General features: G+C 42.1%; 1 protein-coding gene across 1 annotated transcript; it reads left to right on the top strand.

Moving 5' to 3' along the window:
* The first annotated feature begins 5,324 nt into the window (after positions 1-5,324).
* On the top strand, positions 5,325-71,135 carry dpys (dihydropyrimidinase). The gene is made up of 9 exons (XM_073052053.1): positions 5,325-5,637; positions 31,660-31,818; positions 33,904-34,083; positions 41,448-41,637; positions 49,868-50,024; positions 55,476-55,617; positions 62,911-63,053; positions 68,161-68,368; positions 70,940-71,135. Exons 1-9 carry the CDS (start codon positions 5,374-5,376, stop codon positions 70,985-70,987), a joined length of 1,491 nt encoding a protein of 496 aa, XP_072908154.1. The 5' UTR covers positions 5,325-5,373; the 3' UTR covers positions 70,988-71,135.
* Positions 71,136-126,942: the final 55,807 nt, after the last annotated feature.

The following is a 126,942-nucleotide window of genomic DNA, read 5'->3' as shown; positions in this document are numbered from 1 at the left end:
GTGAGTGCTGTATTGCACGGGAGGAGGACAGCGAGCTGATAATTGGTGAGCGCTGTATTGCACGGGAGGAGGACAGCGGGCTGATAATTGAGTGCTGTGTTGCACGGGAGGAGGACAGCGGGCTGATAATTGAGCGCTGTATTGCACGGGAGGAGGACAGCGGGCTGCTAATTGGTGAGCGCTGTATTGCACGGGAGGAGGACAGTGGGCTGATTATTGGTGAGCGTGAAGTGTGTTTTCTGATGGACTCGCCAAACTTGGGCTGTGAGGTCAGACTCTTTACCCCTCCCCCCGGATTACCTCCCCATGCTGCCGACTGAGTTCTGGGAGCGAACAAATACTACCTAGTAGAAAATTGGAGGGAAAGTTTCATTCTAAAGTACAATACTAGCCCAGAAGGGTCTTTCACCAGAGCAATGAATAAGCTAAAGAATCTGCGGACGGAGGTCAAACAGAATGCAGGGTTCGGACATCAGTTATTTGACTGGTTAGAAAGTAGACTCGGAGGATGGGGAGCATGGCTGACTAAAATATCAATAACTGTCAGTATTATATTTTTCTGCTGTGCTGTTTTCTTGTCTCAAATCTCTTGTAGTGCGTGCTGCAACCAAACAATTTCCGTTGCTCGTGGCAATTACTGAAGCAAGCTTAGTGGAGAAAGAAACACCGAAAATGTATCGTTACAGCCTACAACACCTGCAGGATGAACAAGACCAAAACGACAGTGTGGGAGTAGATTGTAAGGGCTGCTGAGTCTTTTCCCCTGTCTCAGATACAGAGGGACAGGTTTTTGGCTCAGCGGCCCAGGGTAACAGGGAGAGAATACTTTGAGGTCTCGGCGCAGAAAATTATAGTTTAACCCGAGATTTGGGAATAAGTGCTTGAGTTTATTGGGGCTTTTGTGAGCAGACTCTTAGTCTTTTCTCTGTGTGAGACCCTCTGGGTCTCAAAGGGGAGATATATTGGAGTATAAAAGTATAAATTTTGCTGTGTAACCAAAACTATGAAGTCAGTTTTGAAACTTGCTATTTGATATGCACGTACTCAATTTAGTAGGAGAATGAAATCTTAAGAATGTAGAAGACAATGGTGTGTTAATGAGAGGTAGCTAAAGAGATGTAGATTAGAACATGATTAAGTCAATGGGTTAAAAACAATAGGGGCAAGATGTACGTGTGATACGCAACTATAGTAACTGGACCAGGAGATTGCTATAAAAAATGCTGTTTCCAAAGATTGGGGGGGCAATCAGCGACTAGCTCAATGACTGTCTCAGCTTTGATTTGCAAATTAAAGTTTAACCCTTCTTGAAGAATCTTCTGCGTCTCTTGGTCATTTGTGAGGCACGAAAAACCACGACACACCCAACAGGACAAACAACCAATGTGAAAACAAACTGTACAAATACAAAAGTTAAATAAATAAGCAATAAGTATCAAGAACATGAGATGAAGAGTCCTTAAAAGTCAGTTGATAGATTGTGGGAACAGTTTAGTGATAGGGCGAGTGAAGTTATCCCCTCTAGTCCAAAGAGCCTGATGGTTGAGGGGTAATACTGTTAGTGAACCTGGCGTGAGTACTGCGGTCCCTGTACTTCTTCCTGATGTCAGCAGTGAGAAGAGAGCATAGCCTGTAACAGGAGGTTCCTTAATGATGGACGTGGCTTTCCTGTGATTGCTCTCCATGTTGCTGTGCTCAGCAGTGGGGAGACTTTACCATGATGGACTGGGAATATTCGATTACTTTTTGTAGGATTTTCTACTGAATAGCAATGGTCTACCCATACCAGACTGTGATGCAACCAATCAATATACTCTCCACTACACATCTATAGAAGTATCAAAATTTTAGATGTCATTCTGAATCTTCACAAACTAATTAAGTAGAGGTGCTGTCATGCTTTCTTCGTAATGGCAGTTATGTACTGGGCTCAGGACAGATCCTCTGAAATGATAATAGCGAGGAATTTAAAGTTGTTGACCCTCTCTACTTCTGACCCACAATGAATACTGGCCCATGGACTTCTGGTTTCCTTCTCCTGAAATCTATAATCAACTCCTTGGTCTTGTGGACATTGGCTGAGAGTTTGTTGCTGTGGGAGCTTTCAGCCAGAATTTCAATTTCTGTCCTATGTGCAGATTCATCACCACCTTTCATTTGCCCAATGACATTATGGCATTGGAGTCGTGCTTAGCCACACAGTCACAAGTATGAAGCGAGTGGAGCAGGGGGCTGAGCACACAGCCTTGTGATTCACCTATGATGATCATGGAGGAGATGTTGTTAGCAATTTGAACTGACTGGGTCTACAAGTGAGGAAATCAAGTATCCAATTGCACAAGGAGGTACTGAGGCCAAAGTCTTGAGCTTACTGATTAGTTTTGAGGGGATGATAGTATTTACTGCCAAACGGTATAAATAACATCCAGATGATCCAGGATTGAGTGCAGAGCTAGTGAAATCTCATCTGCTGTGGACTTGTTGTGACCCTCAGCAGATAGATAGATAGATAGATACTTTATTCATCCCCATGGGGAAATTCAACTTTTTTCCAATGTCCCATACACTTGTTGTAGCAAAAACTAATTACATACAATCCTTAACTCAGTAAAAAAATATGATATGCATCTAAATCACTATCTCAAAAAGCATTAATAATAGCTTTTAAAAAGTTCTTAAGTCCTGGCGGTAGAATTGTAAAGCCTAATGGCATTGGGGAGTATTGACCTCTTCATCCTGTCTGAGGAGCATTGCATCGATAGTAACCTGTCGCTGAAACTGCTTCTCTGTCTCTGGATGGTGCTATGTAGAGGATGTTCAGAGTTATCCATAATTGACCGTAGCCTACTCAGCGCCCTTCGCTCAGCTACCGATGTTAAACTCTCCAGTACTTTGCCCACGACAGAGCCCGCCTTCCTTACCAGCTTATTAAGATGTGAGGCGTCCCTCTTCTTAATGCTTCCTCCCCAACACGCCACCACAAAGAAGAGGGCGCTCTCCACAACTGACCTATAGAACATCTTCAGCATCTCACTACAGACATTGAATGACGCCAACCTTCTAAGGAAGTACAGTCGACTCTGTGCCTTCCTGCACAAGGTATCTGTGTTGGCAGTCCAGATTGCGGATCTGCTTTAAATATACATTCAGTCTTGGCCTCCATAGCTGCTATGGCAATAAATTCCACAGATTCACCACTCTCTGCCTAAAGAAATTCCTTCTCAACTCCGTTTTAAAAGGATGCCCTTCTATTTTGAGACTGTGTTCTCTTGTCTTAGATATTCCCACCGTAGGAAACATCCTCTCCACGTCCACTCTATCAAGGCTTATTGCCATTTGATGGGTTTCAATTAAGTCACCCCTCATTCTTCTGAATTCCAGTGAATACAGGCCCGGGGCATCAAACACTCTTTGTATGACCAGCCGTTTAATCCAGGAATAATTTTCATGAATCTCCTTTGAACCATGCCTCGCTCATCTGCCTCGTATACCAACCAGTTTGTTGTCCTTATCTGAGGAGCCTTGCTATTTAGCCGTGGCCTGTATGCAGGTAGGAGAAAGACAGCTGAGTGATCTGTTTTCCTGCAATGTGGCACGGGCATGGAATAGTAGATATTCCTTATTATAATATGGCACTAGTTGAATAAGTTGGGACCCTGGTGCTGCAGGTTAAACACTGATGATAATTGGGCAGAGATTTCTTCAAACAAACTTAATTGAAGTCTCTGACTATGATTTGAAACGTATTGGAATGGGCCATTTCTTTTTTGATGATGGCAACATTCAATATCTTGAGTGCCTGATTAACGTTGACTTTTGGCAGTATGTAAACTGCTGTCAGGATCATAGAGGAGAAATCTCTTGGTAAGTAGAATGGTTGGCACTTAATCATTCGATGTTCCAGATCAGGGGAACAAGACTACTGTATGTCATGAAACAGAGACATACACCTTTTGTCTTCTCTGAATCAGCAGTTCAGTCTATCCTGTGTATTGAGAAGTCATCGATTCTTACCAACGTATCCGGTGTGTCCAGAGTGAGCTATGTCTCCATGAAACAAAGAACATAGCAATTACTCATTTCCCTTCTGTGACGAGATCTGAAGGATTATTAAATATGGACTGTTCCTTTAAGAGAGAGAGCGAAGAGCGTGTGTTATTTCAAAGATGAGAGAGAGCAACAAAAGCCTGTGAGTTGCCTTGGAAACGGCAAGGCGGAGCTATATGATGGACAGCTGGTGTTCACTTGTGGAATATATACAAGGTGAACTGGCTTTGTAATCAGACACTCCAGAGACATAAAGGCACTGACGCTGGTTGAGCCTTGTGTGCCAGCGAGCGACAAAGGTGGGGTTTTTGTTCACAGTGTGGACAAAGGGGTGACCGGTGGAAAGCTATCGGTGTGTTTAACCCTCGCCTGGGTTGATAGCTGTAGCACGTGAAAACGGCATCCTCTTTTGTCTGGTCACAGTCGGTGACTTTAATAAGTTTCGGGATGAGGAGGACGATGTGGAAGATTCGACGGCATCGGCACTGGGAAGATGAACCATCTCCCTCTCTCTTCAATCTACTCAATTCAATATCCAGAACTGAACTGACTTCATACCTTTACCATAGTAAGACTGTATCATTTCTCACCTGAACTGGGAACTTTATTTACTCACTTATATATGCCTATACTCTGCTAACCTGTTTGCCTTATCTGGTTTTATATCACTTTATCACCTTAGTTACTAATAAAAGTGTTTATAACGGAAGACTCCGACTCCAGGTGTGTCAATTTCTGCTGGTCCTTTTTAACCCGTAACGGGGTACGTTACACTTCAATACAGCAATCTTGTCTTTAGGTCCTCAATCTTGTTCTCCAGTGACTGTACATTTGCTAACAAGATACTGAGTAGAGGAACTTCAGGCTGGCTTGGAGTCCTCCTCTCCTCCCTCTCGCCTGTCTATGCAAGAGGTTTAATAGAATCAATTAAAAAGTACACACAACGACAGACAACTAATGTGCAAAAGAAGACAAACTGTGCAAGTACAAAAAACAAATATCAGTCATAATAAATAATACTGAAAACATGAGCGGTAGAGTCCTCGAAAGTGAGTCCAAGGTTTGTGGAATCAGTTCAATGTTGAAGTGAGTGAAAAATCCAATCCTCTGTAAACTTAAAATGAATGGTAGTCTCACTTCTTCGGAAGAGCCTCTCTCTTGCAGTATTAAATGTGTTCTGTGAACAGGTAATCACTGACCTGTTCCACCGTTCCCTTGCATCCGGGGGCGGGGGCAAACGTAATTCCGCCACGGACTGTGGTTAGAACTAGTGCGAAAGGGAGGAGTCGTCAACAGTTTTCCGGTCTCTCCTGATCTCTCTGGAAAATGGAACCGACGCTGAACGCCCACAGCCGCATCCTAATTCGAGGGGGGAAAGTGGTGAATGAGGACTACTCGGAGTTTGCCGACGTCTACATTGAGGATGGAATCATCCAGGACGTGGGGCTCGATTTACCGCTGCCTGCAGGGGCGAGGGTCATCGACGCATCCGGCAAACTTGTCCTGCCAGGGGGCATCGACACACACACTCACATGCAGTTCACTTTTATGGGTTTCGAAGCTGTCGATGATTTTTATCATGGAACTAAGGTATAAATATCTTTTACGGCTTATCCTTATGGGAAAATTCAAGTTAGAATGTCATGCTAAGGAAAAATCGTTTCTGTAGCTTTTCACTTTAAAACTTCTGCGAGAGATAACCTCCAAAACGAATTTGCTGACCAGGGGTTACTGTACTGTTTGGTTTGTGAAAATGTATTTGCATAGACCCCGAGGTAAGGGATGCGATTTCTAGCGGATTTATTATGTAGGTGAAAGTGGATTTATACCAAAAAAGTATATTGAGTGGCGGGGTAGAGAGACGTTTCTACCAAAAGAGGTGCAAAGTGCTCCTTTCCGCCGCTAGCCTGCAGGCCACTCTATTTACCCCCCCCCCCCCCAATCAGGGTTACGTGAAACCATGGGAACGGGGTGGATGGCCTTATGCATGCACACACATACACAGACACGTATATGAACACACACATATCCACATATATGATATACATACATGCACATAACTATATATACATGCAGACACACACGTACATATATATACACGTGTGTGTGTGTGTGTGTGTGTGTGTATCTTTTTCTAGTTTGAGCATCTTGATCTTGGGAATGTGCATTCAGTTCACTGGAGTATTCTCATTAATCCCTCTATTACTCCCTTTATCTCTCCTCTTGGTTTTCTCATCTGAAATATCATCTGATGAATCCTTTGTTTTCATATCTCCACTGACTCCTTTTTGTCCTTCCATTCATCCAGCTGGGCTTTGGTCTTTGCATCTACTTTTACAAGCAGCTTTTTGTCTCCAACTTGAACCTTAATGCAGGCAGAGTAGATCCTGGTTCTTTGTACTCACAAAAGCCATGTGCTTGCAACTTTTCTGATTTTTCTTGAACTCTCTTCCAGTTTAAAACCAAGCCACATTTTCAAGTAAATGCCTGATTAATATCAGAAGCTTTCTCAGATAGATTGCCTACAAAAACTCTTGTAGCCAGACTGCTACTTTCACCACTTTCATGCTTCTCTGAGCAGCATGATCCTTTCTTGGTCCAATTAGCTTTCCAACCAGAGGCACAGAGGTTGGCACTAATGCCTATTTGTCCTCTGATGGGCAATGATTCATGGTGTTTGGCATGGAGACAGTTGTGGCATCATCCAGTACCTTTCTTAATTCACTTTCAAATAGCTTCATTGCAAGGAATGTGGCGTGAAAATTGTGGATGGATCTACAATTAAATTATAGTTGTCTCAGCCAATCATGTCCCCTCAATGCTGGTCCTCCTGTTTTTACCAAATACAAGTTCAGCGTGTCTTGTTGGTTGTTGTATTTCACTGTTAATAATGTTATTCCCACTTTTGGTCTTCTCTGTGCAGTCCACTTATCTTTGTCTGCCCAACATGCTCTTCATATGTGACCTATTTGTTTGCATTTTCTGGAAGTTTGACCATTAAATCTGCATTTCTTTGGTGCATGTAAACCCTTGCAACAATGGTAACATAATTTGTTTGTCCAGGCTGGTTTCTAAGTTAGATGCTGTAATTTTGTTCACACTCACTTTCATTCTGACTGCAACTCAATTGTGTCTCTGCGATTTCCGTTGAAACAGCGATTTTAACTGCTCTTTTAAATGTAAGTTGTGCTTCAGTTAGGAACCATTTGTAATTGCTTAATTTTATGCTTCCATAAACTTCTCAGTGCATCGTTAAGACCATCACTGAACTGACAATGCTCAGACAATCTCTTCAATTCAGCCCCAAATGCTGAAATGGACTCCCCTTCTTTATGATTCTGCTCATGAAACCTAAAGTGTTCTGCAATTAGCAATGGCTTCAGTTCTAAATGTTCCTGTATCACTTTGAGAATATCAGCAAAGCTCATTTCTGCTGGTTTGGCTGGAGCAGTTAAACTTTGAAGCAAACGGTATGCCTTTGAATCTTGTCATTGGTTATTTAATTCACTTCAAAATATTGTCCCGTTAGCTCAGTATACATATTCCAGTTATCTTTTTATGTAATCAAACATGTCAATCTTTCTTATGTAGCCAGCCATTTCTGTTTTTGTTTAAATGATTATCACCCAGTACTCACTCTTTATGGACCCATGAATTCTTCAATTTACTGACTTAAAAAAAAAACTTGATTGTGTTTTCCATTCTCAAAAACTTGCACTGTGCTGCTTTGTTTAAAAACTTGACCATTTCAGCACATGCTGGGCTATATTTTTTATAAATTTCGACTGTCCCTCACTGTGCTTTTTTTTAGTTTGAACATCTTGCTGCACTTTAACAGGTCAGTAGCTGTCTCGGGTTCATTTTGAAAATACCTTATCACCAATGTTATGTTTTGTATTTTCAGAGCATTAAACTAATTCAGAGGAAGACACAAGGGTCCAAAATGTTGGTTTAACTTTGAGTTTACTTTAAGCGAGGTGCACATATACCACATGGTAGTGTGATGATGTATACAATTCATGTGCTTTTACATATAGACTATAATTATTTAACAGAACAAAAATGCTTAAACAAAAAATAGACGATTATTCAAACGTTATTGAAATTTTAAATACACAATTTTTTCATGTTTTCATAGAGAATAGGAAGCCGTTTCACCCCTACGCTGATTCACAGAGTAATCCCATTCTCTCACTAATTTTCCCTGTAATCATTTCTCACCCTGTTACCGTGAAGTGTTTGATTGTGCTGCACACCTAAAAACAGGGGTAATTTGTAACGGCCATTTAACCTTCAGAGTCACAAGGAGAACATGCAAACAGAGGCTGATTTCCAAGTGAAAACATTGACCTAACCAAATTGTAACCTTTGGCTTTTGTCTTTGTACAATCATTAACCTTACATATACAACATAGCCTCACTATGCTCCATTTTCCCCCTGCTTTTGCCTTAAACATCTGCTTGGTCTGAGTTGTATGCCATTGGAAGCATTGATTTATTTACCACAGCTTTTCATAATTCTAAATAATTTTATCTACTCTAATAAGATCTATATTTTTAAAATCTATCCGAAATTTTCCCATATTGTGCTGATTATAATGCTGAGTAAACTGAAGGAAGCTTGGATCTCATTGTTCTGCATGCAAGTCAATGCATTTTGGAAAGTCAAACCAGAGTAAGACTTGTTTTATGAATGGTAGGGCACTGGGGCTAGAGAAATGGTATAGAGGGACTTAAGAGTACAATTACACAGTTTATTGAAAGTGATGGCACGGGTAGACAGGATAGTGAAAAAGGCATTTACCGTGCTGAATAGTAACAGTTAGTGGAAGGTAGGAGAATCCAGAACTATGGGGGATAAATTTAAGGTCTCTGAGGGAAATTACTTAAAAGGAACCTGAGGGTAATTTGGTTACACAGAGGATGGTGAACAGGTGGAATGAGCCATCAGAGGAAGTAATTGAGGCTGGTACAATAGTATCATTTATGAAGCGCTTGAATAAGTACATGGAGGGGTGAGGCCTGATGGGATATAGAGCAAATGCCAGAAATCGAGGTTAGTTGGGTGGGCAGCATAGTCAGCATGGATTTGTTGGGCTGAATGGCCTGTAACTGTTCTGTATTGCTCCATGACTCTGTCTGTTGTTGAGCTCTTCTGGGACAATGCAGTCTTAACATCTGTACTGACTTGGAAAAACTGCAGGAAGTGAAGCACTCTGCTTTTAGAACCACCCCAGCCCCCACCATCCCCCACACAAACAATGTGTTGCCTTCCACAATCCATTTCTGCTACTCAATTTTGTCTCAGCCTCCCTGATCACATCAGTATAAAAGCCATTTGTTTAGAATACAACAGGATGTCTAAGCAATAGTATTGAATTGTGTAGGCATGCACCGAACATGCTGGAATCAGGAGCAATAAACAAGATGCTGGAGGATCTCAGTGGGTCAAGCAGCAGGTGTAGAGAGAAATGGACAGTGAACATTTTGGGTCAAGACCCTTCGTTTCAACTGAAAGATAGTGGATATATTAAAAAGAAAGGGAAGGGGTAAAGCATGAGCTAGCAAATGATGGGTGGATCCAAGTGATGAGTGGTGATTGGTTGATAGGTAGGTGTTCAATTGTGATCATTTATGTAACAAAATAGCCAGTTTTGCCTTTCCTCACTTATCCAAAAAGATGTTGCAGATTGGTCTATCCAATACCTATAAGTGGGTCTTCTCAAACAAACAACAGTGCACACAGTACAAGCCTTTCAACCTACTCTAAGACCAGTCTAACCCATTCTGCCCACATAGCATATTCATCCCTCTGTTTTTCTTTCATCCATGTGCTAAACTTAAGGTTTTTAGATTCACAGGGAATGTTTTGGGGACAGCGGGGAGTTGGGAGTCAGGTTCGAGTTTGAGGACAGCGATGTGGGGAGTTAAAAGTTAGGCCTCTGCTATTGAATAGCATTGATTTTGCATGGATGTATGTTGGGTCGTCAAGCGCTATGGACGAACTCCAGTGAGGATGAGGGCTGGGGACCCTCCCAGGTGGGCGAATCACCACAGGTCAGCAAATCCTGGGATTTGAGGTCCATGCAGGTCAGAGGTATTACAGCCAATGTCACCCTCTCTCCCAAAACCCCAGGCCAGAGAATCTGGAAATTGGGGTCCCGGTATCAGAAAATCCTGTGGTTGATACCGAAGATCGAAGTTGGTGATTGTGGAAATCAAAGCCTGATAACTGAAGTCCTGGTATCTGTGAGTCCACTGGAGGCTGGAAATGCCCAGGCAGTTCTGGGTTTGAATGTACTGGAACGTGTGATGACAGTTGTGGACTGCCCCCAGCATATCCTTAGCATGTGGTGGTTGTTAACATAAATGACACATTCCACTGTATGTTTCAGTGTATATGGGATAAGTAGATTTAGATCAGGTTCATTTAAGTGCCTCTTAAATGTCCCTGATGTACCTGCCTCTACCATCACCCTGGCAGCAATTTCCACATACCCACCACTCTGTGCATTGTATAACAAACATACCTCTGACATCTCCCCACCCCTTTACTTCCTTCCAATCACTTTAAACTTATGCCCCATCGCATTAGCCACTTCCTCCCTGAGGAAAGGTCTCTAGCTGCACTCTCTATCCATGCTTATAATTTTATTCACCTCTACCAAAGCACCTCTCGTCCTCCTTCACTCCAAAGGGAAAAGCCCTGGCTCGCACCTGTGGAAGTCCTCACATACTTTAATGTATGACAGGATTAATTTATTTTGCTGTTCTATCAAAGGAGAAGGCTGATTGATAAATCATTGCAACTGATACCCTTAATCCTGTCTGTGATTGACAACTTAAAATGTTGTTCTGAATTGAAAAGGTCTTCAGAATCCAAAAGAATACACATTGCTTGAAATGCCAGTTTTCTGTGAAAGTAGAATTTGGATCCTCACTTCCCTCAAGAATAAATGCATCAGTAGGGCCATGGAGATTCATGGCAATGTATATCATGTAGCAGTTATCCACCTAATTTTCCTCCTCACTTTCAACTTAGCCCCTCAAATATTTATCTTTTTAAAAAAAATTATTGTTGAAATTACATCCATCATCTTTTCAGGCAAAGTTGTTGTCATCATGTTGAGTGTTTTGGTCAATCTTCTTATCTGTATAAGGGTATACAACTGCATGTTGTAAGGGTCACTAGTGAACTCAAGTGCAGGATTCACTGTGATTTTGGTAATTTAAACAAAAGATTTATTACAGAAATCACCAGTGAAACTAACAAGAACTCAGGCAAACTACAGAATCTTGAAGAACTGAAAGCAGTCATGATACACAGAAGAACTCGGTCAGAGTTTCACCAGACAAGGATCCACAACGACTGAACAAAGAGGGGTTGGCAAGCTCCTACCTCCCGCCCTGCCGAAATACATTCTGAAGCACATCGGAATTCAGGAGCACATCGGAATATCCAACCTGAGTTTGGATTCATTTTGACAATAGAGGAGGCATGCCATCAGGTTGGAGGCTACCCAGCTGGTATATAAGGTGTTGTTTCTCCAACCTGAGTTTGGATTCATTTTGACAGTAGAGGAGGCATGCCATCAGGTTGGAGGCTACCCAGCCAGCAACCCTCCCGATGTGGCCTTTTATATATTGGCGAGACCTGATGCAGACTGGGAGACCGTTTCGCTGAACACCTACGCTCGGTCCGCCAGAGAAAGCAGGATCTCCCAGTGGCCACACATTTTAATTCCACGTCCCATTCCCATTCTGATATGTCTATCCATGGCCTCCTCTATTGTCAAAATGAATCCAAACTCAGGTTGGAGGAACAACACCTTATATACCGGCTGGGTAGCCTCCAACCTGATGGCATGAACATTGACTTCTCTAACTTCCATTAATGCCCCTCCTCCCCTTCTTACCCCATCCCTGACATATTTAGTTGTTTGCCTGTTCTCCATCTCCCTCTGGTGCTCCCCCCCCTCCTTTCTTTCTCCTGAGGCCTCCCGTCCCATGATCCTTTCCCTTCTCCAGCTCTGTATCACTTTCTCTAATCACCTTTCCAGCTCCTAGCTTCATCCCACCCCCTCCGGTCTACTCCTATCATTTCGCATTTCCCCCTCCCCCCTCTACTTTCAAATCTCTTACTACCTTTCCTTTCGGTTAGTCCTGACGAAGGGTCTTGGCCCGAAACGTTGACAGTGCTTCTCCCTATAGATGCTGCCTGGCCTGCTGTGTTCCACCAGCATTTTGTATCCAGTTGGCTACTTCTTCCTGAATGTTAAGCGACTAAACCTTCTGAACCAGACTTCTATGCAGTTCTTGCTCAGATGCATTGCTAAGGTCCATGTAGACAATATCCATTGCCTTTCTTTTATCAGCCTTCTTGGTAATCTCTTCAAAGTTTATTAGACATGAACTACCACGCACAATGCCATGTTGACTATTCCTAATCAAGCCCTGTATATCCAAACACTTGTATATCCTGTCCCTCAGAGCTTTCCAGTAACTTACCCATGACTGACATCAGATTTACTGATCTATAATCTCCTGGCTTATTCTTAGAAATTTTCTTGAACAAGGGGACAATATTAGCTATCCTTCAGTCTTCTGGCTACTCACCAGTGGCTAAAGACATTTTAATGATCTCTGTCAGGGTCTCTGCAAATTGCAGTATTAGCCTGCCACGGGGTCTGAGGGGATAGGTAGTCAGGCCCAATTCCATCCTAATTCACCTCAACTCTTCCTCCATAATCTGGATGTGGTCATGACCTCACCATACTTTTGCCTCATTTCTATAGTCTCTGTGTCTGTCTCCAAAGTAAGTACAAATGAAAAAAAAAACACTTAAAATTCTTTTTTCAGTTCCATGCATGGATGACCATGCTGATCTTAAAGTGGATCAACTTGAAGAAAGGTCTACGAGTTGAAACATTTACTCTGTTTCTCTTCCCTCAGAGGAAGTTTATCCTACTGAGCACTTTCAGCATTTTCTGTTTCTGTCTTATAGATGTATTCTCCTATTTTCTATATTTCTGAAAGTGCCAGGGTAGATGGTGGAGTGATGTTGAGGAAAAATGAAGGTTGAGCATGGTAGGAATAATATTCTGAGCTACATCCATCACAATTCAAGGTGTATTGAAGGTAAAATGGATGAGCTTAGAACATGGATCGGCATGTGGAATTATGACATTGTAGGTACTAGTGGGGTTTGGCTGCAGGAGGGGAAGGACTGTAGAGAGAGTTGGAGAAAGTTCCTTGTGGAATTTACACACCAATTTTAAAATGCAATCAGGGCCTGTTAGGACTTGTCTGCTGAGCGGGAGATTGTTTGGGTTATTAGTAACTTAGCAAGGGCCAATGAAAAGCAGAGAGATGCAAGTTGAGCAGCCATTGTGAGAGTGACCATTGTTAGAATGGGCCATGGTTAGATTGGGAGGCCGTGGCTCAGCAGGCTTTGCAGGAACTAGCAGAAGATCCAAGTAAGTTTCTGGTTTGTTTTTTTACTCCTTCTTTGTTTATTAGTACATAGCTAGTGCAAGAGAATGCAAGAGAAGGATTAGTGGTATGTTCTTCCTGTGAGATGTGGGAATTTGGGAGACCTCCTGTCAGGACACTGGAGCAGGGATCCAAACGTAGACCCAGTACTGTGCACACAGTGATATTAATTAAGTAACAAATCCCAAGGTGCAAGCAATGTCGGTGTCCAAGTTCAGGCAGAAATCAAAACATCCAGAGAAATCCAAAAACCAGAATCAGGAAACAGGCAGAGTCAATATTCAGACAGACAGAGTACAGTTACAAATGCTGGAAAGGCTCAGGAAAACTCACTGGCACAATTTGGCATCAAACAGGTGAAAACACAGGACTATAATACACTGAGCAATAAACAGAGAGGCAGATGATAGGTGGAGCACAATGAGACACAGGTGGCATCAATACAGGGAATAATGAGAAATAGGTGAAAGACGGAGTACTCAGTAATACAGGAGCCGGAGTAGAGCGGGAACAGGGACAGGAGCACATGGCAATACTAAACCACAGACTGACGGCTAGGGGGAAACACACAAAAAAACAGAGTTCGACTGGAGGTACTGACACCTCCAGATGATGCATGGAGTGCATTGAGCTGCAACTCCTTAGAGACCATGCCAAGGAACTGGAGCTGTAGCTCACTGACTTTTGGCTCATCTGGCAGAGTGAGGATCAGCAAAAGGGAGTTAGACGTCCCCAGGTTACAGGAGGTGGGTAGTGGAATCGGGAGATAGGAATGGAGTAGGTAGCCAGAGTACCCCTGTGGCTGTTGCCCTCAATAATAAGTAAACTACTTTTAATTCTGCTGGAGTGTGGGGTGACCTACCAGGGGGAAATCACAGTGACCAGGTCTCTGGCTCAGAAGGAAAGGGGGAGAAGAGGGGTGCAGCAGTGGTGGGTAACTAGAGGAGTATCCAGGAAACTCTATGGATGATCAAGACACACTCAGAAGTTTTGATGCAAGCAGAGCGCATTATGCATCCAATATGTCCTCTGCACACATTAAAATGAAGGCTAATAAAGCTGCACTAATCACACGGGAACTAACTATGCAGGATTAACATGCATTGAAAGAGCAAAGAGGAGCAGATAGAAGAACAGCTTTGGAGGAACAAAAAACAGCGTCAGAAAGGAACAGTTACGAAGGAGCATGGAGCAGCTTGTTTTCAAGTAACTGCTGTAGTAGGAAAAGGGATGCGGTACTGAAGAGAGAATATAGGTGAATGCATGGCTGAGGAATTGGTGCAAGGGGCAGGGTTTCAGATTTCTAAATAATTGAAATCTCTGTTAGGGGAGGTATGAGCTGTACAAAAAGGATAATTTACATCTGAGCTTGAGGAGCACAAATATCCTTATGGGCTAGGTTGCTAGATGTTTTCAGGAGGGTTTAAATTAATTTGGCAGGGGGATGAGAATCAGAATAATAGGGCTGAGGTGGGGCAGATGGTATACAAGTAAATGCAGTGTGTAGTGAGACTGTGAGGAGGACAGGCTGGTGGTAGGGTAAAATTACAGTCAGTGGGTTGAGCTAAAGTGTAACATGGGGGCAACATTGAAAAGGGTGATGTATACGGGACTGAAGGTGTTATATTTAAATGCACGGAGCATACAAGTAGATGATCTTGTGGTGTAGTTAGAGATTGGCAGGTATGACAGTGTGGACAACACTGAGTTCTGGTTGAAATTGCATTTTGATTTTGGCTTCTCCCTTTCAAACTACATGGTGAAATCTATCATATTATGCTCACTGCACTGGATGCATTTTGGAAGGACAAACCAGAAGACTGAGTACAGGATTAATGGTCAGTTACTTAAGAGTGTGGATGAACAAAGGGACCTTGCGGTTCAAATCCATACATCCCTCAAGGTTGCTGCACAGGTTGATAGGGTAGTTAAGAAGGCCTATGGGATGCTAGGCTTCATTAACAGGGGGATTGAGTTCAAGAGTAGAGAGGTCATGTTGCAACTCTTCAAATCTCTGGTGAGACCGCACTTAGAGTATTGTGATCAATTCTGGTCACCTCATTATAGGAAGGATGTGGAAGCTATGGAGAGAGTGCAGAGGAGATTTACCAGGATGTTGCCTGGATTGGAGAACAAGTCATATGAAGCAAGGTTAGCAGAGCTGGGACTTTTCTCTTTGGAGTGTAGAAGAATGAGAGGGGACTTGATAGAGGTCTACAAGGTTATGAGAGGCATAGATAGGGTGGATAGTCAGTACCTGTTTCCCAGGGCACCAATAGCAAACACCAGAGGGCATATGTACAAAATTAAGGGAGGAAAGTTTAGGGGAGACATCGGGGTAAGTTTTTTACACAGAGGGTTGTGAGTGCCTGGAATGACTTGCCAGGGATGGTGGTGGAGGCTAAAACATTAGGAGTATTTAAGAGCCTCTTGAACAGGCACATAGATGGAAGAAAAATGGAGGGTTATGGGGTAGTGTGGGTTTAGTACTTTTTTTTAAGGATTAGATGGGTCGGCATAACATGGAGGGCTGAAGGGCCTGTACTGTGCTGTAGTGTTCTATGGTTCTATGAATGACAATCCCAGTTGGGAGCTTAACATCCAAAGATACACACTGGATTGAAGGACAGGCAGGTAGGCAGAGAGGTGTGGGTGGCTACGTAGGTAAAAAAATTAAATCAAATCCTTAGAAAGAGGTGACATAGGATTAGAAAACATAGAATCCTTATGGGTAGAGCTAAGAAACTGCAAGGGTAAAAGAACCCTGAAGGGAGTTATATATAAATCTCCAAGTAGTAGCAGGATGAGGGTACACATTGAAATGGGAGATAGAAAAGGCATGTTAAAAGGGCAATGTTATGATAGTCATTGGGGATTTCAATATACACATAATTTGGAAAAATCATGTTGGTGCTGGATCACAAGAAAAGGATATTGTAGAATGCATATTAGATGGCTTTTTAGAGCAGCTCATGTTTGAACCCACTAGGGAGAAGGCAATTCTGGATTGGGTGTTGTGTAATGAACCAGATTTGATTAGGGAGCTTAAGATAAAGGAACCCTTAGGAGACAGTGAGCATAATATGATAGATTTCACCTTGTAGTTTGAGAGGGAGAAGCCAAAATAAGGCATATCAGTACTACAATAGAGTAAAGGGAATTACAGAGGAATGAGAAAGGAACTGGTGAATGTTGATTGGAAGGAGACACTAGCAGGGATGTTGACAGAACAGAAATGGCTGGAGTTTCTGGTAGCAATTCAGAAGGTGCAAGATGGAAACATCTCAAGGAAGAAGAAACAATCATATAACAATTACAGCACGGAAACAGGCCATCTTGGCCCTTATAGTCTGAGCCGATCGCTTACTCTCACCTAGTCCCACCTGCCTGCACTCAGCCCATAACCCTCCATTCCTTTCCTGTCCATATACCTATCCAATTTTTGTTTAAATGACAATATCGAACCTGCCCCTACCACTTCTACTGGAAGCTCGTTCCACACAGCTACCACTCTCTGAGTAAAGAAGTTCCCCCTCGTGTTACCCCTAAATTTTTGCCCCCTAACTCTCAACTCATGTCCTCTTGTTTGAATCTCCCCTACTCACAATGGAAAAAAAGCCTATCCATGTCAAATCTATCTATCCCCCTCATAATTTTAAATGCCTCTATCAAGACCCCCCTCAACCTTCTGCGCTCCAAAGAATAAAGACCTAACTTGTTCAACCTTTCTCTGTAACTTAGGTGCTGAAACCCAGGTAACATTCTAGTAAATCTCCTCTGTACTCTCTCTATTTTGTTGACATCTTTCCTATAATTTGGTGACCAGAACTGTACACAATACTCCAAATTTGGCCTCACCAATGCCTTGTACAATTTTAACATTAAATCCTAACTCCTATACTCAATGCTCTGATTTATAAAGGCCAGCATACCAAAAGCTTTCTTCACCACCCTATCCACATGAGATTCCACCTTCAGGGAACTATGCACCATTATTCCTAGATCACTCTGTTCTACTGCATTCTTCAATGCCCTACAATTTACCATGTATGTCCTATTTTGATTAGTTCTACCAAAATGTAGCACCTCACACTTATCAGCATTAAACTCCATCTGTCAATGTTCAGCCCATTCTTCTAACCGGCATAAATCTCCCTGCAAGCTTTGAAAACCCACCTCATTATCCACAACACCTCCTACCTTAGTATCATTGGCATACTTACTAATTCAATTTACCATCCCATCATCCAGATCATTTATGTATATTACAAACAACATTGGGCCCAAAACAGATCCCTGAGGCACCCCGCTAGTCACTGGCCTCCATCCCGATAAACAATTATCCACCACTACTCTCTGGCATCTCCCATCTAGCCACTGTTGAATCCATTTTATTACTCCAGCATTAATACCTAACGACTGAACCTTCTTAAATAACCTTCCATGTGGAACTTTGTCAAAGGCCTTACTGAAGTCCATATACTTACCCTTACCCTTACCCTTGTCAACATTCCTCGTAACTTCTTCAAAAAATTCAATAAGGTTTGTCAAACATGACCTTCCACGCACAAATCCATGCTGGCTACTCGTAATCAGATCCTGTTATCCAGATAATTATAAATACTATCTCTAAGAATACTTTCCATTAATTTACCCACCACTGATGTCAAACTGACATGTCTATAATTGCTAGGCTTACTTCTAGAACCCTTTTTAAACCCTTTTTTTCTGCTGCCTCCCACTCTTCTTAAATAGCGGAGTAACATTTGCAATTTTCCAGTCATCAGGTACAATGCCAGGATCTATTGATTCTTGAAAGATCATCATAAATGCCTCAGCAATCTCTCCAGCTGCTTCATTCAGAACCCAAGGGTGCATTCCATCAGGTCCAGGAGAATGATCCACCCTCAGACCATTAAGCATTAAGATTCAGATTGATGGGTTCACGTTACACCGCCAAGATAGGACTGCTAAGTCTTTTAAAGTCAAAGGCCAGGGGTGGGGATGGGTAGGGTGGGGAGGGTGCTTCATGATCAATTCTTAATGGTGCACAAACGTGGTGATACTGTCCCAGTCCTGTTCTCCAGAACTAGAACACCTCACGATCAACTGCCGACCATTTTACTTCCCGCTGGAGATTCAAATAATAATTTTGGTAGCTGTGTACAATCCACCACAGGCCAATGTCAAACAGGCTCTAGACAATCTGAACGATGTGATCAACAGGCATGAAACAGCACACCCTGATGTTTTCCCCGTCATTCTGGGGATTTTAACCAGGTGCTTACCATGCTATTCCACAAGTCTGATCACTTGACTTTGCTTCTACTCACTGAGTACAGGCAGAGACTGAAGACTGCAGCACCAGTAGTGAGGACCAAGAAGGTATGGACAAGGGAGGTGCAGGAGCACCTAGAGGACTGCTTTGAGTTGGTGGACTGGACAGTATACGGGGATTCGTCTTTGAGTTGAATGTGTACGCAACAGCAGTCACTGACTTCATTAAAACCTGTGTGGATGATTGTGTGACTACAAGAACATTCTGTACAGAGTCATATCAAAAGTTGTGAATGAACCAGGAAGTTCGTAGTCTGCTGAGGGCTAGATCTATGGCCTTTAGGTCTGGTGACCAGGTGAGTACAAGAAAACCAGGTATGATGAGGAGGGCTATTTTAAGAGCTAAGAAACAACTCCGAGTGAGGTTGGAAGCAACATTGGATGCACATCAACTCTAGCAAGGTTTGCAGGCCATTACTTCTTACAAAGCAAAACTCAACATCACGAATGGCAGATGCTTCACTCCCAGATGAGCTCAACACCTTTTATGCTCACTTTGAAAGAGAGAATAAAACCACAGCTATGAGGATCCTTGCTGCACCTGGTGACCCTGTGATCTCTGTCCTGGAGGCCAACATCAGGCTGTCTTTCAGGAGGGTGAACCCTCGCAAGGCTGTGGGCCCCGATGGAGAACCTGGTAAGGCTCTGAATATTTGTGCCAACCAATTGGCAGAGTGCTCAAAGATATTTTCAATCTCTCATTACTACAGCTGGAAATTCCCACCTGCTTCAAAAGGTTAACAATTATACCAGTGCCCAAGAAGAGCAGTGTGAGCTGCCTTAATGACTGTCGTACAGCTGCACTCATATTTATGGTGATGAAATGCTTTGAGAGGTTGGTCATGGCTAGAATCAAGGATCAACAAGGACCTGTACCCATTGCAAGTTGCCTTTAGTCACAATAGGTCTACAGTGGATGTGATCTCATTGGCTCTACATGAGCCCTCGGATCACCTGGACAATCCTTTGTCAGGATGTCATTTATTGACTATAGCTCAGCATTTAACACCTTCATTCTTACAATCCTGATCGAGAAGGTACAGAACCTGGGCCTCTGTACCTCCCTTTCCAACTGGATCCTTGACTTCCTAACAGGAAGACCACAATCTGTGCAGATTAATTTCTCCACCTCGCTGAAGATCAACCCTGGCTCACCTCAGGGATGTGTGCTTAGCCCACTGCTCTACCATTATTGGCAGAGTCTCAGATGGTGATGAGAGGACTTATAGGAGCAAGATATACCAGCTAGTTGAGTGGTGTCACAGCAACAACCTTGCACTTAACATCAGTAAGACCAAAGAGCTGATTGTGGACCTCAGAGAGGTTAAGTCGAGGGAACTCACACCAATCCTTATAGAGGGAGCAGGAAGTGGAAAGAGTGAGCAATTTCAAGTTCCTGGGTGTTAATATCTCTGAGAACCTAACCTGGTCCCAGCATATTTATGCAGCTATAAAGAAGGCAAGACAGTGGCTGTATTTCATTAAGAGTTTGAGATTTGGAATGTCATTTGAAAATTTCTGCAGATGTGGAAAGCATTCTGCTTGACTGCATCAGCGTTTGGTATGGGGGGGGGGGCTGTTACTGTACAGGATTGAAGTAAGCTGCAGAGAGTTGTAAACTTAGTCAGCTCCATCGTGACTACTAGCCTCCATGGTAACCAAGGCATCTTCAAGCAGAGGTACCTCAGGAAGACGGCATCCATTATTAAGGACCCTCACCACCCATACATACCCTTTTCTAAATGATTCAGGAACAGCTTCTTCCCCTCTGCCATCTGATTTTTGAATGGATATTGAAACCATGAACACTACCTCACTACTTTTTTTAAATTTATGTTTTTGCACTACTTATTTACTTTAACTATTTCATATGCATATTATATACCTACATGTATTGCATTGTACTGCTGCTGCAAAGTTAACACATTTCACTCACAACATATGCCAGTGATGCTAAACCTGTTTCTGATGCTGATTGTAGGAAGATACATTGCCCTTAGGTCTATCAAGTTGATATTGGCAGTAGTGACTTCATAGTTTAGCTATATGAAATGAGGCAAGGAAATTTACTTTTGACATACAGTATATTCTGTCAATGCAAGTTTTTCTTCAGACTTAAATAATGTAAATCATAAATGAGCCAGCATTGTTTGGACATTATCCTCTGAGGTTTCATTTTCAAGATAAGCAACATTCACTTACATGTGAATGATTGTGGCAACATCTCTTCATGCGATCTGTATCGATAAGGAAGCAATTGAAGAGATCTCCTCGATGGTGAAATTTCAGCTCTAATTACCATGTACCTATGTACAGCTGTAAATGTAACTGAAGGCTATTGTAATCAAATGTCTGATTTATAGGGATCGCAATATGAAATGGGGGCAAAATTCACATGCAGCATCATAGCAGTTTACAGCCTCTCCATTGGTTCTTGGTCTGTTCAGACAGAGGGGGCAAATGACTTGGAGCAGTTCAGAATAAAAGAGAGATCTGGGGTAAAAGCACCATGGGGAGAGGAACAATCTAAAATAATCAAGGAATTTTCATCTTGCACATTGCAGATTGAAGGATGTTACTCAATCACAGTTATCAATATTATGGAGAAGAATATGAAAGCTAATGTGCCTCATCCTTCACCCTCTAAATATACAAAGAGACAGGACCCAACTTAAATGTCTACTCCCTCCCCTGCAGCTCAGGCAAAACAGAACGTAAAGAAGGGGAAGGCTGAAGTTAATGTCATGGAAACTGCGCAGAAGAATTTCAGCTACAACTCTAATCAAAATGCTCCATCTCATGCAGGGATGGCCAGCCTATGGCCACGCGCCAGAAGTGGCACACTGGATGATTAGAAGTGGTGCATTGCACCCAGTGATAATAATAAAAAAGGAAGCCTACTCATGCAAAAAGTATTAACCAAAAACCAATTTGTAGGAAAAAATCTATAACAGGAATTCAAGTAGCTTAGGGCTAGAAATGGGTTTTACTGAGAATAAATCTAAAACTTAGCAATTATTGTTAGCGATTTTATTATTTTGTGCACATCTTTTGGCGAATGTTATCTTCTTTCACATTAATCTGTTTTCAATTTTAAAAAATGTTCAATGAGTCAAACTAGGAAAGAAGGGCTTTTGTTCTGCAGTGATTCCATAACTGTTCAATACACGTTTGATATTTGTTTGATCCTGAGGTGCCAGTGGTGCGTCTGCACCAGCGGTGTGTCGCAGGTTTTTGCCAGTCAGTTTACAATTGACACGTGCACTACGGAGTTGTGCTTTGTTTGCCCTTCATGAACATTTGCAGTTTTGTACTTTTTTGGAAATTAAGCCTTGTTTTTACATTCAGTTACCCATCGCAGTAAAAAAGAAAAGCAGAAAGCGATAGTAAGCGTGAATTCAATGAACAGTGGGAAATTGAGTTCTTATTTATAGCGGGTCCATCAGGAAAAGGGTTGTGCATTGTTTGTGAAAACACTTTCTCACATAATAGAAGACATGATCTTAATAGACACTATAAAACACAACATCAGACTGAAATAGAAGGAAAACTGAAGCTAGTGCTTGGGTCTGAGTTACGGAAAGAGTATGTGATTAAGAAAAAGGAAGAAATCAAAAGAAGACAACATATATTTGTTTAAAGTCTCATTAAGGTAAGTAATGTTTATCTTGTTTTTATATTAAATCAATATATCATGTAAAAATGCTAAATATATCTATATTAACATTTTTACAAGAATTGAATGGGGGTACAAGAGTTGTATGGCACATCTGAACTTGTGCGTGAAAAAATTGATGCATGGAATGTAAAAGGTTGGCCACTTCTAATCTAACGAATAAGATACAGGCATACCTAGTCCTGTCTTACCATCTGCCAAAGCTCATATTTTTTGGCAGAATTTGCCCTTGCTGTTTTAGTACAGCAACAGTCATTATAACACATGGCCAATGATTGATTGGTGTAAATATAAATCTTGCACAGATTTGTAAAGTGAAAATGCTTTCAGAAGTAATGAAAAGTTTCTAAATATTAAAAAACTATAAAAACAGTAAACAGTAAAAGATCTAAATCAAATCAATATTCGGTGTGACTACCCTTTGCCTTTAAAATTGGCATGTAGTTCTATACTCTGATGGCATAAATATTGATTTCTCCATCCAGTTAAAAAAATTCCCTTCCCCTTCCCTCATCCCCACTCTGGCCTCTTGCCTTTCTCACCTGCCTATCACCTCCCCCTGATGCCCCTCCTCCTTCCCTTTCTCCTATGGTCCACTCTCCTGCCCTATCAGATTTCTTCATCTCTAGCCCTTTACCTTTCTCTCCCACCTAGCTATCCTTCTTCCCCTCCTTCACCTTTTTATTCTGGTGTCTTCCCCCTTCATTTCCAGTCCTGAAGAAGGGTCTCAGCCTGAAACAACATCAATTGTTTCTTCATTTCCATGGATGCTGCCTAGCCTGCAGAGTTCTTCCAGCTTTACGTGTGCGTTGCTTTGTGTACCTGCAGAATTTTTTTGTGTTTATAAGAAAATCAGTTGGTAGGTTCTTCCAAGCATCTTGGAGGACTTCCCACAGTTCTTCTGCAGACTTTGGCTGTCTTGCTTGCTTCTGTCTCTCCAGGTAATCCTAGACAGCCTCGATGATGCTGAGATCATCAGGGCTCTGTGGAGGCCGTGCCATCTGAAACCATTTAAAAAAATCTAAGACTCTTGTGCAGTACTGTATGGATAGAGAACATCCCCACTTCAGAGTGGGCAATTAAGATGACATATAGATTTTCAACTTGTAACACTCAAGTTCTGTATGGTAATTTGTGAAATGATTCAAAAGTATTCCAAACCACAAAATATACAAAGGTGCAGTATATGAGCTGTTGAGAAACCTGACACAAGAGCAAATGCAACAGCTAGTTAACATGAAGAAAATCCCATGAACAATTGGTGTTAATTCTTGGTATTTGGTGTTTCCTCATCTCTGGTTAATTAATTATGGCAACATATAGCAAAACATAAATAATGGTCCGACATGTGGCAGCTAATATTTATACCTTACATTACCAGGCAATAACTGTCATCAACAAAAGTAGGTCAAGTATTTAATCATAATGTTCAAGAGCAGCACTATCATTAAGTTTTCAACCATAAGCATCCTGTCGTCAGGATAGGTGTTGTCATGAAACAGAAATGAGGTTGAATTATTGTTATGGCAGGATAGAGATTAAATGCTTAATAATGAGGAACTCCTCCAAGAGAACCACAACCTTGTCATAGGATTTGGAGGCTTGTGTGCCTCAATGATCCAGAGAGCTATATTGGCCGGAGTAAGGGCTTTATGCTTTGGCTTTTGGTGGGGTCACACATGCCAAACTGATCAAAGGGTGGAGGGCAGACCAAGAGAGGTCCACCGGTCCTCCAGGTTCAGGGGTTCAGCTCGGGGCTAACAACCCTGACAGGTAAAACAAAACTATTACAGAGACAGCAATGAATAATCTTACTGCATCTGAGTTTTCTTGAGTCTCCACCTGGGACTTGCATGACTGACATTAGTGAAAACCAAGCTACGGACACGATGAAGGAAACCCTGAACACCGCCAGAGTTGGAGGACCTGCATTGCTGCCCTAAACCCTAGCAGCATAAAGCAACTTTACGGGCAGTAAAGTAGAGAATGAGGAACTGCTTCCCAAATTGTGAGAACCTCTTTGCTATCAGCAAAGTACAAGAATATTCTTCTAAATCAGTGTATCCACATTACCATCCATCTCCATGCTTCCAGATGGTTCACTCAATTTCTCCAGCAGTAGTTCACTGTGCCTTTACTCTGTGTGTGTGTGTGTGTGTGTGTGTGTGTGTGTGTGTGTGTGTGTGTGTGTGTGTGTGTGTGTGTGTGTGTGTGTGTGTGAGAGAGAGAGAGATCCATAGTTAGAAAGCACTGCCAGTGAGAAGAATAGTAAAAATATTGAGGGAAAACATTCCAGTTTGTCTCCAATTTGTACACTATACAAGGCTAGGACATGCAGAGGAAGTATGGGGCATAGAATCAAAAAGTCATAGAGCAATACAGCACAGAAAAAGGCACTTCATCCCATCTAGTTCAAGCCAGCCTGGATTTTTCCTGGTCACATTGGCCCACATCTGGACCTTAACCCTCCATCTCTCTCTCTCATCCATGCATCTATCTAAAATTCTCAAATGTTACAAATGAATCTGCATCTGCCACTTCTGCTAGCAATTCATTCCTCTGGAATCGTTGCTGATGATAACAGCCACAAAGTCGATTACCATCAACGCATTCTCAGATCATCAGTATTCATGTGTTGCTGTTTGGCTTCCCAGCTGTCTTATGTGGAATAGAACTATTATTAGGGTAAAACTGTAATACAGTGTGAGGTTGATATTGAATTTCTTGACCGAGGCAAATGATGTACAAAGGTTAATTACCTGGCTAGGAAGGATGGAATTGCCCAGCAGAGAACTGTGACTTCATTTTACAAAAATCAATATAAAGCATCCTTGATTCAGAGCAATCTACTCAGCGGAACTTCAAAGGTAACTCAATGGCAAGGGATCATTTCCCTTGAATTCTAACTTACCTCTTATATCTTCAAACTTCATAAAGATCTAGTTGAAAAGACCACATTTAAAACAAGTGCAGTTTATTTTTCATTTAAGCAGTAGATTTATTAGAAACAGTCTCTGTGTGATCTATAGAAACCCTTTCTCATTGTAAAGTACTTTACTTGGTCACCCTGCAGTTTTTGTTTGCAAGAGAAAAGGGGCCCAGCCTGTTCTTCATTTCTGATCTGGTGTGAGCTTGCAGTTCATGGGTCATCCTTGTAATTATTTTCCCACATCCTCCAAGCAACTGTTCTTCTACCTTGTTTCCTCCTCCTCCCCTTCTTCCTTCTCCTTTGGCCTTTTTTCTCACCCCTCCTTCCTCCCTCTTCTTCCACTCTCCCTCTCATTTCTCTTCCTTCTTTCCAGAACAGGGAAGTTTAACACAACATCTACTTTTCAATTTTACTTTTCTAGTGATAAAGAACTGTGCTTTATTTATTTTTTGACTTAAAGCCTTTTGCCTGCACCTTTATTTTCTGCAGCCTTCGGAACATATCCAATTGGTGTCATCTGAAATTTTTTAACGGCTTGCTGTCCACTTTGCTACAAGTTCCTGATTCCACATTTTCTCTCCTTGCTCTGGGCTTCCATGCTGTGTGCTGTTGAACGTATCTTGAAACTCCCATCTATGTTTCATCTTCTGCAGTCAGGTACTTTCAGTTTCTGCTACTGAAAATAATAGTGTAAGTTTGGTCAATCACAACCCTCTATTTGGAAAACTCTGCTGGAAATTGTATATTCTCAATCTCTGAAAGCTTTTCTGTGCATCTTTGATTAAGGATTGGATAATATTTCAGCCATTCAGTGAGGGGTGACCTCATTGAAAGCCCTCAATAGAGTGGATGTTGAAAGCCCTCAATAGAGTGGATGTCGATAGGATGTTTCCTGTGGTGGGAGAGTCTAAGACCAGAGGACATGGTGTCAGGATAGAGGGGCGTCCTTTTAGAATGGAGATGAGGAGGAACTTCTTTGGCCAGAGGGTGTTGAATCTGTGGAATTCATTGCCACAGGTGGCTGTGGACGCCAAGTCATTGGGTATATTTAAGGCAGAGGTTGATGGATTCATGATTAGTCAGAGCATGAAAGGATATGGGAAGAAGACAGGATATTTCGGTTGAGATGGAAAATGAATCCACCATGATGAAATGGTGGAACAGACTCGATGCACCAAATGGCCTTGTGTTGCCTTTAAGGCATTTATTTAGCTTTATTACATTTTCACTTTGAATAATTCATTTGTAACTATTTTCTAGTTAAAGGTTGCTAACTACGTTGCAGTTGTTGAGAGTAAATTCATTACCTGTGATGATGTCACACCCGGTTTGGCCTGTCTTTTGGGTAAGTTCCAGTTTGGAGAAATGGGAAGGAGGGAGCTTGTGTGTTCAGGATCAACGTGAGAAAAGTTCCATTTCTACGTACTAAGAAACATCATAGAAGCAATGCTGTAAGTTCATATGACAATTGATATGTTGAAGTAAAAATGTTAACGCTGATTCTGTTAAAAGAAATGACGGTTGGTAAAGTTTGTTCTCTTGTGCTATTGAAAGCGTTGCTGGAAAGTTTGTGTTGAAGTGTATTTAAAGTTGTTGATGGCGTAGATAGATTCTGACTGTATGTTGTACTTTAATGAGGCTTTAATGTAATATGGTTTGTTTTATTTTTACAGTATTTATGATGTAAATGTGATGCCAAGAAGGAAACAAATACTGTATATATTTTGTATTGTTTTATCAACAGTTTTCACCATACATTAATGTGGAAGAGTGAACAGTAAACGGTTAATCTTACTGCGATCTTGTCCTCATTGGCTTCAGTTTAACTTGGTGTTTAGTTCAGAGTTTCTACACACTGCATGAGAACACTACAGTGAAAAGGCGCCATTACCAGGTGCTTCGACAAATGGTACGATGGCCTCGTGATCCAGCATCAAGTCATTGGCATCCAGCGCCAAAAGCAGTAGGGTATCAGCTAGCAAGGCTGCCCTCACAAGAGCTAAAGCAGGAGCCGCCAAGGTGCGAGTGGCATACACTTAACAAGAAGCAAAACTGAAAACGGAAAGGGCTGCCAGAGAATCGGAAAACCAGAGGGAAGAGGCTGCCAGAGAAGCTCAAAACCAGTTGGCAAAGGTAAGGATAGAAACAGAGTCAGAAGTGCTGGTGCTACGCCGAGAAGCCGATGCTGCCAGGGTGGAAGCAGAAATATTAGAAAGTGCTGAAGAAATGCACGTTCAAGATGAAGCAGTAAAATCTACATCAGAAAGGACCAGATTGGAATGCACCAGTGAATATGTCCAATCTCAATCTCAATATGTCCAATATGTCCAATCTCAAAATGACCTGCAGATTCATTCCTCCTCTCCTTACGTACCTGCTGATGTCCCATTTCATGAGGAGTCAACGAGAAGCCCAATTGCATCGCATCCATCTGAGGAAGACAATTTATGCTTGCAACCTTGCGACAAACTCAAGAATGAAAGGGCTGACGACAAATACTTCTCGACTCCAAACTTACCAGATTTGGCGAGAGAAGAGGCAAAGGCTGAATTCAGAACAGCAAATCCTATAACGAACGTACACACTCAGTCATATACCCACCAACATATTCCCCCAGCCAGCATGCCACTTGCAGTTGAACCCTTGGCACAGTATTTAGCACGACGAGACCTCATCAATTCAGGACTATACCAGTTTGACAATAAACCTGAAAATTACCCTGGTATTCCTCATTCACCAGTGCAACTGGCGGAGTCCAGTTCACAGCAACCCAAGAGTTGGATCTTATGACTAAGTGGCTGGGAAAGGAATCAGGTGAACAGGTGAAATGCATACGTTCAGTGTTCGTCAACAACCCCCAGCTAGCCTTACGCAAATCATGGGAGAGACTTCGGGAGTGCTATGCGGCCCCTGAAATTATTGAAACAGCTCTATTTCGACGGCTGGAAAATTTTCCTAGAGTGTCAGCCAAGGACCACACTAAACTAAGAAAACTCAGAGATTTACTCATGGAGATTGAAGGCGCTAAAGAAGACGGCTATTTAACTGGCCTGTCATATTTAGATACTTCATACGGAATTGGTCCAATCGTGGACAAACTTCCATTTGGGCTTCAGGAAAGGTGAGTGTCTGTTGGCTCAGAGTACAAGGAAGAGAATGGTGGTTGATTCCCTCCCTTTAAGTATTTCACTAGGTTTGTGTGCAAGGAGGCGAAGAAGTGAAATGACCCTAGCTTCATGAGTCAAGGTAGCAGTACAATTCACACTAAGCCAGTCAAATCCACTTTGAATAATTTTAACATCAATAAACCTGTCTCAGTGCGTAAAACTGAAGTCTCCACAACTAACAATGACCCTAGCAAGAATTGTCCATTGCACAACAAACCTCACCCCCTCAAAAAATGCAGAACGTTTAGGAAAAAACCCTTTGACGAGAAAATGGCCCTTCTCAAGGAGAAAATAATGTTTTAAATGCTGTTCCTCTACCTCTCACCTCGCTAGAGAATGTACATTTCCCGTAAAGTGCTCGGAATGCAACAGCATTAATCACGATGGGGACATTCATCCCGGCCTGTCACCGCATACTGACAAAGCTCCTTCACCCTCACAAGAGGACGGCGGGGAGGGAGAGGATCACCCTGATACAACTGTTGTCAGCTCGAGCTGCACAGAAGTTTGCGGTCAAGGTCAGTCAAGTCGTTCATGCTCAAAGATCTGCCTCACTAAGGTGTACCCTAAGGGAGCCAAAGACAAGGCCATCAAAGCCTATGTAATCCTGGATGACCAGAGCAACCGCTCACTAGTCAGACCAGAGTTCTTCAAGTTGTTCGGCGTAGAGAGTAATCAGTTCCCATACTACCGTAGAACTTGCTCAGGCAATGTAGAAACATATGGCAGGAAGGCAGAAGGCTTCCAGCTCGGGACGCTGGATGGTAAAGTTGTCATCTGTCTCCCTCCGCTCTTAGAGTGCAATGAAATTTTGAATAACCGCACCGAGATTCCGACGCCAAGCGCAGTGCGACACCAGCCACATCTCCACCACATTGCCAAGCACATCCCAGAACTGGATCCAAAAGCAGAAATACTCCTGCTACTAGGAAGAGACGTTCTCCAGGTGCACCATGTCAGGCAGCAGGTCAATGGACCACACGACGCTCCCTTTGCCCAACGCCTGAATCTGGGCTGGGTGGTGATAGGAGAGGTGTGCCCTGGCAATGTACACAAACTGACAGTAAACACGCTCAAGACCAATGTGCTAGAGAGTGGCCGCCATTCAATTTTTCAACCCTGCACAAGCTTAATGTGTATCAAGGAAGCACAACAAGGCTTTAACAAGCGTAGTAAAGTAACCGAGAAGAGACTGGGACAGTCAGTCTTCGCTCAAACTGAGCATGATAATAAACTTGCACTATTAGCAGAAAAAACTCAAACGAGAGAAACATTTGAGTTGATCGAACCCGAAAGAGACTCGGAAATTTGGCTGCAAATACAAACCGGTGTCACCTACCTGGAAGAATCAATACGTACCACTAAAGGCTTTCAGCGATTCTCCACCTTGAATTCCTTAGTGAGAGGATTGGCATTCCTCATCCTTTAATTTAATTTTAAGTAATTATTTCATTTAATTTTAGGTAACCTCCCACAATCTGCAATAGAGAAGAACAAACTATATATGTTAAGAGTTTTGATTTTGATTGCCCATAAAATAATAACTGTTAATTGGTTTAAATGTCATCCACCCACTTTGGAACAATGGATACTGAGACTGAAAGACATGAACTGTATGGAGAATATCACTGCAAGTCTACAGCTGAAAATGGACTCCCACTTGGAAAGATGGAATGCTGTTGTAGTATACCTGGCACAGTGAAAGGCCCATATAGGGGCCTGGCAAAATGTGGGACTGGAGTTGATTGACTGAGGAGTGTGATTTTATTTAAAATTGATGTAAATCTATACTGAGGAGTGATGTTAAGTATGTAGACCATATGTATGCTTGTGTATGTATGTAATTGTAGGTATGTGCCTTTTATTTCTTCTTTCTCTTGCTCCTACTCTCTGCCATCCCTGATATTGTTAATTTAGGTACAGTGAATTGTGGACCGATAGCTAATGTCTGTTTGTAGCTGTGTGTTTGTCTAATAAAATAAAAAGAATAAAGTTTAAAAAAATTACAAGGATTTCTTTGGAACTTGAGGACCTGAGTTATGAGAATAGGTTGAGTAGGTTAGCATTTTATTCCCTGGAGTGTAGGAGAATGAGAGGAGAGGTATATAAAATAATGAGGGGTATAGATAGGGTAAATACAAGCAGGCTTTTTCCACTGAGGTTGGGTGATATTAGAACTAGAGGTCAGGTTAAGGGTACAAGGGTTTAAAGGGAACTGAGGGTAAACTTCTCTCAGAGGGTGGGGTCAGTGTGGAATGAGCTGCCAGTGGAAGTGGTGGGTATGAGTTCAATTTCAACATTTATTAGAAGTTTGGGTAACAACGTGGATGGGAAGGGAATGCAGGGAAGTGGTCCACTTGTGGGTTGATGGGACTAGGGCTACATGGGCTGAAGGGGCTGTTTCTGTGCCACAGTGCTCTATGACTAGGTAAACCACTGCATCACTTGTGTCTGAGTCTGTCATCCCATTCCCCTTTATTCATGAGTTACAGGCCTGAGTTGAACTTCTGGGTTGAAGGTCAAATGAGAATAAGGCACTTTTCCAAAAATCATGTCAACAGGGTGGGTGGCTAGATTGATTAACCAAAATTCCCAAGGTTCTGAAAGTTTGAGACAGCTGATTAAAGATTCAAGTTTATTTATCGTGTGTACATCAAAATATACTGCGAAATATGTCATTTGCATTAACAACCAGCATATCCAAGTGTGTACTGGGGCAGTCCGCCAGTGTTGCCACACCATCTGGTGCCAACATAGCATGCCCACAATGCTCATCAGAACAATACAGAACACAACAAAACAAGCCCCATTCCTCCCTCCCACCCATGCACATACTATACATAGCTGATGCTAGACTTTGGAACAGAAGGCAAGGGAGAGACACTGGTTTGTGATAAGTCGAACTGGATTCTGGGCAGGTGGAACTAGATTGGGGGAGTGAGTGAGTGGGAAATGTGAGAAATTTCTTTGGTCTAACTGAGCTTAGCAATGCAATATTTCATATTTTACAGGCTGCTGTGGCAGGAGGTACGACCATGATATTGGACTTTGTGATCCCGCACAAAGGTACCTCTTTATTAGAAGCTTATGACAGATGGAAGAGCTGGGCAGATCCCAAAGTCTGTTGTGATTACTCATTCCATGTAGCTGTGACTTGGTGGAGTGCAAAGGTACAGTGAACACATTAAATAAATTTGTTTCGGCCTAAATAATGTTTGTAAAATTCCAGTGATTATCATAATATGTGTTAACATTGAGGGCTTTCTGAAACTAGTCTCAGTAGTTAGTGTGTGTTTTGAGATATTTTCAACAGGCTTAGTCTTGCATGGGTGATGTAAGGATTGAATATAGAGTGGGATGCCAGTCAAGTCAAACAATGCATGTTATTGTTTGAGTTGCACTGATTCAAACAAGTGGAGACATTTCCATCATACATTTGGGCTTTTAGATGATGGGAAGGGTTTGTATCAAGTGTATTGTTCACTGCAGAATATTGTGCCTCAGTTCTCTTGTAGCTACAGTATTAATATGATTGATTTAGTTAAGAGGTAGTGATCATAATATGATAGAATTCACCTTGCAGTTGGAGAGGAAGAAGCATAAATTCAGATGTATCAGTATTACAGTATAGTAGAGGGAATTATAGAGGCATGAGAGAGGTGCTGGCCAAAGTTGATTGGAAGGGAACACTATTAGGGATGACAGCAGAACTGCAATGGCTGGAGCTCCTGGGAGGTGCAGGATAGATAAATTCCAAAGGCAGTTTGACACAACTGTGGCTGACAAGGGAAGTCAGAGACATCATAAAAGCAAAAGAGAGGGCATATAATAGAGCAAAAAATGGTGGGAAGTTAGAGGTTTGGGAAGCTTTTTAAAACCAACAGAAGGCAACTAAAAAGGCCATGGGGGGAGATGATATCTGAAGGTAAGCTTATATCAAAGAGAATACCAAAGTCATTTCAGAAAAATGAAAAGAGAGGTGAGAGTAGATGCCAGCCTTGGCTTGACTGTGTGTAGGTAAGAGCAGGGACTGTTATAATGTTTAAGGTTTTCAGGATTAAGCATTAAGTGTCAATGCTTTGAAGTTGAGTGCCACATGTCTCCTCCCGAGTATTCCAGGTAGTACTCTAGAAGTTTCTAATGCTCCTCTTACCATTTCTCTTCTTCTCACCTACCCTTCACCTCTCTCTGCTACCCCTCCTCCTTTCTTTTCTCCATTAGTTCATTCGTTTACTACTTCCACCAACTTGGTTCCAATCTTGGCTTCTCTTCTCCTTCCATCCACCTTCCCGCTCACCTCGTTTCATCTATCAGCTGCCAGCTAGTAGTCCGACCCCTCCCCCACCTTCTTATTTTGACTTTTTCACCCTTCCTTTCCAGTCCTGATGAAGGTTCATGGCCCAAAACATTGACTACATATTCCTACCCATTGATGCTGCTTGATTTGCTGAGTTCCTCCGCCATTTTGTGTGTATTGATCTGGATTTCCAGCATCTGTAGAATCTCTTGTGTTTATTTTTCCAGGAAGTGGCAGTTATGCTTTGAGGATGCCAGACGTCTGTTCTGTAATGTTCTTCATGAGTCATAGGTGTTACTATAGGCTGGTATACATACCTGCTCTGGGGACTTTACATGGTCTTGGATTGAAGAAATTATAACGTTGATTGTACAGTTCCCTGTAGTTGAACACCAACTCCAAATTGACACTGGAATTCATGAAAAAGTTCAAGTTCAGAAGAGATAGCATGTGTGCAACAATAGTACACAAACTATACCGAGTTCAGTAAATATGGATGGTATATTGTGTTAAAGAAACAGTCTGGGGATTGATTTGAGTGACTGGCAGCCCTCCAGTTGCTGACCTGGGCAGCACTTCCATCTCGTTCCCTTTTGTCCCGGCTGTAGTCATCCTCCGTCTGGTCTCATTTCTCTCTGTCCCCACTGTTTACCCGCTTCTCCAAATTGCTCACTGTTCTCTACTTATACTAGATTCCACTTTCTTTCAGCCTTCTTTCTCACTCTCTCTCCCGCTTCTCCTCTCTCGTTCTCATGTCCTTCTCTCTCTCTTGCCACCTCTTTTTTTTTCCTCTGCCTTTCTGTCTGTCTGCCCCTGCCTCTGTTCTGTCTTGCTCCCTCTGTTGTAGATGTGGAAAACCACCATAAGCGTTCGGCATGGACTAGAAAGGCCGAGATGGCCTGTTTCTGTGCTGTAATTGTTATATGGTTATATACCTTTTTAATCTGCTTTTTCACAGGTGAAAGAAGAAATGGAAATATTAGTCAGTGAGAGGGGTGTGAATTCCTTTAAGATGTTCATGGCATACAAAGATCTCTTCATGCTTCAGGATGATGAATTGTATTCTGCCTTCCGTCACTGTAAGAAGTTGGGAGCAATTGCTCAGGTTCATGCTGAAAATGGGCATTTAATATCTGAGGTGAGTATTAACCAAGCTGTGCTTTTTTCCCCTCAACGTTTTCCCACGTGTGCTGTACTTTTCATTTTGGTTTTCGCTTGATTAAAAACCAAGGAATTAAAATGAAGTTCTTATGATTCCAACATTTTAAACACTTCGGAAAAGATTGCTTTCAACTCATTCCACAACTTGACTTGCCATAACCCTCTAGTTGCACCTTCTTAAGTACAGAGGACTGAATGAGCAGACTTACACATGTCTAGCAAGGCAGACGGGCTTCAAGTGAAAAGTGGACTTGGCCAACCCTGAAGCTTCATCCCTGGAGTATCCAGTCCTTGTTTGCTTTGGGTTTTTCATCAAAACTTTAGCATTTGATTTAAATAAGTAATAAGAAATAAACAAAAGCATACTAATGTGACTAAAGTACGTCAAGCAAATATCTCTGTCACGAGTTTGTTGATTGAAATGAATGGGAGGCAGCAGCCATCCCTGATATCGAGGAGAGTGTGATGCAGAGAATATCTGGACTTCGCCTAAGTGCATCACTTCTCTACTAGTGGATTTTGTGGTGAGTTCAGTGGGTGAGCAAACAGTTAATTGTGCTTCTGACCTTCAGTCTCTCTGGATTCTGTCATTTATCATCCCTCACACACCTCTACCAATTCAGTTATTAGTCACATTAACCAAGCTGTTATTTTCAATATCAAACAGTGCTAAAACATGTATAGAAACATAGAAAATAGGTGCAGGAGTAGGCCATTCGGCCCTTCGAGCCTGCACTGCCATTCAGTATGATCGTGGCTGATCATCCAACTCAGAACCCTGTACCTGCTTTCTCTCCATACCCCCTGATCCCTTTAGCCACAAGGGCCATATCTAACTTCCTCTTAAATATAGCCAATGAACTGGCCTCAACTGTTTCCTGTGGCAGAGAATTCCACAGATTCACCACTCTCTGTGTGAAGAAGTTTTTCCTCATCTCGGTCCTAAAAGGCTTCCCCTTTATCCTTAAACTGTGACCCCTTGTTCTGGACTTCCCCAACATCAGAAACAATCTTCCTGCATCTAGCCTGTCCAATCCCTTTAGAATTTTATACGTTTCAATAAGATCCCCCCCTCAATCTTCTAAATTCCAGTGAGTATAAGCCTAGTTGATCCAGTCTTTCTTCATATGAAAGTCCTGCCATCCCAAGAATCAATCTGGTGAACCTTCTTTGACCTCCCTCTATGGCAAGAATGTCTTTCCTCAGATTAGGGGGCCAAAACTGCACACAATATTCTAGGTGTGGTCTCACCAAGGCCTTGTACAACTGCAGTAGAAACTCCCTGCTCCTGTATTCAAATCCTTTTGCTATAAATGCCAACATACCATTTGCCTTTTTCACCGCCTGCTGTACCTGTATGCCCACCTTCAATGACTGGTGTACAATGACACCCAGGTCTTGTTGCACCTCCCCTTTTCCTAATTGGCCACCGTTCAGATAATAATCTGTTTTCCTGTTCTTGCAACCAAAGTGGATAACCTCACATTTATCCACATTAAATTGCATCTGCCATGAATTTGCCCATTCACCTAACCTATCCAAGTCACCCTGCATCCTCTTAGCATCCTCCTCACAGCTAACACCGCCACCCAGCTTTGTGTCATCCGCAAACTTGGAGATGCTGCATTTAATTCCCTCGTCTAAATCATTAATATATATTGTAAACAACTGAGGTCCCAGCACTGAGCCTTGTGATACCCCACGAGTCACTGCCTGCCATTCTGAAAAGGTCCCGTTTTACTCCCACTCTATGCTTCCTATCCACATTAATACCATACCCCCAATACCGTGTGCTTTAAGTTTGCACACTAATCTCCTGTGTGGGACCTTGTCAAAAGCCTTTTGAAAATCTAAATATACCACATCCACTGGCTCTCCCCTATCCACTCTACTAGTTACATCTTCAAAAAATTCTATAAGATTCGTCAGACATGATTCTCCTTTCACAAATCCATGCTGACTTTGTCCAATGATTTCACCTCTTCCCAAATGTGCTGTTATCACATCTTTGATAACCAACTCTAGCATTTTCCCCACCACCGATGTCAGACTAACTGGTCTATAATTCCCCTGTTTCTCTCTTCCTCCTCTTTTAAAAAGTGGGGTTACATTAGCCACCCTCCAATCCTCAGGAACTAATCCAGAATCTAAGGAGTTTTGAAAAATTATCACTAATGCATCCACTATTTCTTGGGCTACTTCCTTAAGCACTCTAGGATGCAGACCATCTGGCCCTGGGGATTTATCTGCCTTTAATCCCTTCAATTTACCTAACACCACTTCCCTACTAACATGTATTTCCCTCAGTTCCTCCATCTCACTAGACCCTCGGTCCCTTACTATTTTCGGAAGATTATTTATGTCCGCCTTAGTGAAGACAGAACCAAAGTAGTTATTCAATTGGTCTGCCATGTCTTTGTTCCCTATGATCAATTCACCTGTTTCTGACTGTAAAGGACCTACATTTGTCTTGACTAGTCTTTTTCTTTTCACGTATCTATAAAAGCTTTTACAGCCAGTTTTTATGTTCCCTGCCAGCTTTCTCTCATAATCTTTTTTCCCTTTCCTAATTAAGCCCTTTGTCCTCCTCTGCTGGTCTCTGAATTTCTCCCAGTCCTCAGGTGTGCCACTTTTTTTTGCTAATTTATATGTTTCTTCTTTGGAATTGATACTATCCCTAATTTCCCTTGTCAGCCACGGGTGCACTACCTTCCCTGGTTTATTCTTTTGCCAAACTGGGATGAACAATTGTTGTAGTTCATCCATGTGATCTTTAAATGCTTGCCATTGCATATCCACCATCAATCCTTTAAGTATCATTTGCCAGTCTATCTTAGCTAATTCACGTCTCATACCTTCAAAGTTACCCTTCTTTAAGTTCAGAACCTTTGTTTCTGAATTAACGATGTCACTCTCCATCTTAATGAAGAATTCCACCATATTATGGTCACTCTTACCCAAGGAGCCTTGCACGACAGGATTGCTAACTAACCCTTCCTCATTGCTCAATACCCAATCTAGAATGGCCTGCTCCCTAGTTGGTTCCTGGACATGTTGGAACCATCCCGCATACTTTCCAAGAAATCCTCTTCCTCAGCACCCTTACCAATTTGGTTCACCCAATCTAATATGTAGATTGAAGTCACTCATTATAACTACTGTTCTTTTATTGCACGCATTTCTAATTTCCTGTTTAATGCCATCCCCAACCTCACTACTACTGTTAGGTGGCCTGTACACAACTCCCACCAGCGTTTTCTGCCCCTTAGTGTTATGCAACTCTACCCATATTGATTCCACATCCTCCAGGCTAATGTCCTTCCTTTCTATTGCGTTAATCTCCTCTCTAACCAGCAATGCTACCCCACCTCCTTTTCTTTCCTGTCTATCCCTCCTGAATATTGAATATCCCTGGATGTTGAGCTCCCATCCTTGGTCACCCTGGATCCATGTCTCTGTGATCCCAACTATATCATATTCATTAATAACTATCTGCACATTCAATTCATCCACATTGTTACGAATGCTCCTCGCATTGACACACAAAGCCTTCAGGCTTGTTTTTACAACACTCTTAGCCCTTATACAATTATGTTGAAAAGCAGCTCTTTTTGCTTTTTGCCCTGGATTTGCCTGCCTGCCACTTTTACTTTTCACCTTACTACTTTTTGCTTCTACCCTCATTTTACACCCCTCTGTCTCTCTGCACTTGTTCCCATCCCCCTGCCACATTAGTTTAAAGCCTCCTGAACAGCAGTAGCAAACGCTCCCCCTAGGACATTGGTTCCAGTCCAGCCCAGGTGCAGACCATCCTGTTTATACCAGTCCCACCTCCCCCAGAACTGGTTCCAATGTCCCAGAAATTTGAATCCCTCCCCCTTGCAACATTTTTCAAGCCACGTATTCATCTGAAATATCCTCCTATTTCTACTCTGACTAGCACGTGGCACTGGTAGTAATCCAGAGATTATTACCTTGTGATCCTACTTTTTAGTTTATCTCCTAACTCCCTAAATTCACCTTGTAGGACCTCATCCTGTTTTTCTACCAATTTCATTGGTACCTATGTGCACCACGACCACTGGCTGTTCACCCTCCCACTCCAGAATGTCCTGCAGCCGCTCAGAGACATCCTTGACCCTTGCACCAGGGAGGCAACATACCATCCTGGTTTACAATCATAGTATCTGTTTCATATTCCAGCTGGCTAGTGGCTTCTTCCCCCAGGCTACGAAGCTTCTGAACATCTTACCACCCACTACACATCATTTACGCCAGCACCAGTAGTGGTAATACTGATGTATATTTAACTATATGTTGTATATGCACTTTCAGAATATAGATGTTATTATCTGTTAATAATATTGTGTTAATATTACTTCATGTGATGAATGTACTGTGTTTTGTACCTTAGTCCCAGAGGAGTATTGTTTTGTTTAGTTGTATATGTGTGTACAGTTGAATGACAATAAACTTGAACGTGACCATTCACCAGGATACGACAGTTGTTTGAATACAGACTCTAACTTCCTACCCACTTGGAATTTTGTTCCCTGAAGTGATGATTTTTATAATGGATTAGGAAGGGATCTCTGCTTAAAGAAGGAAAAGTGAAAGACAATAGGGAAAGATCAGATCAATGGGATTGCTCTAGTAACGATGGGTGAATGGCTTCTGTCTGTGGCATAATTCTGAATTTCTATTATGGAATGGCTCAGTTCTAAGTGTTAAAACTGCATCATAACTGCAAAGTTAACTTCAGGTATGGCACCAGCAAACTGGAGGCCAGCTAATTCTTGTTCCAAAAGCTAGTAGGAGGTAAGCCTGGAAACTACAGGCTGGTGAGCCTCATATCGGTAATTGAAAGTTGATGGCAAAGAATCTGAAGAACAGGATTTATATTCACTTGCAAGAAATGATTAGAAAGAGTCAGTGTGCTTGTGAGCAGGGGAGATCATGTCTCACAAACGTGCAATTCGTTAGGAGGTGTCTCAGAAAATTGATGAGGGTAGAGCAGTAGATGTAATTTAGATGGACTATATTAAGGGTTTTGATTAGGTCCTGCATGCTGTGTTGGTCCAGAAGTTTAATGTGAACGGATCTGAGGAACATTGGTAAAATAAGAGGCAGAGGATGTTTTCATAACTGGAAGTCTATAACAAGTGGTATTCCATAGGTTTGGTGCTGGTACCTTTAGTAGTTTGTAATGCATAACCGTCTTGGATGATTAGTAAGTTTGCCAATAACACAAATGTTAGTGAAGTGATAGATAGTGAAGAAGATTTTCAAGGGATATAAGTGGGATATAAATCATCTAGAAAATTGAGCAGAACAGTGATGGATGGAATCGAACCCAGACATAATGTACTTTGGGAGGTCAAATTGTGGTTGGTCATATAGAGTAAATGGCAGGGGCATTAGGAGCATTGGTTTACAGAGACAGCTTGATTGTAAATCCATAGCTCCCTGATATGTTGATGAAGAAGGCATTTGATGTGCTCATCTTCATAAACCAAGGCACTTTGGGTTGTCATGTTGCAGTTGTACAAAATATTGGTTAGACTGCACTTAATCGTGTGCAGTTCTTATTATCACACTACAGGAAGGATGTGCTAACAATAGAGAGTGTGCAGAAGAAATTGACTGGGATGAACTTCCGGAGGAGGTATTGTAAAGGCATTTGTAAATGTGCAGAAGGATGTGGATTAAAAATAGGATTAGCATAGACAAGCATCAAGGCCAGTAGGAACAAGGTGAGTTAAAATGGTTTGTAATCGTATCTGTCCTGTACATTTCTGTTGTACTATGATTCTTTGTCAGTTGTTATTGGTGCCGCAGGTAGCACAGTGACTTGTTGAATATAGCCCTTAGTGCTGAATTGGGAAGGGTAGACATATGGGTAGTAAATTCACCCCTCCATTTAACTTCATTGAGTTTACAATCATTTCACAAATCAAAAGGGACAAATGCTTGGAGAATGAAATGCATAGACTGTGCTAAATCAAATAAGCGAGGTTTGTTCTGGGCAGCCTGCAAATGTCACTACACTACTGGCGCCAACATAGTACAGTGCCCATATATTTACTAATCCTAACAGTATGTCCTTCGAATGTGGGAGGAAACTGGGGAACCCAAATCCTTACTGTCAGTGGTGGGAGTTGAACCTTGATTGGAGATTGCTGGCACTGTAAAGTGATGTGCTAACCTCTTGTTACTGTCCCACCCTGATTGAATTGAATGGTATAAGCAATAACTGCCTGCATTTGGTTAGCACGTTTAACTGGCAAAAGTGTGCATAGATGCTTCAAAAAAGTACAAGTGGATTTGAAAAACCAAAGCAAAAAATATTTGGAGGGGTGGCTTAAATTCACAGGTGAAAAATTTTAATTGAAGACATTTGAAGGCAGCATTCCCATGTAGCTAAGCCAAGGAATTAGCATGGGTTAGGATAATGAAAATAATGGAAGGAAAAAATGGGGAGTATGTTCATGCTCTAGAAATTAAAAAAATGTGAGAGAGGGTTTCAGCACCAGATGTAGGGATAGTGCCAGGCTATATTATATGTGTGGAGGAAGACTGTATAACAGAATGAATGGGTTTGGAAGACTGGCTCTGAATCAACTAGACAGCTGATGGCAAAGACAGTGGTTCAACCTGAGTCTGTGACTAGGGTAGGAAATTAGTAGCAAAGATATATGGTTAATGTCATGGACTGAAGGTTACAGTTCTGGTCTTCCCAGAGATTAGCAGAAGTGGCATAATGGTTCTACTTGTAAATCTGCTGCCTCACCATTTCAGTGATTTCAGCCTTAGATTTAATTTAACCTTTAATGTGTGTAATTCTCCAGTTGATTGCCCGTGTTTCCCCTCTTGTTCCACAGATGTGACAGTTGGTGGTTTGACAGCTGGAAGTTCTCTCTGGAATGCAGATGCAGTAAATGGTAGAAACTTGGACAGTTGATGAGAATGTAGGAAAAATAAAATAGGACAGGTATAGGATTTAGTGAAGAGGGTGCTTGATGCCAATGAGAGCTCAGTCCTATGACTCTATAATGTATATTGGGGGAGGGGAGGGGGGGTCACTGAGGTGACGTACTGCCACAGTGCTGCTGCTTAGAAAGTTTCAGAATTTTGACAATAGAAAAAGCAGCAGTAATTTTCTAAGTCAGGATAGTTTCTGAGATGGAGGGTACCTGCAGTGACTTCCTACTGAGCTAAAGCACAAATTAAAGAAAAATTGAAGAATGTTGTAAGTTTTTGCCGACTTATGTTTTCTACCATAGTATTAAATAAAATCTTCAGTTTTATTTATTTCTGCTTGTTGTTTGTTTGTTTCTGCAGGGTGCAAAGCAGATGCTTGTAATGGGAATTTTTGGACCTGAAGGTCATGAGCTTTGTCGACCTGAAGCAGTAGAGGCTGAAGCCACACAAAGGGCAATTACTATAGCCAGTTGTGTTAACTGTCCCATCTATATAGTCCATGTAATGAGTAAATCTGCCGCTAAAGTGATTGCTAGTGCACGGAGAGAAGGTAAGAAATGACAGACATTCAATCCCATTTCTTCCATGCACTGCTGATTTATAGTCTTTCTCACATTTTCAACACATCCCTCAAAGCACCATTGGAATGAAATGATTTGTATGGATGGCATGCAAAACAAAATTATTTTACTGTACTGAAATGACAATAATTTACCGATTTATTAATTTGCAGTGTAATGTACTGGAATGTTAATTCTCTGATCCTTTTCTCTCTGGGGCAGCTGCACTGAAGGTACAATCACCGATGGATTTGTAGCATTCATGAACATAAATAATTCATCCAATACCAATTTACTGACCCCTCTGTTGTGGTGTGAGTGATCACAATGAAACAAAATGGCAGAGCGCAGTGATGCAGTGACTTCTCTGAATCCCAGTAATGATGCTAGTTTTAAGTTCTTCAGTCATGTCTTCTCTTGAAGACTACCTTTCCTGAAGAACACCACACTGTCAATATAGTAATAAAGCAAGTGGCAGTAATGAGATTAATAAGATAAAAATGGATAAAAAAGTGGTACTTGAAGGAAGTGAGTGCTGGAAGTTGAAAAGTCACGTGGACCAGATGGATGCATTCTAGATTACTGGCCGAAAGAAGAGCAAGACTTGTGACGATTCTGTCAAATCTTACACTCTTCAGACCCACACTCAGTAATTATAGGCTGCTCAGCTTAATAACAAACTTGTCCGGAGCTTCATTTGCATAGCATTTTATTCAGCATTTCTGATTGAAAATATTTTCCCCCCAGAAGTAAAATATGACATAAACCATTTTGGGTTATTTCCTGTCCTTTGGAACTCAGCTTCAAGAAAATACAGGATGATGTTATTCCCTGTGCATTGCTGATTCTTAAGTTTTTTTCACGAAAACACTCATTTGTCCTGGAATGAATTGAATTCCCATAACAATGTGGTCTTCACCCCACGGTACATTGGGTGGTGGGAGCAGTAGGAAGTAGTTCTTTTAAAGGTGAATTGTGGATATTTGAGAGGGATTACTTGGCATCGAGCTGAGAACTCAGGCTGAATGATTGTTTTTTGGACAAAATACAGCACAGTTGCAAACCTGCTACCTTTGTGATGTACGTATGTTTGGGATGTTTTGTGGTCATTATGCAAAACGGTCCGAATTCCTCTTTCTCCCTTATTGAATGCCTTTGTCTCTATTGTTAAAATAAGCCGATCAACATGCAAAAATATTGCAGAATGTATGATCAAATAATGAAAAAAAATGAGCTTGTGAGTATGCATAAATATGGATATTAGAATAAAACTAAGGTAATTAACTGTCGATGTTAGGTTTCAGTATTTTCACAACATGCTTCAATATGCTTCAGTATTTTCATAATATGCTTAACATAGCAACATAATTTATGTTACTAAGATTAACACTGTAAATTCAAATGTCATTTATGACTGCATGTGGGTGCCAAATACCTCACTCAATAGTCAAGGGCATATATATTAATTGAAAATGCATCTTAACTAATAAAGGTATTTTATTAGCTAAAAGATCAAAAAGCTGCTCTTTGAAGCATGACACTAAAATTTAGTCATGTGTAGTTAAGATGTATGGATTTTGACTTTTTTTTGCAATCTCTCATTTGAAGTACAGTGGATTCTGTTTAATTGTGCCATTCATTAATCGGTGCAGCCGCTTATTTGGGACAATTCTTAAAGAACAAAAAATAATTAAGTAGCTGAGATTCCCTTCATTTATTTGGGACAACATGACAATTAATTGGGACGGGACTGTTTCTGAACAGTTTCTAACTACTGTCAGTCGCATGCGCTTACGTGGCTGTTAGATGCTACATCGTGCTTGTAGTGAACAATTTTTTAAATAGCATCAGTTATGCGTGTTTGTGTTCAAAAAGCTGTGATTTTTGGCAAGAAATGAGCAGCAAGACAATTCTTGTGAATTCCTCCTTTGATGACTATTGGGAACCAATACACAATTTTATAGTATGATAGTAGTATTGTTAATGTTCTAATCTGTTCTGTGTTTTGTTTAGATATTTTATTATTCAGATACAGTGTAGAATAGGCCCTTGCAGCCCTTTGAGCCGTGCCGCCCAGAAATCCCTATGTAATTGATTTAATCCTAGCCTACACACTTGTGACAACTTACAATGACCAATTAACTGTGGGAGGAGACTCGAGCATCCATATGGTCATGGGAAGAACATACAAACTCCTTACAGGCAGTGGTGGGAATTGAACCCAGGTCGCCTGTACCGCAAAGCGTTATGCTAACCACTTTGCTACCATGCCACCGGTACATTTGTTACTCAGTTAAACAGTAGTCTAGCTTTTTAATAAAATATTTTTAACTATTTCCATGAAGCTAATTGGGGCAACTCCTTAATTGGGCCATAATGTACTGGTCCTAATGTGTCCCACTGTGCTTGGTTGAAGATCTGCTCAGCTGGTTTCAGATCAACATAGTAGTATTGACAAAATGAAGTTCTGAAAGCAAATTTGGTTCCCCAAAGAGTGTTAGCAGCAAAACATGAATTGAAACAGATCATTTAGAAAGGGATCATCTTACCTCTTACTTCTTACATTAATTTAGAAATGACACATGAACATACAAAGTTAAAGACCAAGAAATGGCACTTTAGGAGTAATTGCAAAACACATTTTATGTCTTTAGCATCTGTTAACTAGTTTAATTAGCACCTATTAACTAGTTTGCTAGCTGTGGAGGCCAATTCATTGAGTATATTTAAATCAGAGGTTGATAGGTTCTTGATCAGTAAAGCTATCAAAGGAATGGAGAGAAGGCAGGAGATTGGGGCTGAGAGGGTTAATAAATCAACTATGCTCAAATGAGGGTGAGGACTCGATTGGGTAAATGGCCTAATTCTGCTCCTATGTCATATGTTAGTCAAGGCACTCACCAGAGTGTGTCCAGCCTTTGACTTGACCTTGTAGCCATGCTGTTTATGTGGCTGGTTCAATGGAATTTCTGATCACTGGGGACCCCCTGTATGTTAGTGGTAGAGGTATCAGTATCGATAATCCCTTTGAAATCCAAAGTTATTGGTCTTCCAGCAGTGTCTAGATGGCGACTTGAACTGATGTTTCAATGACAAATTCCACCATCTTCATCAGGGATGAAGCCTAGGTATGTCTAGTCCAGTGGTATTTATACTCAACTCCCATCATTTGTCCCTCTTGATTGGTTAGTTCTCAACCAGTCAGGTTTCTGCTGTCCCACCTTGTTTAAAATCTTACTTAGACAGAGACCTTCATCTTTGTTGACATTCTTATTCTCTAGTCTGATTTCAATGGTTTCCTGTCCAGGTGGTCCCAAAATCTAGTGGCATAGCACAGTGCTTTTGGGCTGTCAAAATCAATCCTGTGGTAATTACATATGCAATGTTTTGCCACTGCTGATTTCTCCAGGAAATCCAAACAGATGCACCTCCTATGCTCCTTGCTGTGGGTTTCCACCAGGCGCCACACCTGGCTGATATACTCTGCTCCGTATTCACAGGGAATGTTGTAAATGCCAGCTGTCCTGAGTCCCAGGCCACCTTTTACCTGCATAAGCTGGGATTTGAGATTCCTTATGGGTTTGTGGATGGTATTTATCGGTATTCCGGTACCAATAATGGTGAGTTTCTACGTGGTGTCCCTGTTCACATGAGTTTCCATTAAGGACACCTGGTCCTCCTGCAGTCAGGGTTTGATAAGGGTATCATTGACCTTTCTGAACACCCTTATCGACATACTTCCTCTATTAGGGGAACAAATGGATGGATCTACCCTATCGCCGGCTATTGCTATTTTCTACATGGAGGACTTTGAGGATAGGGCACTGAGCTCATCTCCCTTGCGCCCTAAATGCTGCTTCGGATACATCAATAACATCATTTGTAGTGTGGTCACATGGACTCCAGGCACTCCGACAGTTCCACGTTCAACTGAACAACATACATCCAAACATTCAGTTTACGATAGAGATGGAGAAGATGGAGAAGCCTCCCATTCCTGGACATTCTAATACGATGGAAACTGGATGGTAGCCTTGAGCATGGCATCTATCAGAAACCCACTCACATTGACTTGTATTTCAACAATAACAACCACCATCATCTATCCCAATGCAGAGCAGTTCTTTCTACTTTGAATAACTGTGAGAAAACTATTTCAGACGTGGAGAGTCTCCATGAAGAAATGAAACAATTATCCATGAAGTGGCTACAAGGTGAAGGAAATCAATCGGGCCCTTAAAAGGGCCAACAGAAAAACCAGGAAACCTAGCAATGAGGAGTAGCCTGCCGCTACCATCTGTCTCCCCTATACTTCCACGGTTTCTGGAAGAATTACTAGGATCCTGAAAAAATACTGTATAAATACCATCAACAAGCCTGCAAGGAACTCAAATCCCAGCTTATGTGGGTCAAAGCTGAATTGAGAGTCAGCACGGCTGGGTCTACAGCAATGACCGCAGGATTGACTTCAGCAGCACAGAACTACTGTCCTACGCCAATGGCTTTTGGGACCACCTGAAAGGTGAAGGAAGCCACTGAAATAAGACTAGAGAATAAAAATTACAACAAAGGTGAAATTCTTGCTCCAAGTAAGAATTGGAATGCAACTTTTAAATGAGATGTGACAGCGGAAACCTGTTCGGTTAGTCCTCAACCAATGAACGGTTCAATAATTCCATTTAATATCAGAGAATGTATATAGTATAGAAACATAGAAAATAGGTGCAGGAGTAGGCCATTCGGCCCTTTGAGCCTGCACCACCATTCAGTATGATCATGGCTGATCATCCAACTCAGAACCCTGTACCTGCTTTCTCTCCATACCCCCTGATCCCTTTAGCCACAAGGGCCATATCTAACTTCCTCTTAAATATAGCCAATGAACCGGCCTCAACTGTTTCCTGTGGCAGAGAATTCCACACAGTGTGGTGAATCTGTGAAGAAGTTTTTCCTCATCTCGGTCCTAAAAGGCTTCCCCTTTATCCTTAAACTGTGACCCCTTGTTCTGGACTTCCCCAACATCAGAAACAATCTTCCTGCATCTAGCCTGTCCAATCCCTTTAGAATTTTATATGTTTCAATAAGATCCCCCCCTCAATCTTCTAAATTCCAGTGAGTACAAGCCTAGTCGATCCAGTCTTTCTTCATATGAAAGTCCTGCCATCCCAGGAATCAATCTGGTGAACCTTCTTTGTACTCCCTCTATGGCAAGAATGTCTTTCCTCAGATTAGGGGACCAAAACTGCACACAATACGCCAGGTGCGGTCTCACCAAGGCCTTGTACAACTGCAGTAGAACCTCCCTGCTCCTGTACTCAAATCCTTTTGCTATAAATGCCAACATACCATTTGCCTTTTTCACCACCTGCTGTACCTGCATGCCCACCTTCAATGACTGGTGTACAATGACACCCAGGTCTCGTTGCACCTCCCCTTTTCCTAATTGGCCACTGTTCAGATAATAATCTGTTTTCCTGTTCTTGCAACCAAAGTGGATAACCTCACATTTATCCACATTAAATTGCATCTGCCATGAATTTGCCCACTCACCTAACCTATCCAAGTCACCCTGCATCCTCTTAGCATCCTCCTCACAGCTAACACCGCCACCCAGCTTTGTGTCATCCGCAAACTTGGAGATGCTGCATTTAATTCCCTTGTCTAAATCATTAATATATATTGTAAACAACTGGGTTCCCAGCATGGAGCCTTGCGGTACCCCACTAGTCACTGCCTGCCATTCTGAAAAGGTCCTGTTTACTCCCACTCTTTGCTTCCTTTCTGCCAACCAATTCCCTATCCACATTAATACCATACCCCCAATACTGTGTGCTTTAAGTTTGCACACTAATCTCCTGTGTGGGACCTTGTCAAAAACCTTTTGGAAATCTAAATATACCACATCCACTGGCTCTCCCCTATCCACTCTACTAGTTACATCTTCAAAAAATTCTATAAGATTCGTCAGACATGATTTTCCTTTCACAAATCCATGCTGACTTTCTCCGATGATTTCACCTCTTTCCAAATGTGCTGTTATCACATCTTTGATAACTGACTCTAGCATTTTCCCCACCACTGATGTCAGACTAACCGGTCTATAATTCCCCTGTTTCTCTCCGTCCTTTTTAAAAAAAGTGGGGTTACATTAGCCACCCTCCAATCCTCAGGAACTAATCCAGAATCTAAGGAGTTTTGAAAAATTATCACTAATGCATCCACTATTTCTTGGGCTACTTCCTTAAGCACTCTTGGATGCAGACCATCTGGCCCTGGGGATTTATCTGCCTTTAATCCCTTCAATTTACCTAACACCACTTCCCTACTAACATGTATTTCCCTCAGTTCCTCCATCTCACTAGACCCTCGGACCCTTACTATTTTCGGAAGATTATTTATGTCCTCCTTAGTGAAGGCAGAACCAAAGTAGTTATTCAAGTGGTCTGCCATGTCTTTGTTCCCTATGATCAATTCACCTGTTTCTGACTGTAAAGGACCTACATTTGTCTTGACCAGTCTTTTTCTTGTCACGTATCTATAAAAGCTTTTACAGCCAGTTTTTATGTTCCCTGCCAGCTTTCTCTCAATCTTTTTTCCCTTTCCTAATTAAGCCCTTTGTCCTCCTCTGCTGGTCTCTGAATTTCTCCCAGTCCTCAGGTGTGCCGCTTTTTTTTTTGCTAATTTATATGTTTCTTCTTTGGACTTGATACTACCCCTAATTTCCCTTGTCAGCCACGGGTGCACTACTTTCCCTGGTTTATTCTTTTGCCAAACTGGGATGAACAATTGTTGTAGTTCATCCATGTGATCTTTAAATGCTTGCCATTGCATATCCACCATCAACCCTTTAAGTATCATTTGCCAGTCTATCTTAGCTAATTCACATCTCATACCTTCAAAGTTACCCTTCTTTAAGTTCAGAACCTTTGTTTCTGAATTAACGATGTCACTCTCCATCTTAATGAAGAATTCCACCATATTATGGTCACTCTTACCCAAGGAGCCTCGCACGACAGGATTGCTAATTAACCCTTCCTCATTGCTCAATACCCAATCTAGAATGGCCTGCTCCCTAGTTGGTTCCTGGACATATTGGTTCAGAAAACCATCCCGCATACATTCCAAGAAATCCTCTTCCTCAGCACCCTTACCAATTTGGTTCACCCAATCTATATGTGGATTGAAGTCACTCATTATAACTACTGTTCCTTTATTGCACGCATTTCTAATTTCCTGTTTAATGCCATCCCCAACCTCACTACTACTGTTAGGTGGCCTGTACACCACTCCCACCAGCATTTTCTGCCCCTTAGTGTTATGCAGCTCTACCCATATCAATTCCAGCTGCCATGACCTACCCAATACTTGCCTCAACTTTTGAAACTTTCTCCTTTGAAAGGAACTTACCCGGCCTTACCTCACTTGGAGTGAAGCTTGTCCTCAGCCTCTTCTCATCGAAGCCTCTCGAGTCAAAGCCTCAAATCTCCACTCCTTCACTGGCCACTTTCCACAGGCCGCTCTGCTTGAGGTATCCCTCTATTTATTTGTTTGAACTTTTCAAACTGCTTGGTCACCTGACCTCGATTGCCCAATCAGCTGCTTTCTGCTGAGTCTGAGCTATTCAAATCTTGATTGCCTAATCAACGGCTTTCTGCTGAGCTATTCAAATCTTGATTGACTTGATTGCACAGCCCAACTGCCAAAACTGCCAGAATCACTCGAGTCAAAGCCTCAAATCTCCACTTCTTCACTGGCCCACTCACTCACTGGCCGCTTTCCACAGGCCGCGTTCTATATACAATCTGAAATTCTTGTTCTTTCCAGACATCCATGAAAACAGACGAATGCCCCAAAGAATAAATGGCAGTTGATTCCTGGAGACTTTGCTGCATCCATTTTTTTTGCACATTGGGTGTTTGACAATCTTTGTTGTGCGGAGGTTTTCATGGAGTCTATTGCATTTCTTTGTTTTGTGGGAGCTTGCAAGAAGATGAACCTCAAGGTTGCATATGGTATACATACTTCGATAATAAATGTACTTTGAACTCAGAAGGAAGCTGAAATGGATAGTCTATTTGGCACTTCTAGTTGAACGTGGTTGTGAGAGTTTCAGTGAAATTTATATTCATACTAACACACAAGACTAGCAATACCTTCATTGAGAAGCTGTGTACTTTGTAATCTAATTAGATGTGTCTCCAACAAAATTTTTACTCCTAGGGAAGGTTGTTTTCGGGGAACCTATTGCAGCCAGTCTAGGAACTGATGGGACCGCATATTGGGACAAAGACTGGCGCAAAGCTGCAGCTTATGTCATGGGACCTCCACTACGACCTGACCCCACTACACCGGGATACCTCATGGACTTGTTGGCTAAGTGAGTATTGTGAAAATCTGCCTTGCAACTATTAACTTTACTTCCAGAATGAATACGAGCACTATAACACTGCAGAGCTACTTTGATGTCTCGATTTGTGAAGTATAAACATATCTAGAAATTAGATCAGGATCAGGTTTATTATCACCAACATATGTCATGAAATTTGTTGCTTTTGTGGCAGCGGTATGGTGCAAGACATAAAAAAACTAAATTACAATTAAAAATAGTACAAAAGATGGATAGCAAGTTGATGCATTCATGGGTTGTTCAGAAATCTGACAGCAGAGTGGAAGAAGCTGTTCCTAAAATGTTGAGTGTGTGTCTTCAGGCTCCTGATGGCCAGAGTGGGAAGAGGGCAGTCCTGGATGGTGAGGTGAGGCTTTTTGTCGCATTACATTTCCAGAGTGAAAACATTTACAGGAAGTGCCGAGCCAGATTGTAAAGATCAGGGTGTCAAGACTGGAGGTGAGGGACGGGCCGGTTCTGCCCAGCTCTGCTCCCTAGTCCACGACGTTTACTGAACTCTGTGCTGCCTGAGGCTTTGGCCTGTTCCGGCTGCAGTTGATGCCTGGCAGGCCAGACAGCATTTTGTGTTTTTATCTATTGGGTTTCTTTGTTTTGTGGCTGCCTGTAAGGAGATGAATCTCAAGGTTGTATGTTGTAGACGTACTTTGATAATAAATGTAGGACCATAAGATATAGGAGCAGAATTAGGCCATTTGGCCCATCGACTCTGCTCCACCATTCAATCATGGCTGATCCTTTCTTCCCCTTCTCATCCCCACTCCCTGGCCTTCTTCCCGTAACCTCTGATGCTGTGTCCAATCAAGAACCTCTCAATCTCTGCCCTAAATACACCCAATGACATGGCCTCCACAGCTGCCTATGGGAACAAATTCTACAAGTTCACCACCCTCGGGCTAAAGAATCTTGTCCACATCTGTTTTAAATGGATGCCACTCTCTCCTGAGGCTGTACTCTCTTGTCCTAGACTCCCCCACCATGGGAATCATCGTTTCCACAGCTACTCTGTCTAGGCTTTTCGACATTCAAAAGGTTTCTGTGAGATCCCCCTCATCCTTCTAAATTCCAGCAAGCACAGACCCAGAGCCATCAAATGTTCCTTGTTTGATAACCCTTTCATTCCCAGAAGCATCCTCGTGAAACTCATCTGTACCGTCTCCAAGACCAGCTCATCTTTTCTTAGATGAGGAGCCCAAAACTGTTCACAGTACTCAAGGTGAGGCCTCACCAGTGCCTTATAAATTGTCAGCATCACATCCCTGCTCCTGTATGAAGTTAACCTTTAGGGTGTTCAGCACAAGGACTCCCAAATCCCTTCACATCTCAAATTTTTGGATTTTCTGCCCATTTAGAAAATAATCTGCACATTTATTTCTTCTACCAAAGGGCATGACCAAGCATTTTCCAACATCGTATTTCATTTGCCTCTTTGTTGCCCATTCTCCTAATCTGTCTAAGTCTTTCTGCAGCCTGCCTGTTTCCTCAACACTACCTGCCCCTCCACCAACCTTCATATCATCTGCAGACTTGGCAATAAAGCCATCTATTCCATCATATAAATCATTTATATACAGCATAAAAAGAAGCGGTCCTAACAATGATGCCTGCCAAACACCACTAGCATAGGCAGCCAACCAGAAAAGGATCTTTTTATTCCCACTCACTGCCTCCTACCAATCAGTTAATGCGCTTAACCATGCCAGTAGCTTTCCTGTAATACCATGGACTCTTGTTTTGGGAAGCAGCCTCACGTGTGGCACCTTGTCAAAGTCCAAATATATAACACCCACTGTATCCCCTTTATCTAATCTCCTCAAAGAATTCCAACAGGTTCTTCAGGCAAGATTTTCCCCTGGGGAAACCATGCTGACTTTGTTCTGTCTTGTCCTGTGTCACCAAGTACTCCATAACCTCATCCTTAACAATTGACTCCAACATCTTCCCAACCACTGAGGTCAGGTTGACTGGTCTATAATTTCCTTTCAGCTGCCTTCCTCCTTTCTTAAAGAGTGGAATGCCATTTGTAATTTTCTCATCCTCTGGCACCATGCCAGAGTCCAGTGATTTTTGAGAGATCACTACTAGTGTCCCCACAATCTTTACCTTTTTCAGAACCCTACGGTGCAATTTGTTTGGTCCGGGTGACTTGAGTACCCTTTCAGCTTTTTGAGCATCTTATCCCTTGTGATAGTAACTGCTCCCACTTCTCTTCCCTCATACTCTTCAATGTCTGGCATTCTGCTGGTGTCTTCCACAGGGAAGAATGATGCAAAATACTTATGTAGTTCATTTTCCATCTCCTGTCCCCCGATATTATTTCTGCGGCCTCATTTGCTAGTGGTCCTATATCCACTCTCATCTCTTGTTTTTTACTCACTGCCCACTTTGATCTTGTTTGCTAGCTTGCTTTCATATTTCATCTTTTCCCTCCTGATTCTACTAGTTGCTCTCTGTAGGTTTTTAAAAGTTTCCCAATCCTTTATCTTCCTTTCATTTTTGCTTTGTTGTATGCCCTCTCATTGCTTTTACATTAGCTTTGACTTCCCTTGTCAGCCACAAATTGTACTATTTGAGTGTTTCTTTGTTTTTGGAATACATCTGTCCTGCACCTTCCTCATCGTTCCCAGAAGCTCACACCATTGCTGCTCAGCTGTCATCCCTGTCAGCATCTCCTTCCAAATTACTTTAGCTAACTCCTCTCTCATACCACTGTCATTTCCTTTACTCCACTGAAATACTGCTACATCACACTTTACTTTCTCCTTATCAAATTTCAAGCTGTGCTAATCGTATTGTGGTCACTGCCTTGTAAGAGTTCTTTAACCTTAAACTCCCTTATCACCTTCGGTTCGTTACATAACATCCAGTCAAGTATAGCTGATCCCCGAGTAGGCTCAATGACAAACTGCTCTAACAAGGCATCTTGTAGGCATTCAACAAACTCACTCCCTTGTGATCCATTACTATCCTGACTTTTCCCTTTCGACCTTCTTGTTAATATCTTCCATGACTATCATATCATGCCTGTTTGACACACCTTTTCTATTTCCCATTGTAATCCGTGGTCCACATCCCAGTTACTCTTGAGAGGCCTGTATATAACTGCCATCAGGGTCCTTTTACCCTTGCAGTTTCTTAACAACCTACAATTCAACATCTTCCAGTCCAATGTCACATCTTTCTACTGATTTCATGCCATTCTTTACAAGCAGAGGCATGCCGCCCCTTCTACCTACCTTCCTATCCCTCTGACACAACGTGTAACCTTGGACATTCAGCTCCCAACTACAGCCACCCTTCAGCCATGATTCAGTGATGGCCACATCATAGCTGACAATCTGTAATAGTGGGACAACATCAGCCACCTGATTTCTTATATTCCACGCATTGAGATATAACACTTTGAATACTTAGCTATCCTTTTTGATTCTGCATTCCTAATGCATTGATACTCAACCTACTGGCTGCAATTTTGTCCTATCATCTGCCTGCCCTTCCTGACAGTCTGACTGCATGCTATCTTTGTTTTATTGCCATCTGAGTTATTATTCCTGAATCCCTTCTCTCCGGTTCCCACCCCCTGCCAAATTAGTTTGGTACAATAATAAGTGTACTTTCAACTTTGAACACAATTGGCATAGTTGTGATAGGAACTAGCTAGACACTTCCAGATGAAATTGACATATTAATGCATTTGATGTGAAGCATAAAATACATATCTAATGAGGCCAGTTGTTATGTAATGCTGTCTTTCACTATTAGTGACGTAAATTAGAGGTCTTGGGTCCAGCTCATGATTTTCTGACAGTGGTGAGAACAACAAACTACTCAATGTAACACCATGCAGAGTTCTGATTGGTCCAGCCTGAATCTGCATGGAAGCACTATGTCAGTGGTTAGTTTCCATTGTTTTCTACCAGTGAGAAGTGTCCAATCCAGTAGCATAATGCTTTTTATGTCATTACCTTTGCAACAGAAATAGCAGGAATAAATTCTTGACATACTGTTACCAAAAAATCGCATTCTTCTCTCCTCAACCCCCCCCCCCCCCCCCCATCACCACCTACACACAAACACATATGCACCTTGTTCTTGGATATATTCTACAAACAATCCCTGACCTACGAGGGCTTATTGATAAGTTCATGGCCTAAGGTAAAATGAGTCAATTTTAGAAAACCTAGCACATTTATTTTTCAATATAGTCCCCTCCTACATGTACACCAGCAGTTGTGGAGCATACAGATCCCTTCTTTGTAGAAGTGGTCCCCAGCAGGGATGATTGATAGCTTTGTGGTCTAAGTTAGAAGGAGATGAGTTATTAACTTCAAACTTTCTTCATTATCACTCAGAGTTGAACTGCACGTGCAAGTAACGAGTGTGTCTTGGACCTGCAGGTGGTCCACAGTAGGGATGATTGATAAGTTTGTGGCCCAAGGTAGAAGGAGATGAGTTATACAGCTCTCATTACATGCATGTGCAGATCAACTCTGAATGAAAATGCAGAAAATTTGAAGTTAATAACTCATCTCCTTCTACCTTAGGCCACGAACCTATCAATCACCCCTGCTGTGGACCACTTCTGGAGGTCCAAGACGCCAACTTCTATAAAGAAGGATCCGTATGCTCCACAACCGCTGGACTGTGTAAATGTAGGAAAAATAAATGTGCTAGGTTTTCTAAAATTGACTCCTTCTATCTTAGGCCACAAACTTATCAATCACCCCTTGTATAATCTCCGTTTTGACTTGCTTCCGTTGGTTACACATTAAATCTCATTTGACCCTATATCTGCAATCTCAACCTTGTCCTTGCATTCATAACACCGTTAATGCTCTGAGCCCTTCCAGATTGGAGTTCCAGACCCTCCAGTTGTACACTTACTTCCCTTTCAAAACTCGTCCATGCTTGTATTTCCCCCTGTTTCCCTGTGGTTCTGACAGCATTGGTCTTCTGGGCAGAATATCCTCTCCTTCCTTTGGTCTGGCTGCTGGCTGAGAAATCAAGAATGAAAAATTACAAGTATATTGCTGAAAATTATTCCTTGGGGTCACCAAAGCAAATCAGTGTGCTGTCTTTTTGCACATTCCTTCAACAGAATATGACAGTCTCTTGAATGGATCTCTCATATGCTGAAGGTTGAACTCTCGATCTCGCAATCTACTTCATTATGGACCTTGCACTTTACTTGTTTACCTGTACATGTAACATTATTCTCTTTTTACTACCATGATGTACATGTCATAATCTTTGGATGGCATACAACACAAAAAGCATTTCACTGTATCCAGGTATAGGGATCAATACTTTAAACATGATGAGTGGATCTGCTTCATGGATTAAGATACCTTCTTCAACAGATGCCTTTGGTAAAGCGTTACACTGGCAGACTCTACTTGACCCTCACTTCATCTCTCTTTATAGTGACGATCTCACTGTGACGGGAACTGATAATTGCACATTCAATGGCTGCCAAAAGGCCTTTGGAAAAGATGACTTTACAAAGATTCCAAATGGAGTGAATGGCGTAGAAGACAGGATGTCCATCATTTGGGAGAAAGGAGTGGTAAGTGTGACTTGAAGATAAATGGACAATAGTGTTGATGCATAGCTAAAGATTTTACAATTATCAGAGGAAGGGATTCACATCATTAATAGGGCAGTGGCTTAATTGCTGTTATCAAGTTTAATTAATGTAATTCATTCATCCTTTATCCTTCTTTCTCTTGTTTATTTCTTACCTTCTTTTATCTCCTTTGTTCTCTCTCTCTGAAAATGAGCAGCTGAAGTGAACCACTGTCATAAACTTCAGATTTGGATTCACGTTTAAATTTTTTTTATCACACGTACATTGAAACATACAGTGAAATGTGTTGTTTGCATTAACAACCAGCACACCCAGGGATGTGCTGGGGGCAGCTCACAAGTGCTGCCACACATGCCAGTGCCAACATTGCATGCCTAGCGCAAGCTGCCAAAACACCAGCAAAACAGGCCCCTTTCCCATCCCTCCCACCTGCTCACACATCCAGACAGGCCTTCAACCCCCAGGACAGGCTGCCTCCAGTCCTCCTGTTCTCCAGAGTACCTGGGAGGGTAAAATGTTGGAGCGGTCCATGACAGGTGGAGGAGAGAGAGGCCCAGAGCTGTGGCAGAGACTGAGACAGGGCCACCAGGTACCTCCACGTGGCAGAAAGCATGGTGTAGAATATGGAGGGAGAAGCAGCGGGAGAAGTCCTTGTCTCTGGATCCTCATAGACAAGGGGCCTCCAAATTTTGTCTTCACCCCAGGACACTAATCATGGGTTTGACTTTTGGGCATCGACATCCAGACTCACGTGGACCTCTGATTAATGAGATTATAATTCAGTTCTTGATTCTTTTCTCCTGGAGATCTCATCTAAGTAAATCCATTTTTATTGTTCAGCTGTAACAAAGCAATTTGATAAAGGTTCGCATGGTTGTTTCTCAAAATTAGCAAAGGGAACTAGGGATAATGGGGAACTTTGAGAAATGTAGAGGTATGAGTTTTTTAGTTTGGGGACTAGTGACAGATATAGGGACATCCTACAAAGTGATTTGTGGCATAACTTGTAGAATTGCTGCCACATACCTGTAGCTGTAATGACTTGGTTTTGATCCTGACCTCCAGTGCTGTCTGCAGAGTTTGTGAACACGTGGATTTTCCTCCAGATGCTCCTCTTTCCTCCCACATCCAAAAACCATGTGAGTTGGCAGGTTAACTGGGCAACGAAGATTGCACCTGGTGTGAAAATGAATGGCAGCAAGTGGGGAGTGTTGGTGGGAATGTGGAGAGAATACGATCAGTCAAGATAGGATTAGTGTAAAAGGAAAAAAGTTTAGCTTTATTTGTTGTACGCCTGTACATTGAAACATCAAAACATACAGTGAAATCAGAGGTTTATGTCATCATTTGCGATGTGCTAGGGGGCAGCTCGCAAATGTCACTGTGCTTCCAGCGCCCACAGCTCACTAAACCTAGTCATAAGTCTTTGGAATGTGGGAGGAAACTGGAATACCAGGAGGAAACACATACGGTCATTGGGAGAACATACAGACTCATTACAGGCAACAACAGGAATTGAACATCAATCAGTGGCGCTGGTACTGTAAAAAGATTGCGCTAACTGCTGTGCTGTGCCTGCTTGTTGATCAGTATAAATGAGGTAAGGTCAATGGCATGCCACGGTGACTCTGAATGTAATAATACGAGTATTTAAAAGTCAGTAGGAAGTATTAAGGAAATAAATTTTTGAGGAGTCTGTTCAAAATTAAACAATAGATGCTTTACTTTGGACCATTCATAAATAATTGATATTTTATTATTGCTTAAGAATGCAATTAAATCCATGATTATACCTGAAGTAATTTATTTAGTCACTCAACAGGCCTAATGATCATTTCTACATTGAGTCCAGGTTCTGCTACATTTTTTTAATTGCATAATTGTTCACACTCATGAAAATTACATCCAGGAGAAATGCAGAATAGAACAATCTGTACTTTCTAATACCCTTCAATATCTCTTAAAAATAGCTACTAAAATACACTGTGTTGTCTCAGGTGGACTTTGCTTTTCCCGAAGCATATCAGATGTTTCACTCTGATATTCCTCATCTCATGCAGAGCACAACAAGGCTAATAACAGCTGGTATTGCTATTGTGATCTTATGACTGTGCCAAAAAGGGCTCCCACATTTTTAATGGTACGGTACATGCATTACCTGTGACCTGGAGGATAAGCTGTTCATTATTGCAAATCTTTTGGGGGAAAGTGCACTCAGTGGCCACTTTAATGGGTACACTTGCATACCCGCTCATTCATGTGAATATTTAATCAATCATATGGCAGCAACTCAATGCATAAAAGTATGCAGGTGTGGTCAAGAGGTTCAGTTGTTGATAAAATAATGCATCTGGGTGACCTTGTGCATAATTCATAAAAAACAATGGTGCAGATACAGCAAGTAATTAGGGAAGCCAACAGAAAGTTTTTGTTCATTGTTAGTGGAACTGAAAACAAAGGAGGGAAGTTGCACTTTAGTGCCTTAGGATATTGGTGAGACTTCCTGTGGCGTACTCTGACTTAATAAGAGTGCAAGGCATTTGTATAATAGCTAGAATGGTCAGGTTGTCTTAACTGCAGAGATTGGACACACTGGGTTTGTATACATTAGAGTTTAGAAGAAAAGAGAAAAATAGACTGAAATTTATGATGGACTGAAAAGTCTTGACAGAGTATATTCAAGATTGTTTAATGTCATTTCCAGTACACAAATGTCAAGGACATCAAAATAATTGTTCTTTCTTTTCTTTTTCAATCTTTTTATTAATATCAACATGATAAGATTAGTACATAATGGGATTACAAATTTATAAAATTAAAATGAACATAAAATGATACATAAGCAATAAGTACATTATAGTTGTCTTCCCAAATCATGAATGATACAAATATCATATAAACGAGACCAAAAAAACTAAGTAATTCATGTTGAAAAAAAAACAGAAAAGAGAAAAAGAAAAAAAATGTTAATACCCTAAGAAAAACTAAACTAACTATTAAGAAAAAAAGGAAGGAGAAAAAAAATATAAAAAAATATAAATACGCTGTTTATAGTATCTATAAAAAAATTACAAAATCATCAGTGTCCCCAACTCTGATCCTCTCTCTCTCTCTCTCTATACATATATATATCTATATATAATCAAAACCGGAAAAACAAATAGGATTGGAACAGGGTCAAATTACATCATGTGAAAATATTGAATAAATGGCCTCCAAATCTTTTCAAATTTAATAGAAGGGTCATATACGACACTTCTAATTTTCTCCAAATTTAGACATAACATAGTTTGAGAAAACCAATGAAATATGGTAGGGGGATTAATTTCTTTCCAATTCAACAAAATAGATCTAGCCATTAATGTAAGAAATGCAATCATCCGACAAGCAGAAGAAGATAAATGGATTGACCCCATCATTGGTAAACCAAAGATTGCAGTAATAGGATGTGGTTGTAAATCAATGTTCAATACCGCAGAAATAATATCGAAAATGTCTTTCCAATATTTTTTAAAAGCGGACATGACCAAAACATATGAGTTAAAGAAGCTATCTCAGAATGACATCTGTCACATATAGGATTTATATGGGAATAAAAACGAGCCAATTTATCCTTGGACATATGAGCCCTGTGCACAACTTTAAACTGTATCAATGAATGTTTAGCACATATAGAGGATAAATTAACTAACTGAAGAATTTTATCCCAATTCTCAATAGGGATAATAAAGTTAAGTTCTCTTTCCCAATCATTTTTAATCTTACAAAAGGCCTCTGAACATATTTTCATAATTATATTGTAAACATTTGATATTACACCTTTCTGAAAACGATTTAGTTCTAACAATTTCTCCAAAATACCCGAAGAATCAAGATTTGGAAAGGTAAGAAGTACAGTGTTTAAGAAATTCCTAATCTGTAAATATCTAAAAAAATGAGATCTGGGCAAATTATATTTATTAGCTAATTGTTCAAAAGACATAAAACAATTATCCAAAAATAGATCAGAAAATTGTAGTATTCCTTTAGTCTTCCAAGCTGAATAAGCTTGGTCCATAATAGAAGGATGAAAAAAGAAATTGGATACAATAGGAATAGTTAAAACAAATTGATTCAACCCAAAAAATTTCCAAAATTGAAACCATATACGTAAAGTGTGTTTGACTATCGGATTGTCAATTCGTTTATGCAATTTAGAAAGAGCAAAGGGAAGAGAAGTCCCTAAAATAGAACCCAATGAAAATCCTTGTAGAGATTTAGTTTCCAGATTTACCCAATGAGGGCTAGGAGATAAATCCCAATCCCTTAACCAATATTTCAAATATCGAATATTAATTGCCCAATAATAAAATCTAAAATTAGGCAATGCCAATCCACCTTTCTTCCTTGCCTTCTGTAAATATATTTTACCTAATCTAGGATTTTTGTTCTGCCATATATATGAGGAAATTTTTGAATCAACGTTGTCAAAAAAGGATTTTGGAATAAAAATTGGTACCGCTTGAAATATATATAAGAACTTGGGTAAAATAATCATCTTAATAGCATTAATCCGACCTATCAGAGATCAAGACAATGGTGACCATTTAGTGAACAAACATTTAATCTGATCAATTAAGGATAAAAAAAACCTTGAATAACTCCTTATGATTTTTTTGTAATTTTAATCCCTAAGTATATAAAAAAGTCATTAACTAATTTAAAAGGTAAATTTCCATAAATTGGAACTTGTCTATTTAAGGGGAACAATTCACTCTTATTAAGATTCAATTTATACCCAGAAAAATTACTAAACTGAGCCAACAATGATATAACTGCAGGAATGGATTTCTCAGGATCAGAAAAATATAATAACAAGTCATCTGTGTATAATGATAACTTATGTATATCCATCCCACGAGTGATACCAAAAATGTTAGGTGATTCTCTAATAGCAATTGCCAAAGGTTCTATAGCAATATCAAATAATAATGGACTAAGAGGACAACCTTGCCTGGTACCCCGAAATAAACGAAAAAAGGGAGATCTTTGATTGTTAGTAAAAACCGAGGCTACTGGAGTATGATACATCAATTTAATCCAGGATATAAATGTTGGACTAAAATTAAATTTCTCAAGCACAGTAAATAAATATGGCCATTCAACTCTATCAAATGCTTTCTCCGCATCTAATTAAATGACACATTCTGAGGTGCTGCGTGAAGGAGTATAAACAATGTTCAATAATCTCCTAATATTGAAAAAAGAATAGTGAGTTTTAGTAAAACCAGTTTGATCCTCCGAGATAATTTGAGGTAATACCTTTTCCAGCCTGGTCGCCAATAACTTGGAAAAGATCTTGGAATCTACATACAATAGGGATATTGGTCTATAGGATGCGCAATCAATAGGGTCTTTACTTTTTTTCAATATTAAGGAAATGGAAGCTCTATAAAAAGATTGTGGCAATTTACCTAGTCTAATTGCTTCTTCAAAAACCTTGCATAACCAAGAAGAGTAGAGGAAAAACACTTAAAAAATTCCACTGTATACCCATCTGGACCTGGTGCTTTCCCAGAATTCATAGAGGAAATAACCCCTTTAATTTCTGCATCCGTAATAGGAGTTTCTAATATTAAAAGTTCTTCTGATGATAATTTTGGAAAATTCAATTTCCCAAGAAAATCATGCATGGTATTATGATCATGAGGAAATTCAGAATGATACAGAGAGGTATAAAAATCTTGAAAAGATTTGTTTATCTCATCATGGTCAACTGTCAGTTCACCATTCTGTTGACGAATCTTAATAATTTGACGTTTAACCGAAGCATTTTTCAATTGGTTAGCTAACAGTTTACCTGATTTATCACTATGTATATAAAAATCATTGTAAGAGTGTTTTAAGGTACTGAAGGAGTCTATGCTACAGCCTTATTGAAACTCAGAATGTGGGTAGGAAGAGTTTCCCAATCTTTAATGAAGAATTTTAATAGTTTTACAACTGAAGGTCATGGGATAAGGGTGAAAAGTGAAAAGTTTAAGGGGAACATGAGGGGAATCTTCTTCACTCAGGGGTTCATGAGAGTGTGGAATGAGCTGCCAGTGCAAATGGTGTATGCAAACTCGATTTTGATGACTAAGAGAAGTTTGGATAGGTGTATGGATGGTAGGGGTATGGAGGGCTATGGTCTTGGTGTAGGTTGATGGAATAGGCAATTTAAATGGTTTGGCATAGATAGGTGGGCTGAAGGGCCTGATTCTATCCTGTAATTTTCTATGAATCTAAATATATTTGTAAGTATTTTACACAAATCTGCATAAAAATGGGCTCACTTCATGATGTGTTTATTCGAATCAATTTCATTTACTTTGGATGGCATAATGGCACACCAAGTAAAACTGCTCCCTCACGTCTTCAACAACTTGGGTTCAATCTTAACATCTGGTGCAGTCTCTGTGGAGTTTACAGACTCTCCATATGGCCCTATGTATTTCCACCAGGTGGTCCAGTTCTGTTGCATATTCCTAAGATACTTGAGTTGGTAGTTGGCGTCCTGTGTGGAGTTGACCGGGAGAATATGGGGTTTGAAAAATGGAATAGGTATAGCTGATCATGCAGACTCAGTGGGCCCAAGTACCTGTACCTGCTGCATATCTTTCTGACTCTTGATCTGAAGCTTGAATTTATATTGACTGAATTATAATTTTAAACCATCACGAGTCACACTGGAAGTAACTTGAAAAATGTGTATTTAGTTGGTTGATGGTTGGGTTGACTTGTTCTTGGCGATCCATTTGCAAGGTTTTATCACCTTACGAGGAGACATCATCAGTGTGGTTTTAATTTGACAGCACACTGATGATGTATTCTTGTATGGTGACCGAACATTTGCAAGTGGATTTCCAAGGTTGGAGAACAACTCAACCCAAGAGTCAAACTTTTTAAAGTGCCAAGTTGGTTGACTAAATAGTTTAAAGAAATTCTTTGTGCTTTTTAATAATTAACAGGAAATTGTGTTACATATGGTCTTTTAAATTAGCAGTGTTGTAAATGATCACAAGTTTGCAGATGTCAACTGATCTTGAGTGATTTGTAGTCAGCAGTATAACTCCTGTATTTTAGCAGTGTTCTCGTTCCAAGTCGGCAATACTTCTAATACAATTGCCTGTGATAATGTATTGCAAGTGGTTTGTTTAAACCCTGCAAATTACCAGAAGATCTCTAATGTCACTGTATATTGTTAGCTAATTCTGAGTAAGTTGCTGAATAATTTCTCCCTTTCTCTTCTAGCACACTGGTAAAATGGATGAGAATAGATTTGTAGCTGTGACCAGCACCAATGCAGCAAAGATATTTAACCTTTATCCCAGAAAGGGGAAAATAGCCAAAGGCTCTGATGCTGATGTTGTCATTTGGGACCCAAATGCTGTCAGGTAACATAACAGCCTTTTGGTAAAGGGTAGACCTTCTCTTTCCACCAACCTCATTTGCCAATGTTTCTGAGCGAGAAATTCCTGTGTTGATTCGATTTTCAAGCACCCTTGTCAATGTCCAGTAAGAGTTCAAATTTATATCAGTAGTTTTGCTATCTTAATCATTTTCTGATGCCTCATCAGAAGAATTTAATTGTCAGTCATAAACAATTTCACTTCAGCAATTCCATGCCACTCAGCCTGATGAGAAGAGAGAAGGTAAAAAGCAGGTGCTGCATCTTTATCTATACCAGTGCTTCCAGGAGGAAGTGGTGGTATAGGTGTATGTACAGTATGTATAATGTTTGTTTTCTGAATTATAACCATAATTGCTTCTTAATTTATTGAGACACAGCACAGAATAGCCCTTCCAACGCTTTGAGCCACACCGCCCAGCAACCCCTGACTTAACCCTAGCAATCAGAGGACCAATCCGCTTACCAACCAGTACCTCTTTGGATTGTGGAAGGAAACCAGAGAAAACCCATGTGGTCACGGGTAAAACATACAAACTCCCTACAGACAATGGTGGGAATTCCTTGACAATTCTTGCTTTCAGTAACTGCACATTAACTGTAAGTGAAGAAGCTTAAATCGAAGCAAGAGGCTGAGAGTGAAGGAGTAAAGGCATCTTGGAGAGAAGTCATTTTTTTACTGTTTGGGGAAAAAAGGGTAGACTGCGCAGGCACGTCTCATAGAGTGGCAAAGGTTTAAAAAAAGACCACCATATTCAGCGGGCAGTGGAGTGAGAGGGAGCACAGTTGGACGGCTTTGGCTCGACAGGCTTCGGTGTGAACAGGCAGAGGCGAGGGGAGGTTCTGGTAAGTTTTGTTTTGTTTGTTTAGAGTAGAGAGAATGCCAGTCAGGATGTTGGAATGCTCCTCTTGCAGGATGTGGGAGGACAGGGAGACCTCCGGTCTCCCTGACAACAACATCTGCAAGAAGTGCATCCAGCTGCAGCTCCTAACAAATTGCGTTAGGGAACTGGAGCATGAGCTGGATGACCTCCGGATTATTCGGGAGAATGAGAAGTTTATAGATAGTAGCTACAGGGAGGCGGTTACGCCAAAGGAGCAGTGCACAGGTAATTGGGTTACCGTCAGGTGAGGGCAGGTAGAGCAGGGCTCCCTTGTGGTCACTCTCCTCAACAACAAGTATGCCGATTTGGATACTGTTGAGGGGATGACTTAACTGGGACAAGCTATGGCAGCCATATCTCTGGCACTGAGTCTAGTTCTGCAGTGCAGAAGGGAGGGAGGAAGAAGAGGAGAGTGGTAGTGATAGGGGGCTCGATAGTTAGAGGTACAGGTAGGAGGTTCTGTGGTCGTGACAGAGACTCCCGGATGGTTTGTTGCCTCCCGGGTGCCAGGGTCAGAGATGTCTCTGATTTCGTGCACAGCATTCTGAAGTGGGAGGGTGAACAGCCAGATGTCATGGTACACATCGGTACCAATGACGTAGGAAGAAAGGGTGAGGAGGTCCTGAAGAGTGAGTATAGAGAGCTTAGCAGGAAGTTAAAAAGCAGGACATTGAAGATGGTAATCTCACGATTGCTACCTGTGCCACGTGCCAGTGAGGGTAAGAATAGGATGCTCTGGAGGATGAACACGTGGCTGAGGAACTGGTGTAGGAGGCAGGGTTTCAGATTTCAGGATCATTGGGACCTCTCCTGGGGCAGGTGGGACCTGTACAAGAGAGACAGGTTACACCTAAACTACAAGGGGACCAATATCCTTGCAGGGAGGTTTGTTAGTGCTATTGGGGGGGGGTTTAAACTAGATTTGCAGGGGAATGGGAACCAGAGTGCCAGACTAGATAGTGGAGTGGGGGTGAAAATAAATGATGTTAAAGGTTCATGCAAAGTCACAAATAGAAGGGTTGTGTGTGGTGGTAATAATCTTCTGAGGTGTGTCTATTTCAATGCGAGGAGTATTGTGGGGAAGGCTGACGAGCTGAGGGCGTGGATTGACATGTGGAATTATGACATTGCAGCCATTAGTTAAACTTGGCTACAGGAGGGGCAGGACTGACAGCTTAATGTTCCAGGGACCCGATGTTTCAGATGTGATAGAGGTAGAGGGATGAAGGGTTGTGGGGGGGGGGGGGGGGCATTGCTTGGCATTGCTAGACAGGGAAAATGTTACAGCAGTGCTCAGGCAGGACAGATTAGAGGGCTTGTCTACTGAGGCCATATGGGTGGAGCTGAGAAACAGGAAAGGTATGACCACATTAATGGGGTTGTATTATAGACCACCCAATAGTCAGCGAGAATTGGAGGAGCAAATCTGCAGAGAGATAGTAGACAATTGCAGGAAACATAAAGTTGTGATAGTAGGGGATTTTAATTTTCCATATATTGATTGGGACTCTCATACTTTTAAACGTCTAGACAGGTTAGAGTTTGTAAAATGTGTTCAGGTAAGTTTTCTAAATCAATATATAGAGGTACCAATTAGAGAGGATGCAATAGTAGATCTCCTATTAGGAAACGAGTTAGGACAGGTGACGGAAGTGTGTGTAAGGGAACACTTTGGTTCCAGTGATCATAACACCACTAGTTTCAACTTGATCATGGATAAAGATAGACCTGGTCCTCAGGTTGAGGTTCTAAACTGGAAAAAGGCCAAATTTGAAGAAATGAGAAAGAATCTAAAAAGCGTGGATTGGGACAGGTTGTTCTCTGGCAAGGATGTGATTGGTAAGTGGGAGGCCTTCAAAGGAGAAATTTTGAGAGTGCAGAGTTTGTATATTTCTGTCAGGATTAAAGGCAAAGAATAAGGAACCTTGGTTCTCTAGGGATATTGGAACTCTGATAAAGAAGAAGAGAGAGATGTATGACATGTATAGGAAACAGGGAGCAAATAAGGTGCTTCAGGAGTATAAAAAGTGCAAAAAAACTTAAGAAAGAAATCAGGTGGGCTAAAAGAAGACATGAGGTTGCTTTGACAGTCAAGATGAAGGATAATCCAAGGAGCTTCTACAGGTATATTAAGAGCAAAAGGATAGTAACAGATAAAATTGGTCCTCTTGAAGATCAGAGTGGTCGGCTTTGTATGGAACCAAAAGAAATGGGGGAGATCTTAAATGTTTTTATTTGCGTCTGTATTTACTAAGGCATGGAGTCAATGGAAATGAGGCAAACAAGTAGTGAGGTCATGGAACCTATATAGATTCAAGAGGAGGAGAAATCAGAGTAGATAAATCCCCAGGACCTGACAGGGTATTCCCTCAGACCTTGAAGGAGACTAGTTTTGAAATTGCAGGGGCCCCGGCAGATATATTTAAAATGTCGGTATCTACGGGTGAGATGCCGGAGGATTGGAGGATAGCTCATGTTGTTCTGTTGTTTAAAAAAGGCTCTAAAAGTAATCTGGGAAATTATAGGCTGATTAGTTTGACATCGGTAGTAGGTAAATTACTGGAAGGAGTACTAAGAGATAGGATCTACAAGTATTTGGATAGACAGGGACTTATTAGGGAGAGTCAACATGGCTTTGTGCGTGGTAGGTCCCAGTCTAAAAATCTATTAGAGTTTTTCGAGGAAGTTACCAGGTAAGTGGATGAAGGGAAGGCAGTGGATGTTGTCTACATGGACTTCAGTAAGGCCTTTGACAAGGTCCCGCATGGGAGGTTAGTTAGGAAGACTCAGTCGCTAGGTATATACATGGTGAGGTAGTAAATTGGATTAGACATTGGCTCAATGGGAGAAGCCAGAGAGTGGTAGTGGAGGATTGCTTCTCTGAGTGGAGGCCTGTGACTAGTGGTGTGCCACAGGGATCAGTGCTAGGTCCATTGTTATTTGTCATCTATATCAATGATCTGGATGATAATGTGGTAAATTAGATCAGCAAATTTGATGATGATACAAAGATCGGAGGTGTAGTGGACAGTGAGGAAGGTTTTCAAAGCTTGCAGAGGGATTTGGACCAGCTGGAAAATTGGGCTGAAAAAATGGCAAATGGAGTTTAATACAGACGAGTGTGATGTATTGCACTTTGGAAGGTCAAACCAAGGTAGAATATACAAGGTAAATGGTAGGGCATTGAGGAGTGCAGTAGAACAAAGGGATCTGGGAATACAGATACAAAATTCCCTAAAAGTGGCATCACAGGTAGACAGGGTAGTAAAGAGAGCTTTTGGTACATTTGCCTTTATAAATCAAAGTATTGAGTATAAGAGTTGGAATGTTATGATGAGGTTGTATAAGGCATTGGTGAGGCCAAATTTGGAGTATTCTGTGCAGTTTTGGTCACCGAATTACAGGAAGGATATTAATAAGGTTGAAAGAGTGCAGAGAAGGTTTACAAGGATGTTGCTGGGACTTGAGAAACGGAGTTACAGAGAAAGGTTGAATAGGTTAGGACCTTATTCCCTGGAGCGTAGAAGAATGAGGGAAGATTTGATGGAGGTATATAAAATTATGATGGGTATAGATAGAGTGAATGCAAGCAGGCTTTTTCCACTGAGGCTAGGGGAGAAAAAAAACCAGAGGACATGGGTTAATGGTGAAGGGGGTAAAGTTTAAAGGGAACATTAGTGGGAGCTTCTTCACACAGAGAGTGGTGGGAGTGTGGAATGAGCTGCCAGATGAAGTGGTAAATGCGGGCTCGCTTTTAACATTTAAGAAAAACTTGGACAGGTACATGGATGAGAGGTGTATGGAGGGATATGGGCCAGGTGCAGGTCAGTGGGACTAAGCAGAAAAATGGTTCGGCACAGCCAAGAAGGGCCAAAAGGCCTGTTTCTGTGCTGTAATATTCTATGGTTCTATGATATATGTACAAAGGCACTCAGTTGCCTATGAACACCATTAAACAGAAAAGCACTTTTCTGTTCTCCAGAGTAGATCACCTAAGTGACAGCTTATTTGCCACTGCTCCAGTCACTGTATTCTTGGATAAAGAGTTAGTGGCACAGTAGTCTCTGTGGTACAAAGGCAATCCTCTTGATCAATACTTCCTCATTAGAACATAGAACATCACAGCACAGTGCAGGCTCTTCAGCCACAATGTTGTGCTGACTTCATCAGATTGCTGTGATTTTTATTGGGTATTTCCATTTTTAACAGGACTATTTCAGTTAAAACACACCATCAGGCTGTGGATTTCAACATCTTTGAAGGTATGGTCTGTCATGGGGTCCCTTTGGTTACCATCTCACGAGGAAAGGTGGTGTTTGATCATGGAGTCCTACATGTTGTGCCAGGCGACGGAAAATACATCCCACGGAAACCATTTGCAGAATATGCCTTTAAGCGAATTAGACAACGTGATCAGGTCAGTGATTGTTTCCAAGATTAAAAGTGTTGATGCAAGCTGGAAATTAACCCTCACTAAGAAGAATATGACACATTCATTTCCCAGATGTGTAAATTTTTTCAGATTTCTCTTTAGCTTTACAACTTTATCTTACTATTACTCACTTTCCAGTTTCATCCCTTTTCACTCTGCATCTTTTTGTACTGGTTTAATATAATTCCCGCTACTTTCCCCATTCCACTTCTCGTCCTTTCATAGAAGGATCAATTCACTTGCGTGTTGCTTCATTGCCTCTGATTAAAAGCAATTTTGTCTTGTCAGTAAACTTGTAGTGTCTCATTGTATTGCTATTTATCTTGTCTATGTACAGAGCACACTTTACTTGGACAGGGCATAATTTGCACTTCTTCACATCCCAGGAAAGGGGTAAACCAGCTTGTGTATTACCTCCTAGTTAACATCAGTAATGAAAACATGGAGTTTATCTTGGGCCAACTGTAATGCCTTCACTCTTCCATTTCCCTTCAGTTTTTGGACTAAAGGGGCATAATGGTTAACTTGTTCAGAGGCATGGAATGTAGGCCAAAGCTGGGGAATTTAAATTTATGTATTTTACAAAAAAAATCAACATTAAAAATCACTAACATTAGTAATGGCATCATGAAGTTACTGGATTGTAGTATAAATCTGAAAAATCTATGTGCTCCACTGGTGTTCCTCAGGAGAAACTGGTGGTGAGCTGCTTTCTTGAACCTCAGCACCCATTTTTATAAATATGCACCCACAGTACTGGTTGGGAGGGTATACCAGAACTCAGACCCAGGGACAGTAAAGGAAAGACCACATATTTACAAGTCATGACATTATACAACCTGGAGTGGATCAAGCAGTCAGTGGTATTTCCATGTGCTCCCAAACCTTGTTCTTCTTAGTGCTGGAAGTCATGGATTTGGGAGGTAACTTCAAATATGTTTCTGCATTGTTCTGCTATCAAAATTCTGCCTAAGTATGCATGCTTCCGACAATCCATCCTTAATATTAGCCTTTATATAGGCTCGGAGGGAGAAAATAATGCCTTTGTTCTGGATGAATTAGTAGCTTTTTCTTGAGCAGCTCTGATCCCTCTGCTCCTTTCAAACAAGATATAAAAGACAATTGGACAATGATTAGGCAATAAATTAGGGCGGAGGCTATTAGGGTATATTACCCTTTCACTTTTATGTTTCACTCTTCCTGTGCTTGTTGTGAATGTCCTATTTAATTAAGACTAATTGAGGTCAAAACTGCTTTTGATTTTGCACATTTGACACTGAATAAACATCACAGGATGTAATATTAACTCCCTACATTGGATGTCTGCTGATCAAAACTGAGCAATGGAGCAGTTAATCTTAGGCCTTCAACTCTTTCTCCCCCACCCCCCTCCGATAGGACGCCAGTCTATCGCGAGGTTAACCCCTAGCAGGTACCCATTTTCAGCTGGGTGGACTGGAGCAATGTGTGGTTAAGTGCCTTGCTCAAGGACACAACACACTGCCTCGGCTGAGGCTCGAACTCACGACCTTGAGATCACTAGTCCAACGCCATGACCACTTGGCCATCCGCCACACTCTGATCCCATACCCATACAATACTCCAATCTTAAAAATGCAGGAAGGAATCTCTGATAACAGGTGGAAGAAGGCCAGTGGTAAATCAAAGATGTTTTCATTTTTATGTTTCTTATGTGATCAAGGAATGCCTTAAAAACCCCTTAACCTGGAATTCTCCTCTTACATCTCTGCCTATTCAACATTGATTATCTCTAGGTATTTCTGCTCCATAAGATCCCTTCCAGATATATGGTGCAGATTCCCACAGGAATGTACACCCTATGTACAGGGCTCTGGCCATTTCAATTGCTGATCAGAAAATGTATCTGTTCATGACATTGGGAAAATTTCTTTCAACCGGGTCCTGATCATTATGACTGACAGACACCTTCAACCCCAAACACACTGGTTGCTTTGAAGTTTCATACACTCACCCATCCCACCCCCAGCAACCACTTTGAAAGCAAAGCCCTTAAGGGCATCGTGTCACGGTGCTATATTTGTGTTGGGAGTGCTTGATTATCTCCATTATTTACATCTTTCATCGCTATACAACTCTCTTTTCTGTCGAAGATAATATTGTAACATCGAAATAGAGAGCTGCTGGTCTCCCACTCTTGTTTGTTGCAGGAGCGACCCGTGAGATACTGCAGTGTTGGGTTATGGATGGTAGATTTCTGATGGGAGTCTAGATCAAGGTCTCATTGGGGGCTTTGCTATCCCTTGCATGGTGGGGGGGGGGGAAGGAGAGGGTTGATGCTTCTGCTGCCGCTTGTGCATGGAAGCTTCTGATGTTTCTGTCATTCATTCATTGGAGTTTTTTTTGATTTGTGGATGTCTGTGAGGAGGAAGAATTTCAGGTTGCATAATATACATACATTCTCTGATAATAGATTGATCCATTGACTCTCTTTTCCATCAAAGCTAACTTTTAAGATAGCATTAAATCTACTCCCATTGATGGGTAACCATGTTAATCATTGCTTTTAAAATACAGGTTTGCCAGCCCAAGCCAGTACAGAGAGAGCCATACATGGGAGAATGAGCACCAAAACGTTCAGCTGCCTCTGCCCTGTAAAGACAAAGAGACATGAATACACCAAAGATTTTCCTGTCTGAAATGTATCATCTGTTTATAAATTGCAATTGTTGCTCCAGCAAGTACTAAACGCTTTTGCAGTTTGAAGCACAAATGATTTTTACTGAAGATTTATTGTGTGTTTGCTTTTATATCCCTGGAGAATCCACTGTATTGAATCAGTTCTTGAGAGATGATGGAATTACTAAAAAAATGTTTGTCTAATGTACAATATATAAGTCATTATCACTGGATGCAAAACAATGGTGAAATACTCAGCAGATCAAATAGGATCTATGGAGAGGGATGAAACTCAAGAGAAAACAGATGCTGAAATTTTGAGCATAAGTCAAACAGCTGGAATAATTCAGTGTGTTAAGCAGCATCTGTAGAGGTAAAAGGATGGTTGACATTTTGGGTATAACACTTTGAATTGGCACACACAATTTCAATTGATCACTTCTACATTCCTCTCCAGCAAAAGCATTTGTGCTGTGCTCTCCTCCTTCCTTCCACTTTACACTGCATCTTAAAAATGGTCTATTTTTAATGTTTTCTGGTTTTACCAAAAGCTCATTGATCTGAAATACTAATTCTACCTCTCTCCATGGAACAGAAAAAAATCTGCTGGAAAAACTCAGCCGTTCAAGAAGCATCTCTAGAGGCAAAGGGTAGTTGATGTTTTAGACTGAGAGCAATGAGGGAAGGAGGCCAGTATGAGAGGGAAGCTTGAGACAGAGGTTGGTAGGGATGGGTGGATGCAGAAAACAGGAGGATGATGAGCAGGTAAGACAGAGACAGATGCTGGAGGTGAATAGATGGAAACTGAAAAGTAAAAAGAATTATTTAGTTGATGGAGCTGAGTGGGAGGTGGAAAGGTAGGGACTATGTTTAGACAAGACAACCCTTTTGCAAAGCACCTGCACTTTGTTCACAATAGACATCTTGAACTTCTGGTTGCATGTAATTTCAAATATCCTTTCGTTCCTGCACCAACCTGTCTGTCCTCAGCTTTCTTCACTGCCACAGTGATGCTAAGCATAAACTAGAAGAACACCACCTCATATTCCACTTGCTCAGCCCTACAGCCCAATGGTATGAATGGTGAATTTTCCAGACTTAAGTTATCTACTCCTCTTGTGTTAATTTTGCATTTCCATGAGTCCACTAATGTTTTATTTCTCTATCTCCCTCTCTCCTATCTTGTGTATGCCCCTCATTAACAGGACACATTACCCTCCCCCACCTAGTCTGTTGTTCCTAGTCCACCTATCTATTTCACCTGGATTTCTTCTCCATTGGGTCTCCTTTGCTCCTACTCCTCTACATGGCTCCATCTATCCATAATCTTCCAAGATTAAAAGTACATTTATTATCAAAGTATGTATTGCAGTATACAACCCTGAGATTTGACTTTCCACAGTCAGCCATGAAACAATGGAAAACCCATACAACAAAAAAAATCAAACCACCCCAACCATGTGGAAAGTCGGCCAAAGGCAAAACAGAGAATATAAAACACCCGCTCACAAAGTCATTGAAAGAGTCCAATCATATTCAGTTCAGCTCAGTTCAGTTAAATCCAGCACTGTGTTGCTCGTTATGTGCTGGCGGTTACATCCCCCCCCCCCCCCCCCCCCCCCGTCCTCTCCCACCGATCAAAATCACATAAAATAGTAACAAAGAAAGGAGATATTTGAATCTGGCTGCTACCTACCATTCATCTGATTCTACCTATCACTTACCAGCCTCGGTCTGAGCCCTCCCTCATTTTGATAGCCTGCTTATCTTCCCTCTATACTCTCAGTCCTGATGCTGAATCTCAGCTCAGAGCATTGCCGTCCCTTCACCTCCACAGACGCTGCTTGACCTGCTGAGTTCTTCCAGTTTTTGCTCTATGGAAAAAGAGGCTAAGTTAACTTTCATACCAGTGCCCTTTAAATAAAACTGGAAAAAGTTTAAAAAACAAAAAGTTTTATGATGCAGTGGAGAGAGTGAAAGCACTGCCAGAAAAGTTTTGCTCATGTAGAATGTAGAAGAGATCAATAGAATAAGAGTACACTGGTGCAAGGTATTATAAGATGGTAAACGAATAACTGAATGACTGGGAGTTGAATTGGAGGAAGAGGAAGAAGCCTGAAATTCCCAGAATGGGGAGAAATGGATACTAGAAATGTGAAGTACTAAAACTACAAATTCAGTAAAATTATTTGTCTCCATGTTGATCCTAAGGTGTAATATGTCCAATCAGAAAATGAGGCAATGTTCCTGAACACAGAAAGAAATATATTCTAGGGCAAAAAAAGTGATGCAGTGCTATTGAAAATTAGTGCAAACTGGAGTACAATATATTTGTACCTAGTACCTCTTGAGACAGAGTCATACAGAACAGAAAAAAGGCCTTTCTAACCAAGGTGTACATTCAAGCTAAACCCCTTTCTCAACATTTGGCCCATATCCTTCCAAATTCTTGTCATTCAGATACCCATCCATATAATTCCTAAATGTATTCAATGTACCTACTTCAACCATTTCCTCCGGCAGCTGGTTCCATTTATTAGGATGAAGGGTAAAGTTGGCAAGCTTAGGGAACCATGGATGATAAGAGATATTAAAGCTCTGGCCAAGAGATAGAAAGAAGCATACATTAAGTTTAGGGGGTCAGAATCAAGCGAAGCACTTAATGACTATAAAAAGATTAATAATAATCTTATTGAAATAAGGAAGGCAATGAGAGGGTATGAGGTGATTCTGACATATAAGGTTAAGGAAAATCCCAAGATGTTCTGTAGCTGAATTAAGAGTGAAAGGATAGGCAGGGAAATTTTAATGTATCCCCTTAAAATTCAGCAGGGCTGCCTATGTCATGAGCTGCAGGAGATGGGTGAACAAGTATTTCTCCTCTTTGTTTACTGAGGAGAAAATCATGGTTTTCACAAGAGATAAAGGGAAATATATGGTGATGTTTTGGAGGGTATTCATGTTACTAGGGAGGAGGTTTTGCAGCCATACTGCACATTAAGGTGTCTAAATCACCAGGGCCTGACAGACAGACAGACAGACATACTTTATTGATCCTGAGGGAAATTGGGTTTTGTTACAGTCGCACCAACCAAGAATAGTGTAGAAATATAGCAATATAAACCATAAATAATTAAATAATAATAAGTAAATTATGCCAAGTGGAAGTAAGTCCAGGACCAGCCTATTGGCTCAGGGTGTCTGACACTCCAAGGGAGGAGTTGTAAAGTTTGATGGCCACAGGCAGGAATGACTTCCTGTGACGCTCAGTGTTGCATCTCAGTGGAATGAGTCTCTGGCTGAATGTACTCCTGTGCCTAACCAGTACATTATGGAGTGGATGGGAGACATTATCCAAGATGGCATGCAACTTGGACAGCATCCTCTTTTCAGACACCACCGTCAGAGAGTCCAGTTCCACCCCCACAACATCACTGGCCTTACGAATGAGTTAGTTGAATCTGTTGGTGTCTGCTACTCTCAGCCTGCTGCCCCAGCACACAACAGCAAACATGATAGCACTGGCCACCACAGACTCGTAGAATATCCTCAGCGTCGTCCGGCAGATGTTGAAGGACCTCTGTCTCCTCAGGAAATAGAGACAGCTCTGACCCTTCTTGTAGACAGCCTCAGTGTTCTTTGACCAGTCCAGTTTATTGTCAATTCATATCCCCAGGTATTTGTAATCCTTCACCAGGTCCACACTGACCCCTTGGATGGAAACAGGGGTCACCGGTGCCTTAGCCCTCCTCAGGTCCACCACCAGCTCCTTAGTCTTTTTCACATTAAGCTGCAGATGATTCTGCTCACACCATGTGACAAAGTTTCCCACCGTAGCCCTGCACTCTGCCTCATCTCCCTTGCTGATGCATCCAACTATGGCAGAGTCATCAGAAAACTTCTGAAGATGGCAAGACTCTGTGCAGTAGTTGAAGTCCGAGGTGTAGATGGTGAAGAGAAAGGGAGACAGAACAGACCCCTGTGGAGCCCCAGTGCTGCTGACCACTCTGTCTGACACACAGTCTTGCAAGCACACGTACTGTGGTCTGCCAGTCAGGTAATCAATAATCCAAGTACATGCTCAGATTTTGTGAGAGGCTAGAGAGAACATTATGGAGGCCCTTGCAGAGGTATTTGCTTCATCATTAGTGAAGTTCCCCAAGACTGGAAGGAGGCTGATATTCTTCTGTTTTTTTTAAGAAGGGTAGCAAGAACAAGTCAGTCAGCCTTCAGTAGTGGAGAAGTGATTTGTGTGTGAACCAATGTTCACTGGTGTGTGTGTATGGTATGCAATGAGAGTGTTAAGGTAGTGAGTGTTGAGTGCTGCATTACTTTACCAAATTTTGAGAGGTGATTGAAGTCATGGATCCAAGCTCATTGAAGATTTGTACCTGGCAATTTTTTTTCAGCCTTCTCCTCCATTTATGCTTAGCATGGATTCCCTGTAATCCTCTTGTACCTTTATTTCATTAGTAATTGTGGACAGAATAGCTTTGTTCAATCTGGGACCCACATTATGCCATTTGAACATTTCTTGCATCTGTTCATTCCTGGCTATCCATAACTTCTCTCAGTTAGTGATACTATTATGGTCAGGTGGCCTTTAAGACCTGGAAATCTGCTGTAAATGAGCATCATACATTTGTCACAAGTATACAGTATTACATTGCTAAATTGAGTTTTCCAAGCAGTTATCGGGAAAAAAGTGAAATGCATGGTGAAAATGCTCAAAGGCATTTGCATGAAGTCATTGAAAAAAGTCTGCCAATGACACCAAAATAAATTACTGCAGATTACATACAAAGTGCCAGTTCTGTGTATTTATTTAAGGGGCAAAAATCTACTTCCCCATATTTCTGTGGGCAAGAACAGGAACTGTAAATCAATGTGGATTTCAGATTGTATTCCTAGTTCATTTGTATTTTATATAGCATATGATTCATGCTATTAAAATAATACTGTTGTATCATTAAATAAGGTTTTTATCCCTGTGCATTATTCTGTAGAATAATAGATATTCTACATAATGTGGAATATTACAGCACAGTACAGGGCCATTGGCCCACACTGTTGTGCTGACCTTTTAATCTAAGAGCAATCTAACCCTTCCCTCCTACATAGCCCTCCATTCTATCATTTCAAGTTCTATAAGTACTAATGTAGGAATCATACTTTCTCTGAGAAATTGGCTAAATGATATTGGACTCAGAAGAGTTAAATTATGAATGCAGATTATATAGATCAGAAAGGTTCTTAACAATGCAGAGGAACAGAGGGACCACGCCCATAGATCCCTCAAAGTTTCAGTGCATGTTGATAGGGTGGTTAATGCAGTGTGGTATGTGGCTTTCAATACTAGTTGGAGGTTTGAGGTCAGGAGCCAAGAGGTAATGCTGTACTTGGAATATAGTGTTCGGTTCTGCTCGCCTCATATAGGAAGGATATCGAAGATTTAGAGATGGTGCAGAGGAGATTTACCAGGATGCTGCCTGGATTAGAGCATGTCTTAAGAGGATAGGTTAAGCAAGCCAGGACTTTTCTCTTTGGAGAGAAGGGGCATGCAAAGGTGACTTGATAGAGGTGTACAAAGTGATAGGGGACCTAGATGGAGTGGACATCCAAATACATTTCCCCAGGGTGGAAATGGCATTTATGAGAGGGCATAACTTTAGGTTGTTTGGAAGAAAGAATGGTGGGGGGAGGAAGTCAGAAGTAGGTTTAGTGGTAGGTTCATTGAATGTTCTCCTGGGGTGGGTGGTAGTGGCATAGTGGCAGATGCATTAGGGACATTCACGCTCCAGGTAGATAGGCATATATATGAAAGAAAAATGAAGGGCTACGTGAAAGGGAAGGATTAGATTGATTGTTCATAAAGGGGAGAAGAAGGCAGAATAAGGATGCACCGTCTTGCAATTAGAACAAAGCCATACTGAGCTAAACCAATTAACACTTTTTTTACGCTCGTTAGTGAAGACCTGAGAATACCCCACATTGCATCCTTCCTTGTTCCCTCCTCAATTAAATTGTTCAGCAAGGTTAATAACAGTTATAAAATCATGACAGGTAAATGAAGTGAAGGTGTAAGTCAGCTGTGATGTATTTGAACTGACAAAGGAGACTTAATGATCTACTTGCTATATGCATATGGAAGCAAATTGGTTAATGCCAGAACTAACAGAGAGTAGATTTAATCTTGCTCTCTGAGACCCACTTGGCAGACACTTAAGGACAAATTCGAGGTATACTTCTCTCAGAAAGTTAGTGATGAAGATGTTGCTGATAGAACATTTAATATTCTTCTTCTGTTCTTCTTAAAAAGTCACCAGGATTGAAGGTGGTAAGTTTCCATTTTAGAATAAATGTATCATTTATAAAGGGGAGAGGGAGACTGCAAGCAGGAGACTATAATTCAAAGTTCAAAGTAAAATCTGTAATCAAAGTATGTACATGTCACCATACACAACCCTTGTGGACATTCACAGTAAATACAAAGAAACACAATAAAATCAATGAAAGACTGCACTCAACAAGGTGGACAAGCAGCCAATGTGCAACAGGCAACAAACTGTGCAAATACAAAGAAAATAAACAAGCCATAAATATCAAGAATGAGATGAAGAATCCTTGAAAGTGAGTCCAGAGGTTATGTTCACTTCAGTGTTGGGTGAATGAAGTTATCCCCTCTTGCTCAAGAGCCTGATGGTTGGTGGTGGGGGTTAGTAACTGTTCTTGATGGTACAGTTCCTGAGGATCCTGTACCCCTTCCCTGATGGCAGCAGTGAGAATAGTCCATGGCCCGGAGAGTGGGGGTCCTTGATGATGGATGCTACTTTTCTGTGACAGCACTCCAACAACATAGTAACCTCTCGGGTCTCTTAAATATCTCCCTCATCATATATTTATGTCCTTTAGTTTTGGACACTTCTGCATTGGGGAAAAGACCTTGACCGTCCATCTTATCTATATACCTTACAATATTATGAACTTCTATTGGGTCACCCTTCATTCTCCTGTGCTCCAGGGGCTAACAAACATAGCCCAACCCTCCCTATAACTCAGGCTCTATAGTCCAGCAGCATCCTTGTAGATCTCTTCTCACCTTCACCAGCTGTCTTTCCTACAAGAGGGAGGGTGGACCGTAGTCCATGTGCAGCCTCACCAGTGATTTGTATTACTGCAGCAAGGTGCACACTCCTAAACTTGACGCTCTGAGTGATGAAGGCCAGCATACAAAGTGCTGTCTTCATCACTCTGTGTACTTCAGTGGCTGCTTTTACTGTGCACTTGTACTCCCAGGTCCCTTTGTTCCACACACTTGCCAGTGCTCTGTCATTCTCCGTATAAACCCTGCTCTGCCATTCACCGTATAAACCCTGCTCTGTCATTCACCGTATAAACCCTGCTCTGCCATTCACCGTATAAACCCTGCTCTGTCATTCACCGTATAAACCCTGCTCTGTCATTCACCGTATAAACCCTGCTCTGTCATTCTCCATATAAACCCTGCTATGCCATTCACCGTATAAACCCCGCTCTTTCATTCACCGTATAAACCCTGCTCTGTCATTCACCGTATAAACCCTGCTCTGCCATTCTCCGTATAAACCCTGCTCTGTCATTCTCCGTATAAACCCTGCTCTGCCATTCTCCATATAAACCTTGCTCTGTCATTCTCCGTATAAACCCTGCTCTGCCATTCACCGTATAAACCCTGCTCTGTCATTCACCGTATAAACCCTGCTCTGTCATTCACCGTATAAACCCTGCTCTGTCATTCACCGTATAAACCCTGCTCTGTCATTCACCGTATAAACCCTGCTCTGTCATTCACCGTATAAACCCTGCTCTGTCATTCACCGTATAAACCCTGCTCTGTCATTCTCCATATAAACCCTGCTCTGTCATTCACCGTATAAACCCTGCTCTGCCATTCTCCATATAAACCCTGCTCTGTCATTCACCGTATAAACCCTGCTCTGTCATTCTCCATATAAACCCTGCTCTGTCATTCACCGTATAAACCCTGCTCTGTCATTCACCGTATAAACCCTGCTCTGTCATTCACCGTATAAACCCTGCTCTGTCATTCTCCGTATAAACCCTGCTCTGTCATTCACCGTATAAACCCTGCTCTGTCATTCACCGTATAAACCCTGCTCTGCCATTCTCCGTATAAACCCTGCTCTGTCATTCACCGTATAAACCCTGCTCTGTCATTCACCGTATAAACCCTGCTCTGCCATTCTCCGTATAAACCCTGCTCTGTCATTCACCGTATAAACCCTGCTCTGCCATTCACCGTATAAACCCTGCTCTGTCATTCACCGTATAAACCCTGCTCTGCCATTCACCGTATAAACCCTGCTCTGCCATTCACCGTATAAACCCTGCTCTGTCATTCACCGTATAAACCCTGCTCTGCCATTCACCGTATAAACCCTGCTCTGCCATTCACCGTATAAACCCTGCTCTGCCATTCACCGTATAAACCCTGCTCTGTCATTCACCGTATAAACCCTGCTCTGTCATTCACCGTATAAACCCTGCTCTGTCATTCTCCATATAAACCCTGCTCTGTCATTCACCGTATAAACCCTGCTCTGTCATTCACCGTATAAACCCTGCTCTGTCATTCACCGTATAAACCCTGCTCTGCCATTCACCGTATAAACCCTGCTCTGTCATTCACCGTATAAACCCTGCTCTGCCATTCTCCGTATAAACCCTGCTCTGTCATTCTCCGTATAAACCCTGCTCTGCCATTCTCCGTATAAACCTTGCTCTGTCATTCTCCGTATAAACCCTGCTCTGCCATTCACCGTATAAACCCTGCTCTGTCATTCACCGTATAAACCCTGCTCTGCCATTCACCGTATAAACCCTGCTCTGTCATTCACCGTATAAACCCTGCTCTGTCATTCTCCATATAAACCCTGCTCTGTCATTCACCGTATAAACCCTGCTCTGCCATTCTCCATATAAACCCTGCTCTGTCATTCACCGTATAAACCCTGCTCTGTCATTCTCCATATAAACCCTGCTCTGTCATTCACCGTATAAACCCTGCTCTGCCATTCTCCGTATAAACCCTGCTCTGCCATTCTCCGTATAAACCCTGCTCTGTCATTCACCGTATAAACCCTGCTCTGTCATTCACTGTATAAACCCTGCTCTGCCATTCACCGTATAAACCCTGCTCTGTCATTCACCGTATAAACCCTGCTCTGCCATTCACCGTATAAACCCTGCTCTGTCATTCACCGTATAATCCCTGCTCTGTCATTCACCGTATAAACCCTGCTCTGTCATTCTCCGTATAAACCCTGCTCTGTCATTCACCGTATAAACCCTGCTCTGCCATTCACCGTATAAACCCTGCTCTGTCATTCACCGTATAAACCCTGCTCTGTCATTCACCATATAAACCCTGCTCTGCCATTCTCCGTATAAACCCTGCTCTGCCATTCACCGTATAAACCCTGCTCTGTCATTCACCATATAAACCCTGCTCTGTCATTCTCCATATAAACCCTGCTCTGTCATTCTCCGTATAAACCCTGCTCTGCCATTCTCCGTATAAACCCTGCTCTGCCATTCTCCGTATAAACCCTGCTCTGCCATTCTCCGTATAAACCCTGCTCTGTCATTCACAGTATAAACCCTGCTCTGTCATTTACCGTATAAACCCTGCTCTGTCATTCATCGTATAAACCCTGCTCTGCCATTCACCGTATAAACCCTGCTCTGTCATTCACCGTATAAACCCTGCTCTGTCATTCACCGTATAAACCCTGCTCTGTCATTCACCGTATAAACCCTGCTCTGTCATTCATCGTATAAACCCTGCTCTGCCATTCACCGTATAAACCCTGCTCTGTCATTCACCGTATAAACCCTGCTCTGTCATTCATCGTATAAACCCTGCTCTGCCATTCACCGTATAAACCCTGCTCTGTCATTCACCGTATAAACCCTGCTCTGTCATTCTCCATATAAACCCTGCTCTGTCATTCACCGTATAAACCCTGCTCTGTCATTCATCGTATAAACCCTGCTCTGTCATTCACCGTATAAACCCTGCTCTGCCATTTACCGTATAAACCCTGCTCTGCCATTCTCCGTATAAACCCTGCTCTGCCATTTACCGTATAAACCCTGCTCTGCCATTCACCGTATAAACCCTGCTCTGTCATTCACCGTATAAACCCTGCTCTGCCATTCACAGACCCAATGCTCTGTCATTGGGCCGATTCTGGATCCATCCCACTAGCTCTCCCTGAATTCCATGCAATCTAATTTTCCAGTTCAGCCTGCTATTTGGGTCTTGTAAACTTCATATAGACAACATCCACTGTCCTAGCTTCTTCTATCCTCTTAGTTGTCTCTTCAAAAATCTCCAAAAGATACATCAGGATTGACCGCCATGCACAAAAACATCCTTGATTAGGCCTTGACTATCTAAATGATGGTAGATCTTTTCCCTCAGAATTTCCTCCAGTAATTACCCCATAACTGAAGACAGGATCACTGGCCTGTAGTTCCCAGGCCTATCCTTGAACACTGGATCAACATTATCCACCCTCCTGCTTTCTGGAACTTCACCAGTGGCTAATGATGAAGCAAATATCTATAAAGGGCCTCCATGATTTCTTGCTAGACCTCTCTTAAGATCTGTGGTTGCACCTGGTCAAGCCCTGGGAGTTTGATCTTGTTAATGTGCTTCAAGGCCCAAATTCCTCCTTCCTTGTTATACGTACATGACCCAAGACCTTGCGACTTATTACCCTCATTTCATTGGTATCCAAGTTATTTTTCTTAGTACACACTGAAAAAAAATATATATTAAACTTCTCAATCATTTCCAGCAGCTCCACATAGAAGTGGCCATGGTGGTCTTTAAGAGGACCTAGACCTTCCCTAATTACGCTTTTGCTGTTAATGTAACTGAAGAACCTCTCAGGATAATCTTTAACCTTGCCTGCCAAACCCATCTTGTTACTCATTTTTCCCCTCCTGACTTCCCTCTAAAGCTTGGTGATTTATCTTTCTATGTTAATAAAAAGGACTCCTAATATGACTCTTTTAAAAGCCTCCCACTTCTCATCTGTTCCTTTGCCTTTAAAATAGAGTCAGCCAGTTGACCCCTGTCCTAATGCCCTCAAAGTTGGCCTTATTCTTGTGCACAACTTTAACGTGACCTGTTCTATCTTTCTCCATAACTCTTTTAAAACTGATCAAATTGAGATAACTGGACCCAAAATTCTCCCCAAATGTCACTTTTGTTACCTAGCCCGCCTTGTTCCTTGATGCACCATCAATAACTCTCGGAGACATGAGGCGAGATAATAGACAATAGACAATAGGTGCAGAAGTAGACCATTTGGCCCTTTGAGCCTGCATCGCCATTTTGAGATCATGGCTGATCAACTACTATCAATACCCAGTTCCTGCCTTGTCCCCATATCCCTTGATTCCCCTATCCATAAGATACCTATCCAGCTCCTTCTTGAAAGCATCCAGAGAATTGGCCTCCACAACCTTCCGAGGCAGTGCATTCCAGACCCCCACAACTCTCTGGGAGAATAAGTTTTTTCCTTAACTCTGTCCTAAATGACCTACCCCTTATTCTCAAACCATGCCCTCTAGTACTGGACTCTCCCAGCATCTGGAACATAGTTCCTGCCTCTATCTTGTCCAATCCCTTAATGATCTTATATGTTTCAATCAGATCCCCTCTCAATCTCCTTAATTCCAGCGTGTACAAGCCCAGTCTCTATAACCTCTCTGCGTAAGACAGTCCAGACATCCCAGGAATTAACCTCGTGAATCTACGCTGCACTTCCTCTACAGCCAGGATGTCCTTCCTTAACCCTGAGACCAAAACTGTACACAATACTCCAGGTGTGGTCTCACCAGGGCTCTGTACAAATGCAAGAGGATTTCCTTGCTCTTGTACTCAATTCCCTTTGTAATAAAGGCCAACATTCCATTAGCCTTCTTCACTGCCTGCTGCACTTGCTCATTCACCTTCAGTGACTGATGAACAAGGACTCCTAGATCTCTTTGTATTTCTCCCTTACCTAACTCTACACCATTCAGATAATAATCTGCCTTCCTGTTCTTACTCCCAAAGTGGATAACCTCACACTTATTCACATTAAACATCATCTGCCAAGTATCTGCCAACTCACCCAGCCTATCCAAGTCACCCTGAATTCTCCTAACATCCTCATCACATGTCACACTGCCACCCAGCTTAGTATCATCAGCAAATTTGCTGATGTTATTTTCAATGCCTTCATCCAAATCGTTGACTTAAATTGTAAACAGCTGTGGTCCCAATACCGAGCCCTGTGGCACCCCACTAGTCACCACCTGCCATTCCGAGAAACACCCATTCACCGCTACCCTTTGCTTTCTATCTGCCAACCAGTTTTCTATCCATGTCAATGTCTTCCCCCCGATGCCCTGAGCTTTGATTTTACCCACCAATCTTCTATGTGGGACCTTATCAAATGCCTTCTGAAAATCGAGGTACACTACATCCACTGGATCTCCCCTGTCTAACTTCCTGGTTACATCCTCGAAAAACTCCAACAGATTAGTCAAGCATGACTTACCCTTGGTAAATCCATGCTGGCTCGGCCCAATCCTATCACTGCTATCTAGATATGCCACTATTTCATCCTTAATAATGGACTCTAGCATCTTCCCCACCACCGATGTCAGGCTGACAGGTCGATAGTTCTCTGTTTTCTCCCTCCCTCCTTTCTTAAAAAGAAAGAAAGATATAGGCTTTTATTGGCTGGAAGAAAGAACAAGCAGCAAGTGACCACCACACAACATCCTGGAGACTGAGGCCGGGGCTGTGCCTCCCATCGCCTTTATACAGGGGTCTGTGGGAGGAGCCACAGGAGCAGTCAGCAGGGGGGGCGTGTCCAGACAGGTATATGTAGTTCACCACATTCCTTAAGGAGAAATCTAGTATTGCTCCTTCCCAAAGTAGGTGTTCTATAGTGTGAGGAAACTCTCGTGGACATAGTGCCCAGAGCCTGCTTCACCAGGCCCTGTAACAAGTAAATTGAAGTGTAATGAGTCTTTACACAGAATATGAAAAATGGATTTATTTCAGTGACATTATTTGGCAACGCTCTTCAGACTAAAACTTTATTAATACCAGGAGATTTACCTTCAGTTTGCAGCTGACCAGGAAATCAAGGGTCTTCCATGCTTGAAAAGAAATGTCTCTATATTCAGCCTTTACATTTGCTTCCTTCACGTCAATATATATTGGGTTTGCAACTTTGTGCAGTACATAAGATCAGTTCCACAAAGTGTTATCTTTGTGCTTATCTTTGTTCTTGGGTCTTATGTACATTTGTCATGTGCATGTGTAAATCAGCAAGTGTTGGTGTGATTAAAACATGCTTACTTGATATATTGCCAGATTTATACCTTGCCAACACATTGTCAAAATCAAGCTGGAGGATTATTAAGTGAATGGGTTCTTTTGATGCATTGAATCGTGGTAATAATATACTTTGGCTTTCATAGATTCCTGGAATAATACATTATGGCATGGGACCTGTCATGACATGGCTTGATTTATCCTGCACCTTATATGGGTTTTTACCTCATCAACTGGCTAAAAAAAAGAGCATGGTTTCAATTTTAGTCAAACAACCATTCTATTTTACACATTTCCTGCTTCATTTACAAAATCTGATGTTCAGTCTTGTAAAGCACTCAGTTCCTTTAAATATATTTTTTAAATCTCTCCTTTAATCCTCTCTTCCTTTCAAATATTTCTCCAATACTCTATTGAGCTTAACTAAAAAATATGCTAGCTTCAACCTGTCAGGCCTACATTCTAGATCACAGCCACTCATGTATAAAAGGTTTCCTCTTTTCATGTCTGGTTTTTTTGTCAATGACCTTAATCCTTAAAACCTGATTAGCAACCCTTTGCTTAGTTTCTCCATAGTTATGATTTTGAACACCTCAATCAAATCTGCTTTGCGGCAAGGAACACAGCCTCAGCTTTCCAGTCTCCCAACACACCCAGCCTCATCCCCAGGTATATTTCCTCTGGTATTATTATTGCCAAGGATCCCATAATATTTAAGTTGGTTAACATTTTTTCATGTATACTTCACTGTAAAACTATTTTTTTTCTCTGTTATATAAAGAGTAAAATGGAGGTGTGTGTTGGACTACTGGAAAATCATGCTAGTGAGGTAGTAATGGGGGACAAAGAAATGGCAGAGAACATAATGGGTACTTTGCACCAGTCTTCACTGTGGAAGACACTAGCAACGTGCCAGAGGTCCATGAGTATCAGGGAGCAGGAGTGAGTGCCATTCCTATTACAAAGGAAAAAATACCAGGCAAATTCAAAGGTGTGAAGGCGGATAAGTCACCTGCACCAGATGGACTACATCATAGAGTCCTGATAGAGGTTGCTAAAGAGCTAACAGATGCATTGGTCATGATCTTTCACGAGGTTCATGAGGATGATGATTCCAGGAATGAAGGATCGTTTGAGGAGTGTTTGGCAGCTTTGGGCCTGTACTCACTGGAACTTAGAATGCAGGGGGATCTCATTGAAACCTACTAAATGGTAAAAGGACGAGATAAGGTGGATGTGGAGAGGATGTTTGCTATGGTGGGTCTATCCAGAGCTAGAGGGCCCAGCCTCAAAATTGAGGGCCCACCTTTTAGGACAGGGGCAAGGAGAAATTTTTTTAGCCAGAGAGTAGTGAATCTGTAGAATGCTCTGTCACAGATTGCCGTGGGTATATTTCAAATGGAAGTTGATAGTTTCCTGATTGGTCTGGCCATCAAAGGATATGGCGAGAAGGCAGGTGTATGGGGTTGAGTGGGGATTAGCCATGATGGAATGACAGAGTGGACTCAATGGGCTGAGTGGCCTAATTCTGATCCTATGTCTCATGGTCTCATTGTCTAATGCAATGGAAGCTGCATGAGGAGCACTGGAAGCAATAAATGACACTGATGAATATTCCTCACCTGGAAGGACTACTTTAGGCGGTGGTGAGGGAGGAGGTGTAGGAAGCATAACATTTAGTTGTAAGTGTTGTGTCTGCAGGCGCTCAGTGGGGAACGATGAATGGACAAGAGGTATCATGGAGATAGTGTTGCCTGCAGAAACTGGATGAGATATTTGACTGTATTTCCTCACTGCCAACTGTTACAGCTTCAGAAGAGATATCATCTGCTTTGAAGGCACTGATTATTTAGTTGTCATGTGGCCATCTGGATTTCTTATCATCTGGGTTAAAAGCAAAATAGGACTGGATAGTGTGGAAGTCAAAAGATTTTGGAAATCTAAAATAAACACACAAGTCACCAGAAACACTCAGCAGGTCAGGCAGTATCAGTGGAAAGAGAAGTGGTATGAGAGAATAGTTGGCCAGAGGAAATTGGAAGGAGCTGTTGGCAGGGATGTCAGCAGAGCAGCAGTGGCGTGAGTTTCTGGGAAAAATGAAGAAGATGCAGGACATATGTATCCCAAAAATGAAGAAATACTTAAATGGTGAAGTAGTACAAGGGAAAGCTATTGTAAAAGCAAAAGAAAGGGCATACAACAAAGCAAAAATTAGTGGGAAGATAGAGGATTGGGAAATTAAATAAATCTACAGAGAGCAATCATTCGAAGGGAAAAGATGGAATATGAAAGCAAGCTAGCAAATAATATCAAAGTGGATAGTAAATGTTTTTTCAAGTATGTTAAAAACAAAAGAGCAATGAGAGTGGATATAGGACCACTAGAAAATGAGGCAGGAGGAATAACAACAGGGGGACAAAGAGATGGCTGATGAACTAAATGAGTATATTGCATCAGTCTTCACAGTGGAAGCCACTAGCAGTATGCCTGATGTTGTAGTGTGTGAAGGAAGAGAAATGGGTGCAGTTACTATTACAAGAGAGAAGATGCTCAAAAAGCTGAAACATCTAAAGGTACGCAAATCACTCAGACCAGATGAACTGTGCCCTAGGTTTTTGAAAGAGATAGTGTTAGAGATTGTGGTGGCATTAGAAATGATCTTTCAAAAATTATTGGACTCCGGCATGGTGCCAGAGGACTGGAAAATTGAAAATCTTTAAGGAGAAAGGCAGCAGAAAGGAAATTATAGACCAGTTAGCCTGACCTCAGTGGTTGGGAAGTTGTTAGAGTCAATTGTTAAGGATGAGGTGATGAGAGTACTTGGTGACACAGGACAAGAAAGTACAAAGTCAGCATGGTTCCCTTCAAGGAAAATCCTGTCTGATGAACCTGTTGGAATTCTTTGAGGAAATTACAAGGAGGATAGGTAAAGGGGATTCAGCGGATGTTGTATATTTAGACTTTCAGAAGGCCTTTGACAAGGTGCCACATATGAGGCTGCTTATCAGGTTAAGAGTCCATGGTATTACAGGAAAGTTACTAACATGGTTAGAGCATTGGCTGATTGGTAGGAAGCAGTGAGTGGAAATAAAAGGATCCTTTTCTGGTTGGCTGCCAGTGACTAGTGGTGTTCCACAGGGCTTGGTGTTGGGACCACTTCTTTTTATGCTGTTATATAAATAATTTAGATGATGGAATAGATGGCTTTATTGCCAACTTTGTAGATTATAAGAAGATTGGTGGAGGGGCCTCACATTGAGTATTGTGAACAATTTTGGGCCTCTCATCTTAGAAAAGATGTGCTGGCATTGGAGACAGTTCAGAAGAGGTTCACAGGGATGATTCCAGGAATGAAAGGGTTATCATATGAAGAACGTTTGATGGCTCTGGGTCTGTACTCACTGGAATTCAAATGTTTCAAATGTTGAAAGGCCTAGACGGAGTAGATGTGGAAATAATGTTTCTCATGGTGGGAGAGTCTAGGACAAGAGGGCAGAGCCTCAGGATAGAGGGGTGTCCTTTCAAAACAGAGATGTGGAGAAATTTGTTTAGCCAGAGGGTGGTGAAGTTGTGGAATTCGTTGCCACATGCAGCTGTGGAGGCCAGGTCATTGGGGGTGTATTTAAGGCAGAGATTGATAGATTCTTGATTAGACATAGCATCAAAGGTTACGGGGCGAAGGCTGGGAACTGGGGTTGAGGAGGATAAAAAAAACAGCCATAATTGAATGGTGCAGCAGACTTGATGGGCCAGATGGCCTAATTCCAATGTCTTATGGTCTAAGTAGAGATGCAGAGTTTTATATTCAAGACCCTTCATCATAACTAGGAAAGAGTGATGGATAGGACAAAGGGAATTTCTCTGCTACAGTGAGATCACAATTGTGACAGTGACAAGCCATTAATTAAATGATCTGATTGATAGATGGATGAGGACAGTTGGAGACAAAACAGACAAAGGAACAAGAAAAGCTGAAAATTGCAGGTCATAGCTGTAGTAAATGTCCAGGAAATCATGTAGTGTCAGTGAAGAGAGAAAAACTGAGTTAATTTTACAGATAAATTTTACAGATGATAGGTCACTTCTGTTGGAGTGAAACTGTTGAGTTCACTACTGAGTCCTGGAGGATGTAACGTACCCAGATGGAAAATGAGTTAGTGTTCCTCAAGCTATCTAAGCAGGTGACCAAGGGGATTGATGATGTCAGACAATGGGCATTATCTACAGGGACAGCCAGCAGTAAACTAAAGAGTTGACCCTTCCTACTAATAAAGGATGCACTGGAAAATGATCATTCTATTTGCTTTTTGTTTTTCCAATACAAAGGAACCCACATTGTGAGTACGAATGGAATGTACTCGATCAGAAGAAGAAATGGTTGGTGGATGGGATAGCCTTTCAGGTGGGTCAAGGGCAGAGTATCCATTGAGGAGATCTATGGAGTGTTCTCTCCAGTAGATACTGACTCCCAATTTTCCCCTGATGAGCTCACTTCTGTTCTTAGCTCTCAGTGTCATGGTACCTCAGTTATTTGGGGAATAAATGGCCTTAGCCACACTGAAAGATCAGTACATCGGCAAGTTGCTGGGTCTCCTACATTTTTCTCAGCTGGAGACTGGCATTGGTGATGTTAAGTAGTTCCTTTCCACTGAGACACTGTGAAGCTCTGAACCTACAAATACCTCGTGCTTTTGGTTAGTTACCTTCTGAAGCTCCACTGGACAGTGTCAAGTAAATGCATGCACATTCGATTGACTGGTGAGCCTGGTCTGAAGTTTTTTTGAGTGCGTCATCACAGAAGGCAGGCAGATGGTGATGTTAAAACCATAAGACACAGGAGCTGAATTAGGCCCATCAAGTTTGCTCCACCATTCCATCATGGCTGATTTATTATCCCTCTCAACCCCATTCTCCTGCCTTTTCTCTGTAACCTTGAATGCCCTAACGAATCAAGAAACCATCAAACTCCACTTTAAATATACTCATTGACTTAGCCTCCAAAACTATCTGTGGCAATGAATTCCACAGATTTACTACCCAATGGCTAAAGAAATTCCTCTGTTCAAAATGGACATCCATCTATTCTGAGGCTGCGATCTCTGGTCCTAGACTTCCCCACTAAAGGAAACATTATCTCCACATTCACTCTATCTAGGCCCTTCAATATTTGATGGGTTTCAATGAGATCCCTCCACATTCTTCTAAACTGCAGTGAGTATAGGTTCAGAACCTCTACCCCCTTTCATTCCCAAAATCATTCTCGTTAACATTCTCTGGATCCTCTCCAATGCCAGTACATCTTTTCTTAGATAAGGGGCCCAAAGTTGCTTGCAATACTCCAACTGCAGTCTGACCAATGTCTTATAAAGCTACAGTATTACATCCTGGCTTTTACATGCTACTCCTCTTGAAATGAATGCTAACATTTCTGCATATTGGAATCCTCGATGACGATTGTAGCATTGTCCTTTTTACCTGATTTTTCTGTTTTCCTTTGTAATTTGTACTTTACATCCTGCCTATTGTTCAGAGGCCTGTATGTAATTTCCATCAGGGTATTTTTACCCTTGCAGTTTCTTAACTCTACCCACAAGGATTCTATATCTTCCAATCCAATGTCACCTCTTTCCGAGGATTTGATTTCATTTCTTACCAACAGCATCATGGCACCCCTTTGTCTACCTGACTGTGCTTTCAATACAATGTGCATCCTTGGGTGTTCAGCAGCCAGCTGTGATCTTCTTTCAGACCTGACTCAGTGATGCCCAGAACCTCATACCTGCCAATCTCTAGCTGCACTACAAGATCATCTGCCTTATTTCATATACTGCATACATTCAAATATAACACCTTCAGTCCTGTATTCATCACCCTTTTCAATTTTGCCCCTATATTGTTTTTCAATTTTGTCCTATCTGCCTGTCCTTCCTCATAGTCTCTACACTCCATGTTGACATGTATACCAATGCCCCACCCTCAGCCCTATCACTCCAGTTTCCATCCTCCTGCCTAATTAGTTTAAACTCTCCCCAATAGCTCTGGCAAACCTGCCTGCAAGGATACAGGTCCCCCTCAAGTTCAGGTGTAACCCGTCCTTTTTGAACAGGTCATACATTCCCCCAGAAGAGATCCAAATGATCCAAATATCTGAAACCCAACCCCCTGGCACTAATTCCTCAGCAAAGTCATCCTATTCTTACCCACACTGGTACATGGTACGGGGAGCAATCCAGAGATTATTATCCTTGAAGCCCTGCCCTTAAGCTTTCTACCTAAATCCCTATATTCTCCCTTCAGGACCTCATCCAAGTTGCTAACTATGCCATTGGTACCAAGCAACACATAAAATGCTGGAGGAACTCAGCAGGCCAGGCAGCATCTATGGGAAAAAGTATAGTCGACGTATCGGGTCCAAACCCTTCAAAAGGGCTGGAGAAAAATAGCTGATAAGTAGACTTGAAAGGTGGGGGCAGAGTGGAGAGAGAAACGCCAGACGATAGGTGAAACTTGGAGGGGAAGTGATGAAGCAATGAGCTAGGAAGTTGATTGGTGAAAGAGACAGAAGGCCATCGAAGAAAGAAAAAAGGGATGGTGAGGGAAGAGGAGCACCAGAGGGAGGTGAATGTGTCAGGAGCGGACATGGAATGGACCCAAATGCAGGACGCAGGCACTGAAGTACTAGGGGTAGGACAGGATGGGGATGCCATGGCATGCAAGGGGTAATGCAGGCGGGGCTGGATCCCAGAGGTCAGGCGAGGCAGGAGGGTCCCAGAGTTCGTGGCAGACAGGAGGATCCCAGAGTTCAGGCAGGGCAGGAGGATCCCCTGGGGCGGGTGCATAACTCCTGGGCAGGGCTGCCTCCCAGGCAGGAAAACGGAGGCCCGGGCAAGATGCGGAACACCTGGGCAAGTGCAGGTACAACCCATAGGGAGCAAGGGGTGAGAAGGGTCGGAGTCCTCAGGGCGGGCCGCATGGATCCTGGGCAGGGCCGCCTCCCAGGCAGAAACACGGAGGCCTGGGCAAGGCGCAGACACCTGGGCAGGTGCGGGGCACAACCCATCAGAGGTGAGGGGTAGGAAGGGACAGAACCACCCATAGGGTAACAGCAACAGCCTGGCTTACCCGATGGGGGCAAGGGACAGGAAGGGACAGAACCACCCAAGGGATAATGGCAATGGCCTGGCTTACCCGACAGGGGCAAGGGAACAGAAGGGAGCTGGGTCCAGGGTGAGCAGCAGGACAACCAGGATACACCGGTAAATAAGGAGAAGCAAGCAGACAGCGCGACAGCGCAGGCAAGGCGAATACGGCAGAACAGTGGGACCAGCGCACACGAGAGAAGCAGGAAAACAAGACGAATCTGGACAGAACAGATACAGAGCAGGGCGGCAACCAGGGCAGAGCAGGATACAGAGCAGGGCGGCAACCAGGGCAGAACCAGATCTGGAGCAGACAAAACAGGTACAGAGCAGGAGGACCAGGTACAGAGCAGGATTCAGAGCCAGCAGACCAGGTACAGAGCAGGTTAAAACAGCTTCAGAGCAGGACAATCCCCCAACTAGGCTCAGTCCCCGAGCTCCTTATAAACACCTGCCCCCTAATAGGCGACGTATACCTCCTTAAGCAAAGATGATCCAATGGCTCCGGGTGACAGGAGGGCTGGCTGCAAAGCCCAGAGTCTGGAGTCCGCGGACCGGAGCAAGACCCAGAAGGCGGGCTCCGGACTGGACCCTAACAGAATGATGCAAAATACTCATTTAATTCATCAGCCGTCTCCTTGTACCCCGTTATTGTTTCTCTTGCCTCATTTTCAAGCGGTCTATGTCACTCTCATTTCTCTTTTATTTTTAACATACTTGAAAAAACTTTTACTATCCACTGATATTATTTGCTAGCTTGCTTTCATATTTCATCTTTTCCCTTTTAATGATTTTTTTGCTGCTCTAAGTAGGTTTTTAAAAATTTCCCAATCCCATTAATTCTTGCTTTGTTGTATGCCTGGGAGGCCTGTCTATAACTGTCATCAACGTTCTTTCACACGTCCTTTTATGAGTTTCTTAACTCAACCCATAAGGGTTCAATATCTTCTGATCCTATGTCACATCTTTCTACTGATTTGATGCCATTCTTTACCAGTAGAGCCACAACACCTGCTCTGCCTACCTTTCTATCCGTCCGATATAATGTGTAACCTTGGACGTTCAGCTCCCAACTATAACCATCCATCAGCCACGATTCTGTGATGGCCACAACATCATACCTGGCAATCTGTAATAGTGCAACAAGATCATCCACCTTATTTCTTATATTATGTGCATTTAGATACAACACCTTGAGTACCACATTTGCTACCCTTTCTGATCCTGCATCCCTCATGTTTTGATTCTCAGCTTGTTGGCTAAACTAGGTCCCATCATCTGCCTGTCCTTCCTGACAGTCTGACTGCAAGCTAACTTTGCTTTTTTACCATCCATCCTATCCTGAGTCCCATCACTCTGGTTACCACCCTGCTGCAGAGTTAGTTTAAACCCTCCCCAATAGCTCTAACAAACCTGCCCAAGAGAATACTGGCCCCCCCTTGGGTTCAGGTGCAACCTGTCACTTTTGGACAGGCCATACCTCCCCCAGAAGAGATCCCAATGATCAAAGAACCTGAAGCCCTGTTCCCTGCACCAGCTTCTCAGCCATGCATTTATCTGCCAAATCATCCTGTTTCTACCCTCACTGGCTGGCACCAATTCAGAGATTACTACCCAGGAGGTCCTGCTTCTTCACTTTATACCTAGCTCTCTAAATTCTCTTTTCAGGCCCCCTTGCTTTTCCTTCCTACGTCACTGGCACCAATATGTACCAGGACATCTGGCTGCTCCCTTGTGGATGTGATCTGAGACATCCCTGACCCTGGCACCTGGGAGGCAACATACCATCCAGGGTCCCGTTGACGTTCACAGAATCTCCTGTCTGTTCCCTTCACTATTGAGTCCCCTATCACTACCACTCCCTTCTTCTCTCTCTTTCCCTTCACCACGGACCTTGCTCAGTGCCTGTAACCAGGTTGTCGTAACATTCTCCCAGGAGGTCACTCCCCCACAAAAGTATCCAGAGCAGCATACTTTTTTTTGAGGGGAATAGACACAGGGATGCTCTGCTCTAACTGCCTATTTCCATTTCTCCTGACAGTCACCCAGCTACTCGCCTCCTGCAACTTTGGGATGACTATTTCCCTGTAAATTTGATTAATTATTTCCTCATTCTCCTGCACAAGCCGAAGGTCATCCATTTGCTGCTCCAGATCCCTAACACGATCCTCAAGGAGTTGCAGCCGGATGTACTTCATGCAGACGTAGTTCCCCGGGAGACTCTGGGTCTCCCAGTTCTCCAACATCCAGCACAAAGAACACACCACAGCCATTTAAATGGCACAGTAAGTGAGAAAAAAGATAAAAAGGAAAACCTTTACAGACACTTTACACAGAGCCGATGCCTCTTCCAAGCCAAAGCCTGTCACTTCTACTCTTGCCTCTGGCCTACTCCTGAAGTTTGTAGAGCTCTGTTAATGCTGCTAATAGGCCCTGTACAATGGACAAACACCCATGAAGCTCTCTTTTTAAATAATCATCGTCAACCTGCGAGAAACACCTCTTCTTCGTTGAGCTCTGTTGATGCCGCTGATAAGCGTCCTAGGTCACAACTTCCCTCCTATGTTAGTTCCACATAGCCCTCAATTTCCTGACCTTCCTTAAATTTAACTTCCTAATCTTTAAATGTCTCCTAAACCCACTGGAGGAATGAATTATCTTTTCAGATTTAATCTGGGGCACCTTCTTTAATTTTGTACTGGATTTTTAAGATGATGAAACACAAATAAACCGCAAGAGTCGCAAGAATTAAAATGATTGAAATTTGCACAGGGTAGCTTGGAGAAACACTTTCTTGCAATCACATCTATGCTCTTTAGAAGATGTGATAATCCTGTTGAATTTATATAATGCTTGTTGGCACAATCAATGTCTCCCTCAGGACTTCAAAGATGTGCTGATTATGGCGAAGATACTGCTCGAACAGCTCAAGATCATCTCAGAAGATGTGCTTCCTAAAAGCCAATGTGGCTTTAGGGCTGGAAGAGAAACCACTGACATGATTTTTACTTTGAGGCAACTCCAGGAGAAGTCGGTAGAACAGCAGCAACCATTGTACATTGTCTTTGTTGATTTCTCACAAGCATTTGATACAGTGGTCAGAGAAACACTCCGGGAAGTGCTAAAAACTTATGGCTGTCCAGATAGGCTGGTTATGATGATCAAGTTATTTCATGAGAACATGTCTGGCAAAGTATCTATCAGAGGAGACGTCAGCGAAGCCTTCACCATCAACCAGGGAGTAAAACAGGGATGCGTTCTTGCTCCAACTTTGTTCACACTATTTCTTGTTGCAGTTTTGGAAATAATGGACCATAATTTGGACAAAGGTGTGTACATCAAGACTCACTCAGATGGAAAATTGTTCAACCTGTCAAGACTCAAAGCCTCAACCAAATCAAGAGAGAAATGTGTCAGAGAGCTTCTGTATGCAGACGACGCAGCCCTGGTTGCTACTGATGGTAATATGATTCAAGAAATTGTACGCCGCTTCTCATTTGCTGCCACTCTTTTTGGTCGAAGAATCAATAACTCCAAAACCGAACTTCTGTACCAGCACCCTCCTCTGTGTAGTCCCAGTGAGACCCAGCCACCAGTCATATCGGTCAATGGGGTAGCGCTGAAATATTTTGACTCTTTCACATACTTAGGAAGTGCTGTGACCAACACCAACTCATCAGATCTGGAAGTTGAGAGGAGAATTCAATCAGCTACAAAAGTCTTCTGTGCTTTGCAGAAGCAGCTTTGGTCTCACCATGACATTAAAATGGCAACCAAGGTCAAAGTGTATAACACAGCTGTTTTACCGTCTCTGCTTTATTCAACTGTAACGATGACATTGTATCGGAAGCACATCAAGAAATTGACCAAGACGCAACTCTGGTATTTACACCAGATATTACACATCAGGTGGCAAGAGAGGGTACCAGACGTGGAGGTGCTCAAACGTGCTGGGACAGTCAACGCAGAATCGATCATCACAGCTTCTCAGCTGCGTTGGACTGGTCATGTCACAAGAATGAGCGATGATTGTTTACCCAAAGCTGTTTTCTATGGCGAGCTACATGAAGGGAAGAGGAAGCACGGTGGGCAGAAGCTGCGCTACAACGACGTGCTCAAGCTCCATATGAAGAACACTGACATGAATGTCAACACCTGGGGGAAAGATGCTTTGGACAGAAGAAGTTGGTGCTGCATTGTCAAGAAGTCAATCCCAGCTATCGAGGAGAAAAGGCAGAAGAAATATGAAGCAGGTCATGAACGCAGACATTCAATGCTAGACCAGTCAAATCACAAATGCAACCGATGTGGGAGACAGTGCCAATCCAGTGCTGGTCTTGGGGCCCATAAATGTGCCTGCAGAGACTAAATTCTCAGCACAGTCAACATCGAAATCGATGGACAGCCGAAGAAGAATAATCCTTTAAGATTATTATAGCATTATAAGATTATTAATGCTATATAGCATTATAGCATTAAGATTATAACATAGTATTATTATTATTAAGGTTCATTATAGCAGTCCTGATGGTCACAAGACAACAGAGAAATAAATGTGCTTTGCATATAAGTGCATGTTGAGAAAAATTCATCTCTATTATTTCTACTCAACAGTTGTGTAGAGAAATCAGTGGCACTTTGATTATTGGTGAGGAGGATGGGGAAAGAAATAGAAAGATGAAACATTATTACAGTATTAGAGAAAAATCCATGGTGACAGTAGAATGAAATGGTTCTCTGGGGATTTACCACTAGGAAGAAGAATTTCTTTTGAAGTGGTTTCATGAAAGTGAAACTATTTATCAATTTTGTCTGGTGGCCTGAAATAAAGAAGGATTTAGAGGACACAATGGAGGAGTGTACACATCACTAACACTGTAAGAAATCATCTCAAACTTAAGGTTCCTTTCTCTCAAACCTAACAAACATGGTTGCGAAGACACGTGGATTTTACAGTTCTATTTATGGCAAAAGAAATCATGATCATGATGGGTATGCATTCTAAGTGGAGGGAAGGGTATCTCTAGCTCTCAAGTAACAAGCTGAAGAGCTACAATAACCTGTGAGCATCACTCTTGACAGACATTGGAAGCAACTTCACTGATACTCAGTTTACTGAATTCCACAGAAATGGAATAAAAGGAATGCACAGGGCTTCACCTGTGTAACACCAGTCTTATCGTGTGTCTCATCGCACTCTTTTGAGAAAATCAAATTACACTAGGTGCTAATAGGCCATTAGAAGGTTCCAGGTATCTGAAGGAGGCAGTGTATAGAAACCACACACTTCTGGAGATGTTTCGTTTACAGGAAAAGAAAGAATATGTACAAAATATTAATATGCAAGAACAATTTAAAATTCAAACATTATGTTTAGGTTCAAAATCTCAGCTATCACACCACAGCATATTCCTTTTTACTTAGAATCAGTAATATTCATTAGAATAACCCTTGTTATTCCAATTTCTCTAACTAATTAGATCTAGTGTTATTCCCTACTGAAGTTTACAGACTAAACTTTCCTTTTTACTTACCTCTAGTTAGTTAGAAAACCAAATATAATTCCTATTCTCAAGTATTATAGTTAACTTCAGTTTCAGTTCCAGGCAGCATATCTACAAGATTAAATTCAAATATTATACATATAGTTTAACACCTTTCACAATAATTTTCCAACATCACAATCTTTAAACAAAGTAAATTTCATTCAGTAACTTATCAAAGTTGTGGTAACTTCTACTTTACAAAAAGACCACTCGACAACTTGATGGCCAAAAGAGCATCTTTATCTGGGACGGCAAATGCTATTTACAATACAAAGGCTTCCAGGTACCTCGTGCGGCCTGGGTGGAGGAACTATATACAATGCATACTGGGAGTAAAAAGAGCGGAAGTAAAAACCCCGCCAACCCCGGTAGTATTAACTTACTTTTAATAATACTCACATTATAACACTTCTCCCCCTTTAAAATCCAACGTTCCCCAAATATAGAAGAACTGGGAAATAAAAACAGTGGTATCATTAGCAACAGGTTACCAATACAAAAACACCTAAAAACATGGCAAATTCAACATTCAATCTAACAGCAAAAGAAACTATCCAATCAAAGATTCAGTCTGTCAGGAGGTTTGCGAGGGTGCTGTGATCTACACACTACCCCCGGTGACCCAGTAGGCACCGCTGGTGAGGATGTTTTGGGTGGATCTAGTGTTGGGGACACGAGAGAGGTCTGTGCGTCCGTGTGAGAATGTCCATCCTCTTCCTCTGCCAGTGTGTCTCCCTCTAGCAAAGTCACTGGTGGACATACTTCCCCAGTAGTCTGTCTCACCATTGGAAACTCTGTGGAACTGTCTGCCTCTGAGCCGGAATCATGACGCAGGTGCACATGGTCCTGGTGTCTGCGGAAAACACACTCATCAGTCAGCTTAACAACATAGGAGACTGGACCAGTCTGCTCAAGAATAACCCCAGGTAGCCATTGCTGATTGTTTCTCACATAGACATTGTCATCCAGTTCTAACTGTCTGTCTCGCGCATGTTGATCATGTCCCTCCTTCTGCTTTTCCTGCTTTCTCTCCACTTTTGCCTTCAAGTCCAGGCGCAGCAGGTCCAATCTTGACTAAGGCCTATGCCCCATCAGCATCTCTGCTGGAGTGCGTGCAGTTGTAGTCTGTGGAGTGAGGCAGTATTTAAACAGGAAACGTGAAAGCCGGGTACTAAGAGAGTCCCCTGTGATCCACTTCAGGCCTTCCTTCACTGTCTGAACAGCCCGCTCAGCCAAACCATTTGAGGCTGGGTGGAAAGGGGCCGTCTGAACGTGACGAATGTCATTCTGCCGCATGAACTCACCGAACAGCTCACTGGTGAATGTCGGGCCATTATCAGTGACCAGAGTATCAGGCAACCCATGGACTGCAAACACTTGCCTGAGTTTGTCTATGGTTGAGGGGGCTGTGATGTTGCTCATGATGTGAGCTTCGATCCATTTGGAACGTGCATCTACCATTACAAGAAACATCTGTCCCATAAAGGGGCCAGCAAAGTCCAAATGTAGCCTAGACCAGGGGTAGACTGGCCACTCCCATGGGTGCAAAGGAGCTGCTGGTGGTATGTTCTGATTGGCATTATTTTACCTTGTTCTCCAGATCCTGATCCATTCTTGGCCACCAGTCTTAGGATCTTGCAAGGCTTTTCATTGCCTTCACCTCTGGATGAATCTCATGAATTTCCTGCACAATCTGTGAACAGCCAGGGGGAGGCACGATGACATTGCCCCCCAGAAAATGCAACCATCCTGCAGACTCAGTTCAGTCTTGTGTTTGGCATTAGGCCTCAGTTCCTCTCCTTCCACAACTCTGGGCCAACCTTGTAAAAGAAAAGTCTTGACTTGAGACAGGACTGGGTCCCTCTCTGTCCATTGCTTGATCTGGGTCACCTTTACGGGTGTCTGTGACAGCCTCTCCAATGAAAACACAGTCGCTGGAGGCACATATGTAGTAACAGGCATCTCAGGTAAAGGTAGTCGACTCAGTGTATCGGTGTTTGCATTATCCCCACCCGCTCTGTACACTGTAGTATACTGGTAGGCTGACAATGTGAAAGCCCAACACTGTATCCTGGTTGAGGCTAGTGGTGGGATGCATCTGGTCTCCCTAAAAAGGCTCATCAGTGGTTTATGGTCCGTATAAATTGTGAATGCACATCCATAGAGGTACTGATGAAAACATTTGACTGCAAAAACAACAGCCAGACCTTCCTTGTCTACCTGTGAATATCCCTTCTCAGCAGCCATCAGGGTACGTGAAGCAAAACCAATAGGCTTCTATGAACGGTCCTCCATTATGTGTGAGAGAACTGCCCCGACTCCATAGGGCGAAGCGTCGCATGAGAGGGTGATCTCCTTGTCTGGGTTATAGTGAAAAAGCAGCTTCGCTGAGTGCAGGAGTTCTTTCACTTCCTTGAAAGCTTCCTCCTGCTCTTCACTCCACTGCCACTTAGTGTCATTGTGAAGCAGCTTATACAGTGGGGCCAAAACCTTTGAGAGGTCCGGAAGAAACTTGCCATAATAATTCACCATGCCCAAAAATGATCTGAGTTCAGTGAAGCTCTTGGGGCTTGGGGCCTCCTTAATGGCTCTCACTTTTTCCTCCACTGGGCAGAGCCCCTCAGCTGTAATCTTGTGCCCCAGGTAAGTCACACTCGGAGCCAGGAACACACATTTTCTGCATTTCAACCGCAGCCCTGCATCTGAGAGTCTCTTCAGCACCTGTTCTAAATTAGCCAGATGCTCCCCCTCCATGGCTCCCGTGATCAAAATATCATCAAGATACACTGCTACATGCAGAATCCCCTGCAGCAAAGAGTCCATTGTCCTTTGGAAAATGGCGAGGCTAGATGCCACTCCAAACACCAGGCGATTGTATTTGAATAATCCCTTGTGCATATTGATTGTGACATACTTCTTTCAATCCTCATCGAGCATCAGCTGTTGGTAGGCGTGGCTCATGTCCAGCTTTGTGAACAGCTTACCTCAACAGGGTCGCAAACAGGTCATCCACCCGTGGCAATGGGTACTCCTCCAGCTTAGAGACCTGTTTCACCGTAAGCTTGTAGTCCCCACATATCCTCACCGTTTTATCTGCCTTCAAAACTGGAACAATGGGAGCCGCCCACCTTGAAAACTGGACGGGCTCAATGATGCCCAGCCCCTCTAAACATTCCAGCTCCTCCTCGACTTTGTCTTTCGTGGCATAGGGCACCGACCTGGGCTTAAAAATCGTGCTGTGGCCTCAGGGTCGACATAGGGTTTCACGGTCACACCCTTCAGTGTGCCCAGCTTGTCCCTGAAAACGTCACTATACCGCTGCAGAATGTCCTCCGTCGTGTGTGCATCCTTAATCTCATGCCAGTTGAGCCTGATTTTGTGAAGCCAATCGTGGCCCAAAAGACTGTGCCCACTGTCCTTAGCTATCACCAGCCCGGCTTCAGCCTTCTGGCCCCTGGCCGAAATATCCATATACAACACTCCTAAATGAGGTATGGGCTGCCCCGTATAGGTCCTGAGTTGGAGCTTAGATAGTCTGATGGGGGGCAGGTTGGATCCCCATGTCCTCCTGTAGGTCTCTTCACTAATGCAGTAGCCCCTGAATCAATCTTGAACTTAATGTCCTTTCCCCTGACAGTGACTGTGACATAATATGGTTCAGGTGGTCCCTCATCCGTTTTCACCCCAAACATGTTGTAGGCACACATTGCCTCTTCATCTGCTTCTCCTAGGTGGGGTGTGGCTGCCTGGGTCTGTTGAGCTTTCCCCTGCCCAGGCTTAACCTTACCCTTTAAGCTCCTGCACTTTTTAACTAAATGTCCCTTCTTGCTACAAGCATGGCAGACAGTATCTTTGACTTTACAAACATTTGCATAGTGCGTTCCTCCACACCGAAAACATTCCACCTGCTTTGCCCATTTACCAGCCTCCCTCCTGACTTGGAGCACTGCCACCGACTGCGACCCCCCATATCCTTTCTGTATATCCTTGGCATTATCAGGAGACATCTCCATGCCTTGAGCAATCTCTAGGGATGTTGACTTGAAAGTCAACAGTGGGGTTTCCCCCAACAAGCGGCGTTGTACAGCGTTATTATTAATGCCGCATACTAATCTGTCACGGAGCATGTCACCCAACACGGCTCCGAAATTGCAATGCTCTGATAGCTGCCGAAGCTCGGCCACAAAATCACCCACAGACTGACCTGGCTTCTGGACATGGCTGTGAAACTTGAACCGTTGAACTATCACCGAAGGCTTCAGATTGTGGTGGTTCCCCACAAGCTTGACCAGTTTGTTGTGCGGAATTTCTCCCGGTTTCCGCGGAGTAGCTAAGTTCCGTATCAGCTTGTATGTCTTTGCCCCACACACACTCAGGAGAACAGAGTGCTTCTTAGCCTCCTCAGTAATTCCATTAGCACAGAAAAAGTGGCCCAACCTTTCCTCGTACTCCAGCCACTCCTCGATTTGCTCGTCGAACACACCGACTGTTCCGAACGTAGCCATCCGAACATGAGGCTCCTCACCTGCTCACAGCTCCTGATCGAAAACGGGGCCGACCCGTCCACAAAACCAGTTCACCTAGTCGCCAAAAATACGTGGTAACTTCTACTTTACAAAAAGACCACTCGACAACTTGATGGCCAAAAGAGCATCTTTATCTGGGACGGCAAATGATATTTACAATACAGAGGCTTCCAGGTACCTCGTGCGGCCTGGGTGGAGGAACTATATACAATGCATACTGGGAGTAAAAAGAGCAGAAGTAAGGACCCCGTCAACCCCGGTAGTATTAACTTACTTTTAATAATACTCACATTACAACAAAAGTCTTTGCAAAAATAATCAGTTCTTGCCGAGAATCAAATTCAGATTCTTCGAATGAAAATAAACTTATACATCCAACCATATTAAATCCTTGACATTATTACACATTTTGTTCCCGCGCTGGTTCTTCATAGTGGGTGGCTCGCCATCTTGTTACTTGGATTCGTTAGAATGAAATAGTTTATCATCCACAGAAAGTCAGTCAACAAACTTGTACCAAAACTTAGTATGATTTTGCAGAACTAATTCCCGACTACACAGTAGGGATTTTAGACACTCGTCAATGCCAATATTGTCTCGTTATAGCTGTAGCTTCAATAAATCTTTTATCGGTATTGTTCTTCCTCCAGGGGTTGCACCCTGAAGGTTTCAAGATAGTAAAGATACTCAGTACTAATTCCACTCTTAACAGTTCGTGTTTTTAATCATTGCAGCGTTTCTCTCCTCATCCGTCCTGTGTCCAGCCACCACCCCTCCCTCGCATAGCATTTTTTTTTCAAATTCTCTTTTCTTTTTCAATCAGTAAACCTTGTTTTCATTCCTCCGCAGGCAGAACTTTCTAACATTACAACTTTTGATTTAATTAACCTAGGTTACAATACCACTCACCGTCATTCCAATAGGCAGAATTTGCTGTTTAAATTGGACTGAAAAATATGAAGATTATAGTAAAATGAATGTTTCACCCTTTATTTTGCTTCCAGAAAGTGCCACGCATAACGGCAGGACAGATGCTTGCAAAGTTTATAGACGGGTGGAATTTTATCAGCATACCGTACCTCGCACTTAGGACCCGGGCACCGCTGCTATAAAAGGCTCTGGGGCTATATGATCCTGCTCTGCGACTCGCTCCAGGCCCAGTTTTTACCGGCCTGCCTGAAGCCGCGCTCAAGCTCAGCGCCCAGAGTGATCTGCCCAGGCCTGCCGAATGGGCATCGGAACTCCATTGCAACGATTCTACAACACTCCATCATCCCCCGAACTCACATCACCATCACTCACTCCTTCACTGTCTGCGGCGATAATTTAACACAATTTACCTCAGGAAAGTATTTTTATTGATGTTTTTAGTTGGATTTCTTAGGTTTTTGACTACCAGAAAGTTGCCGCCCATGTTTGATAGCGCCATCTTAACCGGAGTAAGGTTGAAAGAGTACAGAGAAAATTCACAAGGATATTGCTGAGTTGAAAGGAAAGATTGAATAGTCTATTCCTTGGAATGCGGAAAACTGAGGGGAAATTTGATAGAGGTATCCAAAATTATGAAGGGTGTAGATAGGGTAAATGCAAGGGGGCCTTTCTATTGAAATTGGCTGGGACTACAATGAGAGGTCATGAGCTAAGGGTGAAAAGTGATAAGTTTAAGGGGGACATGAAGGGAAACGTCTTTACTCAGAGGGTCATGAAAGTGTGGAGCGAGCTGCCAGCGCAAGTGTTGCATGCAAGCTCCATTTCAACGTTTAATAGAAGTTTGGATAGGTACATGGTAATGTATAATGGATTGATGAGTTTAAGAGCTTAAACAAATCTAAATCTGCCACCTAGTGTTCATTTTAATTTTTTATTTTAATGTATTTGAGATTCATCATTATTTTTTGCAAATCCCAGAAAATGGAGAGGATTTTCATTCTTTTCAATGCAACAATACTTCAAAAGATCTAATTAATTTGTACTGTAAGACTGCAAAATGATTGGGTCAGTTCAGTAGATCCACAGTGGACTCTGCTCAATAAATTGCCAGCTCATCCCTTCCACCATTGGCAGCATCAACAGGAGATGGAAGCACTGGAAAGGGTACTGAGGAGATTTGCCAGGATGCTGCCTGGTTTAGAGAGTATGGATTATGATCAGAGATTAAGGGAGCGAGGGCTTTACTCTTTGGAGAGAAGGAGGATGAGAGGAGACATGATAGAAGTGTACAAGATATTAAGAGGAATAGATAGAGTGTACAGCCAGCGCCTCTTCCCCAGAGCACCACTGTTCAATACAAGAGGACATGGCTTTAAGTTAAGTGGTGGGAAGTTCAAGGGAGATATTAGAGGAAGGTTTTTTACTCAGAGAGTGGTTGGTGTGTGGAATGCACTGTCTGAGTCAGTGGTAGAGGCAGATACACTAGTGAAATTTAAGAGACTACTAGACAGGTATATGGAGAAATTTAAGGTGGGGGGATTTATGGGAGGCAGGGTTTAAGGGTCGGCACAATGTGGGCTGAAGGGCCTGTACTGTGATGTACTGTTTTATGTTCTATAGACATAGAACATGTGTTCAAATTGGCAAAGCCCCAATCACAACAATTTAGCAAGACTATGACCACCTTGACCAATTTGTACTAAAATGGACTTAATTTTTCTTTTGTTATTCTAGTTGTGTTTTTCTTGTTAACTTGGTGTATAATTTAAGTGTATTTCTATTTTTCTTGTGAATGCTGCTAATATGATTCTGAGTCTGTGATGCTGCTTCAACTAAGTTTTGCATTGCACCTGTGCATAGGTGAAATTATGCATATGGTAATCAAAGTTCAAAGTGCGTTTATTATCAAAGTATGCATAAATAATACAACCTTGAGATTTGTTTCCTTACAGGCAGCCCCTAAAGAACCCAAGAAACCTGAAAGAACCCATTTTTAAAAATAACTAACTAACTAACACCCAATGCACAGAGAGAGCGGGGGTGGGGGGAATACAAACCGTGAAAACAATAAAAGCAAGCAACAGCATTCAGTGAGTCCACAGACACAAAGCCTGGAGAAGCCCCTAAGAGGAGGCCCACAGCCTCAGCCCCCATTCATCATCCAGCTGAGCAAAACTGAATAAAAACAAAAATAAGCTTGACTTGAAAGCTTTAACCTTGACTTTGACTTTAGAAATATAGGTTTACTCAGCACTGTTTAACTGGCAAGTAGCTGGATTTGATTCCAGAAGTCATGTTTCTGACTAAAAATAAGAGAAAGTTTGCAGATGCTGGAAATCTAAGCAGCACACACACAATTCTGGAGGAACTCAGTAGTCCAAGCAGCATCAGGGTAAGGGGTCTTGGCTGGAGATGTCGACTACTCTTTCCCGTAGATGTTTCTGATTATGTGGTTCTTGTTTGAACTGGACACCAATGACAAGTTTAGAAGGTATTTAGTTATTCTTGAGAAAGTGGTGGAGAGTTGGTATCTTGAACTCCTGCAGGCAATGTGGTGATGCCCTGGAGCTCTAAGAGTTTAGCCTGGTGACATTAAAGTCAAGGCTATATCCTCTAAAGGTAAAGTAGCAAGTGAATTAGTGGGGTAATGGGACCATGCATTTGCTTCATTTGTTTTTCTCTATGGTAGAGCTTGTGAATTGACATTTACTTAACATTTAGGAAGAGCTGCAATACCTCCAGTTTAACATTGGGTGTCAGCTTATCAAATTTTACAGTAATCTTCATACATTTATACACATACTTTCATACCCTCACCATTCTCACTCCCCTGTACATTGATGGAATAGCAGCGGAAATTGCAAACAGTTTGCAAACCCCAGGAGTGCATGTCACACACAACCTCACACTGTTCCAGACACATCCTACACAGTTAAAAAAGCTCCCCAACACCTCTATGTTCTGAGGAGGCTGAAGAGGGTTGGACTTTGCACATCCATGTGCATGTCATTCTAAAGATGTGCAGAAGAGAGCATCCTAACAAGCTGTATCACTGCTTGGTACAGAAACTGCACTACAGTGGCCAGGAAGGCTCTACAACAGGTACCAAAATTGCCAGATGAATCACAGGCACTGACCTACCCACCATCAAGGAGATATATATGGAAAGGCCCAGTAACATCATAACGAATCCCACACATCCTGCTCATGGACTGTTTGATCCACTCCCATTAGGGAGGAGACTACATAGCATTAAGGACTTAAAAATCAAAGTATTGAGTACAGGAGATGGGATGTTACGTTGAAATTGTACAAGACATTGTTGAAGCTAATTTGGAGTATTGTGTACGGTTTGGCCACTTACCTACAAAAAAGATGTAAACAAGGCTGAAAGAGTACAGAGAAAATTTACAAGGATGTTGCCAGGTCTGGAGGACCTGAATTATAAGGAAATATTGAAAAGGTTGGGACATTATTCCTTGTAAATGTAGAAAAGTGAGAGAAGATTTAATAGAGGTATACAAAATTATGAGGGGTATAGATAGAGTAAATGTAAGCAGGCTTTTTCCACTGAGGTTGGGTGGGGCCACAACCAGAGGTCATAGTTTAAGGGTGAAAGATGAAAAATTTATGTGGAACATGAGGGGAAACCTCTCAGAGCTTTGTGAGAGTGTGGAATGAGCTGCCAGCACAAGTGGTGTATGTAAGCTTGATTTAAACATTTAAGCGAAGTTTGGATAGGTACATGGATGGAGGGTTATTATCCCAGTGCGGGTCAATGGGAATGGGCACTTTAAATGGTTTGGTACAGTCTAGATAGGCTGTAGACCCTGTTTCTGTCCTGTGCTTTTTTATGACTTTATGACTAAAAACAGTTCCATTCCTCAAGCAGTAAGTCTGATCAACATGTCCATCCACTAATTCTACCAATTTTTTTTATTTCCTTTCAGTCATCTTGTGTATAGCGTAGCTTCACTCTATGGACATACAATCAATCTGTGCATTTATGCATTTATATTTATTGTGTGTTTTTTATTATTATTGTGATTTTAATCTTTTGTATATTGTTTTGTGCTGCATTGGATCTGGAGTAGCAATTATTTCAATCTCCTTGAACTTCTGTGCAGGAAATGACATTAAACCATCTTGAATCCAAACTTGGTTTATGTTGAGATTCTGAATCAGTGTAGGTCCTGACACAGTAATCCACAGCTCTGTCCAGAACTGGAAAAACTGCAGAAATGTGGATAGACAAGCTTTTCACTGCATATTGGTATATGTGACAATAATAAACTAATTACGGTTCCAATTCCATGCATTCGAAACAGGGCTCCGAAGAGTATAAAGGGAACAAGGAACGTACACCCTGGTAAGTTTAAAGGGAGGATGAGAATAGAGGCCAAAGTATGTTTGAATTGAAAGAGGGAACCAGGACACCATTGTGGAGCCCTGGTTAGTTAAAGGAATAACAGGTTTTATATAATTAATTAATTAATTATTATTATTATAGAGTAAGTGGTTGCTATAGTGGGTGAATAAAACTTGAAGAATGGGCACCTCTGCAATATCTAGAGATCTACACACCTAACAATATCTTAGAGAAAAATAAACACACAGTGGCCATTTTATTAGGTACACCTGCTCATTAATGCAAATGTCTTATTAGCCAATCATGCGGCAGCAACTCAGTGCATAAAATCATAAGAGGTTCTATAGTTCAGACCAAACATCAGAATGGGAAAGAAATGTGACCTAAGTGACATTGACTGTGGAATGATTGTTGGTGTCAGATGGGTTGGTTTAAATATTTTAGATACTGCTGGCCTTCTGGGTTTTCACACATAATAGACTCTAGAGTTTACAAAGAATGGCATATGATAAAAAAAAAATCCAATGAGTGTCAGTTCTGTGGGCAAAAATAGCTTGCTGAAGGATCTTGGCCCAATCCGTCAACTGTACTCTTTTCTATAGATGCTACTTGGCCTGCTGAGTTCCTCCAACATTTTGTGTGTGTTGCTTGTTACTGAGAGAGGTCGGAGGAGAATGGCCAGACTGGTTCAAGCTGACAAGAAGGGGGCAGAATTTTATTTATGTGCAGTTTCATACATGCCTGTAATTCCTGCCTACAAATTCCTATTGAAAGCAACTCAAGAAATGGCACCATGTGCCTCAGCTCTGTACCAATCACAATCTGCAAGGAAGGTTAGTATTGTGATCTTGAATGAGCTACACAGTAACTGGAATTGTAGGCCTTTATTTAGTACAACATACTCAGAGAAATACTGGAGGAAAAAATCTCCTGGTAGAATCTGCTGAAGTCAAAGTAAATCAAGGTTTTATACATTTTAAATGTAAGGATAATAGCAGGTAATTAACTTCAGTTTCAGTAATTGCACTTGCATGGAAAACTTCAATATTTTAATACTCTAGGGCTTTGGGGAACTTTTTATTGGTTTGCACTAGAAGCATATCTCAAGTGACAAGGACACCCTTGAATATTCAAACATCTTTGGTGAAAATCCAGTCACCCAGCTTTCTTTTATCTCTATGTTGGAGGATGACTCTTCACAGGTGATTGTGTTGTTTGAAATGTTTGACACACCAGACATTTGGGTGGCATGGTAACATAACAGTTGGAGTACATTTTAGAGGGCCCTGGGATCAATTTCCACTGCTGTTTTTGAAGAGTTTGTACGTTCTTGCTGTGACTATGTGCTCTGGTTTCCCCCCATGTTCCAAAGGCATATGGGTAAGAAGGTTAATTGGTCACAAGGGTGTAATTGGTCAGTGCAGGCTCAGTGGGCCGGAAGAGCCTGTTATCGTTCTGTATCTTTAACCAAAATAATCAAAGATGAATAGATTATCTTTTGAAGATTAGTTCCCATTGCAACCTCCATAACTCCTGAGTAAAATCTAAATTCAATTCCTAACAGTAAAGGGAAAAACTGGGGGAAAATCTGAAATTAATCAATATTCTAAGCTGTTGAGTTTGATGAACAGCAAATCAATAAATGTTGTTATTATTTTTACTTAGCACCTCTGAATCTTCTCAATTACATTATTACCCTACAATCCTTTCATCTAGTCTGGGCAACATACTGTATGTACATGAAGAATGGAGAATTGCCTTTTAATTTGATGTGTAAGGTAATTCACCCCTTGCCTTTTACTAGCTCAATTTATTAAATACAAAACATTAATTTCCTAATGCAACTGTATAAAGAGCCCAGACCAGCCATGGTTAATATATATTTGATATATTTTTCAAAGTTCAGGGTTCTGATGAAGGGTCTTGACTTGAAATGTTGATTGTTTATTCCCGTCCACAGATGCTGCCTGATCTCTGAGCTCCTCCACCATGTTGTGTCTCCACCATTGCTCTAGATTTCCAGTGTCTGCAATACCTCTTATGTCTTTCAAAGTTCAAAGTACATTTATTATCAAAGTATGTATACATTATACAATCTTGACAAACAACCGTTTGGAGCACTCAGAAGCAAATATCATACATTTTTTTTCTTCCAGGCAGCCAAAAAAAACAAGAAACCTAAAATAACCCATTTAAAGAAAATCCAATAAACACCCAATGGGGAGGGGGTGGGAGAGAGAGTGAAAGAGAACAAATCACATGAACAATAAAAACAAGCAGACAGCATTCAGAATGAAAAAGTCTGCAGACACGAAGCCTGAAGCAGCTGGAGCGACTCACAGCCTCAGCTTTAGTTCATCACATTCGTCTCCAATTCTGACCACTGTGAAAGCCAATGAGCTAAATATGTGTGGAGGATGGGAGTGGGAACGATATGAATTATAGCGAATAGTCCATTGCACAGCAAGGCCAATTTACTCACAAATAATAAAAGAACTAAGTATTCAAAGAAAGAGGAAACAGAAACTATTGCTTCTCCATAAAAGCAGAGCATTTTCTCCAGAGAAATATTACATATGTGAATAAAGTCACTGTCATTTATGGCATTATGATAATCAAACTCATTTAACAGGAGAGTTAGTCAACTATATGAATAGAAATTATGTTGTAACCATATGTAGCTTCTCCCATTAGGAGCAAACGTTAACCAACAGTCTATTTGTGGGAGTCAAATAAATAAATTTGAGAAAATTATTCCAGTTTGGTGTTCTCTTGTCCTAGACTCTCCCACCATAGGAAACATTATTTGCACATCTACTTTGCCTAGGCCTTTCAACATTCAAAAGGTTTTAATGAGATCTCTCCTCATCTTTCTAGATTCCGGCAAGTACAGACCCAGAGCTATCAAATGTTCCTCTCATGATAACCCTTTCATTCCTGGAATCATCCCCGTGAACCTCCTCTGGACCCTCTCCAGTGCCAGCATCTCTTCTAAGATGAGGAGCCCAAAACTGTACACAATACTCCAAGTGAGGCCTCACCAGTGCCTTATAAAGCCTCAGCATCACATCCTTGCTCTTGTATTCCTCTTGAAATGAATGCTAACATGGCATTTGCCTTCCTCACCACAGACTCAACCTGCAACTTAACCTTTATGGTGTTCTGCACAAGGACTCTCAAGTCCCTTTGCATCTCAGATTCCTGGATTCTCTCCTCATTTAGAAAGTAGACTGCACATTTACTTCTACTACCAAAGTGCATGACCATGCAATTTCCAATATTATATTTCATTTGCCACTTTCTTGCCCATTCTTCTAATCTGTCTAAGTCCTTCTGCATCCTATCTGTTTCCTCAACACTACCTGATCCTCCACCAATCTTTGTATTATCTGCAAATGTGGCAACACGCTATCTATTTCATCATCTAAATCATTTAATATACAGCATAGAAAGAAATGGCCCTGCGGAACACCACTATTACTGACAGCCAACCAGAAAAGGATCCTTCTATTCTCACTTGCTGCCTCCTTCCAAACAGCCAATGTTCTAACCATGTTAGTAATTTTCCTGTAATACCTCGGGCTCTTAACTTGGTAAGCAGCCTCATGTGTGGCACCTTGTCAAAGGCCTTCTGCAAGTCCAAATATACAATATCCACTGCGTTCCCTTTATCTATTCTACTTGTAATCTCCTCAAAGAATTCCAACAGCTTCGTCAGGTAAATTTTCTCTGAAGAAAAACATGCTGACTGTCTTGTCCTGTGTCATCGAGTACTCCACCTCATTCTTAACAATTGACTCTAACATCTTCCCAACCACTGAGGTCAGGTTAACTGGTCTATAATTTCCTTTCTGCTGCCTTCCTCCTTTCTTAAAGAGTGGAGTGACATTTGCAATTTTTCAGTCTCTAGCACCATGCCAGAGTCCAATGATTTTTGAAAGATCATTTCTAGTGCCGCCACAATCTCTAACGTTACCTGTTTCAGAACCCTAGGGTGCAGTTCCTCTGGTTCGGGTGACTTAAATACTTCTAGCTCTTACAGTTTTTTGAGCACCTTCTCCCTTGTAATAGTAACCACCCACTTCTCTTCCTTCACACACTACAACATTTGGCACACTGCTAGTATCTTCCACAGTGAAGACTGATGCAATATACTCATTTAGTTCATCAGCCACCTTCTTGTCCCCAGTTACTATTTTTCCTGCCTCATTTTCTAGCAGTCCTATATCCACTCTCATCACTTTTTCTTGTATATACTTGAAAAGGCTTTTACTATCCACTTTGATATTATATGCTAGCTTGCTTTCATACTTTATCTTTTCCCTTCTAATGATTCTTTTAGTTGTTCTCTGTAGGTTTTAAAAAACTTCCCAACCCTCTATCTTCCCACTAAGTTTTGCTTTGTTGTATGTCCTCTTTTTTGTTTTTACATTAGCTTTGACTTCCCTTGTCAGCCATGGTTGTACTATTTTGCCATTTGAGTACTTCCTCACTTTTGGAATACACATGTCCTGCACATTCCTCATTTTCCTCAGAAACGCATGCCATTGCTGCTCTGCTGATATCCCTGCCAGCAGCTCCTTCCAATTTACCTTGGCCATAAAGCCTAACGCAGTCGTATTTCCCTTACTCCACAGAAATACTACTACATTAGACTTTATTTTCTCTCAATCAAATTTCAAGTTGAGCTCAATCATATTGTGATCACTGGTTCCTAAGGGTTCTTTTACCTTAACTCCCTAATCGCCTCTGGTTCATTACATAACACCCAATCCAGTATAGCTTATCCCTTAGTAGGCTCAATGACAAACTGCTCTAAAAAGCCATCTCTTAAGCATTCAACAAACTCTTTCTCTTGAGATGCATTACCAACCTGATTTTCCCCAATCAACCTTCATGTTAATATCTCCCATGACTACCACAACATTGTCTTTTTGACACGTCTTTTCTATTTCCTGTTGTAATGTGGGAGGGGGGGGATGTCAGGGGTAGTTTTTTTTTTATTTTATTTTTTTTACACAGTGTCAGGGGTGTGGAATGTGTTGCCAGTGTTGGTGGTAGAAGCAGACACACTAAGGCACATTTAAGAGACTCTTAGATAGGCATAGTGATGAAAGAAAAATAGAGGGCTTTGTGGAGGGAAGTGTTAGTTTGATCTTGGGATAGGTTAAAAGATTGTCACAACATTGTGGGCTGAAAGTCCTGGAGGGTAAGAAAAAGAAACTTCAGCCCTTGTTTATAATGTCCAAAGTTTAGCAAATAATTGAATAAAAGGTTGGAATCCTGAAAATTCAAAGCATAGTTCCAAACTCATTCCTCCCTTGCTTCTCCTCTTATGGCTACTGCTAGGGATAGAGGCTGATATAATCTATTTCTGTAGGTTCTAAAGTGAAAAGGAAGCTAATGTGTGAACTACAAACTCACTCACTGACAATGTAGAAGTGGCTGGCAGAGCAACTGGATAAGCACAATAAGACTGTAATAATCTAAAACACTTGAGTCTTTTGTGCTGAGTTTAAAGGGATGTTGGAAAAACTGATCCCAGTACATTCAAAGTGAACGTGGGAAACAAGTTTAAAGTGATGTGGGAACTGGGATCCTGGTGAGTTTAAAGGAAACACAGGAAACAGAACCCCATTAATCATATGCCAAGTTATTAGGATTTATGAACAATGGGATGGCGGATTATTGGAGTTTTACTATAGTTTTTGAGGCAAAGCAATGAATTTCTTCCACTGATCCTATAGGGCTTCAGTGTGCTCCTGATGGTCATTTTTCAGTCTTTGCTTGTGTAGCTTTTTAAGTGATTTTATTGTATTTCTTGGCTCAACTGTGAAGTCTGCAAGAATCTTAGGATAGAATATGATGACATACACGTACTTTGATAGTTAATCATCTTTGAACTTTAAACTTTTATGCATGACCTGAGGTTCCTCAAGGCTAAAACTGTTCCTCTGATAGTGGAGAAATCGCCTTTGAATGACTGTGGTGAACTAGATATACCTGTCTGACTGCTCCTGTGGCTCCTCCCACAGACCCTGCTGACTGCTCCTGTGGCTCCTCCCACAGACCCCTGTATAAAGGCGACTGTGGGCTTCTGCTCTCCCTCATTTTCCCCAGGATGTAGTGTTGTTTATTCTTCCAGTCAATAAAAGCCGATATCTCGCTTCCTAAGTCTCAGCATGAGTTATTGATGGTGCATCAATGACCAAGTTTGAAACAGTGTTGGGTGTCACATTTGGAACATGCTTGTGGTGAACTACATATACCTGAATGGACACGCCCCTCTGCTGACTGCTCCTGTGGCTCCTCCCACGGACCCCTGTATAAAGGCGATTGGAGGCACTGCTCCTCCCTCAGTCTCCAGGACGTTGTGTGGTGGTCTCTTGCTGCTAATCGTGGTCTCTTGCTGCTAATCGTGGTCTCTTGCTGCTAATAAAAGCCTATCGTTCGCCTCCCATCTCCGAGAGTTATTGATGGTGCATCAATGCTATAAAACGATCTATACAACATAGTTACCTGAGAGTAGCCAAAGCCTCAATGCCAGGAGAGGATGCTGAGACAGATTCTCCTGTCCTACCAATGATTTCTGAGTCAGCATTGGTGGTACTTCTCCCTTGTGCATTAAGAGGTCCTCTGTAGGTAACAATACATGGAGCCCAGTAGATCACATGTTTTGCATTGAGTGTGTAGTCCTGATCATCAATTATCCTTTTCCTTGATCAACCTGTGTTGTTAAATTTGAAGAAAGGGATGAATCTATGAGAAGTAGCTCCTGAAATAAAGGAAATTATGTATGTTTTCCTTGGCTCCTGTGATATTAACATAAATGATTTCAGACATCTGTCAATTTTTGTTCTAAAAGTGGATGCTGGTATATTAAATGGAAACAATTTTAAATTTTGATATTAGTGTTCCATCCATTAAATTGTAAGTCTACCACTGACACTTTAACTACAGATGCCAGAGTTCTGAAATAAAACCAGAATTATTTATTTATTTATTTATTTATTTTACAAACACTAGACAGAGAAAAAAAGACTGTAAAATGAACAAAGCATCAGCCACTTTTTTTCTACTTTCCACATGTCTGCTCTCACCCCCTCTCACCCCCTTCTCCTGGACACAGAAAGAACAAAGTTCCCCTGGTCCTCACCTTCCACAGCACTGTTCTTTGTATTGAATGGATAATCCTTCACAATTCCTGCCACTTTTCCCAGATCCCCACCACCAAACAAATGTCCTCCTTTCGGCATTCAAAGAGACCAAATCCTTCACCAAGAAGACCTGACGGAGAATGAGGGACTGCTTCACCACAAAGGTCGGGATTTCCTATTTGCAACCCATTTTAATTCTACTTCCCAATCCCATTCTGACATATCAGTCCATTGCATCCTCTATGATCATGATGAGACCACTTGCAGGTTGGAGGAGCAGTGCCTCATATTCTTTCAGTTCCCCTTCTCTTTTTTTCTATTCCCCATTCTGGCTCCCCTCTTACATGTTCTCTTTTCTATGAAGTTGACAAGCTCAGCATGGGTGCAGGAAGCAGCACCAATGCAGTCATCAATGTAGCATAGGAAATTTGGAGAGTGAGAGTGTAGACTTGAAACATAGACTATTCCATATAGCTAACACAAAAGGCAGGCATAGCTGGGATCCATGCGAGTGTCCATGGCTACACCTTTCGTTTGAAGAAAGTGGGAGTAGCTGAAGGAGAAATTATTGTAAGTGAGGATCAGTTCCACTAGATTTCCACTATATGGAGGAGAGTGGTGGTGGAGAAGAGCTGGTTGGGCCTGGTGTCCAGAAAGAAGCAGAGAGCTTTGAGGCCTTCCTGATGGGGGATGGAGGTGTACATGAACTGGACATCCATAATGAAAATTAGATGATCGGGGCCAGAGAACTATAGGGACTGGACATCCATAGTGAAACTGGGACAATTGGGGCTAAGGAATGATAGGGACTGGACGTCCATAGTGAAAATGAGGTAATTGGGGCCATGGAACAAAGCCACTTCTATCCTCCATTAGGAAGGCCTCAAAGCTCTCTGCTTCTTTCTGGACACTTTCATCTGGACGACTGCATTGGTGCTGCTCCCTTGGTGAGTTCATTGATTTCATCAACTTTGCCTCCAATTTCCACCCTGCCCTCAGATTTACCTGGTACATTTCTCATGCCTCCCTCCACTTTCTCAAGCTTTCTGTCTCTATCTCTGGAGATAGTTTATCTACTGATATCTTTTGTAAACCCACTGATTCTCACAGCTACCTGAACTATACCTCCTCCCCACCCTGTCACTTGCAAAAATGCCTCCTGCTTCTCTCAATTCCACCGTCTCCACCACATCTGCTCTCAGGATGAGGCTTTTCATTCCCGAACAATTGAGATGTTGTCCTTCTTCAAAGAAAGGGGCTATCCTTTCTCCACCATCAGCACTGCCTTCACCTGCATCTCTTCCCTTTCATGCACACCTGCCCCCACTCCATCTATTTGCTACCCCACCAGGGATAGGTTCTTGTTCTCACCTACCTCCCTACTAGCCTCCGCATCTAGCACGTAATTCTCCGGAAACTTCTGCCATCTCCAATGGGATCCCACCACCAAGCACATCTTTTCCTCACCTCCACTTTCCATTTTCCACAGGGATTGCTCCCTACACAACTCCCTTGTCCATTCATCCCTCCCCACTGATTACACCTCCTCCCTCACTACCATTTAGGGCCCTAAACAGTCCTTCCAGGTGAGGTGACTCTTCACCTGTGAGTCTGTTGGGTGATCTACTGTATCTGGTACTCCTGGAATGGCCCCAATATGTAAGTAAGACCTGATGTAGGCTGGAAGATCACTTCACTGAGCACTTACACTCCATCCGCCACAGAAAGCAGAATCTCTGTTTTAATATTACTTCCCATTCCCATTCCTCCTCTACTGCCATGATGAGGCCACATTCAGGTTGAGGAACAACACTTTATATTCTGTCTGGGTAGCCTCCAAACTGATGGCATGAACATTGATTGTCCAAGTTGCATGCCATCTTGGACAATGTCTCCAATCCACTCCATAATGTACTGGTTAGGCACAGGAGTACATTCAGCCAGAGACTCATTCCACCGAGATGCAACACTGAGCGTCATAGGAAGTCATTCCTGCCTGTGGTCATCAAACTTTACAACTCCTCCCTTGCAGGGTCAGACACCCTGAGCCAATAGGCTAGTCCTGGACTAATTTCCACTTGGCATTATTTACTTATTATTATTTAATTATTTATGGTTTTATTTTGCTATATTTCTACACTATTCTTGGTTGGTGCGACTGTAATGAAACCCAATTTCCCTTGGGATCAATAAAGTATGTCTGTCTGTTTGTCTGTCTGATTTCTCGAAGTTCCAGTAATGTCTCCCTCTTCACCATTCCCATTTCCCTCTCTCACTCTACTTCCTTGCCCACTCATCACCTCCCCTTGGTGTTCCTTTCCTTTTCCTTTCTTCCATAGTCTTCTTTCCTCTCCTATCAGATTCCCTCTTCCCCAGCCCTTTATCTCTTCAACCAATCGACTTCACCCCTACTCCTCTCCTGGTTTCACCTAGTCGCTACTACTTGTACTTCTTCCTTCCTCATTCCCCCCCCTCCACCTTCTTACTCTGACCTCCTCCTTTTGTTCCTGTTCTGATGAAGGGTCTTGGCCCAAAACGTTGAAGGTTTACTCTTTTCCATAGATGCTGCCTGGCCAGCTGAGTTCCTCCAGCATTTTGTGTGTATTGGTTTGATTTCCAGCATCTGCAGATTTTCTCTTGTTTGTGAATAAAGATGGTCAAGAACACAATATTCCATATGTTGATAGTAGTGAAGCTGAGGTTATACATAAGCTGATCATTAAAATAAAATCCTCTCTAGAGTGCTCGGTGAGACAAATAATGCCCCCAAGAGTCTGATGCTTGATTTAGGAAAATGTTAAAACACTAGAAAAGTCATTTTTACATTTAAGGTCTCATTTTTCCCCCCAAAAACAATATGACCTAGTTTCTGTTGAATTAATAATACTTTATTAACTGTTGAAATAATTAAGTGGAAATAAAACTGAAAAACACATTTGCTTTCATCTATCACCTGTTAGATTGTCCTCCTACCTCTCCCCCCACCTTCTTATTATGCCTTTTTCCTTCCCCGTCCATATGAAGGTCTCGACCATAAACATCAACTGTTTATTCCTCTCCATAGATGCTGCCTGACCTACTGAGCTTGTCTAGCATTTTGTCTGTGCAGTTGTTGTTTTGGAACCTACCCAATGGTGACACGCGTCCTGCACCTAAATCTAGAAGATTTCGGAAATAAATAACTGATAACTTGGTTACACTAATAGAAAGAAGGCAGAAAGCAGATGGTCAACAGTTAATTTCAGATCTGTAGATGACACAATATTTTGCACAAACCCCATTTCAAGTCTCCAATTTTCATTTCCTATAAATGTGAAATCTTTTTCATCATCTAATTTGAAGTTCTCAAATTACGTTCTTGCTACACGAGCTGGTTGTTTCCTTGTGCCCTAATTAAAGATTATTGAAACATAGAAAACCTACAGCACAATACAGGCCTTCGGCCAACAAAGGTGTGCTGAACATGTCCTTACCTTAGAAGTTACCTAGGGTTACTCATAGCCCTCTTTTTTTTCTAAACTCTCTCTACCTATCCAGGAGTCTCTTAAAAGACCCTATCGTATCCGCCTCCACCACCGTTGCTGGCAGCCCATTCCATGCACTCTGCGTGAAAAAAACTTACCCCTGACATCTCCTCTGTACTTATTTCCAGGCACCTTAAAACTGTGCCCTCTCATGCTAGCCATTTCAGCCCTGGGAAAAAGCCTCTAACTATCCACACGATCAATGCCTCTCATCATCTTGTACACCTCTTTCAGGTCACCTCTCATCCTCCATCGCCCCAAGGGAAAAAGTCCAAGTTCGCTTAACTTATTCTCATAAGGCTTTGTCCCCAATCCAGGCAATGTCCTTGTAAATCTCCTCTGTAGCCTTTCTATGGTTTCCAAATCTTTCCTGTAGTGAGGCAACCAGAACTGAGCACAGTACTGACCAAGATCCTATATAGCTGCAACATTACCTCTCGGCTCTTAAACTTAGTCCCACGACTGATGAAGGCCAGTGCACTGTATGCCTTCTTAACCACATAGTCCACCTGCACAGCAGCTTTGAGTGTTGTATGGACTCGGACCCCAAGATCCCTCTGATCCTCCACACTGACAAGAGTCTCACCATTAATACTATATTCTGCCAACACATTTGACCTACCAAAATGAACCACCTCACACTTATCTGGGTTGAATTACATCTGTCACTTCTCAGCCCAGTATTGCATCCTATCAGTGTCCCGCTGTAACCTCTGACAGCCCTCCACAATATCCACAACACCCCCAACCTTTGTGTCATCAACAAACTTAACTATCCCATCCCTCCGCTTCCTCATCCAGGTCATTTATAAAAATCATGAAGAGTAGGGATCCCAGAACAGATGCCTGAGGCATGCTACTGGTCACCGACCTCCATGCAGTATATGACCTATCTACAACTACTTTTTGCTTTCTATGAGCAAGCCAGTTCTGGATCCACAAAGCAATGTCCCTTTGGATCCCATGCCTCCTTACTTTCTCAATAAGCCTTGCATGGGGTGCCTTATCAAATACCTTGCTGAAATCCATATACACTACATCTACTGCTCTACCTTCATTAATGTGTTTGGTCACATCCTCAAAAAATTCAATCAGATTTATAAAGCTCAACCTGCCTTTGACAAAGCCATGCTGACTATCCCTAATCATATTACGTCTCTCCAAATGTTCATAAATCTTGCCTCTCAGGATCTTTTCCATTAACTTACCAACCACTGAAGTAAGACTCACTGGTCAATAATTTCCTGGGCTATCTCTACTCCCTTTCTTGAATAAGGGAACAACATCCGGAACCTCTCCAGTTCCCATTAATGATGCAAAGATAATCGCCAGAGGCTCAGCAATCTCCTCCCTTGCCTCCCACAGTAGTCTGGGGTACATTTCGTCCGGTCCCAGTGACTTTTCCAATTTGATGCTTTCCAAAAGCTCCAGCAGATCCTCTTGCTTAATATTTACATGCTCAAGCTTTTCATTCCGCTGTAAGTCATCCCTACAATCACCAAGATCCTTTTCTGTAGTGTACTCATTAAGTACCTCGGCTGTCTTCTCCGGTTCCATACACACTTTTCCACTGTCACACTTGATTGGTCCTATTCTTTCACACCGTCTTATCCTCTTGCTCTTAACATACTTGTAAAATGTCTTGGGGTTTTCCTTAATCCTGTCTGCCAATGCCTTCTCATGGCCCCTTCTGGCTCTCCTAATTTCATTCTTAAGCCCCTTCCTGCTGATCTTATAATCGTCTAGATCTCTATCATTACTTAGTTTTTTGAACCTTTCGTAAGCTCTTCTTTTCTTCTTACAACAGCCTTTGTACACCATGGTTCCAGTAACTGACCATCCTTTCCCTGTCTCATTGGAACATACCTATGCAGATCTCCATGCAAATTATAAATTATAAACCCATTTATAAAGCACACTTTAAATGCTGATTTGAAGTCTGAAAATGTTATTTAACTTGCAGAAGTGAAATCTTGACATGGATTGTGTATTTTCAGGGGTTTTTCCTTCTTGTTGAGTGCTTTGGTTTTGGCCTGTTTTTTACCTGCATGGTTTTCACTCTGTACATTTACTCAGAGCTTCTGCTTTTCTATAATAGCTCTGACAGGAACCCTGCTTGACAGTGTAGATGTGCCTTTTAGAAGCAATAGAAAACCTACAGCACAATACAGGCCTTTTGGCCCACAAAGTTGTGCCAAACTGTCCCCACCTTAGAAATTACTAGGCTTACCTATAGCCCTCTATTTTACTAAGCTCCATGTGCCTATCCAAAAGTCTCCTAAAAGACCTATCGTATCCATCTCCACCACCGTTGCTGGCAGCCCATTCCATGCACTCACCACTCTCAGAGTAAAAACTTACCCCTGATATCTCCTCTGTACCTACTCCCCAGCACCTTAAACCTGTGTCCTCTTGTGGCAACCATTTCAGCCCTGGGAAAAAGCCTCTGACTATCCACACAATCAATGCCTCTCATCATCTTGTACACCTCTATCAGGCTGTAAAAGTTTCATTGGTGCATTCCAGCACTCAAAGAAGGTGGCACTGATAATTCAGCATGTACAATATTGAGTAAATGTTCCCACCATATTTGGACAGATGTCTTTACCAGCTTACCGGAGCTATTAAATAGGGGTAAAAATGCAAGGGCAGTCCACTTTATAGAGAAGAAATTGTTTGGTTTAGGTGGCTTGCAGGTTTTCCTGAGCAGTTAATAAGCTTGGGAATAATTTGCACATTTCAGTTTTCAACCATTTTTTTCAGGATAGTTTGAATCTTCAGGACTGAAAAATAAACAAGGTGCAAAGGCAAATGAGATGATGAGTGAAAGTATGATTTTTATATTATCACCTGTGAAAACATCAAATTTACCTCTTCATATTATTGTCCTCGATTAATGTTAAATTATATTTGCATGAAAAAGTATTTCAAAAATATAAATATAAACTTCTTAGATTTCTTGTTCATTTCAAATGTTTTGGCCTAAGGTCAATTTATACTGACCTTAGAATAACTATTACTGTCAATGCAAAAGATATTTTATCAATCTGAGTAGTTTAATAAAATTGCCTTGTGCTATGTCTAATCATAATCATTTCTATATATTCACTGATTGTTTGAGAGTTTAAATAAATTATTATTTAATTAAGGCCCTGGCCAAGTTTTAATGTAATGATAAGACCATAAGACATAAGAGCAGATTAAGGCCATTTGGTCCATCGCATCTGCTCTGCCATTTTATCATGGCTTATCTATTTTCCTTCTCAACCCATTTTCTGGCCTTCCGCCTATAACCTTTCATGCTCTGACTAATCCAGAACCTATCAACTTCTGCCATAAATGCACTGAATGACCCATTTAGAAAATATTCTACTTCTTTATTCCTTCTACCAAAGTGCATGATCATGTCATAAGGGGACAGGGGGCTGGACCCAAGTGCAGGATGCAGGCACTGAAGTACTAGGGGCAGGACGGGAACAACTAAACCATAGACAAGATGCGGTGACCGTGGCGTGCGTGAGGGATGTGACGTTTAAGGTGATTCTGGGGTTCCGGGAAAGGAGGATCTTGGAGTTCAGGCAAGGCAGGATCTTGGAGTTCACTGGGCGGGCCGCATAACTCCTAGGCAAGGCATGGACCTCCCAGGCAGGGACACGGGGGCCTGAGCAGGTCGCAGGGCACCTGGGTAGGTAGCGGGGCACAACCCATCAGCAGCGAGGGATGGAAAGGGACAGAGTCCCCCGTTGGGCAACGGCAGTCCGGCCAGGCTTGCTGGATGGAGGCAAGGGACAGGAAGGGAACTAGGTCCAGGGTGACTGCCAGACTTACTCGAAGAACTCATCTTTAATGAGGGGAACTCCAAGCCAGGGCAACCAGAGGAACAGGATAAGCAGGACAACCCCCCAACTCCACTCACTCCCAGAGCCCCCTATATACACCGCCAGCTGATGGGCATCAGGTGCACCTCCTTGAGCCCCAACAAGCCACGATGATCCACGGGTGCGACTAATTGGGCTCAAGGGCGAAAGGAGGGATGGCTACAAGACCCGGAGTCCAGAGTCCATGGACCGGAACCGGAATGCGGGCTCTGGACCGGACCATAACAGATGAAGAACTTCCCTACGTTATATTCCCTCTGCTAATTCTTCTCCATTCTCCCAGTCTAAGTCCTTCTGCAGATTCCCTGCTTCCTCAACACTACCAGCCCCTCCACCTATCTTTGTATTGTCCACAAACTTGGCCAAAAAACCATCAATTGCATCATTCAAATGATTGACATATAACCTGAGAAGAAACAAACCCTGTGGAACTCCACTAGTCACTGCCAGCGACATACAAGCAGCCTCGTGATAAAAGTGGAGAGCTGCCTTATTTCAGACTTTAAATTTGCATGCTACTTGTTGGTTGGATAACCTTTGAGAGTTAAACGGGAGTAAAATTTAAATCTAATGACACAGCACTGCCCTGTCTTTCATGAGAAGGCTTGGGTCATTTTGATAGCCAAGTGTTGTCTGTGTTATACTTGCAAACAGTTGGCCGCAAAAGAAAATGAAATTAGCACCAAAACAATAGTCAGCTGCAAAGTCAGTCTGACTTGGTTCATACTGTCATGGCATGTGTCATCCTAAATATATTGCAGTCTGCTGAGGGCTAGAACTGTGGCAGTTAACTCTGCTGACCTAGAGATACACAAGTCAACTAGGTATGAACTTGGGAAGGCCACTGTGAGCACAAAGGAGCAATTTCAGACTAAATTGGAATCACAGATGGATGCTCAATGGCTGCAGCAGGGCTTGTATAATACAACTTCCAAAAGGGTGACAGCTGGTAGCAATGACCCATCACTCTTAGATGATCCCAATGCCTTTTATGCACACTTTGATAGGGAGAACTATGAAACCCCCCACATCCACAGATGACCCTGTAATTTCAAGTTCTGTGGCTGATATCTGAGTATCTTTCCACAAGGTTAATCAACGAGAGGCATCTGTCTAGCCAAGTACTAAAGATCTGTGCAGGTCAACTGGCTGGAGAACTTACAGACTTCTTCAACATCTTGCTTCTGCATTCTGAGGTTTCCCACCTGCTTCAACAGACCAGTGCCTGAAGTCTCACACCATAATGTTCAAGAACAGCTACTTCTCTTCAGCCAATTTGCTCTTGAACCAACCAGCAGAACCCTAATTGCAAAAGTTTATCGACATTATGACCACTCTGCTCTCACCCCATCCTCCCACTACCTACCAGGACCTCTTGTCCTCATCTACCACCTCAGTAGCCTTCGTGTCCAGCAATAATTCTCTGGAACTTCCATCATCTCCAATGGGATCCCACCAATATGCCTATCTTTCCCTCCCTCCACTTTCTGCTTTCTATAGTGTTACATGTCAAGGTTGCTTGGATTAACCGTAAACATCATTTAGGTGCACCTAGACGGGGTGTGGGATGGCGTCATATAAAAAACGAGTGTAGGCTTTTTCGATTGAATTCAGGAGTTTTCTGAAAATTTCTGCAGCTAAGCGATGCAACGGACTATGAGTTACCAGTGAGAGTGAGCTGAGTTGAGTTTATTGAAGAGTTCATTTCTTTGTGTCCAGAAGATTGCGATAATTTGTGGCACACAGTGCATATTGGATACGTGACTGTCACTTTGTATGATCCATACTCAGATTTCTGGAATATTCTGTGGTGACCACTTTTTGTTAATCCATACGTGGATTGGAGTGTGTTAAGTGGTGACCACTTGTGTTAAGGAATATTCCGTGACGGTCACCTTGTGATAGTCCTACGTGGATTTTGGAACTTAGGCATCACTTTGTTATCCCTGCATGGACTCTAGTATTTAAGTGACGAACACTCGACCTCTGGAATCTTTTGTGACTGTCAACTCATTATCCCTGCGTGAATCCAGTGTGTTACTTGTCCTCTGGAATTTTCCGTGATCGTCACCTTGTGTCATCTTGATATGGATTTATGAACCCTTCCTCACAGACACCTGTACCTGTCCCTGTGGATTCCGGAACCTTCTGGATTGCCATCCTAGGGCTCTGTTTGAGTAAGACTTGGGGGGAACTTTTCCAGACCTCCACAGTTTGTGAGCTAAGACGCATTGCACTGTTAATTTTTGGTTAGGGGAGCAATTGTTTTAATTGTCTATATTTTGGGTAGGTGTTGAAAATATATTTGGTTAACATCAAAATCTGCGACTGTGGTCTATTGCTGCTGGCCTGTAACAGTAGGGATCATGCCCTACGCGACTCCCTTGTCCATTCATTCCTCCCCACTGATCTCCATCCTGGAGCTTATCCTTGCAAGCGGAACAAGTACCATACCTGCACCTACATCTCCTCCCTCACTACCATTCAGGGCTTCAAACAGTCCTTCCAGGTGAGGCAACACTTCACCTGTAAGTCTGTTGGGGTCCTCCACGGTATGCGATGTTCCTGGTGTGGCCTCTTGTATATTGGTGAGACCCGACGTAGATTGGGAGACTGCTTTGTAGAGCAAATATGTTCCATCTGCCAGAAAAAGGAGGGATCTTGCGGTGGTCATCTACTTCAATTCTAATTCCCATTCCCATTCCAACATGTTAGTCCATGGGCTGCACTACTGCCGATATGAGGCCATACTCAGGTTGGGGGAGCAACACTTTATATTCTGTCTGGGTGGCCTCCAACCTAATGGCATGAACTTCGATTTCTTGAACTTCCAGTAATTGTGCTTCCCCCCCTCACCATTCCCATTTCCATTTCACTGTCTCATCTCATCTCCTTACCTGACCATCACCTCCTCTGGTGCTCCTCCTCCTTTCCTTTCTTCCATGGTCATCTACCTGCTCCTATCAGATTTCCAACTTGTCCAGTTCTTTATCTCTTGCACATATCAGCTTACCAGCTCTTTACTTCATCCCTCCCAGTTCACCAATCACCTACTTGGTGATTCAAGTGATCGTCTAAGTACTTCTTAACTATTGGGTGAAAAACTGCCTTTGCCATCTTCACATTCAATAAGTCCTTCCAGGTGAAAAAAATCTTTCTTAGATCCCCTCTAAAACTGCTGCCCCTTATTTTAGGCATGCCATCTTGTTCTAAGTAGCTTTGGTATGGGGAGTAACACACACAGAACGCTGGAGGAACTCAGCAGGTCTGGCAGTATCTATGGAAAAGAGTAAACTGTTGATGTTTCGGGCTGAGACCCTTCTTCAGGTATGCTGCTTTGGACTTCCAGCATCTGCAAACTTCCTCATGTTTCAGAGAATCTCAAAACAAAAAGCAATGCAGCAGATTATAACACTGTTACAGCGACTGCTAGTATCTCTTTTTGCTGTGAAATGGGCTGCATCTCTCTGACACTTGTTAGTGACAGAGAAAGCCTGTGGGACATTGAACTGTCAGGTTTTTTTGTTGACTGCATGGTCATTCCTTAGGTGCTTTGCTGTTGATTGGTCCGAGGTGGGTGCTGACATTTTTTGCTGAAATGGGTGGGAGGAAGTTGATGCTTTGCTAACACTTGTGCAAGGAGACGGGAGAAGGGAGAGGAGGTTTGGGGGTTCTAACATCGTTCTGTCATTCATTCTTTTGGGGTTCGTCTATTTTTCCTGGGTGTCTGTGAAGAGTAAGAATTTCAGGTTGCATATTTTCTGATAATAAATGGAACCATTTGAACCACTTGAAACAATCCTTTGTTTTTGTTGTGGGAACATATCCTTTGCTACCTATCCTACCTACACCCCTCAGAGTTTTGTATACGTCAATCAGTTTCCCCTTTCTATTCTTTAATAAAAAGAAACTCAGTCTCTCCGGTCTCTCCTCATAATTGAAAGATTCTTCCTGGTAAATTTCCCATGCAATCACATGGTTTCTAAATGAGGTAGCCAGAACTACAGATAATATTCCAGTTGTGGGCAAACTAATGTTTCATAACAACCGCTAATATTTATTCTATGCCCAGATCTATGAAAGAAAATATTCAATATTAAGACAAATTGCTGGAGGAACTCAGTGGGTCAAGCAATATGTGTAGAGGAAAAAGGACAGTTTAGTCCTGATACAGAGTTGCAACCTGAAATGTCAACACTCCCTCTGCCATCACAGATACTGCCTGTCCCAATGAGTTCCTTCATTATTGTTGTTTCAAATTCCAGCATCTGCAGTCTCTTGTGTCTCCAAAGTATCCTGTATACCTTCTTCACCAACTCATCTGCCCATGCTGCCATCTCCAGGAATTCTTGGACTTGTACACTAAAGTCCCCCTATCCATTAATACCCATCACCCCATGCCACCCGGGCTCAAACATTCATTATACATGTGCTCATCCCAATAGTCCTTCCAAAATGCTTCATGTCACACTTTGTAGGATTATGTTCCACTTACCATTCCTCTCCCATTTTACCAGATGATCAATACTGTACTGTAGCCTTCAACAATAACTCACACTATTAACATCACCAATTTTGAAGCAGGATTTTAACCCCAAATGCTGAAAAATCCTTTCGGATCAGATACTGCTAGAACCATTGAGTTGCTCCAGCAGTTTTTTTGTTGATCTAGATTTCAGCATCTGCAGTCTCCATGTCATGAATTTACAGTATATATCATCTGTGACTGTGTTATCATATTACCTGCATACACATCCAACTAGTTAGTGTGTGTTGTAAATAGTATAGAGCACTGCATTAATTCCTGTGGTAGACTACTGGACACTGGCTTCCAATCATGAAAACAAAACTACTGCCTCCTTTTATCAACCAATGTTTTGGATCCAATTTGCCAACTTTTCTTGGATATCACAGCCTCTAACTATTGGGACGTGTTTCTCATCAACAGCTTTACTTAAGCCCATATCAAACACACTACCTTATCAATGCATTCACAGTAGTTACCTCTTAAAATACTAATCTTGTATCTCTCCTCTTCATTGCCTCTCTCTAGCTTTCTTGCAGATGTCACCACCCTTCTGGAGACTGTTACTTGGCCTCTTCCTTTGCCAAGTACCACAATGACAAGTGGCACAATAAGCTCACATTACTGGCATTACTCCAGCCACCTTCTCATTGAAGTGGTTTACTGCTTGTTGGTTGTCCTGATTCTATTCCCTAAATGCCAAGCAGGCTTGTCCCAGTTTGTCTAGCTCCATCTTTAACCTGTTGTGTACTATTAGTTCCATAACGGGGTTGAAGACAAAATTTTCGACAGTGAAGTGCTTTATAAGACTTCAGTACTTATGTTTATCATGTCCTCCATACATCCTTTAAAAAAACTTTGCCAATATTTTAATTCTCCAAGAGTACCACAACTTTGTT

This window comes from Hemitrygon akajei, chromosome 1 (assembly GCF_048418815.1).
Source record: "Hemitrygon akajei chromosome 1, sHemAka1.3, whole genome shotgun sequence".
In the NCBI taxonomy this organism is placed as follows: Eukaryota; Metazoa; Chordata; class Chondrichthyes; order Myliobatiformes; family Dasyatidae; genus Hemitrygon; species Hemitrygon akajei.
This window is presented reverse-complemented; position numbering and strand designations above follow the sequence as displayed.

Coding starts and splice junctions, on each gene's coding strand:
- dpys (XM_073052053.1), top strand. CDS start 5,374: ATGGAACCGACGCTGAACGCCCACAGCCGCATCCTAATTCGAGGGGGG. Junction 31,819..33,903: donor TGACTTGGTGGAGTGCAAAG/GTACAGTGAACA, acceptor GCTTTTTCACAG/GTGAAAGAAGAAATGGAAAT. Junction 68,369..70,939: donor GAATTAGACAACGTGATCAG/GTCAGTGATTGT, acceptor TTTAAAATACAG/GTTTGCCAGCCCAAGCCAGT.